Raw genomic sequence first — 102,688 nt, forward strand, 5'->3', positions numbered from 1 at the left:
GCTGAAATTTCTTCGTTCCTCATCACGAACGCCACTCACTCAAAGCAGGGCAAGAGAAGCAGAGCAGGAGACGAAGAGGGAGAGCCGGAGGAGGAGGCAGAAGGTCAGCCAATCAGCACTAATATAACGCTATCTTGCCTTCCTTGATTTCTCCCTTCCTCCTCCCCTCTCCTCCTCTTCCTTCTTCTTCTCTCATTTTTCCATTGTTTTATATGCAGTTGCTGTTGTACTTCTGACCAATAGTATTTTTTAAAATAAATATTAGTCAAATGAATGAAGGTTTGAATACAAATGAGAAGAAAGAAAATGAAGTCTTGAAGAAAAAATTTTTAATCAGCCACATGATTTTTAAGCTTTCTCATCACTAAAAATCAACAATTGAAATTCTTAAGCCATCTCAAACCATTTCAGGGATGGAGGCCGAGATTCTTTTGGGGTCAGCATGAGGTTGTTATAAATTAGTCCTGTTCATATTTTCTGGTAATGGATTACTTAACAATTTATTTTTTCAAGAACCACCTTTACAATCCAGGGTTATTTTTAATCCAATTTGAAACCCATGTAATGAGAATATGCATAAGGAAAAAATAGTTCTATAGTTAATTCACTTAAAAAACAAAGTTAATTCCCATTGCTCAAGGCCTAAAGGAGAAAAATTCCCAAAGTGAGTAGTGAAGATGGGTTGTATCATTAAATTTTGTTCAGGACCTATTATTATCAATCTACTGGCTCAACCCTTGAATTGGATTAGAGTATCCCTATGGTTTCTGTATAATATTATAAGGAATTTATAATGTGTCATAGGGGCTGAAATTTCTCAAGCTTATATTAGTCTAAAAGCAGTCATACTTAATAAAGGAAAATTTTCTGTTTTCCTCATGCCATTTAACAGTATGTACTTAGTTCGTATGTGACTCTTGTATGATGGATAAATGTTATTATGTCCAATTTAGTGAGGAGTCAGAAAGGCTGAGTGCTTAATACCAAGTACATTCTGCAAATCATTGAGTCGTGTGTAGAAGTAACCTATCTATTCTCCTCAGATTTTTAAGAGCCTCAGGATATAGACTTGTTTTTATCCTGCTGAAATTACTCTAGCAAGAATTTCAAAATGCTAACAATTCCTTTTCTTTCCCCAGACAGAAAGAATTAAACTAATCTCTCATCCTTCAACCTGTTTCTATTTGCTGAATCAGGGAAGTATGAATTTTGATGCACATGTATTTCAACAAAATATAGAACACAAAAGATGGAAATTTATGTGTTTCAGAACCAAGTCATTTCTTTTAATGCCATGAAGTAATAAATATGTCCCTAAATCACATACTTGGAGAGTCTGATGTTAGTTTTAATAATGTAGGCCATTAAACAGCTTACAAATTCAGCAGGAATTTGTTTTGATCAAATATTCAGTCAAGAGGTTCTTCCTGGGACCTGAGTAAAACCTATTTTAATTCTGTCACAGTTTAAGGGCAGAAAGAACCCGAGTGCCCAGTAGGTGAGGACGAGAACCCTGATCACAGATGAGAAGAAGCTGGTAGAGATGTCGAAGATCTTTCCAATGAAGAGTCCCCTAAAACACTGGTCCACAGAACAGGATAATCCCATCTGTGGCCCTGTCTCTTGCTTCTTCTGCTCTACCATAACGCCCACTGGTAGCTGGACCAAAGACCTCGTCATAAAGGCTGCTATTGTAACCAGCTGTGGCCACTAGACTAGATATAAATGCTTGTGACATATATCATTGCTGGGACATTGGAATTACCTCTACTTTGGTTAAATATTAAAGGGCCTTAAGGAGGAAGTGGCATTTGAAGGTATTACAGATTTGGGCTAAGTCTGTGTCAAAGGTCTTCACTAGGAGGCTCCATCATGTGTTATAGTCGTGTGTGTGTGTGTGTGTGTGTGTGTGTGTGTGTGTGTGTGTGTGCGCGCGCGCGCGCGCGTGTCCTCTCGTCTCTGGACAGTCTTTAGCAGCTTCCAGAGCCATGCAACCAATACTTCATTAAAGTAATGAAAGTTTGATCGTAAATATTGACAGTGTATGAATGAGTGCTTATGATGAATTCCTGGGGCAAGGGTCTGAGGGCACTAGGAGGAAGGTGAAGGGGGGCCGTCCCTGGGAATGAGAAGAGGGTGGGATTTGAGGTTAGCCGAGAGGGAGGCAGTGCCGGCTCCGAGCGGCAGGGGGCGCCGTCGTGCGGCCGCGCCGACCCAAGTACCGAGCCGCCACCACAGCCCAGCGCAGTCCGTCCGCCATGCGCGCGCTGCTACCGCTGCTGAGCGTCTGCCGAGGGTGGCGCGTGGGGGCCGCCGCCCGCCCTCCGCGTCGCGTCATGTCCCTGTACCGCACGGAGGAGCGCGGCCATCCCCACTCGGAGGACTACCGCCTGTTCTTCAGTAAGTGGCTCGCCGAGTTCCGCGCCGGCCCGAGGAGCAGCCGCGCCGCCGTGCTGTGCCCGGCGGGGTCCGCAGCCCGCGCCCAGCCCGGGGTGACGGGGGACAGGTGTCGGCACGCAGCGCGGACACGCAGGGCGGCGCGGGGCCAACCGCCCTCTGCAGCGACCGCAGGCGGCCCGCGGCTCCGCGCTCCACCCGCTGACCTCCGCGGCGTGGCGGCCCGCTGTCCTCCCGCGCCGCCCTCTCGGGAGCAGCTAAGCCCATCCCCCTCCGGGCGGACGCAGAACTTTGGGGATCCGGGGCTACACTCCTAAACCCGAGTTTGGCGGACTGAGAGCGCCTGCGTATTTGAAGGGAGGAAGCGGGAGGGGAGTGTGAGCCAGCTACTGCGATTGGCTTGTGGGCAAATGCCGTAGTGAACCCTGTTATTTTGTAGGGTAACTTAAAAAAAATAAAACAATAATAAACTGAGTTTATACCTAAAAGTTTGCTCCCCGAATGCCATCCACAAACAGGAGACTGACTTGGCGTTCTAGCAAAATGGTGGCATGACCTCTTGCCTTTCACATTGAGCAAACATTGAGAGGAAGGTGTCTGGTGCTACCCTGAGCGGGCCACCAAAGTCAGAAAAGCCCCTGGCTACTCCCTTTTTATTTTCACTGTGTAGATTTTTCTTTTTTAAATTCATGCCCCATTGACTTCAGAGCCCTGAGGAGAGCTGTAGTGACCTAAAGTCTTGTGCACACCTGTTGGGAGGTTCCACCCGAAAGGGCTGAAGCTAGAATCTTGGAAGTTCATAGTTTGTGCTCCTACACCCCATCCTGGGCTAATTTCTTAACTTGCTAAGCGCTAAGATTAGTTTTTTTTTTTTTCCTTGTAAAATAGGGCTTCGGAAATTGCTCTGTGCGCAAAGTAGTCACAGGACTTACAGTGTAACTTATAATCATTAATAACTATGCTATGATGTTTATAGTTACCTATCTGGAACTTACAGTGTAACTTATAATCATTAATAACTATGCTATGATGTTTATAGTTACCTATCTGGAACTTAAGTTTGAGGATTGTTTTATGACAAAGGAGCAAAGCTAGCTTAAACTCTTGTCTTTTGTTTTTTTGCTTTGATGAACACATGGGCCTCGTCAACTGGCAAACGCCTGTAGTTGTAATGCATCTGGTAACTAAATAGCTTTCTCAAAGTTAGTTTCTGTGCTACAGATTTTCCATCGTATTTTGCTGAGGCAAGACTGACTAGGTCTTTTTAAAAGAGGGCCTGTGCACACATCGGGAGCCTGGGTAATGTACCAGTCACAAAAACAACAAGAATAAAAACAAACCAAAAACCCAAGGAGAAACCCTTAGTAAGTAGACGCTTTGCTGAATGGATTGTGTCCCCAAAGTTACAATGTAACAGTTCTCCATGCTGTCCATGAAGAAACTGTTATATAATGGCAAATAGCTTCCTAAGCAGAAAAGCCTTTGGGTGTAATATGGTGAAAATGTCCTAGGTTTTCAGTACAGTAACATGTAGTGAATGTGTGCTGTCAGCAACAAACACATTAGTCTTTCCACAACGTCAGAATTGATTGAAGTACAGTAAATTTAGAAGCAACAGGGATTTTGTGGGGTCCCACTTTGCCAAGTAGTCTCAGGTTTCCCTGATTGCTGGCCCAGGCAAACAGGTTCTTTGTGCACAGGTGCGTGCACACGCGTGTGGACACCAGAGGTTTTAAATTGTTCCCTGGGCGCTGTCTGCTGTAGTTTTGGAGACAGCCTCAGTGGTCTGGCGATAGATAGGTGAGGCTGGATGGACGGTGAGCCACAGAGATCTGCCCCTGCCTTCCCAGCACTGCGATGACGAACATGTTCTACCATGCCTGGCTTTCTTACATGGCTTCTGGGGAGTGAACTCAGATCCTTAATGCTCGCACAGCCAGCGTTGGTAGCGCCCCAACTCAAACAGGCTCTTTTATTACGATCTTAGTTACCGTCGACTCCGGAGATCACATCATACACACCATGCAGTACGTACATCTGTATGTGTAGGTTTCAGAATGAGGGCCGAAGTGCTGAAGAGGTTGTAGCTCTTCCCGGAGTCCCAAATGCCTTCCTGAAAACAGGCTGGTGCAGATGACTGGAGCATCCCTGTAGGTGTTTAAGGTGCTGGGACATCGGATAAGCCAGAGGTGTGAATCTCAGAGTTGAGCTGAGCTTCAGCATTAAGTCAAGTTGGCCCTGTGATGTGTGGAAACTGGCGAGAGAGCCAGGTCCAGTCAGAGGAGCAGGCCAGGAGAATTCTGGAGCTCTCTGTCTACTGGTCCTTTGAACCAGCTGATGATTGGATGGCAGGTTGGCCGTCATCATAACCCTTCAGTGTTGGGCATCCTCAAGGACAGGAGATAGAAATAGAACAGGCAGCTTAGTGTAAATGCCCTGGGTTCAGTCTGGACCAGGTGCCAGGAGTGCTGTAGGGAGCTCTGGGTCCTTGTCTCTTCTCCTAGGAGGTGTGTATGAAGGTGTGGTTGAAAGTCCACTGTAGACACTGATCCCTTCTGAGTCTCTAGATTTTTATGATGAATTTCATGGTGAAGATGGGCTATTTCTATTACCTATTCTCTGCCCACCTTCTAAATCATTTTAGAGATTGTTGGGGCAGGGGATGACGTAGTAGTGTTGGAAACCATTGAGGGTGGCTGTGTTGAGACTCAGTAAGGGGAAGCAATTTTGTCCTGGCCAAAAGAATCTACCTGTGGCCCTGGGTGGAGACAAGACAATCTGACGTGCTCCCAAGATTAGAGCATGACATTGCGTTGTCTCCTCCCTCAACAGTTAATTTATCTGGGCCTGCCAATCACCTTGCCAAGAGTGGCCCTCAAGGATACACCTGGTACACCTAAAGCCACGCAAAGGAGGTGGGAGGAATAATTATCCCTTTAATAAGTAATAAGGATAATGTATGTATCCTCCCCAGAAACCCCACCCTAAGCATAGATGCTTGTAGAGCTTCTAACTTGTAGCACAGCTGAGCTTGCCTTCTTTTCTGAGTTGCTTAGAAAACAACTTTCCTTTTTCCAAAGCTTAAACATGACTTTCCTGATTCTCTGGGGCTTCTCAGTCTCTGAAGCTATGCCTGCCCCTTTCACCACGTGACTGCTTACAAACTATGGTATTCTTTCTTCTTCTTTGCAGTCTTCTTCCAGGTAGCTGCCACAACCTCTGAAGATTTTTCTATTTCTAATAAAATTGCAGTCACCGTTCCTTTCAAATCTGTTTCTAAATTCTTTTATTAATAAGACAAGGAACCCCAAAGAGGAAACCCTAATTTGCCCAGTAATAGGTGGTTCCCAGTGTGGGGTTCTCCCCACAGTTTCTGGGACCATGCTTTTCTGTATGGCATCCAGGTGAGGATGCTATAAATTTTTATTCATTTGTTTTGTTTGATAAGTTCTTGGGCCTGGCTTTCCTGATAGGATTTTATTGTATTTGTGAATATTGAGGGAGAGTGTGTGTCTGTGTGTGTGTGTGTGTATGCACACAGGTGCCAGCTACATGGGAGAGTTGGTTCTCACCCTCCAACACGTGGGTCCTGGAGATCAAATGCAGGTCATTGGGTTTGGCAGCAAGTGTTGTGTCGCCAGTGCTTGATAAGATTTTAATATGCCACTTGCTCATTTGGTCCCAATTTACTTGGATAATTTGATAGAATATCACTCTGTGGAATTTTTGGGGATGATCTATTTCTGTATATCATTGTTTATTTATTTATTTGTTTGTTTGTTTGTCTATGCTGGTAGTACTGTCCATGGAGTGTTGCTTACATATCCTTCACCTATAGTATGCATTTGTTCATTCATTTATTCATTCTTTCATTTATTTGTTTGTTTGTTTGTTTGTCTCTGCTGGTGGTGCTGTCCAGGGAGTGTTGTTTATATGTTCGCCAAGGTGCAGAGTGAGTCCTCCTGCCTCTGCATTTGTGCTCAAAAATGGATTCAAATTCTGCTTGTAAAATGAGGTTTCTCAGGGTGCAGCACCGCTGAAAAAATACTGTTACAATGAGATAGAATAAGATATCCCTAGACCTGGGCACACTCTAGTCCAGCTGCTGTTACAGTGAGATAGCCCCTAGAGCTGGGCACACTCTAGTCCAGCTGCTGTTACAGTGAGATAGCCCCTAGAGCTGGGCACACTCCCGTCTCAGCAGAGTAATAGGACAACAAAAGCTGTGCTGAGCAGTGGAGTGGGCGTGGCACGGGGATGTAGTCGCATAGCCTGCTTTCACAGTAAGTGTGAAGATTGTGAAAACAGAGCAGAGCTCTTCAGGTCCCTGGTGTCTACAGCACAGCTGGCCCAAGCACTGGGTTTGGAATGAGTTGGCCTGGGTCTTGATCTTGGCCCTCCTGTTGTGTGCTGCTGGGCAGGTGGTGGCAGTGTTTCTTCTGGGACCCTTCTGCCTCGAGCTGACCCTGTCGTGATCCTCGGTGTCCTTTAGGCATTATCGTTCCTTCGAGGCTCTGAATGCATTAGTAATAGCAGTTCAAGTAAAGTTCTCTGGCTGGTTATCTCTGCGGCTAGACTGTATTTTTTTTTTTTTTTCATCAAATGTACTTAAGATTATTTTGGAACTTGGATGCCATAAGTAATATTTATTTTTATTCAGTTAATAGGGTAGAACAGAAGAAGGAAAAACAAAAGGTTTTACTGAAATAAATGACAAGAATCCGAATAAAAGCTGGTGCTATATAGGCTAGGGTTCCAACGGCGTGACTCTTACTGGAAAACTTGAATTTAACAGTTCCCTAACCTACCACCAGATGGCACCCGTGGCCCAGGACTGTTTTCTACTTCCTGCAAGGGCCGGATGAAATGATGGGAATCTACTTGAGGGTGAGCTGAGGACAGGGACATGAGGAACATGTCGCTTTTGATCCAGATTGTCACAATAGTTGATGGAGAGTTTGAAGGGATGGGTCACACAAGATGGGGATGCTAGCTCCTGGTTACATTTGATACTACAGTACTCCATTGTAATATCAAGACAGGATGGTCCCAGCCTGGACTCAGGCAGTACAGGGTGCAGATGAGCAGTTCAAGGGAGTTAGTTATGTCTGAAAATTGTCCCTCGGCGTTGTTACAGCGGAAACACTGCCCGCATTTGACACATAGCCATAGGACAGTTTTGGACTTCGGTGGGTTTTCTTTGCCCCCATCATAATTAATGAGGTAATTGATTGATGAAATGCCTTTTAAGAACTGGTGCTGAACTTTGTAGAAGTAGACACGAAACTGATGATAGTGGGCAAGCACATCTCGGACAGCCGGCTCCTCCCTGCCTTGTGGCCTTGCTAGTGACTTAGTGAACATTTGTCACTTCGTTTCTGAACGTCACTTAACCCATTACTTCCCCGTCTTCGTCTTCTTTCATAGCCCAAGTATTTGACCATCCCTCCAGTTATATTTTTTTTAAATAAGTTGAGAAATAGTGGGTTTTCCTATGTTTTTTTTTTTCACACACCGTTAGCTCTTCCCTCTGGAGCCCCTCCCTCCTTCATCCCCTCGACCCCCAGTATTCCACCTCACTGCATTCATGTATTTACCTGTAATCTATCATCCTACCAGAACATGCCTCCCCGCAAAGGCCACATTGAACACAGAGGTTAGAAGCCAGAATCCCCACTTGAGAGGGAAAATGCAGAGTTTGTGGTATTGGCCCTGACCTCACTAAGTGTAAAGTTTTTCCAGTCTCATTCATTTACATGCAAATTTCATTTTTTATATTTTAGATAATTCACAACTAAGTAATATTCCATTGTGTATATGCACCATGTTTTTTTTTTTTTTTAACCCATTCATCTGGTGATAGACAACTCGTTTGATTCCATTTCCTAGTGGTCTTATTTTTTGTGTTGCTGAAACTGTCTTCAGCACGTGTGTCCCCCCCCCCCCCCCCCCCCCCCGTGCCTGTGAGTTGAAGTTCACCCCCGACTTTTTCCTGCAGCAGTTCAGGTCTGAATGCCGAGGTCCTAGTCCCGTTTTGTGCATGATGAGAGATACGGATCTAGTTTCATCTTTCTGTATGTTAAATCCAGTTCTCCTAGCATCATTAGTTGAAGATCTTGCATTTGCTCAATGTGTATAGTTGGCATCTTTGTCAAAAATCAGGTAAATATAGTTGTGTGTACTTATATCTGAGTCCTTGATTCTATTCCCTTGATCCGTTTGTCTGTTTTGAGTCAGTGCCATGCTGCTCTTAATTCAAAATTTTTAAGAGCTAATAAATAATTTTAGCAAAGTGGTTAGATACAAAATTAACACACAAAAATAAGTAGCCTTCTTAGTTACCAATAACAAACATACCAAAAAAGAAAAACAATTAGAGAAACAATTCTATTTGCAGTAGACACACACACACACACACACACATACACACACATGTGCGCCTGCACACACACACACACACACACACACACACACACACACCTGGAAATTAACCTAACCACGGAGACAAAAGGCCTCTGTAGTCAAAATTTTAGGACACTGAAGAAGGAAATTGAGCCACAAGAAGATGGAAAGAGAGCCTATGCTCAAGGATTGGCAGAAAAAGAAACCGTGAAAATAACCACCCTACCAAAAGCAAACTACATTCAGTGTCATTCCAGTCAGTATTCCAATGTTATTCTACACCCGACTTACAAAAAAAAAAAAATCCAAAGATTTATGGGGAGACACAACAAAGACCCTGACTTATCGAAGCGATACTGAAGGAAACAGTATTGTGAGTGGGAGGCGCCACACCTGACGTCACACTGTCCTGCAGAGTGATGAGGGGCACGTTCTTTCTGTTCCATTCCATGGGGAAATAGAGCAATAAGACTGAATATTTGGAAACCTGGAGCTTTCCGATTGTCGTGGGTGTAGCCTTGCAGTCTCACGGTCACCGTGGATACCGAGTCAGCTGCTTACACAGGATTTACAAGCGTAGCCCCGCCTGTCTGCTCACTTTGGTACTGCGGGTGGTTTTTGTTGGTGGTGGTATCTTGAAGTTACTTATTTTAGATTTTAAGGTTTTCTTAAAGAACAGGGGAAAACCCATACTTCCGTAATTTGGACTCTTGTTGGCATGTGGTAGAAGGCGATTCACTTGAGGAAACAGCGTTGGACGTAATTCAAGTTACTTTTATTTATTCTAGGATCGAGTCATACAGATGTTCGTTAATGTGATTGCTTTCTCATTTTCTTTCTTTTTTTCATAAATAACGACGGAAATTATTGTACGTTTCTTATCACATCGTGTGAGTAGTGGGTGGGTACATGTTTGAGCTTGGGAAAGCGTCCTACAAATGAGTTCCTGTAAACTTGAATCAGTACATTTAAATAATAGCTTCTAGGTAAACATTTAAAAATTATATTTATTTGACGTTAAGTCTTTAGAACCTTAAGACAGTTCAGTTTTTCTGAGTGCAGAGCTGTAAAATAGAAATCGTGCGATTTATATGAAGAAGAGGGTATATTTTCATTGAAACTCACCTTTCAAGTTCTTTAATCTTATTAAAAGTAGTGCAAAACTCATTTTTGTTTTATTAGTTATTAAGCTTCCAGTGAGAATCTCTGTAAATGGGTCAGTGATATTGTGTATGTTGGTGTTTGGTATGAATATAGCTATTTGGTGTATAAATGTTATAATATAGCATAATGTTATGATATATAATTATAAGGCATGAATAATATATTACATAATTCTATAACATGTTATAGAACATTGTGGTATATAATATATGCTATCATAATGTTATCACTATTAGGTAAGGGTCCCACAGTCTATTTGGTTTTCTCAATTGCAAGTACATGTTCAGCAACGGAGACAGCAAAACTGTAGAAACTTCCAGAATGATAAGATGAACAGTAGTTCTAGAGCCTTCGGAGGGGAAGTTGTGAGGCTGGAGGGCCTGGCACAATGATGAGCCCAATGGGATTCGTTTGTTTTGTCTAGGGCTGCAGCCTGCCCTACACCAAGATTAAATGTGGTGGCTGCGGCCATTGATCTTGTCGGCTTCCTGATAAACACCATATTAACGTCATAGCAAGAAAGAGCAGCCAGTAGACAGCAGAGAAGCCTCCAGAGCTCTAGAGTGCACAGCGTTGTTTTTTCCAGAGAAGTGTGTCTGTGATGAAGTAGCTTAAGTGAGTATGTCAGGGTTTGGAGTTGGGAGGATGCTAAGCTGTTTCATAGAGCTTTGGGCATTGTGGGCACACTGAGATAGGTGGGGTGGGGGGAGAGAGAATGTGACTCTCAAAACTGGTAACAGGTATTTTGATAACTTCCTTTATATTGTCCTTTGTGTGACCCTTCTCTTATTTCTGAACTGACCTTTAAAAGCCTCAGGAGTTAATGCTTAGCCCATGTCTCTACATTGTCTCCCCAGGAGTTGGTAAAGGACCAGAGGGAGCTATTTTAGGCCACGTAAACTATCCATCTCTGTCATAACTGCTCAGCGCTGTGTTTTGGCACGCAGCCATTGGCAGCCAGAGTCAACTGACTATGCTATGGCTTTGGACGAACCTACTATGTGCCTCAGCGTTGGGGTCATCTGTAAGTCCTAGGCTTGCGCCATTAGTCTCATGGCCAGCTTTGCACCCTGTATTTCTCCTTTACTACGAAGCATATTACATTCGCCACACATGAAATCTTGGTCACTTGCCTATGCTTAACATGTTTATCTGTTTTGATCAAGTAAATGGAATTAGCATATTCATTGCCTCAAATATTTTTTTTTTTTGCTTGCAGCAAGAACATTGGGAACCTCTTGTGTAGCTGTCGGGAAGTATGTGCTCCATTTTCTTGGCTGTGGCTCTAGTGCTTTGTGGTGCCTGGTGTAACTGCAGTGATGTGTCTTTAGCTCCTCCCTCCGCTCCCCTTCCCCTATAACCTACTTGTTCCTTCTCTTACCTTTGTCCCACGTCTGGGGCAATCACATCCTATCCACTTGGGACATATTCAGCTCAACTTTTGAAATGCACCTAGAATAATTTTTTTTTCCTGATCACCTCCATGCTTGCCACATCACCATGTCACCATCCACTGCAGCTGGTCGGTTGCAGAAGCCTTCTGATTCCTTCCCTTTGGCCTGCTTTATGTACCAAAAGATACATTGTCCCTTTTAAAAAGCTCAGTTCAAGCAAAGTGTTCTTGCTATTTTACTCAAAAGAAATTGAAAATCTAAGCTAGGATGCACGGTTCTTTATGATCAGATGTGGAAATTAGTGACCACAGCTATTGCCCCTCACTTCACTGCCAACTGTCCTTTTGCCTTCGATTGTTGCCTCCCTGCCTGCCTGACTTCATTGGTGTTTTTCATCATCTCATGTGATGTTCTCCTCGGCACCTTCCTCTTCCTGGAGGAAGAAGACCCTCTTCCTTGCTTCCTTTAAGTTGCTGCTGGCACACTGCTTGTGTGAGAGACACCTCCTGGCTGTCCAAAGTCACCAGCATCCTCTCTTTCCTTGCCCTGATGTGCTTTCTAGTGCTTACCCTTCCTGCTATAGCTTATACATATTCATCACGTCTGTCTCCCACTAGAATATAATGTGCACAAGACCAGGAAATTAGAGTATGCATTCCTGGCACATAGAATGGTGTTTGGAAAAGCACATGTGTTCCATGAATAATTACCAAATGGATTAATGTAAGGAGACTCGTAAACAGGAAAAGCAGAAATCAGAAACATGAGAATTTGACTATTTTAACATTAAGGGGTGGTGGGGAGATGACTCATTGGTTAGAAACACTTGTTGCTCTTGCAGAGGACCCAGGTTTATTTCTTAGCACTCGTTTGGTAGCTCACAAGTATCCATAACTCCAGTTCAGGGGATCCGACGGGCTCTGCAGGCACCAAGAACACACATGGTATACATATAGACTGCACGGAAAACTGCAGCGTCAGAAAAGTAAAAACAGCACAACCCCAAGCAAACACTGATGAGTGTTCTCTTTCCCGTCCCGCTCCTCCCCAGCTCTGCCCACATCGTGTCACATGTCTTGCTGCAGGTACCTTGGTGCCTGGGAGGGAAAGGAAATCAAGCGCTTGGAAAGGGGGAAAAGTGGAACGGTAACGAGTTTTTTATTTGATAACTGCTGAACGCCAGATGCTAGAAAGTATAACAAAACAGACAAAACCAAGAGGCAACGAAAACCCTTTCCCTCGGAATTTAGCCTGGTGCAGAGTGCTCCTGGCCTGGAGGGTAGAAGAGGGAGCCGCAGTTTAATACGATAGCATCATTGCTAAGCTGTACACCTCTGCTTTTAGTGAGCTGAACGCAGAACTTAGCTACGTGTTGTTCAGTCAGCTGTTTTGTGATCATTTTATTCATCGTTATTTTGGCCTTTCGATCCAGCATCTTGCCAGCTCTGGCTGGACCTTTCTTCCTATGGGTTGTGGGTGGAAACTGTGGATTATACTGTTAGTTTTCTCCTACGGAAATGATTATCCGTCTAGGCTAATTCACTTAATAATGAGTCTCATTTCAGAAGTCAGATTTCTCCTGCTTGCAGTGTTAGGTCTACCTTAGATATTTTCTACTCTGGATATTTGAAGCCAAGCACAATGTTGAATTAAATGATTTCAGCAACCGAGTGTGGGTAATTGGCATTTATTTTTTTCTCTTCAGGCCAGACCAAGTTTTGAAAGTTGGATTAAAATTTTAAGGTGTAAAGTTAGCATTGCTAAAAGCATACAAGTTCCACAGTAGATCAGGTGTGCACGGCTGTAATTCTGTTGCTTTTCCCTTGCAGAGAATGTAGCTGGTCACTACATTTCCCCTTTCCATGACATTCCTCTGAAGGTGGATTCTCCTAAGGTATCACTTTTACTTGTTTGAGGGGGGGGGTTGGGAAACTTCTTGTACATGACAAGATGAAAATGATGCTCCACTTTTGGCCTGAAAATTCCTGTGGAGAAATGTCCTGAAAATAGAGATGTGCTGGGTGGGCAGGAAGAGAAACCAAGGAGCTGGAACAGGGCTGTGAGCTTCTTGTGTGAGTTAAACTTTGTGAGGAGCTAGGGAAAGGGGGCTATTTGCGGTCTCTGAAGTTTAGACTTTGGTGGAACCGAAGATTCAAGAGTAGTGATGTGGGAAATTAACCTGCTTATTTTGAATCATAAAACAGTTAATGTTTGCGGGTGACTTCTGTGTGCTAGCCGCTATGTGAGCGTTTTATTTTCTTTAACTCATACTTAGTTGCCAGAAGCTGTCCAAGGGCCGGGAGGCAGCAGGCACTGCATTGGTTTACACAGCAGCGCACTGCTGGCAGGTGCCAGAGCCAAGTCTGAATCTGGCCTTCCTGACCACAGAGGTCCTACCCGTTACCACTCCATGAGACAGAACTGTAAATCTAGAAAAACCTCGTGTTTCATGAGCTTTTCTCTGGAAAACCACTTGACCGTCGGAAGGATGTTGGTGAAGTGGGGCAGTGAGAACCACTGCTGAAGGGGGGGTGAGGGGCCTGAAGTTGGGGTGCCTCTAGGCAAGCACTCAGTGTTTGCCATGTGTTACTGTAATTCTGATGGCGCCTACCGTTACTAACTTCCTTCTTGCCGAAGTCCCTTGGTCTCAAATGTCGACTGTTGTGAGATGGGCTTAAGGTTAGATCTAGTGTTCAGCCTCTTGCTTCAGTGCACATCAGAAGTTCAAGGAGTTGTGAACTATCAAATCCCTCTTGCCTTCCCAACACCTTACTTTTGACCAAAGGTGTGCTTGCGTTTGTTCATCCATTCGATAAATATAAGCCTTGCATGCTTATTCTCTGCCCCATGCTGTTTGTGGCCCTGGGTGTGCAATGGTGAAGAAGTCAGATGTAGGTCCCACTCAGTGGGAGGACACAGGCAGCCACAGGATGAGTCAGTCAGATAGTGTTTAATATTGTGAAGGAGAATGTAGGAAGAGGAATGGCCGGATGTGTAGTGTCTCATCCGGGGTTCACTACTCATAACAACATCACACATCTGTGGCTGTGATGTTCTGCCTCTGGGATTTGAGGATGAGGCAGGACATAGTATAAGGCAAAAGGCCAGTGAGTTCCAGAGGGGCAAAGATGGAGACAGACAGGTTTCCCTACTTTGGAGCCAATCATGGTTAGGCTATTTGCATCTCGTATCTGGGGATGTAGAGTTTTCAGAACAAGAACAATGTTTCAGGACAGCATGACTTGGAATCATAATTGTCTCTTTATTTTGTTTCTTCCTTAGCAGTCATCTTGGTGTGTGTTGCATACACCCAGTGAACGTTTGTTACCGGCATAGTCTTTTTTCCCACCACGCAGTCTGGCTTAACTCGGAAATGCTTAGTGGGGGCCTAGTAATCACACCTTGATAGAATTCACAGGCAGGAGGTACAACCAAGCACTTTCACAGCTTGTTAGTCAAGCTCCCGGGAGTTTCATTCCGATAATGAAATGACTGTTGGAGGTGCAGTCACTGGAACCCGGCAGGCTCTCCCTACACATTCGGCAGGGTCTGTGCTTGCATCAGGCAGACTTGGGAAGCGCCGTGAAAGAGCTCCGGATTTTTGGATAAGTTATTCTTAAAACACTTTGGTCCTGTTCGTTCGAGGCTGGGCGTGCTGAGGGACAGGGTTACTGGCAGGTTGTCTGCTCAGTCTGATTTCTGGACAGCAGCAAGTAGGACTTGTAGGCCGTACGCAGGTTTCTGTTGCTGGGCTCTGCACCCTGCGTTCTTTTATGAGATGTTCCAATCATAATTACCATCTTTGCTCTTACAGGAAAATGGCATTCCCAGAAAGAAAGCACGAAATGATGAATATAAGGTATCTTTTGAAGTTTTCATTGCCAGAATAATTTTTAAAATTTTATTTTATGTATGTGTGCGTGCTTGTGTCTGCATGTGCACATGCATGCAGGTGGGTACGCGCAGGGGCCAGAGAGGATGCCAGATCCCGTTCAGCTGGCACTTCAGGTGGCTGTGAGCCATCTGGCTTGGGTGCTCGGAACCCCACTTGGGTCCTCTGGGACAGCAGCAAGACTTTTAACTGCAGAACCATTTTTTCCAGTCTCTTGAGTCACTTTCAAACCGTCTGTTAATGACCTTGGTGATAGTTTGTGTTTCTAAACTGCTTCTAATTCTCCCCCTGCAAGACTTTCATGTAGATCCTGCTGTTTTTCTTCTAGCCTCTCTTTAAGGCATCTGGGGCAATATCATCATTTAACCCTTTTTATTGTGTTAAACTATTCATAACATAAAATTTACCTTTTTATCCTTTCCTAACATGTATGTAAGTGTGCTCTTTCCCACTAAGCCATCTTTCCTGCCCCAGTTTGTTTGCTTTTTAGATCAAAACAGAGGCTGTAGCTTCAGAGGCGGTTTTAGAATTAGGGCACAGCAGCTGCAGAAGGACAAGTTCCAGCAGCTGTGTTTTACCACTTAGGACCAAAGCATTTGATTGGCTCTTTGCCCATCTCCTGCTCCAGGTGACGGTTTCCCTGCTCCCCTTCGCCCCTGTGGTCTCACTCCAATAGCTGAGATCATTGTCCCCAGCCTTTGAGTCCACTTTCATGCGTAGCTACGAAGGCTGGTAAATTCCTGTAGCGATGGCCTGCCGTCCAGTTTGTTTAGCTAAAACAGCTGTCAGATGAACTGTCCACACTGGAACCCCTTGTAGTGCTCCTCCTTGGGAATTTAGATTCTGGATCCTTCTCTGTCTCTACTGATCAGAGTCTCTGCTCGATGGGGTTTGGTCAGTCTGTGTCTTAGCAAGCACAGTTCCAGTGTGACGAAGAACCCCTGCTCTTCATGGGAGGCAGCATGCAGGCACGCACGGCTTTGTAGTTCCCAGAGACATGGTATTTTAGTCTGAAAAAACCCCTTTTCAATGGGGAAAGATATATTCCAAGTTCTGAATGTCACCTTAAAATTTAATGCTTATAATTATATGTTGGGGACTGATTTATATTTATCTATTATCTTATCCCCCTAAGGGGAAAAATAAAAAGAAAAGGACTAAAAGAGGGATTAGACTTTCCTGCCACTTTTCTGATTTGAAATATATATCTTTGATTTTCTGATAAATGCTGGTAGGCAATTGTTGCGTTATTACTAAACGTAATCTTAGGAAAATAAGACTGGTACTGGCTTTGGTCAACTCCAGCTAGAGCACACTGCAGCGGGAGAGAAGAAGGGCGAGGGAGCGTGAGCCCCTGGTCATCAAGTCCAAACGGTGACTGTGCACGTGGCTTGCAAGCTAAGGTTTCATGCCGGTCCCTCATCTTTTGCTCTTTGGGCCCGGTTCTGATCTGTGCCAGAGGCTTTGGCCGTGTCGCTGTGCAGCGTTAACTAGTGTGGTCCCCTCTGTCATCACCTTGTATTCGTCCGTCCGCGTTTGTGCTCTTACAGCCAGGCTTTCAAAGATGAATGACTTGTGTGAACATCAGCCATATGCTTAGGCTTTGCTCTTCCACGCCTTCTCAGACTTGTTTAAACAGGTACGGGGTCTCTCACGAAGGAGCACAGGGGATGATGCAGCAGCAGAGCTGTGGGGGTCGTCCTGCAGGTGTGAGGTGTCCTGCTCAGCTTTGTTTACCTCACACTTACCTTTCACAAAACCCTTGCCTTCTCTAGAAAATAAAAAAGCCATGGCTTCTGAGTGGCATTCTTTGAGTTAGTAGTACTGGTGTTTGTTTCGCCAAGAAATTCCCAGAATGTGGGCAAGCAATGCTCTACGCCCGCTAGGACTTTATATTAAAATTACTCAGAGAACTTTTAAAAGTTAGCAATTCCCTGGCTTCACCCCAGACCAGTCGAATTGAAAAGGTGGGCAGTGGGGCCCTAAGGAGTCTTTCATGGTTTTGTTTTTGTGGGTTTGTTTGTTAAAGCTCAGCTAGTGATTTTTATATGTGTGTGGGGAGGTATATTAAACTTTTACTTTCCTAATACTCTGTAGTACAAGACTATCTTTTTGTTTGTATCCATTGTAGCTGGATACTTTAAAAAAAAACACACACTCAAAATGAGTGAGGACATGTATAATTCAAGCTCTAATTATTTTTACCCTTTTGTTAATTTTTGAGAGTATAGTTAACATTTCTTCTTCCCTTTTTCTTCCTCCAAACCCTCCGTTACTCCTATTCCACACTCCACTTCAAAGTTATAGCTTCTTCTTTCATTGATTGCTGTTGTATACATCTGTGTATATGTATATCCATGCATAATTCTAAATATAACCTGTTCAGTCCATCTAATATTACGTGTGTGTTTGTGTTCAGGGCTGACCATTTGACATTGGACAACCAATTGGTGTGCTCTTCCCTGGGGCGTGACACCTGTCCTGTGCCCAGCTTTTCTTGTTTGCCTGTAGTTCTTTATGTAGGGTTGAGGCCTTGTGGCACCCCACCTTCCCCCCGCCCCACAGACCTCTTTGCTATATCCATTGGTGTAGCTCCTGTTCAGCTCACATTTGGGTGGTTATGTTGGTGAAACTTTATATGTGCGTAGCTTCAAACGTTACTAGGGGACAACATCACACAGCAAGCTCCCCGATTCTCTGCTGCTTCCAGTCTTCCTCTTCGCTCATCTGTGGTTGTCCCCAAGCCTTCTGTGTGGGATGTGGGAGTATCTTGTGGGTGGACACATTTACAATACCCATGTTTTTTATTATTAGATTCAGTAGATCTACAAAGTATTGTTAGTTAACTACACCTGTTTCTAAATGATGGGCTAAGAGTTGCAGGCTGGTCTGGGACCTGGGCCATGCTTTGTCTAGTGGTGTTTTAAACCATTGTTTCTCCAGGAGCTGTGATTCATTATTGATGTAAACATAGTATCCTTACCTTTTTGTAAGCCACCTTTAAACAGTAAGACTTTCTCTTTGGGAGGAAGGCTGTGGGAATTGTATTACCTACCGCTGACCTAGTTAAGCAGTCTACAAAGCATAGAAGTGAAAAAAGAAGCCTTTTTAAAGTTAAGGAATCTGAAATCACTAGCCTCGTTTTAGAAAGGCATGTCTAACTCCTTGTATACTTTCTGACTGCCTATAGTGATATCTTTGATTTTTATGTTATGATCATAGCATGGATACAAATATTCTTTTAATCATTTTCAACATTTTGACTGCTTAACTTTCTGTATGCATTCCTGTAAATCATATAACAATATTTTGACCACATTGCCATGAGTAGAGCAGAAGAGGTGTGTTGTACTATTTTAGCTGTACAATAACTATCAAAACTCATTTTCTTCTGGGTATGGTGGTGCATGCTGTTAATCCTCATACTTCAGTGACAGAGGCGGGTAGATCCCTTCTATTTAAGGCCAGCCTGGATATCAAGTTCAGGCTAGCCAGAGTTACACGGTAAGTCTCGGCCTCAAAAGAAATAAATGAGAGAGAGCTTGTCTCCTGACTCCCAGTGTCGTCAACCGCTGTGAAAAGTGCTTCCAGATGTTCAGTGCCCTTCTGTGCTGTGCAGCAGTGGCCAGATGCGTGGCACCTCTGAGGGTTAGGTGGCCTCTCTAACAGTAAGAAGGGGTTTATAGCATGGGTAGATGGGTGGATATAGAAGGCAGGCCCTAAGCATTTTATCTGTGGGATGGAAGTTTGTGCTAGTCTTTCATTAGACTAGATGTCTAGTGCTGATTTTCATTAACATACAAGCATGCAGTCCCCCAGTGCCACGTGAAAAGAAAATAAAATGTAAATAAATATAATAAATATGTTAATATTCCTTTTTTTCCCAACAGAATTTGTTTAATATGGTTGTGGAAATACCTCGGTGGACAAATGCCAAAATGGAGGTACAGATATATTCTATTAGCGCAAAATTGAAATGCTAACTTAATTATATGAAAGCATCTTTTCAAGCTACATGGTGTATTTGGAGGAGGGTTGAAAGACTTCTCTTTGTAGGAGATAATTTAAAATATTCTTGTGAACTCAGACAGACCTTAATTTTAAGAAGAAAATGGTTTGAACTGCGGATTCACTTTAAAGAGTGTTTCCCTGTTTTTTAGGCACGGATTCATGTAATTTTCTTTGCCCTTCCTTGACATGATGGCGAACACTTTCAAGTCTCACTCAGACTCCGCTCTGCTTTTAGTTCACAGACACAAAGGAAACACTTTGTCTGGTGCTGGTGGCAATTTCGGTTTCTAGGGACTTAGTCCTTCAGAGTTTTATGTTGCCTGGGAACAGTGCCTTCTCCCGAGTTTGTGGATCTTATCTGAGAGCACCTACTTCTGCCCTTGTTAAGTCTTTTTAAAAAACTTTATTTTAATCATTTCCACGGAAGACAAAGCTGTCGAGAATCCCTCTTCTTGTCCGTGCTCGCTGTCTTCTCCCATCGGATGGGTTCTTTACAGTTTGGAGTGCATTCTCAAGTGGGTGCTTGGTTTCTTTATTTCATTGTTTAGTTTGTTTATTTTGTATCAGATTGGTTTTTGTCCTTTTTCAATACTAATGTGAATATATGTTTGATAGAAAATTGCTGTAAAATGGAGTCACTTGACAAAGATCTGAGCTTGATTTCTAAAAAAAAAAAAATTACCATAAATGGGCAATATATATTTGTAGAGTACAAAGTGATTTAAGAATATAACATAAAAAATTAAGTCAAGTGAACATACAATCGGAAGTCTCTGGTGAGGTCATATGAAAGCTCTACTTCCTTCGCAGTTCTTAAATGTATAATACACTGGTAAGTGTGTTCTCCGCCTTGCACAGCAGCTCTCAAAACGAAACACAACAAACTATTGTCTAAAACTTGTATACTCTTTGATCCTCATCATTATTTTGTTCTGTTTTTAAAATTTATTTTAATTCTATTTAATTATTAACTATAACATAAAAACATAAACATGATGCCATGTTATGCTTAAATAGATAGATATATGTTTGAATCATGTTAAACTTAATCTGTATGTAAAAAATGCATCATTTCCACAGTGGCCACTGTCCAGGTCCCTTCTACCTCAAACACACGGTGTTGTTGGCAGTTGTCCCCACTCTCTCCTCTACCCACAGGCCAAGCTTCTCCATCCTTTCTCGCCTCCTGCTCTCTTGCGCCTTTGGTAGCCACTGTTTCGCTCTCCAGCTCTCAGAGGTCAACTGCAGAGCCTGTTTTTTTTGCCCATTCATCAGTGGGTGGGCCCTGTGTCCATCCCTTGGCTGTTGTGAACAGCGAGGTGCCGAGTTAGCCCACTGACGTCCTCTCCTATGGCTGTGTATTTGGATGCTTGCTCGGTCAGTTCTGTTTCCAGTTTCCCAGACAACTTTCATGTCGTTTTCCAAGATGGCTGTACTAATTTCTGTTCCCTCAGCAGTGTGCCAGACTATACTCCCTCAACAGTATACAAAGCTTTCCTCTGTCAACAGTTACAAGGCTTTCCTTCTCCATTTCTCCACTAGCATTTAGTACCTGTAGTCTTTTGGGTAAATAGTCTTTCTTACTAGAGTGCGGTGAACCCCCCACTGTGGTATTCTGTTGTTGTTATCGCGCATTCATGTGTGTGTAAATGGTTAGGCAACCAAGGGAGTTGGTTCTTTCCCTCCACGGTGTGATGTACCTGGTACCCAAGCTTAGGCTTCAGCATCACAGGCCTTCGCTGTCTGACCCATCTTGCTGACCTCCTCATTGTTTTCTGTACTAGAATATTCCTGATAGTTACGCTGACTGTGTTTCTTTTTCTTATTTTCATTGATCGTTTGTGTATCTTCTTGATAAATAAGTCTACTGCCCAATTAATTGTAGTTTTTGTTTTTCTGTTTCGCTATTATATTTAGTTTCTTATATATTTTGACTTTTAAACCCTTGTCAGATACACGATTTGAAACACATTTTCTCCCATGATGTATATCGTGTCTTTATTTTGTTGTATCCCTTGCTCTGCAGAAGCCATTTAATGTGATATAATCCCATTTGTCTCCTTTTGCTTTTATTGCCTGTGGTTTTGTAGTCAGATCCCAGAGTTGTCCAGTTTGTTTTTTTCTCCTGTTTTCTGGTAGCCATTTTGCAGCTTCCGCCTTATATTTCAGGAGTCCATTTTCCTGTGGCTTCCCACACATGCTTGTGCTGTTTGCCCAGAACAGTTTCTTAAGGAGAGTGCTCTTTTCCTGTCGCCTGTGACTGGCCCCTCTGCTGAAAATCGCTTGGACTTGATCTCTCCTGTCTCTGTGTCCGAGCTTGGCTTTTGCAAATTCCATCTCACTGTATTACTGTGGCTTTCTAGTGTGGTTGGGAATCAACAGTGTGCTGCTTTTTCTTTTTGTTCATATTTGCCATAGCTGTTTATGATTTGTGTGTATGTGTGTGTGTTTCCATGGAAACCTCAAGGTTTCCTCTTCCTATTTCTGTTCTTTTTAAATGGCTTTGGGCCTTCACTGTGGATGGCAGTGACCCTGAATCATGCTCCTTCAATCCAGTGCTGGATATCTTTCCCTTTATTTGTGTCTCCTTTGATTTTTTTTCCATCATCAACTTATAGTTTTCAGTAGAAACAAATCTTTTTCTTCCTCCATTAAGTTTATTCCCAAGTGCTCTGAGTTATATTGTTTTGTTGTAAATAGTATAGTCTCTATTTCTGCTTTGAAAAGTTCATTGGTGGTATACAGAAATGCTGTGGGGTTTCTGTGTTAGTTTTATATCCTGCAAATTTACTATATTCATTTAGTAATCTCTCTCTCTCTCTCTTTCTCTCTCTCTCTCTCTCTCTCTGTGTGTGTGTGTGTGTATGTGTGTGTATGTAAAATCTTCAGTGCTTTCTACATACATATTTGTATTATTTATATTGCCATTAAGCACTGACGACTTTGACGACTTTTGTCCTTTTTTTCCTGTTTGGATGCCCTTTTTTGTCCCCCTTGCCTAACTACTCTGGCAATGACCTCCAACATCCTCCAACATTATGCTGAATCAAGTGGCAAGACCACAATCCTTGACTCATGTCATGTCTATCCGAAAAGCTTTCCGTCTTGTTTGCATGCATGCCTGTGAGGGTGTGTACGCACATGCATTCCTGTGTGTGTATCTGTGTCCGTGTCCTTGGGTGTCAGAGTTTAGGAGCTACAGAGGACAGAGAGGGTGTTGGGTGTGCTGCTCTATCATATCCCACGTGTGCCCTGAGGCGGTGTTTCCTTACACTGGGAGTCAGCGAACCCCAGTGGCCTTCCTGTCTCCACTGCACACAGAGCTGGGTTCTCAGTGTTTGCACAGATAACTGGCTTATTGCATGGCTTGGTTTCTGAACTCTGGTTCATAGAATTGGAGAGCAAGCTCCCTTAGCCTGGAGGCCATCTTTCTAGATTTCACCATTTAGGTAAACACCTTTGAGTTAACTATAATGTCATAAAACTGTTGACAGTAAAAGCCCCAAGATTAGCAGCAATGCCAACAAAAATATTAACTTTTACACTCCTGTCTTGCCTTCCATCTTACTGTTCTTGTTGGAAACAATGCAGTGTGCAAATAATTTGAGCCTAAATATGTAATCGGGTATCTTCTTCCCAGACATTTTTCCTTACATGATACTTATTAATTGGTAATAAGAATTGCCTTAATTCACGTTAAAGCCTTTGATCATAAAGTTGGGATGTGAATGTTTGGTCGTACTATGATAGATGTAAAAATCTGTTCATTGTACACAGGGCTAATCGTTGTCCCCCCACCCCCCTTGTGATCTGCCTAGATTGCCACCGAGGAGCCACTGAATCCCATTAAGCAAGATGTAAAGTCTGGAAAGCTACGCTTTGTACCAAATCTCTTCCCTTACAAGGGCTATATATGGAATTACGGGGCCTTCCCTCAGGTAACATTCCTGTTACAATGCTCAACTTCTAAAGAAATCACCTGGTAAATCCTGCGAACTCCCCGGATTTAAATTAGTTCCTAGAACATACCAGTTTCAAGATTTGTGAATTTAAAACCTTTAATGTGGCATTCAATTGTTTCAGTAAACTTTACTTCAAACCATGTATGTAGTCATTACTCAGGTTCTTAGAGCCAGGCATGTAGAAGGTTGACAGTTGACCTTTGAATGCATCTCTTTGTGGGCTTAGCCATTGTCTGAAAACCCTCAGCAAATCTTTATCTCACCAATCCTTTCATGTGCTTTTATATATGTTTCTATATGACAGGATGTGTTTTATTTTTAATAAATCTAACAGGTAAGTTGAATTACATTGCTTACGGAACTCACTGTTGGAAGTCTGGGATTGTGACGGGAAAAACAAGGAGGTCAAGGCCTGTGTGATGGCAGTCCTCGTTCCTGACGCAGAACCATGCCGCCATTCTTGCCACTTTGTCCTTACCTCTCAGTTCCTCACGCTCTTCCTGGTTCTGTAGTGAGTAAAACTCAGTATGTCTGACCCAAAGTCTGGGTTTTGGAGGCCTAGAGAAGCATTTTTTTTCTTTATGATCATAAACCCCGTTCAGTCATCAGCTGTGTGGAAATTTAATATTTGTAATTTTATGTATTAATTTTTAATTATATGAAATTTCACATGAAGGACTGTGTAGGAAGAGGACAGCTGAGAAACACAGACTTCCTGTTGGATAAACCCTCACATGAAAAGAGAGAGGAAAGTTGTTCTTTGGAGAGCCAGTTTCCCTGTGATGTCACCAGACCACCCACTGGGGTGCACTCTTAGTTAAAGCTGGCCCTCTTGAAATGACGGCTAGAACCGAGAGTGTATGCTCACGCTGTCAAGGCAATTGTCTTAACTCCTTAGATGCCTACGTAGATGATTCTGCTGGGCTTAACAGAGAAGGGTTAGAAATAGTTTCGTCGAGTTTAGGGGATTGTGGAGGGGATGATGTGTATGTGTGAAAGGAGGGCCAGAGCAGCCACCAGCCAGAGGCAGAAACAGAGGTGGCCAAGTTGAGCAGTTTGGGAGTCAACTACTCTTCATTTCTTCAGCCACTTCTTAGGGATGACGTGCTAGGACTCACGGGTGTGAAAAGAGGAGAAGTAGGCGTGAGGTAGCCCAGCAGAGTAATGGGTGACTGAGTTGGTGGCCTTGAGAGCTGGGCTGTCACCCCAGCAGTGTGACCTTGACCAGGGTCCTCTGTGTGTCCGCCTCTCTCTTCACCCGTAGCGAACATGGAGCTCTCCTGCCCGTTGCTGTGCTGAGGTGCACGGAACTGGTCCATTAGACAAGCGTTAGCCGGAGCAGTCACTTTATCTTGGTAATCAGTGCTTGGTACAATAGTTTCAACCTTCCTAATGCTTGGGACACTTTAACTTCCTAATGCTTGGGACACCTCGTGCTGTGGTGACCCCCAACCATAAAGTTATTTCTGTTGCTACTTCATATAATTTTGCTACTGCTATGAATCATAATGTAAATATTTTTGGAGATAAGAGGTTTTCAAGGGGGCCCAACTTTCTGGCTGAGAAGCATTGGATTAGAGGTACTGATAACTAAGTCACTGGTTACAATGTAGCACAAATAGTACTATTAACTCGTACTGATTCTATTTATTTTATTAAAAATTAAATTTTAATAAAAAATTAAAAAGATTACAGCCCATACCTGTAATCTCAGCATTTGGGAGGCTAAGGCAAGAGGATTATTGCCAGTTTGAGCCGGCCCAGGTTATATATAGTAAGGCCCCGTCTCAACCTTACACCCCCACCTACCCCCGCTAAAATTAGCAAATGAACCAAAAAGAGATCTGCTAATGAGAAGGGAAGGGGTGTGAGATGATGACGGAAAATGAAAGAACCTTTTGTGGTTTTCTGTGTAAGAACAGGTGCATTTTTGTGCCGCTCTGGGTGTGAGTTTCAGGGTGTTCCTACCTGCCCAGGCTTAGTCTGTGAGGTACAGTTGTTCTCTCTCTCTCTCTCTCTCTCTCGGTGGTGGTTTCGAGACAGGGTTTTTCTCTGTAGGCCAGGCTGTCCTGGAACTTCCTCTGTAGACCAGGCTGGCCTTAAACATAGAGATCTACCAGCCTCTGCCTCTCGACTAAAGGCTGAGACGCAAGGCGTGTTCTTCCTTAATTCAACTGAATTAAGCTGGAGCCGTCTCATAATTTACCGTGTACTGTGCCTTCTACATTACCTAATTTTCACAGTCCAATCAACATCTAAAATGATGTTTTAAAAATAAAGATCTAGCCAGCTCTTAGGAGGCAGATGCAGGGGAATCTGTAAGTTTGAGGCCAGCCTGGTCTACAATAGGGAATTGTAGGACAGCCATCTCTACAACAAAGCCTGGTAATGTTCCCATACAAGAACCTTTCGGTGGTTTCATATTGGTAAGAGAGTAAAGTCTGAAGTTCTCAGCCCACCCCTTGCCCTCCGCGATCCTAAGACTCATTGGAAGCCCCCTTCTCCTCCCCCTTCCACCTGCAGGTTGTCCAGTGTTCTGATCTCTGCCCCTCCACTTTCCCCTGCAGGTTGCCCAGTGTTCTGATCTCTGCCCCCTATCCTTCCCCCTGCAGGTTGCCCAGTGTTCTGGTCTCTGTCCTTCCCCCTGCTTCCCTCTTCCCCCTGCAGGTTGCCCAGTGTTCTGATCTCTGTACCCCCTTCCTTCCTCCCCCCTGCAGGTTGCCCAGTGTTTTGATCTCTGGCCTCCCCAGTGCCTCTTCACTCAGCAGTAGGTGGTGATGGGTGAGGGCAGTATCTCTCCCTTGTCTGTGCTACAACATGGCAGACAGCAGACAGTGGCTCGTTCTCCCGCTCTCCCGCCTTCAGGGCTGGCTCATCCACACCCCTGCCCACAGGGACAGCTCTACTGTTTTGCCCAGGTGAGGTGTAGGGTCCGCTCTCCTGAGTGCGGCACAGCTGGTGAAGGGAAGGCCAGTTCTCCCTAGGGCTACAGCCAGTGAGGGGCAGAGCCAACTCTGCAGCCCTATCCTCGCCGTCTTCAATGGTAACTGGAGCCACGGACACCAACCCGGACTGCGACTGCAGTAGGGTCTTGGCCCTTGGCAGCAACCCAGGACCTGACGACACCACACTGTGGCTGCAGGTTCAGTCTGCTTTTATATAGAACCCGGGCCTGCTAGCCCAGGGATGGCACAACTCACCATGGGCTGGGTCCACCAACCTCCATTCATCAGTGATTGAGAAAATGCCTGACAGCTGCATCTCACGGAGGCATCTCCTCAACCGCGGCTCCTTCCTCTCAGCCGGTCCAGCTCCTGTGGACATGAAGTTTATTTGCTCACCAATGTTTTATCTTGATCAAGCAGGAAATTTGTTGAGAACAGTTACCAAGCCAACTGCTTGGAAGGACATTTAAGCAGCAGAACGCTAAGTAGAAGTCATATTGATGAGTCATTGAAGAGTCACAAGCTCATCAGTACGACATCATCGTCTCAGACCTTTAGCGTCTGTGTTCTCCCACACAGGGCTTTCCTCTGACTTTGACTCTGACTTGAATGAAAATCATCTTTCCACTTAACATTTATGTTTGCCCACGTTTAACAGGGTCATCCCAGCAATCCCTTTCTCTGAGAGCATATTTAGAACACTAGCCTAAATAATATTAAGGAATTAGTCTCACTTTACAATTCAGCCTTCAGTCTGAACACAATATTGGCATGCTTATTATTTTAAACTTCATTACAAATTTGAGTCATTGGCCACAAGCATTAGATAGTGTTATTTGTTAGGTTTAGAGCCTGAGAAGAGGCCTGTTTATTCATCTGTATGGTCTTAGCTCCTACCTGGAAAGGCTACTGTAAGAAAGGAGGTGGTCTAGGGTAGGCTCTGTAGTTAGTTCTCAGTACTGCTAGCTCATCAGTGTGGCTGTTGCCACTGAGGTAGCTGCTGAGGATAAAGGCGGCAGACTGTCAGACAGTTTGATCTGTTTTGATGCAGATTGGGATGAGTAGCTCTCACTCCCTCTAATTTGGAATTAAGAACCCTAGATGATCAGCAAGAATTTGTCAACACCCGCCCCTGTGGACAGCTGTTTCTTCTCATTTTCAGTGATTTTCCAGGAGACCCAAGGGTGGTGATTACAAGCATATTGGTTGATATAGATTGTAAGGTAATGATCTCCAATTCCTGTACAAAGCAGGATTTGTTTTAGGCCATGTCAATATTTATTCTGATTTCATATTTGTAGGTTTATAATCATTTCTTGATAGGTTGTTTGTAGCTTTCTGTTATCCTTTTCTTGGTTTCTTTTTATTTTTAGATTATCTACTGGATCAGGCAGTGGTTCTCAACTTACAGGTCGCAACCCCTTTGAGGGCCAAACAACCCTTTCACAGGGGTCACCTAAGGCCGTCAGAAAACACAGATATTAACATTATGATTCATTACAATAGCAATATTAAGTTATGAAGTAGCAACAAAGCTAGTTTTATGGTTGGGGATCCCCATAGCATGAGGAACTGCATTAAAGGGTCACAGCATTAGGAGGGTTGAGAACCACTGCACTAGAGAGACATTTATGAGTCAATTGTGAGTTATATACTCATCCTGCTTTATTAAATATTCTTCAATTAGTCATATTAGAAGTTATAACAATTTACACTCTTACAAGCATTATCTAGGGTTCCAGGTGGCCTGTAGCCTGTCTACTATTTTGGGTAATCAGATCTCTAAATTCTTAGAGAAATTGTGTTGGAATGTACTTTTAATTTGTGGTTCTCAAATAAAATAACTTTTATTAAATGTATAAATCATCTGTATTTATTTTTTCCTCAAATTATCTGTTTGTGTATTTAGCCCATTTGTCCCATTTGCCTTTTTTCTTAGTTGAGTTTGAATGTTCTCTTCTTGAGCCTTTTTCACTGGTCTGAGCTTTTTCTTTTCTCTGCCCTGTTATTCACCTAAATTTCCACTAGAGGGCATTCTCAAATTTTTACATAGTTGAAGGTTTCCTCGCCTGTTGAAATTACACTGTATTTTCTAGTTAAAAGTGACATTAAAACTTTGGAATACAACTGAAGATTGAAGAGGTGAAATGCTAAAGGCACAAATAGGGAAGGAACCAGTCCGTGTTTGGGTTTTTTTCCCCCCCTGGCACAGAACATCATGAAGAAGAAGAAATGGCCTGAAGTCACAGTCTTGAACAGCTTAAGACTATTTCATTATATTTTTAATTCCTCAGCATTAGAAACTAACTTGCTAGATAACATTGGAAATGAGGGTGAATTCAGTCAGAAAGATTCACCGAAGGGCTGGAGAGATGGCCCAGTGATTAGGAGCACTGTTGCTCTTGCAGAGGACCCAGGTTCTCTTCCCAGTCCACACAAAGGTTCCCAGTCATCTGTAACTCCAGCTCTAAGGGATCCAGTGCCCTCTTCTGGCCGCCACAGTCACCAGGCACAAGTGTGGTGCACAAATATATGTGCATGCGAACATTCATACACATTAACAAATAAGTCTAAAAAAATAGGAAAAAATTCTCCAGAGCCATATTGCGTGCATGTTATGAGAAGACGCTTTTGCCTCAATATAAGGGACAAGGGCTGTAGAGATGGCTCGGCTGATATAGGCTCAGCTCACAACCAAAATGGCAATATAAGGAAAGAGTTTCTTAAAATTAATGTTGCTCAGTGTGGGCTAAGTTATCCCGTGAGTACGCGCTTCCTAGTCACTGGTAGTGTGCATGGAGAATGTGAATAAACACAAGACATCAGGACTAGGGCTGGGATGTATCCAAGCATTATCTTATTTGTGGCATTCCTTATATAGTTGAAGGAACTGAGGTCTGGATGCTCAGTCAAAGTTGTTGTGGCTGAGGCAGGACTGGTATGTAGCTGTCTTCTTTCGGCCAGTGTGACTTCTGGTTCAACTGCATGGAAGTGGGACTCATGCCTTAGGGAAGAGGAAACTCATGGGTATTTCCAACTTTATGGTCTAGATTGTGGGTTTTAGTTTGGTCCCATGTTGGTTCCCCCACACATTGAGACAAATGTTCCTCCATTTATTAGCAGCTCTCTCTTGGTTATGGAGCCTGCCTTATTCATGGCTGCTCTTGGCCCACAGTGGATCTCAGTATTCAGTCTTGTGAGTGGATGCCAGTGCCTGGTAGTCAGTATAGGAGAGGAGGGGCATTGATGGGAGGACCGGGAGAGAACGGAGATGCTGCAGGATTGCATGAACGTGCAATGTGCAGAAATGCACAGCCATTCTGAGAGTAAGGAACAGCGTGGCAAGAGGAGAACTAGGAAGCAGAATTTGCTGTGGCCGCTGAAATGCGAGCATCTTAAGTTCTGGCTCACATTATGGAGTCGAACCCTGCCTCTGCTACTTAGAAACTTGGTGAGCTTTGACACTGTAGACCCTTTCAGTTGATTTGTACAATCGGGTGAATAATGATGTACTCCTTACAAGCTGTGTGTGTATGTGAGCATGTGTGTGTGTCTGTGCATGTGTCTGTGCATGTGCATGTGTGCACATGTGTGTGTGTGTGAGAATGTGCGTGTGTGTGTTAGAAAGTATCTGTCACCTATGGCTAGTGTATAATAAGGTTAACAATTGTAATGGTTTTTATTCTTGTTTTTTAATAGTTTTAGTATTAGGGCAAACTTGCTGGACCAGATTTTTTGTTGTTTTTTTTTTTTTGTTTATTTTAAAATAAGGATGGAACAATAGATGTATTGTGATTAAGACTAGAAGTCTTAAGTTCTTCTGGGGTTGCCTATAAATCAGTATGTATTTTTAGTTACTGACACAACATTGAGAAAGTAAACTCGGATAATGTAAACGCCAGGATAAGAGCGGTGGCTGAATCTTGAGTTGGCAGTTTCTCATCCCTTCTAATGTCAGTTTAAGACAAACCATTGTAGTCAGTTTCTGTAACTTGATTCAGAGTCAAGCAGTTAAGAAGCTCCTGGAGGGAGGCAATGCCTGGGAGAGATTTTTAAATTGATGGCAAATTCCAATTACATTATTCATCGCCAAAACTGTAACATATATTTTGTAGCCAGTGGGTTATCATCTTCCCAGTAGAAGGAAGGGTTGAATTATTTGTGTGATTTTTGTCAAGATCCTGAAATTTAGTGACAAAGGCAGAGAAGATTTTTAAGGGTGGGAAACGAGACAAAAAAATGGGTTTTTCTTCATTGGCGTAAATCATACCTTGTCCTTTGTTTCTGGGGGGAGAGCTCTTTCTAGCAGTGGAGACATTTAACCAATAGGAAGTTCATTTCAGACAGGAAAAGCTAGGCCTAGAGGCTGACACCGTGTCCGATGGAGCAGCGAGTGACTGGAGCCACAGACGAGACAGTTGGTAGAGAGAGAAACAGTGAAACTCTGAGATTTGTGAATGTGAATTCAGCCGCTGACTAAGCTTGGAGGATGAATATTCTAGAAACACCGCCCACTTTCAGATGTGAGGACAGACAAATTAGACAGAAGGAGGAAGTGCTGTAAATCTCTCTTAATTATTACAGTGCTTGTGGGTGTACCGTGTGCTGCTGTGTTAGCCCAGAGCCTGCGTGACTTTGGGTAATTTTTCCTTTGAATCATGGCTAGCTATAAAACTTCATGATCATGGGGAAAGATTAGCATGTACCGCAGAGAGTGTTAACCTACATTTCTGCTTCAGTTTTTGATTTTGTTTTTGTTTTGTTTTTTCAGACCTGGGAAGATCCGTGTCAGAAGGATAAGAACACAGACTTCTATGGAGATAACGACCCTGTTGACATTTGTGAAATAGGCTCCAAGGTTTGTTCCGTAGACTGCGCGAATCCTCACACGTATTCTGGCTTATTCACATTTTACAATCTCATTTTGGCCTCCAGTTCTTCCACTCTTCAGAGTCAGAGCGTATCCATCCCTCTGATATTCAGACTTTTCAGAGATCCTTACTTTGTCCTAAGTCTGGGCTTGAGGAGCCATGGCAGGTGGAGTCCAGCCACTGCCTGGTTCTGATTTTCGTACACAGTACAGCTGCACTCGTGTGTGCCTTGTGTGCGGCTGCTTTTACCTCACAGCAGCAGAGCTGAGGCCTTGTAACAGGGACCGCAAGGCCTAAAATATTTGCCACCTGACCCTTTATTGGAGGTTTGCCAAGCCCTGTCTTTAAATTCCTTGCCATTGTCTAGACAAAAACTTCAGTACTAATGGGAACCACCTGCTGGGGCGGAGAAGTGGCTTCGGTGGTAAGATGCATGGCCTAGAGAGTGTGATCATCTGAGTTTGGATCCCCAGAACCCGGGGAAGGGAAGCCTAGCACAGTGACACACACCTGTAATGCCAGTTCTGGGGAGGCAAAGACAAGCAGATGCCTGGACCTTGCTGGCCAGCTAGCTGGGCCTGTTCAGTGAAGCTCAGGCAGCTGGAAGACCCTGTCCCAAATAAGAAGAGATTATCCTCTGACCACAAACACGGATGCCTGCCCTCGCACGTGTGTATACAGGTGTGCACACACTTGAAATCAAGAGACAGAAAACCCTCCTTCTTTTTCTTCTCATATCTGCTTCCAGGCTGCCAAGCCCTGTGGAGGGAGATAAAGTTCTCGAGCCTGCGGGCTGGTACTGCTCAGTAACTCCCTTCTGTTCCTGTTTCTACTACACTCCCTACTAGCTTGTTGTTCCCTGCTGTTCCTATCTAGAGCTTTTTATTTTCCCAGAAAAGCCTGCAGTCTCTGAGGTAAATCTCTCGTAGACCTCAGCAGGGGCGAGCTCCCTCATCATTGCCCCAGAACCATATAAGAGGTCTGTGCCACCCCCACAACTGCTCTAGAGGTCACACCTCCTACCTGTGAGGGGCACTTTCTTCGTCTTTCTCTTTAGTTGTTCTCTGTCATTTTTGAGGGCTTACGGCAGGCACCCTCTCCGACCCTCTGCACACAGCACCCATCTCCGTCCCCTGCTCCCGTCCTCTTCACTCCATTGTGAGGTTGCTTCTTCCCCTGCACCATCATTGCAGTCAACCTGCCATCATGGGGTTCCCGAGGCTGCAGCAGAGGCCTTTGCGTTTCCTTCAGTACCTGTCATTCCCTCTTCCTCGTCTGAGGCACAGTCAATTACATCACGCCCAGCAGTCTGGCTCTCACCCCATGGTTTCATTTGTTAGCGCTTTTCCTCCTGCCTGCTCCTTAGTCCCCGGGAGCAGGAGGAAGAGCCCTTGTCAGTTCCTGTGCTCCCGTGCTCTCCCAGTGAGCCAGTCCCAGGAGTCTCTAGTTTTCTTCTTAAAATTGACATCAGCTCACGCCCTTGCTTTCAGCTCCTGTATCTGTACTCAGAGATCTCTCGGGCCTCTCACGTTTGTGTACCAAGCTATATTCACTTTTTCCTTTTTGCTAATTCTCAGCTCTCAGTATTTTCCGGGCGGGGTGGGAGGGGGTTATGGGCGAGGAGAGCAACAGAAAGTGCACAGGGCCATACTCTGCCACTGGGAGCAGAGGGGTCATCTCGACTGCTTGCTTCTCGTCACCTGTTAATGATGCAATATTGATTTTGTGTCCAAAAGAGCTTTCAAAACTAATTTATTTTCCCTTCTTGCTGCCAGTAGCTTCATCTAGTTCACCATTAATGTCTCGCTTGGCGTATCCCTTCCACTAACCAGTCTCCTCGCTGAGTTGCCATCCCTGCCAACTCTGTAGCCACGCTCCCTTTGGGACCTGACTTCCACCTCCTCTCCTGGCTAGTCGTTGTGTTCCTCTGACATAGTTGAAATCAGACCTTAGAAACTTACATTAGCATCTTCAGGTAATAGTTATCTCTATTTATTTTTTATCTATTTATGGTTTTCTCTTCTCATTTTTAATATTCATCATCATCCGGATTTCCCCTCTTCGTCCCCTCTTAATATTTCTTGTCATTTATTGCTTTTTCCCTTCCTGAATTTTTACTTTCTTTCCCCTTTCTGTCTTCAGCATTGCCCCTCCCCCACAGTGTCATTTCTTTCTCTCCCCCTCTTGTCCTTTTGCCCCTCATCCTTCCTCGTTTTGGGAGGCGGTAAATCCTTACTCTACCTCACAATTCTGATTTTTTTACTCAGATTTGTTAGAATTCGTGTGTATGATGTTGTTATACATGTCTTCAACAGAAATATGAACAAATTATAACTTTCTTCAAATTTAAGCTATAATTTTCCGAACTTATTTTTTTTTTTAAATTTCCTCTAAGAGGGATTAAATGATGTCTGTAAGATTAAATAGGCTGCAAGAAAAAAAAAGGAATAAAATATCTGAATGAATACCTGCTGTGCTTAGATTCCATGCTAGGCTCTTTGGTTTCCTGCCCATATCTCATTTCATAAGTGAAGATGGCTAAGTTAAGTGACTTCCCATTGCTGGGAAGATTATGTGTTTAAACAGCTCTCTTATTCTTGGAGTGTATCTTAGAGAGTAGCCAGTTCATATTTAGTGCAAAATATTCAGTCAGTTTAAACCTGATATAAGGAAGAAGCTTAAACAAAGGCATCTTCTTTTGACCCATGTAACGTGTCATTGAACATGTAATTAGTGAGGCTGTGGCTGGAAGAAATGTCAGCGACATTTGTGGCTGATAAACGTCGTGACACAGTCACACTCATTGTAAGCAAGGATAACTAAGAAAACTCCATAATATAGAGGGTTCCAATTTACGGAATTATTTTTAATGTGTAATTGTTGAAGAGCATATTAACTAATTATTGTTATATTTTGCTAGTTTGTTCTAAAATTTGCAGTATTGTAGGCCTGACTGCTGTTTAAACTCTAAGCAGAAAATCCACCTAGGCTTGACATGGACTCTTCTCGGTTCATGAAAACTTATCATTTAAGCCTTTAAGTTGCAATAACTTACTACACAACAGTAGAAAGCCCAATTGACAAGTTAATATGCTTTAAACACCATACTCCCCATTATTTTCTGTTGTTACCTGGGCATGGTTGAAGTTTGCCTCCCTCAGAACTGAGTCAGCACAGCTACGTGTATAGGCCCCTCTTACATACGCTTATTCCAGTCGCCTGAGAATTGAGCTCTTGGTAGGGATAGGTTAACAAGTCCATGTAGATCCCAGAGAGGCAAATACTCTCTACAGAAGACCTCTTGGTCTGGAGCTCATAGATGTATTTTTCCTTGACTCTTCAACAGTATGAAGAACTAATAAATCATCTTCACTTTACGATTGAGAAACTAAAACCTAAAGCATTGCCTAACATTATCTCTCACGATTGTGGATGACAAAGTCAACCCAACATTTATGACTGACCATTTATGACCTGCCTTTTGAAATGTCCCCACAACAGCTAGGAAGGCCTCTGTCTGGTAGTCCCTGAAACTTGGGGACAAAAAATTCTCAAACTCTGGCTTGAGAAACTCAACCTGGTTTACGTACTGAGTTGTGTTGTTCCCACGGACGTGGTCACATCTCCTGCGTTCAGTCATTTCCTTGGAAGGGCAGAGTGGCAGTCCTGCTGGGAAAGTAGAAGTCCTCAGACAGCTAAAGCAACTGATTCCTTTAGCCAGCATGAGCTGTGGCAGAGCGTTCTGAGTGAGAAGTAAATACAGTCACCTTTGAGCAAAGGTGTGTGTGATTAGTGACCTCAAGTCAGTTGTAAGAGAAGCAGCGGTGGAAGTCTTTGAACACACATAGCTCATGGGTGAAGCAAAGAAACAACGTCTGTAAGTTGCTCCTAGGCTGAGGGCCACAGACAGTGTTCAACATTTGTGAGTTTCTTAAGGGATTGTGTATTATTCATTTAGTGTTTATGAGAAGACTACACGTCCAGTCAGCAGAAATTTGTTGAATTGCTTTAACCTGGAGTATAGCAGCTTCATCAGGATTTTACCATTTGTTCCTAAGCATCCTTTACAGTTTGGGGTTTGAGATTTCCTCTCTGTTTTGAAGGTATTGCTGCCAAGCAATGGTTTGCAATAAGACTCCCTCTCTGTGTTTTTCTGAGATCAAAAGCTGTTTCATCTGATGAAACTTGACAGTCGGCTGAACTTGCTTCTTGCTAGCCTCAAAGTCTACAGAATAGACTCACTGGTTGTTATATTGTTGGGAAATACGGTTTATGAGTAAGAAAACAAAATAGTTGAGAATGGAAGTCCTCGAGAACTTGTCTGCTGCCCACTTCTGCAGCACGGCTCATGTGTGAGATGGCTAAATCTTCGTTAGCGCGATATGCCTCGGGAACATGCCCGCCCTCTTCCATGGAGATGCTAGTAAACCAAAAATGTCTCCTGACATCCAGTGTCTTCTAGAGGTTAGAAGTGCATTGCTTGAGACCCACTCAATCCGTGTGCTTGTGAGTTACCTAACACAACTGCACAGTAACTTCAAACTCAAGCTCTTTTTTGAAGCCCTTACAATTCCTTTGGTCTTGTGGACCGTGTCTTCCTGAAGTCTTGTCCTCAAGGCTTTGTACTCTAGATGCTGTGATCGCTTCTCCTGACAGGGTCCTAGATCGTTCTGCCTGTTTCTGTTCTTCAGGTCTTCTCTACCCACCTCCTCTTTAGAATGGTGGACCGCCACCAGTGGGCACTACAGGACCTGGCCTGTGTTGGCCTTACCCACCAGCTGCAGTCTTTCTGTGAAGTGCTTCAGGTTTGAAAGCAAGCACGCTCAGAGTTGTAACTATCACCACCCTCTCTCAGAAGTATCTATACATCTTCCTTTCAGACTTGGGGATTGAGAACTTAAGAAACAACAGTCTAGACCTGAGGATAAATACCTGAAATACTTGGAAATTTGCAGCTAGGGAAAACTCGTGGTGGGGGTGGGGCGGTAAGAGGCAACATCCAGTTGGCAGGTGAACTGTAGAAGGGAGCATAAGATTGCTCTTGTATCTCCTTCACAGACTGGGATACTTTTAGCCCTATAGGCTTCTGAAAAGAGCATCATTGCTGACCAAACAGGGCAAGGTCAGATCATCGAGGCCTCCAGTTAATCCCTTGTCTCCCTTTGCCTAGCCCTAGGACCAAGAGCCTCTGGGCATCCCAAAGCTTTCCACGGGCTTGGTGGGCTTGGTTGGGAATCTGACGTTAGAGTGGAAGAAACTCAAGTGTTGTGACTGAAGATGGGCTGCTTCTTATAAAAAAGGAGGCAAAATCGAGCTTTTGGTATTTCCTTTTTCCTTAAGAATAGCAAGAATGGTAGATTCATGCTCTTTGTTGAATTAGAGCATTGTATGAAGTAACTTCACATACCACTTAAATCCTTGTCTTTTGGTTAGACTTAAGGGACAAGCTTTTATTTGTTTTCTTACCAGTTTTTTTTTTAAATCCTCCCTAATGTTTTTATCTACTATGAATGAGAAGGCGGAAATAAATTATAACTCCTTTAGGAACCCAAAACTTCTTGTTGACGATTGGGGAAAATTATAGGTGGAAAACTACAAGGCCTCTCCCATTGTCTCCCTTTTGCCTGCCATGACTGGAGATTGTCAGAGCAGCCTCAAATCTTGACATGTGACTCTGGAGGCTGTTTCTGGCTTCCACAGGGTTCTGCCTCCAGGGCTGGTGTTTGTGAAGACTGACGCACATCTGCATCCATCCCATCCCTGTGCGTCCGCGTCCATCCCATCCCTGTCCTGTACAATTGCAGGTTGGGCCATGCTGTCAAAATGGTTGAGATGTGAGATGAGATCCGCTGTCTGGTTTTGTTTTTCTATCCTCACCTGCACTAAGTGTCCCAAACAAGGTAGTGAATCTTTGCATACAGAGATTATCCTCTCCCCTACCCCCGCCCCACCCACTTTCATCCTTTCCTTCACTGTGCTACACAGTAGCAGGTTTTAATAGATAATAGATAAGCCAGAGGAGACCCTAATGTGATTGTGTCTCTCTCGAGAACCAGGCTCCAGTGCCATTCCTACAGTCACATACCAATCTGCCATGTGATAATCACTTCACGTCCACTTAGATCAAGATTTGCCATTTTGCACATGTTTTGAATGAATTTACTTGATTTTATGATTTAACATCATTTTCTCTAAAACACTTTGGGGGCACATAAATGACTTTGTTTTGCATACCTAATTTTCTAAATGTAAAGCTGCATTTTGGACCAAGAGGCAATTTGTTTTCTGAAACGTGTTTAGGGTGTAAGCTTACAGGGGAATTCGTTAGCCTACCAGACCTATGACAATAAAAGAATGTAGAAAAATTTGAGGTGCTGGCAACCCAAGGCACTGAAATCACTTTCCCAAGCAGTGGAACATTGGTGTCAACTTCTGATATAGCGTGTGTACGTACCTGTGTGTAGATGTGTGTGTACAAGGGAGAGGGCATTGCATATATGGAACATGATGTGGGGGCCAGAGGTCAGCCTCTGGTGTCATTCCTCCTCGGGTGCCATCTCCTGTTTTTGGAGACAGTTTCTCGTGGACCTCAGGCTCTTGCTGACTCGGGTTGGAAGTTATCATAAACTTCCTCCTGAGCATCGTACAGAACCTGCTTTGTCTCCGTAGCATTGACACCTGTTTCTCTGTCACTCGCTGTCTCTTGACAGTCCTTAGCCTTAAGAACGTAATATCGGATGGGGCTGCTCTGAAGTAACCTTTCCTTGAGGACACTGCAGTAAACTCTTATCTCCAGTCAATGACGCAGTGACCGCAGCTGCCTCGACGTCCCTGGTGGCGGTGGTGGTTTTTCTTCTTCCTTTTAAACCGTGTTTTATTTGTTTTTTTTGGTGTGTGTGTGTGTGTGTGTGTGTGTGTGTGTGCGCGCGCGCGTGCTCATGCACATGTGCTCCTGCCATGAACAGATGTGGAAGTCTGGGACACCTGCTGGCCTTCTCTTCTGTGACCACTGCTCTCTGGGCAGAAAGCCCAACCCTCCTGCTTGGGTAACTTCCCTCTTGAGTCATGGTCCTATACTGTTGTTTAATATAAGGCTTTTGTGTTTGTTTATTTTGGTTATTTAACCACCAATCCTTTAAATGGGTGGAAGTAGAAATCTTCTCATCCCTAGTAGATAGAGATTCTCATTTTTAGGAAAGAGACTGCAGGGCAGGCTCTCTGACCATTTTCACATGGTTTATAGTTACTAACACTGTTACATTTCCGTCATGTGAGTGTGGTTTTATGGTTAAACCCTCCTAAGCCTTGCAAATGACCGCGCCTTTTCTCTGTGAAGGTTTTTTCCCGTGGAGATGTGATCCAGGTGAAGATCCTTGGGGCTTTGGCACTTATCGATCAGGGTGTCACAGATTGGAAAATCATTACTATCAATGTGAATGATCCTGACGCCGAAAAATTTCATGGTAAGTCTGGATCTTTCCAGAAAACAGAATTAACTCAAGGTGTCATTGGAATTCTTAGAGCTGAAAAGGTAAACAATGTAAAACACAATTTGTTTACTTAGGTGTTAAGCAACATTGTAAAACTCTTTATCTATAGACCACAAAGGTCAGTTTACTATATTTTTGTGTGAACTGCCCAAAGCTCCTGAGCAAGAGGCGGAGCCTCAAGTGCTCCTTTCAGTGTTCAGGTGCCTTAATTAACCTTGCAGGTCTTGTGACGGTAAGGACAGCTGTGTAAGTTCAGGTGCGTCCTGTTCAGAAGACAGTGTTTCACAACACCGCTCTGCCTTCTCCAGCTTTTATATCCTTCCTGCTTCTCCTTTCTTTGATGTTTGCTGAGACCCTGGGGAGCAGAAGAAGGTGGGCACTGACAGAGATGGTCCACTTAGGGCTGGGCATTCCCAGTCACTTACTCATAACCAGTTGTGAGCCTCTGCCTGGACTGCTGCCTGCTGCAGAGACTCTTCTGACCACGGTTGAGAGCAACCCATGCCTCTGTGTGTAGACACAAATATCTTGAAGGCAGTTTGACAACATAGCAAAAGAACAGTAGCAGCTTCCTCAGGGCCTGTGCCCTCTCAAGTCATGGGCTGCCGACCAGGTTTACCTATTGCCTACTACTCATCCTTGAGAAATACCCCTGGACACACTCAGTGGCCCCTTTCTAGTTTCCTGGCTTCTGCACACAAAACAAAAGCTTGAAAGCCAGGGTCTGCACCTGAGAGAGAGCGTGCAGAGTTTCTGGACTGGTCTGGGTGATTTCACTAAGTTAGTGTCCAGTTCTACCCATTTACTTGCAGATTTTGTGACCTCACTCTTCTTCACAGCTGAGTAATATTCCATTGTTATATGTACCACATTTTCCTTATCCATTCATCTAACAATGGGCATCTTTTTCCTAGAAGTTGTGTGTAGAGGTTCCATGAGCATGCATGTGCAAATGTTTATGCAGTAGGATATACAGTCCATTGGGTGTGTACCCACGAGTATTCTAGCTGGGTCATACTACAGTTCTGTTGCTAAGTTTTTGAGAAACCCTAGGCTGATTTCCACACTGGTGCACAAGCTTACAGCTGACAGAAGCTGTTCCTTGGCTGGGGCCACACCAGCATCTGTTACCCTTTGTGTTCCTGATGATGCCCTTTGACTCAGTTGAGATGGACTCTTGAAATACTTTTAATTTGCATTTCTCCCCGGCTAAGGATGTTGAGCACTTTTTAAAATTGTTTACTAGGCAGTGTATTTCTTTTGATAACTTTCTGTTCAGATTAGCAGTCCATTTTTTAATTGGGCAATTGAGCTTTTTTTTTAGTTATTTGCATATTCTAGACACTAATCTGTCCCGTTTATTACTATGAAAGGTTTTTCTACCTCCTGTGGGCCGTCGCCTCAGTCTGTTGATAGCCCCTTTGCTGTCCAGAAGCTTTCCAGTTTCATGAGATCATCTCGTTTGTTGGTGGCTGGTATTACCTCCTGTGCTACCGAGGTCCTGTTCAGAGCACCCCACCTTTGCCTGGAAGTTAAAGTGTGCTTCCTATTTTTTCCTCTAGTGGTTTCAGAGTTTCTTGTCTTATTACATTAGTTACTTTTGTTTTGCTAACACAGCACAACCAAGGCAGCTTACAGAAGGGTTTCTTTTGGCTTAAGGTTCCAGGGGAGGATAAGAGTCCATCATGATGGGGAAATGGGGAGGTGTGGCAGCAGGAGGAGGAAGCTGAGAGCTTCCTTTTCAAACGCAAGCATGAAAGAGAGAACTGGAAATAGCAAGAGGCTTTTAATCTCATAGCCCACCCTAATGACACACTTTCTCCAGCAAGGCCATACCTCCTAAACCTCTCAAACAGTGCCACCAACTGGGGACCGAGTGTTCACATGCCCGAGATTATGGAGCCATTTCTCCGTCAGACACCACACTTGCCTTTGATCATTTGTGGCTGAGTGGGAGATGAGGACCTGGTTCCATCGTTCAGTAGGTTTGACGTCTCATTTGCCAGCACCATGTGTTAAGGCGCTGTCTTTTCTCTAATGTATGATTTTGACATCTGATTGGGGACTTAATCCGGGTACTCAGTTCTCCTTCCTTAATCTGTGCATCTGTGTTTAGTTACTGTAGCTCTGAGATACAGGTTGAAACCAGGTTTGGTGATACCTTCTGTAGAATTCTTTTTCTTCAGGGTTGCTTGACTATCTTTGGTCTTTTGTGAGTTTTTGAAACTTTTCATAGACAAAAATAGGAGGAATGGATTTTTTTTTTTTATTAGGGAAGGGCAATTATCTGGAAGCTTTTTTAAATACCCTGCCATTTTCTCTACCTATCAAGGCAAAGGCAGGGAGCTGATATAGATGCAGTCATTGCAGGTGGTCAGGCTAGATGGTAACTTAAAGGAACGCCATTCCAGACAGAGCTGTCTGAGGATGCGGCTCACTGCAGTTTCAATGGGCTACATACAGCCAGGGCATCATCACAGCGCATGGGATCCTTGGCAGGTAGAGTTTTGGACCATCCTGTGCTCTTCTCACCCATTTGTCTAATGATGGGTCAGCATTTGTTGTTATATATAGCTTCTATATGACCAAGGTGAGGTTTCTACATCCTTTGTTCTAGCGTTTGATAAGTTCATGGGCCAGGTTTCTCTTTTGGGGAGGGGGGGGGCGGAGAGAGTATCCTGGGGATTTGTTAGTTCTATTTGTAGTTCTTAGAGGGACTTCTATTATAATTTTCACAGTGGCAGACACTCCCACCAGCTGGCCAATGGTGGCACTTTTTACTGGTGTAAGTTGATGACTGTTCTGTGCCTTGTGCTGTGTGTTGGACAGGCACTGGTGGATTCCCTGTAGGAGGATGATGAAGAATCATTTGCCTTAGCTCTTGCTCTCACAGTGGAGCCAAGAGCTGTATTGTAAATTGGGTTCACTTAGTCGAAGAGGCAGCCCAAAAGCTGTTGCCCTGTACAACCCAGAGTAATTTAAAGCTACAACCTGACCACAATGTTTTTATTTATGTATCTCTTACTATATTAATATAGACATGTTTGTGAGCTTCCTAAGGAAATTTTGGAGTTATAATGAAATTGCTTCTTTTATTTTGTCCAATGAAAAACATGTGCAGACTTTGGTAGGTTATAGTGGGCCACTTCGTGTTTATAGATTTTAGCTTTGACATGACAGAACTGGAAGGAATAGCTTACATCTATAAACCCCAACACTTGAGAGGCTGAAACAAGAACATCACCGTGAGTTCCAGTCAACATGGACTACATAGTGAGAACCTGTCTCAAAACATTTAAAAAATTGACCTTACTGTCAACTTTTACATTCTGTAGATGTATGGGACACTGAAATTTTTGAAGTCTAAATAAAGTTTGAAATAAAATACCCTGTGCTTCCTGCTAGAAAATGTCTTTTTTTTTTTTTTTTTTTTTGGCTCATTATTACTTGGGGAGCCCTGAGACCATTTAATCAACTGTAATTAGATTCTAGTCCTTAATGCTTCATAATGGTACCCTAATGGCCCGAAAGAGTTAATAAGGCTCCCTGGGCACCTAATTGTACTGGAGATGATTGGTCCATTAGAGATAATAGTGCTGGGTTAAGAAATAACCAAGTTGAAAGCTTCTTAAGAAGCCTGAGTTTGATTGTCCATGTGAGGGTCTTAGTGGCCTGGGTAATGGAAGTCTCTGCACTGGGCAGCCCACACCTTGCTTCCGGTTTTGCCTTTAACCAAATGAAAACTGTTGTCTTTCGTCCTGTAAGAACTTTTGCCTGTGAGGTGATTTTATACTTTTGAAAAATGTAAGCTTAAAAACCAAAACTTAAAATCAGAACAATTATGCTGAATTTTAGTCCATTATGAATCGGCAATTTACATGAGCTGAGTGATGAGGAACGTATTTTACAATAGGAAGTTGGCACGTTTTCAAAGGCCAGCATCAAGCTAATAGTTTTGAAGTGTTTCAAATGTGTAGAATTTGGGAATACATTTCGGTAAACATAATAAACTTCTTATGCCCTTTTATTGTCTTTCAGGACAAGAGAGAAAATATGGAAAGTTTATCGTTTGGCTATAATTTCACTTTCTATGTAAACATCTCTAGTGCCCCTACTATTTAAAAAACAATGAAATTACTATCTGTTTGAATTTGTCTTCCTAGAGCATAATTTACTATTGTCATTGGAAGACAAAGTAGAAGGAGAGAGGGAGGGGAGAGGACTTAGTATAGCAGTCCTGAGGCAGTGCTCTGTCTCCTCCCCACAATGTGGAAAGACAGTGGAGTGTGCTCCCTGGCTCAGGAAGGGACAGGGGAAGGGACATCACATCCCTGCTGTGTTTTTGGAGCCCTAGTGTGTGCAGAGCTGAATCACCATGTGTCTAGGAACAATGCCGAACACTTCTTTTACACTTTTCCAGCTTCAATCAAGGTGTGTGTGTGTGTGTGTGTGTGTGTGTGTGTGTGTGTGTGCTATGTCCTCCCAACCTTGTCTTTTTTTTTTTTTTTTTTTTTTTTTTTTTTTTTTTTTTTTTTTTGATGAGGAAACTGACTGGCCAGGGGAAGGGAGAATTAGTAGCTTAAACAAACAAAAATAAAGCTCCAGCCATTCAAATCCAGTCTTCCTCCAGACCCCAGGAACTTCACTGCTGTGTCTTCTTGCTCTTCTTCAGCATGGAGTTGGGCAAGGGTGTTTGTAACCTGTGGAGGAGGGGAGACCATTTTCCCCGGGGCAGTAACGAACTGGTGATAATCAGAAGCCTGCGCTTTTGATGTCTGTCCTTGTGATTTCATTAATGGTGTAGAGGCTTGGGTGTGGGGGGAGAGGGTGTGGTGCACATCACTAGGAATTAATTACTGGGACTCTGTTGCTTCTTTTTTGAACCCTGACCTCTGTAGCTTTTAAGGCTTTAGTCATTTTCCTATGATCGATGATACCGTAACATGGGGGAGGTCTGCGTTCTAAAATGTCTCCGTTCGCGTGAAAGTCCTGTGTGCCGCCCCTCCCCCAAGCCCTAGTGCCTCCATTCCACAGCTGTGGGTTGACCTCTTCCCCAATTCTAAGTTCCTTCCCAGCAGTACCTATCACCTGCCTTCCTCCGAGTCAAAGAGCATCCTCAGGGTCACTGCTGAAAGGAAGTTTGCTGTAATTATCAGCATATCAATTATATGCACCGATGGTGTTTGCTGTGGGGTTTTCACACCCGTATACATTGCAGAATTATAGCTTCCACTGTGGGATCCTGAGCGATTTCTTGGGATCACAGCACACTTTTATTTACTTTTTTTTTCTACTGTGCAACCCACTTCAGTGCCAGTAGCCTACAGGCAGAGGCCAGGCAATGGTTCCGGGCCACAAGTTGCTCTAGCACGGGACACTATGACAGGCCCAGGGAAACGGGTCTGCCATAAATCCAAACGCATGCACCACAGCACACTTTTAATTCGTCTCAGGAAGACTCTTATGCGTAAGAGTGGCAGGTTCAGGGGCAGTCTCGGTACCACGCCTGCCCGTCCTTGTAGCCACTTCGCAATATGCTTCCAATAAAGTTATATTAGAAAAGCACTTAAATGTCCTCGCACAAGGCCCTGGTATGGTTTTCATTTGTGGGGTCATGCAAAGTTTCTTATTAACTAGTAATGAATATTTATATTTCTGGAAAAAAATCTATTAGCTTTTTGAGATTGTTTTCTATTATATTTAGATTTATAGAGAGACTTGGGATGGTATTGATTTCTATTTCTATGGGGTAAGTGTAATTTTTTTTAGTATAGGTTTTGACTTGGCAAGAGACGAATTTGTGGGGCAGGGTGGAGAATGGAGAATGAGAGGAAAGCCCAGTGATGGCATCGCACATAGCCGTGTGCATTAGATGTAAGCGTGTAGAAAGGCCTGGCAACAGGAGCATCTTCAAAGGTCCTGGGTAAGCAAGGACAATTAAGGAATTGTTCCTTGAGTAGGAACCACTACTTGTGGTGCAGAAGATGCCGTGAGTATTAGGAATTGGCTGGTGTTCCTAGTGAATATTCATGAGCAGCATTAAAAACATATGTTCTCGCCTCCCGTGGATTTTGTTTAGAGGGACTGGTTGTACACATGTCTAGCTCAATTTCCTGATGTCTCTCTTCCTTTGTAAATTCTTTTCTTTTACATAACAGAAGCAAAGAGATGGCATTACACTTACAGTGCTAGGTTTTGTCTAACTATGAAAATTCCTCAGTGGGATATATACATTCATCTCTGCATGTTAAGGTTTGGCATGAATAATCCAGATAAAAGCAGCATTGTTTCCACTTCGAGCCCCTGGAACTGCAGGTGGTTCTTAGTTGGTGAGGGTGAGCAGTAAGATTGGGTGTTACATTCTGTTGCTGCCTCTGTGTGTGTGCTGTCCGGTATAGCATAAGTACACAAATTTCTTAATTTTTGAATTAATATATAAGGGGATGGATATGTATGAAGAAACAAAAATAGACATTTTGACATTTTGAGTGAAATCTGAAAATATCTTCAAAATAGATATATTTCCAACAGAAAACCATTCATTTTATACTTGGATTTTTAACATTATAACTGATTATAGTTCTTTTTGTTTTGTTTTTCAAGACCAGGTTTCTCTGTAGCTTTGGAGCCTGTCCTGGAACTAGCTCTTGTAGACCAGGCTGGCCTCGAACTCACAGAGATCCGCCTGCCTCTGTCTCCTGAGTGCTGGGAATAAAGGCGTGCGCCACCACCACCTGACTTATAGTTCTTTCTTTAGTGTCATGTGTATATAGCTTGTTTTTATATCTGTGACATTTGTAAACTTTAGTCACCAACATACAATCTATTACTGATTTTCTCATTTTGACCTCAGAAGTGTATGGAATCTATTCTTGCCTTTGCATTGCTTTGAACGGCCCTGTCTTGCTTTTCTGTTGAAGCAGTGTTAACATTTCTCTTGGCTCAGCATCCTGAAACCAGAATTTGTCTTCTGCATTGTTTATCAGACTGATTTTAGAGAAATCTTAACTTTGAAGGAAGGTAGAAAACCTTCCCTCTCTCTCTTTACAAAGACATCTGAATTCTCTACCTTGGTAAAAGTCACTTGGTAACTTTCCACTCTTTCCTGACCTTTACTCTGTGAAGTCCCCACGACATCTGGCATCTCCCATCTGTGCACACCAGGCTCTTCTGTAGCCCGTGACTTAGAAGATGTATCCCCGTCACTGAAATGTTCTTTGTCTACCTGAAAACGCCTTCAAGCGTCAGTCTAAATAAAGGACATCTCCCTCCGTGTGACTTTAATTCTATAAGGCAAGCATGGTCTTTTCCCCACAAACACCATTTTGTTCAGTTCAGTGGAATGTTTGATTTTACATTTGTAATTTGTTTCTGTGTCTTCCCACCTTTCGAAATCGGGAACTCCTTGAAGGGTAGGACTGTCATTTGCTTTCTTTGATTACTTGAGACAGAGTCCCACATATCCCCGGGCAGCCTCAAACTTGCTATGTAGCTGAGGATGACCTTGAACTTGTGGTTCTCTGGCTTCTCCCTCCCAAATGCCAGGATTATGGGAGTTCACTACCACACCCCGTTTATGAAACTCAAGCTCGCTTGTGCATGCTGCGTGAGTAGTTGAGCTGCATCCATAGCCCCGCATATATTTACATATAGTTGCTGCACATTAAATATGGAGTTGGAGGGGTTCTGACAATGATATTATGATCGTCCTAACACCCACAAACTCCCTCTCCCTGTTTATAGCCAGTGAGTCCTTTTTGGGGACTGATATGGACATTGAAGCCACGATGGGGAACTATGTTTTCATTTCCCATGACTGTTGGGTCAGTTGTAATTATAAGACAAGTATTGTAAGTTGCTGTTGAGCTGTCTGTCCAGCTGTCTGTCCAACTATCTTTACAGTTTTCTGACCAGTTGTACTGATGCCTTTCTACCAGCGTATGAAAGAACAAGTGTACTTTTGTTATATGGCTCTAAAAATAATAAAATATATGCCGGGCAGTGGTGACGCATGCTTTTAATCCCAGCACTCGGGAGGCAGAGGCAGGAGGATCTCTGTGAGTTCGAGGCCACCCTGGTCTACAAGAGCTAGTTCCAGGACAGGCTCCAAAGCCACAGAGAAACCGTGTCTTGCAAAACCAAAAAATAAATAATAAGAATAAGAATTAGATATCCTTTAAAAATTGGGAGACCTACTGGATGGTGGGTGGCACACGCCCAGAGCTACACAGAGAAACCCTGTCTTAATAAACCAATAACAATGATGATGATGCTGATAATAAATTAGGAGAAATATGCACATATGTAAGGATTATTTTGTATTCACGTAGGTTCCATTTCCTTACCCACTCACTCCCTTCTGGAAGGTTCCTCAGGTCCAATCCCCATCCCATCTCATTTCCCTTCTGTTTCTTGGAGCCCAGTGCTACTGGTGGTAAATTTTCATCATCTTAATTTATCTAAATTTACATTTTTGTTTATTTTGCAAGTGTAGTTTCAGTGGATATAGTATTAATTTTTAAGTTCCATAAACATGTGCCTTCCTTCCCCCTTCCCCAGCTCTCTCTCTGTTTCTTCTCTCTGATGTTTCTAACATGTCAATAGCCATTTGTATTCGATTTGTATTGTTTTTCTCACCGATTTAAAGACTTTCTTCTTGCTTTTGGAGTCCAGCATGTTTTTTTCTGTGCGCTGCTACAGCGTCCTTTTGTCTGTGGTTCCCTTGCTTAGGCTGTACTGAACTTGCCGGGTCTTGTTGGCTTTGAGAAATTTACACGGTTTTCGCCTATCCTCTTACCTTCCTCCTGAGCCTTGTGTTACCTGTACTTTACATCACCGTCTGCCATTTCCCAGACGACTAAAGCCATTTTCATTACATCACCTTTTGTCTCTGCTGTTTCTCAGACCAAGCCATTTCTACTGCTGTGTCCTGTGGGCCCCTGACACTTATATCTGCATATCCGAGTTTGTCAAAGAGCTGGGTTTTCATTTCAGATCCTCTCTCAACCTGGTTCTTCTTTATTTTTATTGTTTTACAGTTCCTTTTCCTCAGCTAAGATTTCTTTGCCTTCATACAGTATTATCATATTTCCTGAAGGTCATTGAGCATATTCCTAACAGCTACCTAATATTTTAAAACAATATGTAACTAAAGCATATGGGATGGATGGGGGTTCTGGGGACCACAGGTTCCACTGTGGATGGATTTACTATGGTGTCAGATTATCTGGGTCATTTTAGGATTAATTTCTGTCAGCTGCTTTTTACTTGATGCAGACCTCAGAAATCTCCAATGTGTACAGGAGAGCCCTGTGTCGAGTTACAGGCATGGAGTCATACCCCATGCCCATTGTTTTGTTTCTGTTAGACTGAGTTCTGGAGGACGCCATGTCTTTGCTACTGTTTGCTTGTTGGTTTGGCTTTCTCTTCTCACACGTTCTTTGTTGTCCTCTGAACTCACTGCAGCAATGCGTTCAGATATGATTTCAGAATCTTTTCAGTTCTCAGTGAGGAGGTTCGTGATTGTTGGCGGTTTAGTTCAAGTACTGGAGCTGAGTGAACATCTCATCTGCTTTGCTTACATAAAAAGATATGCCCTTTGTTCTAAATGTGTGTTTTAGATGCTTGTTTGGTTCAGCCGCACGCAAAGGAAAAGTTATAAGAACTAAATTGGGGCCAGTGAGATGCCTCCGGGTGAAGGTGTTTCCCCAGCAAGCTTGGTGACCTGAATCCACTCCTCATGGCCCATGTGGAAGGAAAACAGTGACTCATTAGCTGTCATCTGCCTTCCGTATACCTGCCACCATGGCATGTGCGCGCACACGCACAGTTAATGATGAAGAGTATCTGTCTAGCGTGTGTACAGGAGGTCCTCGGTTCAGTCTCCAGCACTGTCTTTTTAGCTTAAAAATGCATTCTGTGTTCGTTCTTCAGTGTCAACAAGTAAAACCATGTCTATAAAAAACATTTTGAATAACTGTATGCATGCGTATGTGTGTTATATGTGTCCACATCCCTTTTTATATGTGTTATTTTTAGCCTATTTTTAGACCAGTGCCTGGCTACATTGATTTCTCAGTAGCAGTGTAGACTGAATGAAATAACTGTTAATATCAGTTAAAATGTTTATAATTTCTTTCTAAATCATTAATTCATGTTCTTATTTCAAAAGATAACAAAGTATAAGTCTATAAATTTTCTTCTGAGTATGGCTGCATTCATAGGTAAAATTTTAGGATGTTGAAGAGACGATAATTCATATTTGGCAACTGACATATTTTTTTGTTTCAAAAAAACTTAAATCAGTACAGAAGCTGATAAATAACAACCCTCCAAGAGAAAAGCTCTTTTCTCGTTCTCTGTTGTCTGCAAAGATAGAATGGTAGATTTTAATTGAGGTATTTTAGATTTATTTCTTTGTTTTTGTAAAAACATAAATCAAGTTAGGAGAATAAAATGAAGAACTTGGACTCAGAAGGAGCCGCTTTGGCTCTGTCTGTCATTACAGTTGTTATCGTCTCTTCTGCCTTTAGCTGGCGTCTCGAAACATTCTGCAGTTTTGTTACTTTATGTAGATTGTATGGGCCTTTGGAAATCACTGGTTTATAATTTTAGTGTAAAAATTCTACAAGGACTTTACTTATTAAAGTTTTAAATTTGGACATATCTCTGTTATAAAATAACTATAGTTTTATACTGTTAAAAATTATGACATCCTATAAAAACTGTGTTTAAAAACCTGGGGTGAGCCAGGCATGCTGGCACAGGCCTTTAGCCCCAACACTCAGGAGGCAGAGGCAGACATTAAGTTCAAGGCCAGCTTGGTCTAAGTAGTGAATTTCAGGTTAGCTGGGGCTACATAGAAAGACCCTACCTCAAAAACAAAACAAAACAGAAGACAAACAAGCAAAAACCTCTTTGGTAAACTCTTTTTGCTTTTCTGTATTTTAGATTATTACTTCATGTTATGGAGTTTTGATATTTTGACTATTCTATTTCCCCTTCCTAGAGAGATCCTCCCCTCTCACCTGCTTGCTTGCTCTCTCCCTAACTTGTCTATGAGCGTGGGAGATCTTTCCATCTTTTGATATCTTCTTCACTTTCTTTCTTAAATGGGTATAGATATTCTTTAACTCTCTCTCTCTCTCTCTCTCTCTCTCTCTTTCTCTCTTTCTCTCTCTCTCTCTATCTGAGGTAGAGTCTCTAAATGGTCCGAACTGTCCGAGAACTCCCATGTAGATCAGGCTGGCCTCCAACTCACAGAGAACCACCTGCCTCTGCCTGCCCCACTACTGCTGGGATTAAATGTGTGCTCTACTGTACCCCACCTTTTAAGTATCTTACTGGGCCTCTAGCTTCATTTTCTCCTTTGTATAGGGTGGTTGTTTCTCCACTGGGCATGTGGAGATGTTTCCCTCCAACATGTATGCCCCGCCTGCACCATTTCCATGTGACAAGTATGTGACTGTCCTTCCCTTCTTACGAGCTCCATGGTTCACTGAGTTCTAGCCACGGACTTTGTTCTTCCCATCCTCAAATATTAAGGCACACTTAGACCTCAAGGCATTTTTCCTTTCTGTCTTCCCCCTGAAAACACGAATGGAAGAAATCTGGAGAGTTGTTGGTACAGTTCATATGAGACTACTGAAGTGGCTGAGGATGTGACTCAGTGGGTAAGAGCACTGGATGCTCTGCAAGGGGACCATGGTTCAAGTCCCAGCACCCGCGTGGCAGCTCACAACCATTTGCAACCCCAGTTCCAGGGGACCCAAAATGCCCTTTTCTTGCCGCCCCAGACACTAGGCATGCATATAGTTCACATGTGGGTAAACTCTTACACACCTAAAATAAAATTGAAAATTAAAAATCTTTTTTTTTTAAAGGAGTTCACTGAAGTGCATTTTACGTGAGCTCAACCTCTGTTATGTAAGATGCTTTCCCACTTCACTGGCACAGAAATCTGCCTGCGCTGGAGATGCTTAATTTTTCCTCTAACTCAGCTGTTTTATTACCCAGCCCTAAATTGATGACAGATGTTTTTAGTAACCAGTTTTATTGGATTCTTTCTGAACATTCAAAATTAATTTCACAGCAGCCAACACTTTTGTATTAATAAATTCACCTGCTTACATGCTACTCAGTTAAATCCCTCACTGATGCCATTGCAAAATACCTTGGGAATGAGGGCTCCTGACACCTGGCAAAGGTAAAGCCCCACCGGCGGTGGGAGAGGTGCATGCCTCCTTCTAGAGGGTCCACCAGACTCAGCACACACTACACTCAGAACCTTACACACTGCAGAACCTTTGTTAATAGTTCAGTAAAGCGATAAGTTGAAGTTCAATTAAAAGAGCGTAATTGGTCCAGAAGAGAAACTGAGATATATTCAGCTGGATCTTACAAATTGGTACTTCAGGTTCTCCTCGCTCATTGATGGAGTGGTCCATCTTTTCACTGTAGTGATGAGCTGTGGGCTGCATTCCCACTGCCCTGCTTTCGGCCTCCTGACTAGCTTATGCCCCAAAATAATTACACAGAAACTGTATTCTTTTATACACTGCCTGGCCCATTATTTCTAGCCTCTTATTGTCTAATTCTCACATCTTGCTTTAACCCATTTCTAATAATCTGTGTAGCACCATGAAGTGGTGCCTTACCGTTTAGTTTCTAGCGTGTGTCCATCTTGGGCTGGAGCTTCATCGCATCTGGCATCTCTCTGAGGAGAGGCACGGCGGTCTGCCTAACTTAAGAGAGGCGTGGCATCTGACTGAGCCATCTACCTCACTTCCTTCTTCCTGTTCTGTCTACTCCACCCACCTAAGGGCCGGTCTATCAGATGGGCCAGGCAGTTTCTTTATTAATTATCCAATGAAATCATCAGATAGATAGAAGACACACCTACATCATTTCACTAAATGCCATAACTGTCCACGTTATAAAGTTCCACATAGAACCCTAAGAGTGAAAGTGAATGGGTGCCAGGAAATCGCTGCACTTCTTAAAAAGCGGCATAAATCACAAAGGCGCGTGTGGCGGAGAAGTGCTGCGGGTGGGTTGTGGCGCCGATTAGACATTATAGACGAGCACAGCATCACCGAGCTACGTCCCTAAGGGACTACAGGGGACAGCACTATGCTGTGCGGATTTTTGCTGCAGTGGAAGAAAAGGTATAAACACACCTGCATTTGTTTTTAACACCCTTTGGCTGGACAATGTAACAAAGCAACGAGAAGGAAAACAGGTTAAGGGTTAAACATCTCATGGTTTTTATAATGCAGCTCTGCCATCATTTTAGCCAACGTGTTATGCTCTCTTTGCCATAGTTTCCTTACGTTTAACTCATATTTATTCTGTAAACCGTGGATCAGTTTATCAATTGTAGATGCAGTGTTTTATGCTTTCAGAAAAGGAGTTCATTAACTTGGATTTCTGGTTGGACATTTACTATGGAGGTTTTTAAAATGTTAAAATTGCATGCTTCTGACTTTGAGTTTTTTGTTGTTTATAAAAATGCAGCTGTTTTCTCCTGGGATGTAATTAATTGAGAATTGGCAAGGTTAGCTTCTTCTAGAAGTTTGTGCTTCTTTTTGGCATTATTAAATGTTTGACATTTTTAATCCCTGGTATCTTAAAGGTCCCCTCCATGAATTCTGAGCAAAGAGCTTCCTAGGCTGAAAGGGTATTGGATAATTAGTGTCTTTCTTTGAAGTTGGTGAGTCAAATAAAAATAACCAAACAAATGTGTAGTAAGGAAGTCGCTTGTTTGTTCCCGGCCGTTCAGCCCCGGAATAATAACACAGAAACTGTATTAATTCAATCACTGCTTGGCCCATTAGCTCTAGCTTCTTATTAGCTAACTCTTACATATTAATTTAACCCATCTCCATTAATCTGTGTACCACCACGTGGCTGTGGCTTACCAGGTAAAGTTTCCAGCATCCGTCTCCAGTGGGAGGGCTGCATGGCTTTTCTCTGACTCTGCCCTTCTTTTTCCCAGCATTCAGTGCAGTCCTCGCCGCCTAACAGGCGCAAAGCAGTTCTTTAATAGTAATCAAAGCATACAGAGGGAAATCCCTCATCACAAAGGTTTTACACAGTGAGGTAAATACCAGTGGATTGTGTAAGGTACAGGGATAGAGTCATCAATAAGATTGAAGTATAAGAAATTATTTTGGAAATTAAAGTACATTTCTAGTTTTTTGAGTTTAGTATACTAACACATTTTCCCATGTTAATAAGGTAACATTAAGTTGGAAAAACCTGGAGTTAATCAATTTAAAGGAATGCTTTGTAAGGATAGGAGGATATAAGAAAACGATCGATGGAAAATTCACCTTAGAAATAACCTCCCAGATAAGCAGAACAATATGAAGAGAAATAGAGTTTGAGGAGGAAACAGTGCTGTGTTAGGTGAAGGGTTTATTGGATTCTGGAGTCCGGGGGATTACAAAGGACTCTATAACCCAGGACACAGTGTGCATTCCTTAAAGGGTGTACTCTGTGGAATTCCTTGTCTTAAGATCTGCGGTCAGTTACAACTGCTCTGTAAGTGTATATTGACTCTTGTTAATGAAGCAGCTGTAACTTGTGTTCCCTTTCAAGCAAATCTCTCTCTTTTTTTTCCTTTGATTAATTGTAACATTGATGCTTTTTTGTTTAAAAATGTTTTGGATAGGTTGTGGCCTTAGGTGGCATTTTCAGACTTTAAATCAGAAGACTGTTTGTCAGCAAACTGAACCTTGCCCTTGCCCTGGGTTCTACTCCACTGAATTCATCTCACTTATATGAGGCCTCCAGCCCTGGAGGGGCAAGTTGGGAAAAGCAAGGGAATGATGCTGGGCTGTATGACCCTGGCCTCTCCCTGTCAGGTGAGAGGATGAGGGTTTTGATAAGACTTGGAGTCAGGTAGTTTCTGGACTATCCCGTGTGTACTTCATTGCCTGGATTTTAGTTAGAACTTCCTAATCTTTCAGGTTTGACCAAGTCTGTGTGCTCTTTGTTGAGAGATATTGTACATCACAGGATGATTCTAAACTTCTCCATTAGTTACAGTATTTTGGCAAGGATTTATTATACTTTTAAGTTGTATATTGGAAAGGCTGCTTCCCTGGGAACCTCATTGAACAAGGGATTTATCAATCTCAATACAGTAACTTTACTTCCGAGTATATTCTAGCGAGTGTCCTCAAAAGCACATCCTGAGAACCGTGGCTGAATTAGGATGAGATTTTTTTTCATGTGTGTGCTATTTAGGTACCGTCCCGTTTAAATCCCCCGACTCATTTTTGTTTTCCTTATTCGGCTTCACTTTTCTTTATGGGACTTTTGCTGGTGAACACATTTACTTCTTTGCTGTCTGCTTCTTCCTACAGTGTCAGCCATGACAGTTGCAGGCATGTGTTGCCATCTACTTATTTTGCTTAGAAGATCAAATCCAATCACACAGCCTTCTCGGCCAGTGTCAGGGCACTGTTTTCAGGCACGACTCTCATCCTTTTTAGACCCGTGCTTCTGAAAGCATGGCTCCCGATGCTGTGACTTTCCTCGCTGAAACCCTCCCATTACCTCTCAGAAGATGCCAATCCCTGTCATGGCGTGCACTGCTCAGTGGCCCTTCCTTCCCAGAGTCCACTCCCTCCTAGCCTAGCCTGTTTTATTACCTTGCTTCCTCTGTGCCCTTCTCTCTACTTCTCCTGTCTGACTGCTGGCGGGACTCCCTCTTCTGTGGTGCTTTCTTGCACTCCCTTATTTGATATCACCATCCTCTTCTGTGTGTGACAACCTTAATGTACTTTATCACCATTTACTATCTGTCTGTTTCCCTGCGTAGCCCTGTGAACTTCCAGGCAGAAAGAAACTTGTGTCCTGAGGGGACTCAGTTGATGTTTGTGGAATGAAGGAGCAGTGTTTTACATAGGGAAACAGAAGTCCGCGTGTGATATGAGACGTGTCAAGCATCGCTAGCACAATTGGCAATGATCTGAGCTGGTGTTGGCCCCACATTGCCTGCCTTCCTCAGACCACGGCTGACGGTATTGCTTAGTATACATGGTTTTTAGTAAAACGTTTTTGTTTCTCCCTTCACAGATATAGGTGATGTTAAGAAGTTCAAACCAGGTTACCTGGAAGCCACTGTTAATTGGTTGAGACTTTATAAGATACCAGACGGAAAACCAGAAAACAAGTTTGCTTTTAATGGAGAATTCAAAAACAAGGTAAAGATAAGGATCTGTATTTGAAAGTGTACCTCTCAATATCTGATGGCATGTTTCATGTAGACAGTCTGATGTGAACATTCATATAGAGAAGGAAGACAAGGCGCTCTGTACTGGCTTCCATATTTAAGGACATTAGTGCTAACAGTTTTCCAGATATTTAACTGAATCAACAAGGTCAGCCTACATATAGCTCATCCCAGAGAGTAAGAGGATTCTGCAATTAGTTTAAACTTTGCAAGTTGTGTATGAAGAAAATTGCTCCATTTCCTGGTTCGAGGAGGCTGCTTTCCCTCCATGTAAATCCTCCCAGGATTCCCTCCTCACTGAATTTTTCCAGACCGAATGAAGTTGCTTCACAATTAAGAGAACTCTTGAATTATCCTGCTGATAGAGGATTTTTCCATTAGAGTGCCACAAAGCTCTAATCTAATACGACACAAATGCAGACAATCAGCCAAGAAGCTGAAGTCTAAACTATGGAATGTTTTTTAAAAGCTGTTACCACTAAATAAATTGCACACTCTTAGCCAGCTTCTAAGGGGATACAGAAAGTATGTTCTACAACTGAAACAAAATTCAAAACTGACAGCAAGTATTTCTCTGCAAGAATTGATTGCTAGACTTACTGTTTTCTTGAAAGGCTCATTAAAGGAATTCTTGATGCCACAAGGGCTATGTTTAGAGATTTAAAGTATTTTAAGTTTGTCTTAGAAATGGAATGTTGGATGTTTTTGAAATATTCTTATCTTTTCTTTCAAAATATATTTTATATTTCATCATTTGAAACTACGCAAATCTCTCTCTCTTTCTTCCTTTCTCTCTCTCTCTCTCTCTCTCTCTCTCTCTCTCTCTCTCACACACACACACACACACACACACATTTCTTTATTGCCTCAAAGGCAGCCTGGCAAGTTTTAAATTCACAGTGTCAGGGGTTTTCTGTGTTCTGGTGACTTGATGGACATCCATTTTCTTCTATGTGATTACTGGGTCATTCTTGTAACATTTCCAAAAATAATCATTTTATGCATTGGTTTTTGCCATTGCCATTAAAATGCAGAGCCTAGCTCGAGAACATTCAGCTGTGCCTCTTCTCTGTGCCTGAAAATGGCTCTCGTTTTTAATTCTAGAGTTTCCCTGCCCAGTTCATTAAGCAGACACTCGAATTTATTACAAACAGAATTACCTGAGTAATTTTATCTAAAAATCCTCCCTTGTATTATTCACAGAATAATTTCCATTTTTATCCTCTGTCACAGTAGTGGCCCCAATACCACCTCGTTGAGAATGGAGTCATTCTCTGCGCTCAGCCCTCTGTAGTCGTGAGAGAACTTTTATTTCACAAGTTAAATTTTCCATTACAATTCTACCTCAGAGCCCAAGAGTCTTTATATCTTCAGTATGATAATAACTAGTTGTAATTGAGGAGAATAAAGCTAGTAAGAATTAGCTAATAAATAAGGACCTCCTTAAAGAAAGGGGAAAAAATACTTAGTTACTGCTTTTGCAGGGGAGTCTGATTTGGCTTCCAGCATCCACACGGTGGTTCATATCTACCTGTAGCTCCCTTCCATGGCATCTGATTACCTCTCTGACCTCCAGCGCTCATGCACACATGTGATGCACATACATATATGCACACACACACGCACAGACATAAAACATGTGATGCACATACATTTACAGATGCACACACATAAACTAATCTGTAAAAAGAAGTGAAAATCATTTTCTCCTTTGACGACTAAAGAAGATTTTTGTTAGGTAGTGTCTCTAGATGCATACCTGGCCGGATGTTTATTCCTGATTATGCAGTTTTAGGTCTTTTATGAATTACTACCATGAAAAAGTGGGCCGTTCTGAGAAGATGCATTGCTTTCAGACAGCGAGTGTCCAAACTTACAGTTAGACTGTGTGTCCTCGTGGCAATGATGAAATGAATATATGCTTGCTTCCTCGAGTTGTGGACCAGGCTAAGCACTTTCCTGTGCAGCATTTTCTTTGTTCATCCCTTAGCTCTGTAGTTTAGATCTGAGATGGGCAGACTGTGTCTGTACAGGACAAATAGTAAATGTTTAAGGCCTTACGACACAGCGTATGGTTCCCAAATACCTTCTCAACACTGCCATCCCATTAAAGCATCCACGGGCCAAAGGCAGGTGGCAGCCTGTATTTGACCCACAGACTTCCATTTGCCTGTCCCTTATATAGATTGCATCCCCCCCAAACTCCGTTATATGCTTTTCCTCATAGGAGGAAGTCGAGGCTCGGTGGAGTTAAGTGCCTACATCTCAGCCGGTAACTAAGGAAGGCTTTCTGCTCAGCCTTCCCCCATTCCGGAGCTCAAGCTGTTAACAGTCACTGGTTCTGTGTGGGTGGAACACTGCTTTGGCTGGGAGCTAGGCTGTAACTACCTCTGTCTGTTTTTGGTTGGAATTAGGCTTTCGCTCTTGAAGTTGTTAACAACGCACATGAATGTTGGAAAGCAATGCTCATGAAGAAATGTGACAGCGGAACTGTCAACTGGTAAGAGCCTATCTTCTGCAGATACAATGTTAATTATTGTCAGTTTCTACTCAGCATCCACATAATAGTGCTCAAACCCCAGAGTTTCACAAAAGCATGTCGTTTTCTTGGCTTTCCAAGGCAAGGTTTCTCTGGGTAGCTCAGGCTGTCCTGGAACTCACTCTGTAGAACAAGCTGGCCTTGAACTCACAGAGTTCTGGGATTAAAGGTGTGTGACACCACCGCCTAGCTTGTGGAGCACGTAGTTAATGGTCATTGCTGAGTGCTGTCTGTCAGTTTGCAGCTAGGAATCCAACGTGGTTCGTTTCTTTCCAAATGGTTTTTATTTCAGTAAGGTGTTCTGACATGTCAGCAAATGCTTAATGCAAGCCACTGTGATAGGTGCAAAGACAGAGTAAGAACAGCAGTTTCCAAGATGTAAGAATGTGGTTGCTTTGTTTACTTAAAATCTACCACATCATGTCTTATAAGCAGTAAAAGCTGTTGTTGTTCCCCCCCTTTGCCTGTATTTTTGTGCGTGCATCTGTCTGTGTGCATGCACGGCACAGATGTGGCAGTCTGAGGACAACTCGCAAGCATCGTTGTTCTCTTTCCGCCTTGTAGATTCAGGGGATGGAACTCAGGTCATCTTCATCTCCAACATGACTTGGACCATGAAGTGATTAAGAGGAATCAAACAGTAGCAACATACATACATTGCATTTTAATTTGAAACATCTAAATATGTGCTCATTTACCAAGCCTTGGCTATAGGGCTAAGACCTTTTCTGCATAGATTCCACGTGTACTTTTCTCTACATCTACTAGCATTGTGTGAAATACTAAATAAAGATCTTGAAATCTGAATCCTCCTGCCTCTACTTCTCAAGTACTAAACAGAAGTACCTTTCAAAGAGTGTAAATGTGACTCTGTCATATGGATGCTTAAGAATGCCTTCTCGTGGGTACCTTCAATTCTGGGGCTTAACCCAGCTCTTTGACACCAGGAAGCCTGCTTCTCCAGCCTCATGATCTCTCTCCCACTGCCAGCTCTCTTTCTGTTGTCAATGTCTCCATTCCAGAAACATCTTAAACATCACCTCTGGGCTTCACATCCTCTGGGCTCTCGCCCACTGCTGTGTCTTCCCTGGTGGGCAGCTAGAGGGTCAGTTGCCAGGCTATATACTGAATCTGAGCTTTAGCATATAATCGCAGAACATGGCACAGAAGGTGGTCTTGACCAAATAAATAGATTTTCAATTATCCCAAATTATTTACGGCTTGACGTTGTTATGGTTGATTTTCAACTTCCTGAAGGAAGGTGCATCGAATTCATTGGATTCATTTCATTGGAAATCCTTTTGTAGCACCAGTGGAAGAAATGGTTTGGCAGACAACAGTGCTTCCTTTGGAAGCCTGGTGACCTCATCTCAATCCCCAGGGCCCACATGAAATAGAGGAGAGAATCAACTGCACAGAGTTGCCCACTGTGGCATGCATGCACAGGAGTAAGGGCACACACATGTGGTTGCATGTGCACGCATATGCACGCACACACACACACACACACACACACACACGTCTGTTTCTTAAATGATTTCTTTAATACACCATTCTGTAGTACCAGTTCTACTTAGTTCTGCATACATTTGCCCCAGTGCCATTTTCTAGAGTGCAAACTCTAGAGGTCATAATCTAAAGTTATCAGCAGCCTCACACTTTTGTGTTATTTCCTCTTTATTCTTGGTTGTGTTGCTTTAAAGTGAAAAGCCTTGACAGTGTGTACACTGGATATTGACTCTGATCATGACTGTGAGCCTTTGCCGGACTCAGGATGACTTGAGTAAACCAATTTTTCTTAGACTAAAATTCCATATTCTTGATTTTATAAATTTTCTTTTGTATCTATTATATTAATGTGATCTTTTTTTATTTAATCAGTTGTTTTATACTGTTAATCTATTTTTAATATGGCTTTTTAATTTCTAAGTATAGTTTTTGTCATGTACAGCATTTTTTATATCGGTGATTTTTTTTTTAAGTCCACTACCATGTTTTTGTGGCTTGGTTAGTGAGATTGTGTGTGTACCATCTGACATTTATAAATTGTCTTTGTTTATTTTTGTTGTGCTAGGACATTTGTAAATTTAGGACAAAATATTTAGTGTCTCAAAATTAAAAAGAGAAAGAAAGCACATTCTTGAGTGCTATTTTTAGTCACTTTTTTTTTTTTTTTGCAGTAGGTATCTGTACCCTAGTTTGCTGTTTAGTGATTATCAGCTTCTCCCACATTATCAGCTTCTCCGCAGGGCATCGCCAGTTTGAGACTTGAAAAGTCTGAGGGATTTAAACTTCTGTGAGGACTCACTGGCTCAGTGTTTATTCCCAGCATCTGGAAAAGCACTGGACACACAGTAAACTATTGAACTTAAAAATAGATCTACATCAATGCTGTATAACCTTTTCCCTTCTTTTCTCATTGCCCACATTGTCCTGGGCAGACCTTGAAATTGCCTTCCTTCCTCAATTTCCCCAGTAGATGGAATTAGAGCCCGCTAAACCACCAAGCCGAGCTAAACAAGCATGGAACAGTTCAGTAACACGTTATACCTTCAAGGATTCCCACATACTTCATAAAATCCTGGTAGAGGAAAAATATCCACGCACGCACACACACACACACACACACACACACACACACACACACACACACACACACACACACACACACCCCTATGTTCTTATACTCTAGATCAGTGGTTCTCAATTTGTGGGTTATGACCCTTGGGAGGGGTCAATGACCCTTTCACAGGGGTCACCTAAGACCATTGAAAAACACAGACATTTACATTACGATTCTTAAAAGTAGCAAAATTACAGTTATGAAGTAGCAATGAAAATAATTTTCTGGTTGGGGGTCAGCACAGCCTTGAGGCACTGTGTTAAAGGGTCCCCGCATCAGGACGGTTGAGAACCCCTGTGCCAGATGCCTGCTTTATTGACTAAAATGCACGCTGAAAAAGCAGAGCCAGGAGGCTTCTAGCAGCTACTTGTCAAAATATTTAACTGGAAATTTATAAAAATATTCAGTGTTTTAGAATGTCCAAATGCTGGCTTTAATATTGTTCTTTCTGATGCTCCTGTTTTCTATTATAGGGACGGAGGGTTACTTTACAAGTGGAAGTATCAGATTCAACAGATTAAAAATGCATGCAGTTCATTTTGAATTTTAGAACTGGTTTTAAAAAAATAATGTATGTTCACTTTTATTTTTGAAAATAAACTAAGGTCCTGTGAAGTTCAAATGTAGTTGTATATTCTGTATTCTGCATTTTGTCTGGCAGTCCTACTTAGGGAAGCTGGTCTGTCTGCCCTCACTTCCGTTTGCCCCCGCAGTTGCAAGGAAGGCGTTTGACTTTGTCATAGTAAACAATTTTGTAGACTGGACTTAGACCACACCTTGCTTTCTTTGGACAGCTGGCACTTAAGACCTTGCAGGATCTAATTGTTTTGTCTGCTGCCTTTTGTTTTATTTTAATTTTGATTCTTTTTATGTGTATGTATGTTTTGACTCCATGTTTATCTCTGTACCATATGCATGCATTGCCCATGGAGGCCAACAGAGGCCATTGGATCCCCCCAAACTGGAGTTCAGTGGTTTTGAGCCTCATGGTAGGTGCTGTGAATCCAATCCTGCTCCTCTGGAAGAGCAGCCAGTGCTCTTAGCCACTAAGCCATCTCTTCGGCCCTCTTATTAATACCTTGACGATTGCTAGAGAAACAGCTGACCTCAGACTACCGATTTCAATTTCCCACTTATTCAAACATGAGTTATGAAGAAGAAAATATAAAGAAGTTATGTCTTAAAATACAGCTGCCACTCATCACCAAGTCTTTTCACACAGAACTGTGTGTGATGTGCACACCTATAATCCCGGAGTGGAAAAGGCTGAGGAAGGGGGATTGCAAGTTGTATCCCAACATGGGGCACATAGCAAGAGACTACCTCAGAAATAAAAATCAGATTTGGACCAGCGCAATGGCTGAGGAGGTAAAGGCTTATAGACATTTTAAAAATTAAATGTCATTCATGGCAAAATGAAAGGAAGTCCCACACCAAGTTAGGATGGTAACCAGAATGAAAACCTGCTGTAAACAATGTTGCCAGTTACAGGTAGGTTGAGTGTGTAAAATAAACACACAAATAGACAGATCTCCTTACCACAGATTCCCAACATATTTCATGAAGCAATTGTGAAGATAAATTTGATAATGTATATCTGTCAGGCCTGTTTGAGAGAAAATAAGTGATTGTGTTTGCCCCATTTCCCTCTTGGGGACAGCCATCGCTAGTCACTTTTCCCTCTGACTGAAAAAAGTAACTGGGTCTTAGCTCCCTTCTCTACTGGTGCTTCCTACATCCATTTCAAGCTACCCGCTTTTCTGTGAAGTTATCAGAGATTGGCCTTACTCTGTAAGAGCAATGACGGTCTCTACTGTCATCTGAAGGGCGGTGACAGCATGCTCTGGAGTCTATCAGACAAAGAAGTATGTGAGTTTCCAAGCCCTCTCTGATTGGAGAACAAGCCTTTCTGGGCTGTCCCACTTATACGAAGAGTTATTGTGTTGTTGTTTCTTCCTATTCTTAATCTTCATTATCTCCCTGAGAAGGAGAATCTCTGTCTTCCGATTCCAGTGCTTCTTCCACAGAGGGGGATGTCTCCAGGTAGTCTCATTCTGTGTGTTGGCTATGACGGCTAATAAAGGTTTAGTATAGTTGTGATGTTTGTGTATACAATAGGAAATGGTTTTGATAGTATATCATTTTAACTTGTTTTATTTGTGGAGAGTGCAGTGTCATCTATTGCTCCATATCTGTTAGATGTTCTGATTTGTTCTGTTCTTCGTTTGTTGGCTGACATACAGCCAGTGTGGACAGTTTGCAGTTGGTTTTCTTTTGGCAATTGCTTTATTTTTGGCTGTGTTAACTAACATTCTCTTTTCTTCTGCAGCACAAATGTGTGTGTATCTGATAGCCCTTTCCGTTGCACACCAGAGGAAGCAAGATCATTAGTTGAATCGGTAAGGAGACAGTGTCCGAGGCATCCCTTTAACCGTGCGGATCTCATGAGAACACTGACAGTGGTTCTGAAATATCTAGCAATGAAACGTGTCGAGACCTTTGGGAAGCATAAAATGAAGTAATGCTATTGAAGTTAATTATTTTTTTTTAAGTTGGGCAATTTAAATCAGAGGCTATTAAAACCTCCTAGTTTATTTCTTTATTTGGTGTTGAGATTGTTCTCCTGTTCCAAGTCCTCTGACATCTATCTATATTTCTTCTCTCCCAGTAGCTTGTCCTCATGTTATCTTCTTAGAGCAGGTACATTTTGGCTCAAGAGATTGAAGTACCTAAGCCCTCCTTGTCATTTCCATGTAGATCACCTACCTCACAAGGTTTTCTTTAAGAGAGGCTCTTTGCCTTATTGATAATGCTGCATGTAGGCAGCTGTACTTATTGTAAATTAATATAACTGTATATTCTTAATTATGAAAGTTAATATTTGTATAATTAGGTATATAGAGTGTATTTAACAGAGATCTCAGGCTTTAAAATCTCCCTTATAAATTAAGGACTTTTAACTAATTATGAAATAGAAACTAGTAAATTTAGGCCTTTATGAACAACTAAAATTATGGCGGCTTTTAATCTGGTGTGCTTTCCCCGCCACCAATTCATCAGTTATTCAATTAAAGCCTGCTTTGCCATCATTTATTAGTGCCGGAGTGCATACTAAAAAAGATACAAAAACGTATGTCCTTTTGAAAGTTACATTTTAGTTGGGAAGATAAATAATAAATGTCGAAGTGAAGTAGACTTTGAATAGATAATCAATACTGTGATGAAATGTGAGCACAGGAGCGGATACAGCTGCAGGAGGGTGGGGACTGCAGTCCTTAAGCAGTGGTCCAGGTCAGCCCCACAAGGGAGGGGTTGTGAGCACAGGACTGCAGAAGGCAAAGGAGCAAGAGAACTGCACAGCTGAAGGGAGCGCCTTCCAGGCAGGCCCAAGGCAGAAGGATGCTGTGTCCAGCCAGGGACCCTGAGGATTGTTGGGAAGGTGGGGCTAACTCAAGCCCTGTCCTGAGTTCCAAGGCAGCCTGGGCTTGGGAGTGAGACCGTGTCTCACAAAACCAGTAAATAACAAGATACAGTGTGGTTTCATAGCTAGCAGATTGCCAACAGTCTCAGAAGTCTGATAATACTCAATGTTTTCAAGCCCCATATTCGATGATTAGCTTGGCAGTATAAATGGTTATGATTACTTCAGAGAATGCTAAGTAATTCCTACGGAGGAAAAGTTGGAAACTGGATATCAGTTGATGAAGTCGGGGAATAAGCTGTACTTGGGCATTAGTGTGCATGTCGTGTTTGTAAATCCGGACAGACAGGTGTGCAGTTGGGCGGGAGAGGAGGGCAGCAGGCAGTTATTGCCAGCAGTGACGAGGTATCTGCTGCTTTGTGTGCGGCCGCTGCTGTCGCTCTCAAAATTAAATATCATTCTCTTCACTAATGTGAGAAAGATGTTTCTTACCCGTGACAAAACTCCGCCATTACCTGACTTCCCGTAGAGGTGGTTCTCTTCTAAGTAGGGGTTAATGTGTTCTGAATATATTCTTCCAAAGAAAAAAAAGAAATGACATTCTTGAGATTTTTTTTTTTTAAGTAATGTCATGATACATGTTTTAAGAGAACTTGGTTGCACTTACCATTCAGTAAACATCCTGGACCTGGCATCACAGCCTCCCAGGCATCTGGTTCAAGGGTAGGGAATTTTATCCATAGTAAAGATTTTCTGTGGCACGTGGTTTTCCTCTGCCTTCACTCACCCACCGTTTCCACGGATTCTCCAGTGGCCCCACATCAGTATTACAGGATCACCACTTCCATGTTTGTGTAAAGAACAACTCTGGAACTGTTTAAATCACCGGGCCTGACTGCTACTAATGCTATCAAGTCCGGCCCCTTCTCTCAACGTCAGAAGCTTGGCTTTGGCTGTGGTCATTGCAGTGCATACAGGGATATACTTCTCTGCCTGATTCTGGCACTCCAAACCCACTTCATATTCGCTACAGGCCATTCTCAAATCCTCAGTATCGTATTGCTACCAACAAACTAGAGCAGTGTTGTAGGCCACAGGCTGAAACCCTTGCGAGCCCCAGAGTAGCGCCGTCACGTGAGTAGGCACATGCTGTAGCATACTCTTGCCCCAGCAAGGAGGCCTGAGCAAGCCAAAGAGAGGGTACATCCCCTCCCAGGGTGCCCCAGCAAAGCTGTGTGCTGAAGTGGAACAGAACAGATGAGGGGATGGCACAGCTGCCAAGATTGCCCTAACTGTAGGTGATCCTCTCCTGTACATTAAATAGTGATATTCATCCCTACATCAAAGTGCTGTTTCTGTCTCCAGACCCCATCCAACAGACCAGGGAATTCTAGCTACTTTTAAGGCTTGCTGCCTGAAGAAGACCTTTGGTCTGGCCCCTGCTTTAACCAAAGATCATAGAACACTGATGGAATTCTAGAAGGGTCAAGAGCCTTGCTTGGGTAGTGCCATTGCAGAGATGGTGAACATGTTCAGTGTGGGTGAGGGTGGCATCACACACTGCTTAGAGGTGGTTCCTGTGTGCTTTTGTCTGAGTGTGGCTCAGAAGAAAATGTCTTCACACACTCAGCCAAGGGTGCTCAGTCAGCCACCTGGGCCACTGATGGAAAATATTTCTGAGCATGATTTCTTTTATTTAACATTATATATGGGGCTTGTGCCTTAGGAAGAATGAACAGCCCAACAAAGCAGAAAGAATCTTTACTTTTTTGAAGTTAGAATTTAGTTATATGTCAGTTTTATTCTATAATCACATGAAAAAATATGAGATCATTTTCCATATATAAATATTAAATATATTAACTCTTTACTGTTCTTATCTTTTAGGTCCCAACACTTTCAATGAGTAAAGAAGGCAATATAGAAGGTACAATATGTTTTTTTTAAAAAAAGTTATTTGTTGTTTTAAGAGAGAATGTGGGAGTTTGTACTTTAGGCGTCAATTTTGTCCTTCCTTCATAGACTCTGGGGTAGAACTCAGGTCGTCAGGCCTGGCAGCAGGCGCCCTCACCCTGAGCCTTCTCACTGGCCTTGTCACAGTTCTTGAGCACAATGGGCAAATCTGTGTATAGTAGTGGAAACCAATCAATAAACAAAATTAGTTTAAGAGTTATGTAAATTAAGTAAGTAGATTCCAGATGGTCGTTAAGTTGCTCTGATAAAATATCATTTGCCCTAACTTTAGGAAATGAGGAGCACATTTGTTATTTTGAGGCTAGATCATTCGGTTATGTGGTGATTAAGCAACCTATATCGGCCTTGCTTCGGCCTCCTCATTGCTGCCATAGTGAGCTGTAGTGTGGCTTCCACTTCATGGTCCTCACACTGCAGCTCCGTGTGTGTGAGTAAAGTAACAAGAGGTTCCAGCCAGTCTGATAAGCAGGATGACTCCAGAAACCTCAGTCTAAAAGATGTACTTTTATTAACTCTAGGCATTTTATAAGTCATTTATTTTAACTGAAAGCCTTAAAGCCAAAATATATCATAGGGTTAAAACTAAGTTCCATGTCCTTGGTTCTTATTATTTGAAGCCATTTTGAGAAGCAAGTAAAAGTGTTCTTCAATAACAATTTCAGAATGTAAGCATATATATGTATATATATACATATACATACATATACATGTATATACATACACACACATATATATATATATATACCATGTCTCTTTCAAAATATGCAAGGCTTTTGACCTTTGAATATAAAAAATATTAGGATGTTCAACTTAACGAATTTGGAGGGAAAATGAGAACAGTTGGCTTCATCCAGCTGTGTGATGTTTAGGAAGGAGAGTGTCCCAAGACTCAGTCCTATGGGAAAGCAGGTGTGGTTCCCATCTGCCAGTTGGCCCAGCTTTCTTTGCCATACCTCTCCTTTTGGGTATTTAGTGAACCATCAAATTTTACAGCAAATAAGTTTTTCTAAGCCTTTTGTATTATTACAGGGCTAGCTTCTACACTGTTCATTAGTGACTAAAGTGCTCCCAAAGAGGCCCAGAAAATATCATGAGCAGGGTCTAGAACTTTTGGTGTAGTATTATATGACTGAGAACATAGGAGAATGGAGACAGTGGCTAAACCTAAGTTGGCGGGATGGCATGCTGAGATTATAGAGACTTTAAAAATTCTAGTGCTGATGCCTAATGCTTCCTACAGATCTAAATTAAACATGTCTTATTCTTCCTCCCTCCCTCTCTTTCCTTCCACCTCCACCTCCCCATGAAAACAGAAGAACGTTGGTACTTCCTCGACTGACAGGTCACTGGAGGTTCTGCATCAAGATGTCAACCTCTGAGGACCCCAAGGCTCCTTTTCCCTTAGTGCTCTTAGATACAAGCTGATTTCCATTTGATGACTTCCTGTCAAAACATCATTGTTCTAAAACTTTTGAATAAACTTGTAAATAAACACTTACATTTTGAACTCTCTCCTTTAGATGTCTATTCATGCAAGAAAGAACAAACTTTGTAGCAGAATCTAAAAGGCATTGTTTGACTATTGATTTTATTTGATTTTGTGTCTAATTGGTTAAATGTCAAAATCAAAACTTTAACACATAAAATGTTTTCCAATACTATTACTATTATGTTCATATCTTCTTGTCTCTTTTCAAGGCCATCACTGATAAAGGCTCTTTTAACCAAGCTCTCCTCTCTTAGCATTTTCTGCAAAAATGTGTTATATGTACAATATAAAAATTTCCTCTAATTTATTGTTTCAGAGGCCCTTACTCCTTCCAGCTTTCGCTCCATCCCTTTGATTTTTAATTCTCATCTCCATGAAGATTTCAGATCCATAGAGGAAGAACTCTGCTTAGACATCTCTTTACATGCCTCTCTTGTCCAAACTGCTGGAATTAAGTTTCCCCTTGAAATCACAATGAGCCCCACTTTATTCATGAATGTCCTCCTCTGTACTCCTTTATACACCTTCACTGTCCTCATTCATTGGGCATCCCCACCCCCACTCCAGTCTGTTCTATGGGCCCCTGCCTTGCCCACATTGCTTCGTGTTTAAGCCTCCTCACCAAGTGATCGATTGTTCTGTCTCTGGCTTTGCTTCAGTCTCATCTTCCATATTTCCCAGAAGTTACTTCCTTAGTTTTTCTCAAAATGCTTTCAGTAGCTCTTGTATTCCTGAGAATAAAAACGAAATTCTCATTTTCTCCAAATATTCATCCTCTCTCTCCCCTGCAGACATGCATTTTCACACCACACAATTGTGTTACCCTCTAGGTGATGCTGGCTGTAGCTTTTTTTTCCTTTGCCTTTCTATTGGTCTCATGATCATTGTATTCCTTGATGTGTTTTTGTGGTTGTCCAAACACTGTTTTGCATTACAATACTGTTTTCCATTTACTGAGCTCCTTTTGTGTTTCAGAATCATTTTAGAAAGCATCATGCTGCATACACAATATAAAGTGATACTGCTTGCTTGGTATTTGAAGTCCTGAGATATTCTGTAACTTGTCCAACATTACCTAGCTAATAAATTTCTGAGCCAGGATTAGAACCATTGACTCTCAAGCTCTACATGGATTTTCCAGCCTGCTAGGCATGATACATCTCACTTATAATGAAGGCAAAGAGCATTCTTCTTTTACAGACGAAGATAGAGACAGAGTTTATTGGTTAGACCATGAGTAAATATTTTCTGTGCATGTGTGTGGAGTACATGTGGAGGTCACAGACCAACCTCAAGTACCATTGCTCCACAGGCATCGTTAGCCATTTTCTTGGAGACAGAATCTGTTGCTGGGATCCAGGACTCAATGGGACAAAGAGCCCCAGGCGCTTTCTGTGTCTGCCTCCCCAATTCTGGGACCACAATCACATGCCACCATGCTATGCTTTTTACATGGGTGCTGGAGATGGAACTTGAGTCCTCACGCTGACACACAGCAAGGACCTTATCGACATAATTGTCACCCCCAGCCCCAGCAATGTTTTCTTGAAGTCTTTGGGAATACGTAAACTTTGTTGATGGGCAACCAAGAGCCCAAGGGAAGAATTTATGTTCAATACCATGCTAACTGTCATGGTTGGTGGATTTTGTAGGGTTTGTTGTTGTTGTTGTTGTTGTTGTTTGTCAGCTTGACACAAGCTAGAATTCTATGGGAAAAGGAACCTCAGAAAATGCCTCTCTCCGATTGTCAGCAGGCAAGTCTGTGGTACATTTTCTTAATTTGCTAGTTGATGGTGGTGAGACAGCAGGTGACAGCCATGGGTACAATGTTACCCCTGGCAGGTGGTCCTGGGCAGTAAAGGAGAGCAGGCTGAACAGGCCATGAGAGTGAGCCATTGAGCAGTGTTCTTCTGTGAGCCCCTGATTGAGTTCCTGCCCTGACTTCCCTTACTGATGGGTGTGGCCTGAGAGTTATGAGCTAAAATAACCCTCTGTAAATCGCTTTTGGTCCTGGTGTTGAGTACAGTGATAGAAACCCTAACATGGCCCTGATTTGACCTGTGAACATAAAGCTTGGAAAGGGAGAATAAAGAACTTTTAGCTTTGCAATTTGAAAAAGTAAACTGAAAAAAAAAAAGAAAAAGTAAACTGAATTTTTAAGGGAGGGACTAGATTAATAAAGTTGTTAGAGCAGAATATCTTCTCTGTGTTGAAAGAAGCATATCTAGGTGTGTCTGGTCCCCTTCCCCTGGCAGACAATACCCAGATGTCACCTGCTTATCAAAACTTTTCCAAGAGATGACACTTCACCGATCTAAGTTTGCTTCACACCGTAATGTTTTTCATAAATAATATATAAAATTAAATCAAATCATTGTTATGCTGGACAGTGGTGATGCATGCCTTTAATCCCAGAATTTAGGAGGCAGAGGCAAATGGCTCTCTATTCGAGACCATTCTGGGCTACAGAGCGAGTTCCGGGACAACCAGTGTTACACAGAAGGACCCTGCCTTGAAAAAAAAAATCTTACTGTTGTGGAGCAGGGGGTCACTTGTGCTCTGCAAAGGGTGGCCACACCAACCCTGATTGTCACTATTATTATGGTGACAATCACATTTTGTTGGGTTGAGTTTGTAATTACTTTAGAATGTCTTGTAGATTATTTAATCTTCCCCAGCCCAGTCCTGTGGCACAATTAAATTGAATAGATTTTGTACTGAGTACTTAGAAAGGAAAACCACTGGAAAATAGCCAAGTGTGTTATTATTAAAACTGTCTAAAATGGATTAGAAAACCGAAATTGACCCTCGGGTGGGCTGTTAGGGAGTACCCCGAAGTCAGTTCCCATGAATGGATGACTCAGAAGGTCAAGGTTCACCAACTTGCTCCAAATGGAAATGTCAGGGCTTTAACAGCTTGTGGTCAGTTGTTTCATGCGTGTGGCTGCCCCATGCCTGCTGCCATTAGCGCTGTTGTTCTACATGTTGTTCTGTGAACACATGTGCTCTTAGGAGTCCATATGCTCATAAATTTTTTTGATGATTTATCCTGAGAAAGGAGTTGGTGGCTGTGAGCTAGGTCAGGGCATGCCTATGTCTAGCCCTTTGCCTTACGTTATCATGTTATTATGTAGCAATTGCAAATGTTCTTTTAGCCTTTGTTATTTCTATCCTCCATCAGTGTTCTGTCCAAGGTATGGGTTAGTGACAGCTAGCGGGGTCTGCGATGCTCTCTGTCAGAATCACCATTCATTTCATCGGTACTATTCATAATGGATTACATTTTCTCTATTATTTTCTTTGCTTCTTTATTAGGTCTTAATGTCGTTATTGATTTCTGTGATTTCTTTTAAGATTTGAATACCCAGATCCAAGTCTCACCTTCAAATAACAAATTTCTATGAAGGCTCTGAAACTGTGTGCTGAGCTGGCTGGTGGAACTCCTCAATTGAGGGAGAGCTGCCGTAGGACTAAGTTATTCCTTCCCATCGTCTGCTGAAGTTTGAAATGAAGATAATGTCGTAACGCTTTTCAGTGAGACACCATATTAAAAGTGAATATAATAGCCAGGTGGTGGTGGTGGTGCACACTTTTAATCCCAGCACTCAAGGGCAGAGGCAGGCGGATCTCTGTGAGTTCAAGGCCAGCCTGGTCTACAAGAGCTAGTTCCAGGACAGGCTCCAAAGCAACACAGAGAAACCCTGTCTTGAAAAACAAACGAACAAACAAATAAATAAAATAGATGGGAACAGTTTTGAAAGAGGCCACCAAAGAATGCTATATAATATGAATTGGCTAAAGCCTCAGACACAGGGTGGGAGATGTTCAGCTGTGGCCCTGTATATGATAACTGTCAGGGGTCACCGTCCTGCTGCAGGAGTTCACAGTCGTAGAGAAGAGCATAGGACTGGGAGTCAAATCCCAATCTCATGCATCAGCATCTGTGGATCTCCATCTTCAAGAGGACAAAACCAACCAAGCGCACTGGGGAGCCAGCAAGTCAACTGAGCATGCTGCTCCTTTCAGTCAGATCCACACTGATCTGTGCAGTGCAGAAACTGCTCCCTGCCTCTCTGTTTAAGAGGTTCCCTAGTGATGGCATGGAACAGAGCTCTGGTTGCAGACACGGAGACCATCTGCTGTGGAACAATCCTTTTCTACGCTCTGAATATCTATTACTCTCATTGGTTAATTAAAAGGTCATAGGGCAGTAGCTGGGTAGGAAGTTAGGTGGGAAAGCCAAACTGAGGATGATAGGAAGAAGGAGGGCGGAGTCAGATGATACCAGTCAGCCACCTAGAAAGCAAGACATGCTAGAGGACAGGTAAAGCCACAAGCCACATAGCAATACATAGATTAATAGAAATGGGTTAATTTAAAGAGTTAGCTAGTAACAAGCCTGAGCTATTGGCCAAGCACTTATAATTCATAATTAGCCTCTGAGTCATTATTTGAGAGTGACTGTAGCAGAAAAACTCCGCCTACAATGGTGTCTCCATGTTGCCGCTTGAGCTGGTTCTGATCTTTAAACTCAACTAAAATGTGGCCTCTTTGGAGATCTTTTCCTCATCTCTGCTGGAGGAGAGCAGTTCTCTTTTGCTCTTTAATTGGTGAATAGTATTTAGGTCCTTGTGGCTCATTTGAGAACTGTTCAATCAACTCCTACTGAATTATAAAGTCACTGAGACTGATTATGACAGTTTTTCGAGCATTTGATTTATACATTAGCAGTTAAGATTTGTTGAATTGCAGCATTGATGTGGTGCCCTGTGAGAAAGATGGATACTTTTTCTGTTTCACATATCATATTACCTTTCTAAAGGGTAAGCAGAGTGCTGGAAATCACAGGCCCTTGGTTCCTTGGCACCTAATTAAAGCATTGAGAAGAATCTCTCCATTCCAAAAGTCCATGTTAGAACTTTGAAATAGAAGAATGCATTCAAAATGGAATCATCTTAACTGTTTAAGTTTTTCAGGGTTTTCAGTTGTATTTGTGTGTGTGTGTGTGTGTGTGTGTGTGTGTGTGTGTGATGGGTTATCAAATGCTGGTTGTCAGCGTGGTGGCAAGCATCTTTACACACTGAAACATCTTGCCAGCCATGTACCAGTTGCTTCAAGTGAGCCTGTTTTATTTTAATGTTCATGGATACCATCCCTAGAGTCAGGAAGCTCATTAATCTCAAGACGCAGTGTTAAATATTGTATTTCTTCCCCCCCCCAAGTTGCCTTATTCTCATCTAAAATCTGATTCACTGGTTTAAAGCCCTTTCTAAACGACCTCCTTTGCTGGGGAGCCCAAGGGAATGTGTAAACACCTGCCTGGTGCCAAGATAGACACAGCATCACCCCTCCATCCTTGACACATCCCTTGGACCTTCTTAATGCAATCTAGAACCTATGCTGTGTGCATGGTGGTCAGTTCGTGCCACCCACTGGGGTTTGACTCTGGGAATTTGTCTCACAGTCAAGGCATTCTGAGAGTCCACACACAAGATTCCTGGGACGCCCCTGGGAACAAAGCTAATGTCCAAGCCTGATCATCACATGCTTACTGCTGCCTTTTGTGTATTGGACAAAAATACACACACAAGCCTTGACAAATAAAAATAGATTCGGGCTCAAAGGCCAACATTCTTCTTCTAGAATGGCTTTCTTCATGAGTTTGGGTATAATTGTCAATAATTACTTCCATGTTTAAAATGTGACCTCCTGGCCTTGAAGGAGATTTCCAGATCAGAAATAACATAAACAGTGTGCTAATAGGAGGCCATGAGTAACCAAAGAGAGTGACTGGCACAGCACTAAGAATAATTCACAGTAAAAAAAAAAAAAAAAAAAAAAGAAAGAAAGAAAGAAAGACATGAGAGGAACATAATCCATGTGGATCTAATAGAAATAGCTCAATTGATAGATTCCCATAAAAGTAGTTTTAAAGGACATCTGCTCTACTTAGAGCTACTTATTCCAAGCTACTCTGTTTCACAAAAGTCACTTTCTCACAGAAAAGTCACTTTCCCACTCTATCAAATGTCATTCCTCTGGTATCTTTGTTCCGTTTACAGAAATACTTAAAAATTCTACCCAGGAATATTTCAGAGCGCTTGGCTCTCAAACCACAGGTTCATTTTTCAGTCCTTCCACCTCCCACCTTTCAGAATAGTCTCCTATGCATGACAGTTATAATAATACATCAGTATTGTCTCTAGAATGTGTTTAAACATTAAAGTTTGTGATGTTACAAATTCTCCGTAGTGCAGAGAAGCACACCCACACGTGAACGGGTGTTCATGCCCAGACATGCATAGGCCCAGGAGCTGTGGACTGTAAGTTGCCTTTTCTGCTTGGTTTTTGAAGACAGGGTATCATGCAGCTCGGGCTGGTTTTGAATTCACTAAGTGACTGAATACGACCTTGAATTCTTTGATCGTCAGGCCTCCACTTAAATGCTGCCATTATAGGCATGTGCCACTAGGCCCATCTCTTGTGGCTGCTTTTCTACATCTGAAAGAGGATTTGGGATACAGAACCTTTTTAAACAGAGATTTTGCTTGTGTGCAGAGGAATATAGAATGCACAAAGGTTGCTTGCCTAGAGCCATGCATTCAGCGACGGAACTGGCTTGAAGCATAGCATTCTGAACCCAATCTTGGCTTATTATCTTATTATTCCTCTCCCTTGTGTAGTGTGTGAACAGCATCGTGTAGTGGCCAGATGCAATATTACGTGCCTATAGTTCCTATCCAGAAACTATTCAGAAGGCTGAGGCAGAAGGGTACCTTGATAGCTACCCTGGGCAATACATTGAGACTTAGTTTTTTTAAAACATAAATTCTGAGTGTGGTAGTATTTCTAGCATTTAATTCTAGTATATGTAATTCTAGAATTTCCGAGGCAGAGATAAGGGAATCACCATAAACTTGTATACACAACAAGTTCCAGACCAGCCAGGACTCCATAGACTTTAAGCCAGGCATGGTGGTACTGATCTATATTCACAGCTACTGCAGAGGCTAAGACAGGAAGATGATAAGCTCAAGGCCTGCTTGGACCCACATTGTGTATCATTCTCCATTCCTTATTATTAGTTTCGGCCCTACTGAAATCTATTTAGAACTCTGATTGTCTTAGGATCAAATGATATTCTTCATCTGGAGACTCCTTTCTGTAATGAGAATTTCTTGGTAGGCTCTCATCCAACATTTAGTTTTTTAATATGAACCAATTTGGTACTATGTCCTGTCATTGTGATTATGAGTTTAAGGATTGATGTAAATCCAAGGATTTGTGTGTGGCTTAACATTTTCAAAGGGAGATACTAATTGTGAATGGTTCAGCAACTTATGGGAAGGGGAGTTATTAGTTTCTTTGTCTTAGACTGGTAGTCCCTATGCCATTCTGAAATTGCTTACCATGGTCCCCGGGGCCTATGCTGCAAAAGGAAATTGATGTATGCCAACCTGTGTCTCTCTTTCCTCTAAATGGACAATGAAAGTGGGTGTTGACCCTAAGTTGCCATTTTAATAGTGTGTTGGTACTTTAAGCAAGTGGAGGAACATTAAATTTCAGTATTTTAACATCTGTTTGTGTGCGTATTTTTCCATGGTGTACAACCAGAAGTGCTACAGATTAGCCTGCCATTCCTTAGTGCTTTCTTCCTAGAGCACATTGAAAGAAAGATTTCAGACCAAGCTCCAGAAAAAGCAGGGATGTGGGAGCTGAACTGGGTTAGCCAAATCCTCTGTGGTAGATTCATTCACTCTGACCTCTTGTCCATCCCGCGAAAGCTTTTTGCCATTTATTACTAAGCCTGTCAGGTGTCTGGAGTTGGTCTTCAGTTGAATAACTGAGGTGGACTTGACAAAGAATTGACTTATCAACAGACAAAAACGTTTGTTAAAAGGCTTTAAAGCGCATGTTCACACTTGGAGGAAGCAGATGATTTGTATGTGCAGATGGCATTTGCCACTCATCATTTTCACTTCCCTAGAACGACCATCAAACTCACATCAGCAGACCTGATAGCCTATACGTGTGCGTGCTTATAGGGATGGCTCGAGGTTTCTGGGGAGAGGACTGGAAAAGCCGGAGCCCAGGGAAGAACGCTGTAAAAGGCCGTCTTCTGGACATGAGGCAGCTGTTATACACACAAGAACTCACAGCACCTGTGCTTACTGGCACACGATCTATACAAGATCAAACCAGTTAAAAATTACAACACTGGGGGCTGGCTTTTTGGAGCTCATTTGCTATGGCGGGATGCCTTGTTCAGCCTTGATGCAGGGGAATGGGGCTTGGTCCTGCCTCAACTCAATGTGCCAGGCTTTGTTGTTTCCCCATGGGAGGCCTTACCCTTTTGGATGAGTGGATGGGGGTGGGTGGGTTTGGAGGGAGGTGCGGGGGCAGTGGGGACAGGAACTGTGGTTGGTATGTAAAATGAATACAAATTTTTTTTAAAAAAAGCTTGCAGCACTGAGGTGGGAGGGTCTCCTGATACCCCACACATAGCTGAGGCGCTAATGGCAATTGGTGGCTGCAGAGGGAGGGAGCGAGAGCCACTGGCAGGTTGCCATGCCCAATGGATAACCATATACACCTGCATATATGGGCAACACCAGTGGAACTCAGTGTGTTATAAACAACAAACACAGGGCTTGAAGTGGAGGGGGAGATGGGAGATAAGTTGGGGAAGCATAACTGGAAGAAAGAAGTGGGGAGTCCATGTGACCAAGATACGCCGTATGAATGAAGTTTTCAAAATACAAAAGTAACAAGTTTAAGAATGAAAACTAGGGGAGGAGGAGGGGAGGAGATGGAAATCTTTAATTAAAAAAATGAGAAAAAAAAGAAAACTAGGTGGAGAGACGACTCATTGGTTAAGGGTGGTTACTATTTTTGAAGAGAACGAGAGATTGATTTGAAGCCCTCTTCTGGCCTCCATGGGCTCCAGGTACACACATGGTTCAAAGACATACATGCAGACAAAACACTTTGTACACTTTTTTTAAAAGTTTTATAAAAGGAAAAATAGTCACCTTGAATTGGCCTGTTTTCCCTTCCTAGCATGGGACACTAGGAATTTGCAACTGGGACTGCTTCTAGGATTAACACAAATAGTCCGACTCATATAAAAATAGAATAATTTTCTAATAAAAATTGCATTAACTTTACCTTTAAATTTTTGTCATCATATTGTCTAATGATGAGTCACAAACTAAGACAAAATGTGAGAACTCTAAGCAACGCTCCTTTCAAATCTAGGCTGAGCTTAATGGATTTCCATATTTTAGGTTCTACCGAGGCTTGACTGGCAAAGGCCTTGGCTCCCAGATTACATGGTAGCCATTAAGAAACTTTCTCTTTGTTGCTCATTTCCTTGTCACGCTGTCCTCTCCACTGTGGAACAGCTTGCTTTCCCAAAGTGTAGAAACCAAGAAAGGTAGAGTCTCCCAGCAAGGGAGTAAATGAAGTCCTTGGATCCTAATTGTGGGCATGATTTCCTATCAGTTTTGCTTTGTATTCTGTTGTTTAAAAACAAAACACTAGGTTTAGCCTACAGTCCAGGGAAGAAATTATACAAGGTTGGAAGCAAGAAGGCAAGGGGCTCTGGGCACCAGTGTAGGATTCCCATTGGAACAGGAACCTGCGGGTCTGCGGAAGGTTGTGTTTGGAGAGAGGCCAGTTACCATGTTTTGATAAAAATTCATGGAATTCACCAGTCAAAACTGAGATACATGATAGGGAATGCTTTTCTCTAAATATTCTTAAGGTAAAGACTGTCTAATCAAGGGGAAATATGCTACATCCAAAACACAGAACAATTATGAGTAGTTAAGGCATTTGGTAAGGAGTTACGTCATCTAAAGCATGAATTTTTGTAGGTTTCTTTTGAGTTATGAGATATGCATAAGATAGACAGGAATGAGTGATTTAGAACTGCACCTGCGTTTTTTTTTTTTTTTTTTTTTTTTTTTTTTTTTTTTTAGGAAAAAGTCTGAACACAGTAGAATGTGGTGCCAAATGTCTACAATTCCAGCACTCTGAAAGACTGATGTATCCAAAACTGACTGGTAGCTGAGCCAGTCACTGTCCTCGGTTAGTAACCTCTAATTCAGGGCTCAGGATGTGACACTTGCCCTGCACAGTCAAAGCCCAGTGTTTGAAGTCGCACAGTATCAAGTAAACAAAAGAGAAAAACTTAAGAAGGCCGATTCAAAGGAAAACAAAGTATACAGAAAAGAAAATGAAATGTGCAAAAGAAGAAGAAGAAGATGAAGAAGAAGAAGAAGAAGAAGAAGAAGAAGAAGAAGAGGAGGAGGAGGAGGAGGAGGAGGAGGGAGGAGGAGGAGGAGGAGGAGGAGGAGGAGGAGGAGGAGGAGGAGGAGGAGGAGGAGGAGAAGGAGGAGGAGGAGAGGAGGAGGAGGAGAAGAGGAGGAGGAGGAGGAGAAGGAGAAGGAGGAGGAGAAGAAGAAGAAGAAGAAGAAGAAGAAGAAGAAGAAGAAGAAGAAGAAGAAGAAGAAGAAGAAGAAGAAGAAGAAGAAGAAGAAGAAGAAGAAGAAAAAGTTGCAGAACCCTAATGTTTTGAGTGCTCTATGGGTGTATCTGAAGGTCACTATCTTTAAATGTCCCGTGAGAAGTCATCCTATCTCAGCTTAATTTTCCATCACTTATATGTCCCAAGAAATACCGAGAAGACACATATAGAGGATTGTAGGTGCTTGGTGTAGGGCAAAAGGTCTGAACCCACATCCAGGTTTGAAAACCTAACAAAACCCACCAGTCCTGGAGCTTGAAATTCCGCCACTACCTGGGCTCGACTTAAAAATCCCACCAATCCTCACCATGGAAATCTCCACCCCCCTGAGAACTCCTCCCCTGAGAAACCTTATATAAACCTGTCTCCTGCTCAGGTCATTGCTGCTTCTTGCCTGAGCAGAGGCAGTCACCCTCCTGTGTCTTTTCCCAATAACTCTGTGGTGTGAGGACTGTTGTGCGGTGTGACTTTGTGATATCCCTTGGCTCCTGACGGCCCGCATACTTTTCCTCCAGAGCTATAACATGCTCTGCATGGAGAAGCCTCTCCCTCAGGGCTGTAGCACTCACACTTGGGTGTTGTGACTGCCCTCAGGAAGCGGGAGACAGTAGCCGCTGTGAAGAGAACAGGCTGGCACTGTGAGAGGCATGGGAAGTATGGGTGTCAGGAGTGGGGCGGGGCAAAGAGAGAGCTTCCTTGCTGAGGTCAGGTGACTTGAGTTGTCGGAAGGGGGGCTTTAAAGATGAGTTCCATCCTCAATAGACTAATTGTACTGCCATCTGTAACGCTTCACTGAAGCTTGGCATTGAGTCCCCTTCCTAGTAAATGTTTGCTGCACAAGTGTGGTCTGTGCCCATACACAGTTTTTACCTGCTGGGTAAAGGTGTCGGCTGTGTTAAATGGATGGTAGGTATGGTTCAAAAATACTCTAATCTCTTAATGGCAAGGTGACTAACTCTGAATCATTCACTTAGTCTTGAGTGTAGGAAATGGCACAGAAACAGTTGAGCATGACATCATTGTGACTATTAGCCCCTGGATCTCAGCCAGATACCTGAGCAACAATTGATTGTGGTCATGATAAAAAGCAAGAATGTCTTTGTGCTGCTCCAGGAAGGACTTTGCGCAGAGAGGGGGCCCAGCTCAGAACAAAGTAAGTCCCAAGAAGACATTCCATCAGAAGTGGTCTTTTTTGAGTCAAAAAACATTCTAAACATGTGGACAGGGTTTACCGTGGCTTTAGAAAGTTCAGTAATGAAGTAGGGGAGGGCAAGGCTTTTATGCACTAGAACTTGATTTAGAAATTTAAGGCTGAAGGATGAAGAGCACAATAATAAACCCTGGGTACCTCTTATCCCCTCATCCACCCCACCCAACACCTTCTGTTAGCTAGTCTTATTTTTCTGAGGGGCGGTGTATTTGCATTTGACTTTTATAAGAAAATGTATTTGCATTTTATAAGAAAACAAACACCTGTGTCAAAAAGTATGTGTGTTCTAAGAATAAGAAGTAGATTTTTGGTTGCCCAGATTTACGTTTCTCTGGGCTTAAATTGCTATCAAGAGATGCCTGGGTCCAGAAGTACCATGGACTATCTGAGAGAACGATAAGATGCCTGGGACCAGAAAGACCCAAAAGTACTCCCGAGTCTTAGCCTATGTCAGAAAAAGGAAAATAGTGCCGAATAGATTCCTCTGGAAGATGTTTGGGGCCTATTTGGTAAAAACATGGAGACATACAATTTTGAGCAGCCAGAGACAATGCTAGCTTCAACTTGTGCTGCATGTCCCTTGATGGCCTGCATTGTTCCCAGTATGATAGGCTGCATTAGTGATTCCCAGCAGAGTTTTCTGTTGCTTTGGATGCTATTCATGAAGCTCCCCTCATCTTCTGCCTAAATTTCTGCCAAGAAAGATGGATACATATTGAATCCCTAGTAGTAAAAGAGCAGCTGGTTATGTTTTGGGAGCTAGTTTGTTTTTGTTGTTGTTTTATAAATTATTGTTATATATATATATATATATATATATATATATATATATATAAATTTACTAACATTGATGTGCTTTATGTAAAGAGTGGTAGTTCTCTTCTTATGTTACAATGAAAACATTTTAGCTAAGCTGTATACGTAATAGACTGGCCCAAATCCAGATTCATGTGAGTCATGTTAGATAGTGGGATACAGTGGTAAGGCCTCACATCCCAAGACAAAAGCCAGGAGAGCTTACCCATGAGAGCTAGATCACATCAGTGAACTTGTTTCCTCCATAAGGAAGGCTGAAAGCTGAACTCTCCAACTGAGCGATTAGGGATTTGCATGAGCTATTCTGGGCCTGTGACTACTTAGGAAGAGAAGACACACATCGTTTTTTTCTGGGGAAAAGTCCAGGAAGATAAACAATAGGGATGGTCTGGTGATGATAAATTATGCATGGAGAATTGACTGGAAAACTTAAAATTTGTCCTTGGGAAGAGATGAGTCCAACTAGCTAGACATGGATCAGAACTGTAGAAGCCATTAGATTCGGGGTTTTTGAAATTATGCCAACTCAGCCGGAGAGCAGAAAGCTTCATGTCTCAGACTGCAAATACAGATGCTTGATGCCTGTTGCCAGGGAGCAATTGTTTGGGATCTTAATTCTAACTAAGAAGATAGTAAAAACTTCTGAAAAATCACATGGTTTGCAGGGTGCAGGACTGAGATGGCTTTAGCAGACATCATGTTTTGAAAAGTTTGGATCTACATCATTCAGGTAGTTGAAAAGCACAAACTACCAGTCAAAGAGGCATGAGTTTTAATTTGCCTTACACTGCTTGTATAGATTCTCTGTTTCCTGCTTGTATAGATTATTATTTCCTTGTCAATACAAACGTGGATAAGAACATTTTGGGTTTTTTTATTACTTAAAAAAAATACCAATCCAAATTCCCTCTCTACTTTGATCAGTATTTGCTTTAACAGTAAGCAGACTCGTGCTGTGGCTGGAGAGTGTCTCACGGAAAAAGCCCTGCTTGGGACACCATGAGAAGAAAGGAGTGTTCTTGCATTTTGGCGAGTTGACTGAGAACCTGTACTACTAGGTTTGAGAACTGGGACTGGGAAAGTCTAGTCTCCAGCCTCACTTAGCATAGTGTCAAGGATCTGTATTCATCTGTCCTGGATTCCATCAACTCTGCTACTGACTTTATGAAATTGCCCAAATTTGCCTTAATGAGGCCAAATCCTCTTTTATTCCTGCTGTGAAGTCATGGTAGACACATCAGTTCTCATTGAGATGTGCCCGTCTGTCAGTTGCATAGATATTAAGCATCTGGGCCCAGTTTCCGGATAGCAAGGGTTGGGTAGAAATAGCATGATGATGGCAATCTTAATGCAGATATTGGAGGACATGGGCCTTACATAAGCATGAGTTCATTATCCATTTTACCATCTTTTCAATTCAAATTTCTCTCCTTAGCACAGCCCTTGTGTTCCGCTATCTTTCAGACTGCATGGGAATCAGCATCTCTGCTATGAAACTGAAAGCTTTTCCCTCCCAAACTGTGTATCTTCCATGGGCTCCATCTGTGTTCTCCTGCTTGAGCCAGAAATATCTTAGTCATGTGTAGTAATTCCTGCTCCATTTCCCTGTGTGTCCAGTGCCATTGGATCACGTCAGCTGTGCCTGTTGCAAATCTTTGTGGTTTGTACTATTCCTTCACCACCTAGAAAGGCCAACAGTGTTTCTCAGACTTTTCCTCTCTTGATCCAAGCAATGGTTAGTGTATTAATTTCCTTACTGTTGACTGTGATAAAATATGAAAAAAGAAAATTAAAGAAGAAGGTGCTTGTTTTGACTTACAGTCCTAGAATGATGGAGTACAGCATGGTAGGGAAGGCACAGTGCCAAGAAGCTAGTTGATCCCATCTCATAGCTACTCAGGACACAGAAAAAAAAAAAAAACAGGAAGATCGCAAACAGGAAGTCCCCTCCTAGTAAGGTACTTACTCCAGCAAGACTCAACTTTCTGTAGATTCCATATCTTTCCCTAACAACACCATGGGGCTTAAGTGTTCAAACACATGAGCCTAAGGGGAACATTTCATAACCAAAAACACAGCAGTTAGGTTCCCCCATTGTTAAAAATATATGCGAACATATGAATGTGCAAACAAATGAAAAGAAAAACTAATGTAGGTGGGTCTTCTATCTATCTGATGATTTCATTGGTTAATTAATAAAGAAACTGCTTGGCCTGATAGGTCAGAACATAGGTGGGTGGAGTAGACAGAACAGAATGCTGGGAAGAAGGGAAGTTAGACAGCTGCCATGATTCTCCTCTCTGAGACAGTCACCATGAAGCCAGCCACCAGGTCAGACATGCTGAATCCTTCTTGGTAAGACACCACCTTGTGGTGCTACACAGATTACTAAATATGGGTTAAAGCAAGATATGAGAAAGCAATGATAGAAGTACACACTCGAATGGTGTGGAATATAATTCATGTGGTAGAGGGCTTGTCTAGCATATGAAATGCCATGTGCTTAATTCCCAGCACTCCATAAAACTGGCCGTGGTGGGGCATATCTGCAAACAAAACATTTTTGAGATGGAGGTGGAAAAATTAGAAATCCAAGGTCATCTTTGGCTATTTATTGAGTTCAAGGCCAGCCTTGACTATATGAGACTCTATCATAAAGTGAATATATAATATGTACATTTAAATTGTTAAGCTAATGTCTACATAGTAGTAATGGAAGTAATAAGTAAAAGTCTATAGGAATATGCCATAGATTTAAGCGTAATTAGACTCAGACTGCAATGTGATTAGAAGTCCCCATGCAATCTGTTAGAATGCAGGCTCACACTCACTTGACCTTCCATGGGGACTGGAGGTCTGTGTTTCCAACAAGCTCCACAGATGCTGATGTTGCTGGTCTCTTCCCTGGAGACTGTTGCTCTGTGTTTCCAACAAGGTCCATGGATGCTGATGTTGCTGGTCTCTTCCCTGGAGACTGTTGCTTTGTGTTTCCAACAAGGTCCATGGATGCTGATGTTGCTGGTCTCTTCCATGGGACTGGAGTTCTCTGTTTCTATCAAGCTCCATGGATGCTGCTGTTGCCTATCTTAAGACCATGTTTTCAGGAGCAATGCTTTAACTTAAGAGTTCTCTCTCATCTTAATCTGCATCTCAAGGATCCTTTGCCCTAAAACTTTTCTTCCTGAAAGACGTTTCAAATCTGGCCCTTTAAAAAACAATTATTCACCACATTGTGATGATGAAGGAAGTGAAGCAACCTTTCAGAGAGGTGAGCCGTCCTTGTTTGTTCATGGTAGGTGATAACCTTTATTTTCATTGCAGAGGTAAAACTTCAATTTGCAAGAATCCCCGTGACATTAAATGACCTTTGGTAGACATGTAAACTTTTGAAAGGTTAGATGAAGAGAAGGAAGGGGAGGAGACAAACTCACCCTGGAAATCCACATATGCAGGATAGCAACCTGAAAACATCTTCCGAACATCTGAAAAATCGTGTTGTTTCATGCTTAGCGGCCCTTAGCATGTGAGCTTTTACCTCCAGCAAAGGACAGCAAAAAGATCAGGCGATATTAACTGCGTTATCCTGGAAATAATGCATTTGTTTTCCTAGAACAACTGAGCTTCTTTTCATCATTTGATTTTCAAAATGCAAAGAAATATCCCATGAGCTGCCGAATTTGTTTTCCTTATACAAAACCATTCATGAACTTCTTTATGTGAAAAAGATGATATGAATGTGTGACTTCACCTTTTTCTTTTTACTTGACAGTAGTTCTGAGGTTCTTCATGTGCCGCGTGTATATATTGTTTCATTAATATTAAAATGAAGATAAATAATCTGATACCTGCCTGGCTTTAAGTTATTCTGTGTGACTAATAGTTCTCAAATGCTGTCTATATACTGTTACAAACTGCTTTAATAAGCATAATCTCATTATATCCTGGGACACAATTTAATATAGTGGCATGATGATTTCAGCATGAAATGTTCCCTCCATAACCTCTTGAATTGAATGCTTGCTTGGTTCTCAGCTTATGGTGATATTTTAGAAAATATTGGAAGCTTCAGGATGTAGGCCCTTGCTGGAGGAAGCAGGCTCCCTGGGCCCTATTATCGCCAACAGTTTCCTGTCCCTCTTTCTGCTTCCTCTTGACCATGAGACCAGTAGCTTTGGCTACATGTTCCCACTGCTGTAATGCTCACTACTGGTATAGATTAAAGCAGCTGCCCATGATAGGCTGGACTTCCTGAAACCGCAAATCAAAGTAAGCCATTCCTGCTATTGGTTGTTTTATTTATTTATTTATATATTTATTTATTTATTTATTGCTCTTTACTCTTTCAGGGGACCCGCCACCCAACTCCCAAATAAATCACACGGAAACTTATTCTTACAAATGACCGGCCTTTGCTTGACTTATTTCTAGCCAACTTTCCTTAACTTAAATTATCCCTTCTACCTTTTGCCTCTGGGCTTTTTCCGTTTCTTACTTCTGTGTATATTACTTTCTCTTTTTTTTTCTTTCACTCTTACTCTGTGACTGGGTGTGTGACTGGGTGGTTGGCCCCTTTTTTTCTTACTCCTTGATCTCTCATCTTCTCCTTCCATTTATTCTCTCTGCCTGCCAGCCCCTCCTATCCCTTTTCCTGCCTTGCTATTCTCTAAACACCAATTTGGTGTTTTAGACAGACACAGTAACATAGCTTTACAGAGTTAAACAAATGCAACATAAAAGAATGCAATGCGGCTGGGCGGTGGTGGCGCACGCCTTTAATCCCAGCACTTGGGAGGCAGAGGCAAGCGGATCTCTGTGAGTTTGAGGCCAGCCTGGTCTACAAGAGCTAGTTCCAGAACAGGCTCCAAAGCTACAGAGAAACCCTGTCTCAAAAAACCAAAAAAAAAAAAAAAAAAAAAAAAAAAACCCAATGTAACACATCTTTGCATCATTAAACAAATGAATGTAACTCATTTTAAACTAATCTGCTACAACACATTCCTCTCTTTAGGCTGTTATTTCAGGTAATTTGACAGTGTCACTCATCCTGCCCTTACTCTAGGGCTTACAGTGGCTTATGTGTCCTAATCTTTACAAAGTCAAAAACAAACATTTATTTCTTAATAAGTGTGACCCTGTAAGAAATTTACTGGATAGTACCTGATGTTAATGACATAAGGATAAACAGCTGTGCACAACTTTTTGACATTGCAATATGGTGTCCTCAACTGCAAACGTCATGCTCAAGGATGACACAATTGTTACTGGGAAAATACACAACAATTTCGTAATGCTTTAAGTAAGCTGACAGTTTTGCACATGGGGGCCATGGTGCGTGAGGGCCAGCGGCTGCAGGTTGGCGTTCCTGGAAGAGCATCTCTGGGTGACACAGGAGTCACATTTGACAGTGGTTCAGGTAAGCCTGTCACCAACTTCAGCACGGTGACAGAACGCTAAAAATGTTCACGTGGAAAAGGACGTCCTAACTGATGGCTTCAGACAGACACAGGCAGAACTCTCTAAATGGAAAGGAGTTTGGGAGAAAGGAAGGCACTTCTGTAGTCACAGCCATCTTCTTTAGGTGAGGAGTTGCCAGGGCAAGTCCACTGTGACAGCCGAAGATCTGCCTTATCAGACTTTCCAGCAACTTCCCTTCTGCCTGTCCCCTCTGTCAATTACCTCCTTTGAGTCCTTGTGTCTCATCTGGACTGCTGTAGCAGACTCTCTGTGGGTCTTGTTGACCCCTTTCTCACTGCTCACCTCTGTCCAGGCTCTCCCGATTCTCTGTTCACAGTGGTAACAAAATCCCTATCTAAAATGCAGATCTGACTCTGTGTATTGGTTACTTTGCTGGTGTGAGAAAACCTGATGAAAGCAGTTTTAGGAAGGGAGAACTTGGTTTAACTCATAGCTCAAGAGTATAATTCCTTCTGGTGGCAGGAGCACGAGGCCACTAGTCACATCGTATTCACATTCAGGGAGCAAAGCAAATTTTCAGTTTTCCTTCTCCTTGTATTTACTCCAGGTCCCCACCCCACAACGTGGCGCCACCCGCATTCAAGGTAGGCATTCCTTTTCTTTCTCCTGTCAGCACTGCCATAGATACACAGAGGCATGTTTCCATGGTGATTCTAAATTCAGTCAAGTTGACCATTAGATTAACCATCACCCTCCATGGTAATGACTCTTCACACGTCATATTCGTCTGTGACTATGCCACGATCAGAGGCTGGACCCCACTCACAGGCTTTTCTGTGTGTGGCCAGCAAGTTCTCTCACAGCCAGTCCTCTCTTCTCATTTTCCTCCGTTGGCACTAACCCTTCACTGTGTGCTCCAGAGATGCTGTAGTACATTTAGGTCCTTCACAGTAACCATCTGCATTCCTGTGGGTCAGCACATGGGCTGTTACCCTCAACTGAAGTCTCAAGACCACTGTGGACACCATGAATGTAGCCATAATCTGTCTTATTTTCCCCTCTCCTCCTTCTCTTCTTCCTCCTTCTCTTCCTCTCCCTTCTCCTCCTCTCTGAACCCAGCACAGCCCTTAGAAGTTGCTATGCAACTTGTATTGAATAAGTAAATGATCCTTTATTTCTTCTTCCACCTCCTGTGGTACTCTTAAGGTGTTTGCTTTATTATATTGTGATTATTTAGGTCTCTATCTTTCTTCACTAGGTAGTGGAGGGATTGAAATTTGTAAGTAAATACATTTATTTTTCATATTTGTAAGATGAATATGAAGTAAAGGACTGAAATAGTGCTCAATAATTTTTAATTTATTATGATGATGGTGGTGGTTATGAAGATGATGATTGTGTGTGTGTGTGTGTGTGTGTGTGTGTGTGTGTGTGAAACAGCACGCCTGCCCATATAGGTTTATGTGCACCATATACATGCAAAAGCTTGCAGACACCAGACTAAGGCATTGGATCCCTTGGAACTCAACATTTGGTTGAGCCATTGTGGGTGCGAGCGCCAAACCAGGTCTTCTCTAAGAACAGTAAGTCCTCTTGACCACTGAGCCAATCTCCCCAGCCCTTCAAGCTCTTACAGAAATTCAGTCTATAGCTTTCTCTTTTATTTACCTATTATTGGACAGATTCCACAAGATGGGAATCCCTCAGTCAAATGTACAAACATCCTTTTCGTTGATGACACACTCTTGCTCTTGGGGCTCCAGCTTTTCAGTGCGATGCTGCAGAGTTGCAGGAGCCTGTGAATGTGTTTGACTTCCCTCCGTCCTCGCGGTAGTCACACCGTTCAAGCACTCATTATTTCTAAGTAACCCAGCAGGATTTTGTATATGCCAAATATACAAAACGTTGGAGCACGTTGCTTTAAGACATGTTTTCTCACCTTCTCTAAACTGCTACTTTGAAAGAAGGAAGGAGAAATCTGGGTGTAGAGGAAGGAAGTCCCGGGCCTCCTGGGACTGGCCGCCAGCTCTTTCGTGCCAGGCTCACTTGGAACCATTCGATCCGCTGGTTCCTGGTTATATGTGAAAAGAGTCAGTCTCCGGCATAAACTGAGCCAAATGTTTTTCACAGAGAAGTTCAATCCGGGGAACAACGTACTCTTCCTTGGACAGATAACCGAGGTGGAAATTTCTAGACTTGCCTTGAGGTTATCAAGCAGCTTCTCAGTTTGCTGACCGCTGGCTTCTGGTTGAGGGCAGTTGCTACCCATCGTAGGCGGTTGTCTCAGTCGGTTAAGTCCTCTACAGCTCTTCGCCGTCATCTGCTCTGTCAGTCATTTGCGGTGACAGATCCATCTATGCGACACAGGTGTGGAAACATTGCTAAGAAAAGGAATGAGCTGGAGCAGCCTACAGGGGTTGCCTCGCGGGTCCTCTCTGAAGGGGTCCTGGACTGTAATCAGAGGGGACATTCGAGACCTGAGCTACTCAGGCAAGGGAAAGAGAAGCACCAACATCTGGTATTTTAGGTCTCATCATACTTTCTGTTTGGATAACACATCAGGTTTGGCTTAGCCAGTGAAGCAAAAGCCTCTATTTAATGAGCCAATAAAACGCCTGGGGCACCGCAGGCTGGGGCTAGAGGTTAGGGGCTTGACTTTCCACTGAGCTAAAAAGCCGGTAATCGAGCCAGCATGACCCGATGAGACCTAGAGATTTCTGCACAAAGAGTCCTGGCTTTTTCCATATTTTCTCGTCTCACATACAGCAGCTTCCGGAGGAGACCTGAGACTCCTCTGGAGAGCTAACTGCCATCGCCTAAATTGTTTTTGATAACCCTTTGCTCTGAGATTCACAACTTACTGACATCCCACACTGGCACTGAGCCTCTGGGGTAAATAATAGATACAGGGGTAACCCAGGTCCAAGGCTGGGGGCCTAAGACACATTCTCTGATGTGCATCACTGGCTTGAAATAAAAACAAACCTTTTAGCTGCAGAAATACACAGGGAGAGAAAACGGTTAGCAAAGACCATTTCATACTATTCAAACTAGTCTCAAAAAACAGCTTTAGCAGCCAGATTGCTTCAATAGATATATTTAAATACTTATTGGAGGGACACGCCCTCCACTACTATACCCAAAAGTAATTTTCATAATTATCTAACCCAAAATGAGTGTCTTGAAACCTCAGTGACGTAAAACTCGACAATAGGCTAGTTTAATTTATGTGTGAGCCAATAAGGCTGATAATGTGACAATGGATTTGGTGTTTGATCTAAAATGAAGATTTTATGGGGGGAGGGATGATAACAGTCACCCATATGCCCACACTCTGCATATATATGTATATATATATTCACATTATTCACACTGCTTATTATATAATCACACATATAATTATTTTTGCTTTTAAAAGCAAAACTGAGGTTTGGAGAGATGATTTGGAGGTAAATGCACTGGTTGCTCTTCCAGAAAACTAGGGTTTGATTGCCAGGACCCATACGGTAGCTCACAACTGTCTACAACTCCAGTTCTAGATGATCTGGTACCCTCTCCTGGTCTGTACACGGACATTAGATACACATGTGGTACAGAGACACACACGCGAGCTAAACATCCACACATAAAATGAAAATAAATAATTTTTTTTAGAAATAAAACTTTCTTACTAGTGTCAATAAAAAAACCCAACTGAGTCTCATCACCGCTAACACTAAAATTAATAATAATTGATAGTGAATGTCTGAAAGTTCCCATGTGTAAGAGGCAGAATTTTAAAGATATCATATCAAGAATACACATAATTAAACATCAATTAAGTGCTGCTATGAAGGGATTTTGCAGATGGCATTAAGGCATTTATCAGCTGGCTATAAAATTAAGCGCTCACCCTGGCTGTGCAGGTGAGCCCAATGACATCACTAGGTCTTTAGAAACAGGAAAGGCAGGCTGGAGTGAGCATGAGGATAGATCAAGGAGATGTGGCAGAGGAGAAGGGGTCACTTTGCTCTTGCTGGCGTTGAAGATGGAGGAGAAGGTGACAAGCCAAGAAGTACAGTGGGCCCTAGATGCCAAGAGTGACTTCCTTGGGATTCAAGGAAACAGGGACCTTGGCTCTAAGACTGAAGGAGCTCTGATGACCCGAATGAGCTTGGATGTGTATTCATCTACTAAGCATCTGGAAAAGAGCACTGTCCTGCACAGAGGACGTCAGCCTGGTGATGCTAAGCGGAGACCCAGGTGACTTCTGGAAGCTGAGAGGTAACCCTTTGTATTGTTGAGGCCATTTGTGCTTGTGTTGATCTGTTAAGATAAGACAGGAACAGAAAATCCGCTCACCTGGGGAAACTCCTGTGCTTGGCATCCAATTTGAAAATAATTGCCTGATTAAGACTCTTGCAAGTTCTCTGTCATTACCTATTTACAAACTTATGGAAAAGTCTAATTATTTTCTTGATTTTGATTTTCTGAAGTAAAGAAAGAGGTGGATGGTGTTATCAGTGTTTAAAATATATAAGAATACTTGGGACTCTTACTAAGTGTTCACAGCAGGTATCTTGAGTTCTCGTAGGAGCTATCATTTACTAAAATGCCGTATGCCAGGTATTGTGCTAATTATTTTTTAACTGCCCCCATCAGTGTCAATAGCAACCTTGTGAGGTAGACACAATCATTTTTCTCGTTTTATAGATGTTGAAAGTGAGACTCAACAGAAACATTTAGAAGCAGAAAGACATTTTTAACAGTAGAGGCTAGATGTGAACCTAAATGGCTGGGTTCTACTGATGCATTGAGACAGGTTTCACTGCATTATCCAGGCTGGTCTGAAATATCTGAACTGAATTGATTCTCCCGCCTCAGCTCCCTGAGTAGTTAGAACCACAGGTACATGCCCTGTTCAATCTAGACTCATTGCTATTAACATCCTATATTACTTTAAATATCTGGTCATCTTATTTTTCCTATTGAGTTAAACACCCATCATACTTTACCAAAATAGCATAATGTAAGCAATATAATTTTGCCAAAATTTAAGGAATTTTGTTCATAAATCATAACTGCTTATGTAGTTGATAGCCATTGAGTTTATACTGTGTGTCAGATGCTGTTCTAGGACTGCCCTTACAATAATTTCTGGTTTTATTTGATTTACAGAATGATACTCCATAAAGTAATTGCTAGTAAAATCTGAGCTAGCATTGCATCCCCAGGATCATTATTTGGCTTGATCCTTGCAATGTTAGAGTTGAAAGACAGAGTGCATGGATATATCCTATCAAAATTCAGTTTGGATATCAGATAAACAAGAAATTTTCAATATTGGTACATTTTAAAATATTGCACATAAATTGTATTGAAATGTTATCCAGCTAACTGAACAAAACCTTTTCAGTTGTCTTATTTGGCTACCCTAAATGTGGCTAAATAAAAGCCAAGATTCAGCCCGGTGTAGTGCTAGTGACACACTCCTTTCATCTCAGTCTTGGAGACAGAAACAGATGGGGTTCTATGAGTTCAAGGCAAACCAGGGGTACATAGTGAGACAGACATCCCAACCAATAAAACATTAAAAATATGGCTATCGTTTGTAACTAATTAACTGACAAAGTTCAGTAAAACTTAAGTTAAATGACTGACTACAAAATGTAATCTTTGCTTGAGTGTATCTTAGGTTTGGTTTGTTTGTTTTTTTTTTTTGAGAGAGAGAGGGAAAAAAAGAGCATAAAGTGGGTGGGTAGAGACTTGAGGAGGACCTGGGAGGAACTGAAGGAGGGGAAAACATGATCAAAATCTAAGGACCATGTCTGGGTCCATGGTCCTACCACAGCAGGGAGCTGTGTTGATATCCATGGTGCATGGTGCCAACAAAGGCCACAGATGCCCGGTGCCTAGGCCACAATCTGCAGTCATCTTTGTGTCCAAAGGCCATGACACTCTCAGGTTCATGCTGATCTGAGTGGCCTGTGCTGTCACCTGGGGCCATAGTGTCATTCAGTCTGGGGCTGCTGCTGAGAGCTATGTCTGGGTCCATTTTCCTACAGTAGCCAGGGTCTGTGTTGATGGCTATGGCCTGTATTACCACAGTGGGTCATAAGAGCTATGTACGTCGAAATCTGAGAGCCATGCTGAGCTGAACCTGCCCCTCATTGGCCCTTGGATAACTTGCCCTGCCCCTTGCTGGACACTGTAGCAGGAGACCTGGCCTTGCTCCTGATGGGAGAGCTAACCCTACATTCAGGAGAGGTGGCCCCAACCCTTACCATGGGCATAGGAGAGTTGGCTTCCCTGGCATGGGCTTAAGAGAGCTGGCTCCTCCCTTGCTTGAGGTGTCCAGTTCCAGTGGCCCAGACTAACCAGCTCAGCTATAACCCAGGCCTACATCCTTTGGGCTTTGGGTTGGCCAACCCTAGCATCTACTCCATCTATAACCTGCTGGAGCATATGAAGGGACCGGTCCTGCAGAATAGCCACAGGATCTCCATGAGTCGGGACAGCAGCAGGATATTGGAGAGGCATTTTGATGAGGGTCCAGTGAGGATGGTGTGCAGGAGGCCTTGAACCAGGGCAATGACTCACTATAATAAACACTTTGTGGGTGGGGCTGATTGGACAAAAGGGTATTCTGTGCGACACACGGGAGCTCCCAATGCCACTAGGACAAATGAAGAGGTACTGGAAAGACAGAGGAGCAAGGTGAGTCTTTTGTTTGTTTTATTTTGTTTTTAATTAATTTTGAGGCATTTTCTTTTGGGGCAGTGCTGCAGGGGTGAGCAGCATTTATGGAGGAACTGGGAGGTGAGCAGGATTGGGGTATATGATATGAAATTCCCAGAGAATCAATAAAGAGTCATGTTATTAAATTTTTCAATTAAGAAAGTAGTTTGTAAATAGCTTGAATGTAAGGGATAAATAATTGCTTTATACGTGCAATATTGCTGATCATATAAAGCATTAAATAGGAACCTGAATCCGATTAAAGTAATTTTGCAAAAAGCAGGAAAATATCTAGCACTCTATAGGTTTTACAGCTATTGAATGAAGCTCATTATAAAATATAATGAACCAGATATCAATTAAATATAGCGATGAAACTTGCTCAGAAATGCATGTCTTAATATGTGGGAAAACCACGAGATGTGACAGATGTGGGAGGATTCTTGAAAACATGTACAGATACATTAAAAATTTGGATTTCATTGTGTGTATATGTGTGTGTGTGTTTGGGGGATGAATGCTTGTGGAGGCCAGAGAACAGGCTCTCTCCATCCACCACATAGGTCCAGGGTATTAAACTCACTTCTTGGTAGCCCATTGAACCAATTCCCTGGCCCCTTGTTCATTTCTTATTGCTGTAATTGTGTATTTATTTCTCCTCGTTCAATCACTACAGTAGATGATGATAGAGTGGGTAAGCTTCATTTACTGGGGCCCACTCTGATCAGCCTCCTAGCAGCATTGGCTTTCTCAACTGGCAGATCTGCACTTCCCTTTGCTTCTTGTGATTGGGTTTCCCTTGGCAACTGTGTAAAAATGAAGGTGCAGAGGTACCTATGGTCCTTGAGGTGGCCGATGACCTTGGGTCTTATCTCAACTCCCTTGTCCTTTCATTGCCATTCTCTCTAGGCCTTTTTGGTGAGGAGGGTTTGTGGCATCATGCTCTGTAGCCCCACAGAATTGACCTAGCTGTTGCTACCTCATTGTGCACCCCCACTGTCAGCACCAGCTCTCTCTTCTCCCTGGACAGGTAGGTTTGCAAACCCTGAGAGGCAACCACAGGGTTCCCATATGTAGTCAAGTGGGAACCTTCACCAGCAATAGGGCTGGCTTTGCTGCACTTTGCTTCAGGGAATCTCAACACCCCCTCTTTCCCATCACCGTTCTGGTCATCTCCTGGCACATGCGCCCCAGGAACAATAATTGTCCGCAGTGGTTGAGGTTGGCTGCATAGTTACTTCTTGAACTGGAGCCCTCACCTGTCTCTTTCTCCTTTATCAACATGGGTCCCTCTAGCGCCTATGTTACAAAGGTACTTCTTGGGTATCTTTCGCTGGACCATCTGATGTAAAAATACATTTCCCTTGATGCCATTCCTGTTTAGAGAAACCATATCCATTTATTTCCTTGAGCCATTTTTACTGTTCAGCAACCCTTCTTTGGAAGGATGACCTGCTGGACATGCATTGTGAGTGGAAGTCACCCTGTGTACAGCTGGCTACAGTTAGTGACAGCCACAGTGGCTATACCCCTGAGGTGGTATGTGATATGGGATTCCCTTCTGTATATTATGAATATATTTTCTTGCCATTGGTTAATAAAGAAACTGCTTTGGCCTATGTAGGGCAGAGTGTAGCCAGACTGGAAGGGATATGGAGAGAGTAGGCAGAGTCAAGGAGATGGCATGTAGCTGCTAAAGGAGAAAGACACCTGGAACTTTTCCGGTAAGCCACAACTTTATGATGATACACAAATTAATAGAAATGGGTTAATTTAACATGTAAGAGTTACTTAACAAGAAGCCCGAGCTAATAGGCCAAGCAGTGCTGTAATTAATATAGTTTCTTATTGGTGGAGACTGCTTATTTGTTCCCGGCTGCCCAAACCACGAAATAATCTTTCAGAAACTATATTATTTGCAGTACCGTCTGACTAACAACAGCTGGCGCCTGTCTATGTTTGTGTGGGGCCACAGGGCTTCTCACTGACTCCACCCACTTTCTCTTTATATCTTTTCCAGCCTGGCTATATTCTGCTAAGCCACAGGCCGAAACAGATTTATTCATTAATCAATAAAAGCAACACATAGACAGAAGGACTTCCCACACCAGTTTCTTCATGATTATTTCAGGTCTGGGAAGGCGGGAAATAAATGAAAGTACAGTCTCCATTTAAAGGTATGGGAGTAGCAGAGAGCTGCTGTGCCTCTGCCGTGCTGTTCTGCATGCAGTGACAGTGACTGGGGCAGCAGCAGCAGCCGCGGAATGTTCCTAGGGTGTGATGGAAACTACCTGGGAGTTTTACATATCCATTCCCATTGCTCAACACACTGCGTTAGGTGTTTCTGGCACTCTAGGGATATAGAGCATGTGGCACGTATGCCTAGGCTACATACAAATCTTATGCCAGTTTAAATACAGGACTTGAGAATATGCATATTTTAGTATTTGAGGTCCTGGAAGCAATCTCACATGGATAATAAATGACAACAGCATTGTGTAACTATTAATGATCATATAGACCTACATGAAAATAAACGTGAAGGTCTACTAATCTTTACTAGAAAAGTGTTGTGGACTTCTTCTTTGAAGGGTTAACCTTTAATGCAACTATACTGTTTGATGATAAAGCATTTTTGTTGATGACGTTACATGATTCCGTAAGGGTGGTATCCTTTCTGTAGGACTTGCATTCTTATAAGATATAAGAGGAGACCTCAGAATACCTCTTCTATATTGGTTAATATTCTAGAACAAAATTTACTTCTTTTATAATCAGTGGAAAACATGATCAAGTTTTTATTTGGGGTCAAGATGTACCTTTGGAAGCTAACCTTGGTACAACTTCATTTCTCTTTAGCTTTCTAAAGTGTGCCACTTCCCACACTGTGTGGGTGGGTTGGTTTTCACTTAATGATTTCACTGCTAAGTTAAGCGTGTTCTGAGATGATGTTATGGAAAGTGGTTCCTGAGGCAATAGTAGCTGAGAACTTAAGAGACTGCCAGTTCTACAGGGCTTGTTCCACCTTATTGAACGAACTCCTGTAGCTGCACAACTGCTCTATTACTACGTGGGTGGAATTACTTTCACCCTACTCTATATCCTGCTCAAAATAATGATGTTTTTAGGTTTTCTCTTCTTTACATATATGTTTTACAGGTTATTGATGGGTTGAGTTTTTATAAACTTTTATATAGTTAATCCTTTGTGTGGGTATAAAGTCAAACACCTCCCTACTGAGCTCATTAAGGCAAATTATCTTCATGCACAGAGAAGTTTGTCTCAAGACCTGTGTCACTATCTGCTTTAAAGGAAAAACGTCCATTTTACTAGATGTTGGCTTAGCTTCAACACATTAACTCTCTATATCTCATCATGCTTATCTTTTAGTAGACAAGGGATGCATCTGAGTCCCAGTTACCAATTGATTATAAATGATAAGTGACAGTTGGGGCTCATTTTTTGAAGGTTCAAGTGAATTTGATTCAAATTCTCATTTGCCAGCTGGTGTGCGTTCAGATTCTCTACAGAATTACAGTGGCTTCCAAAAATTATTTTCTTACAGTCACCCATATTTATCAGACTTAGCAAGCCATTATAAGCTGTTCACATCTGTGTGTTTGGAAATCTTTCCCTACTTCACACCTCCATCCCCCTGTGTAAAGTCCAGGTAGATAGGAATGTTACTGAGGATGGGAAGAGATGTGAAAGAAATCCAGGCTTGGCCTCGTCTAGCTTCCATGTACACTCTTATTGTCTGGAGGCCTTTCTTTCTGTGAGGGAACGGGAGGGAGGGCGGGGGGGGAGGGTGTGGGGGGGGTGGAGTGCGGAGGAGACGGAGGAGGGTTGTCATTCAGAAAGCCGGAAAATCCCTCCATCCCTCCCTCCCTCACTAATCTTTTCCTCCCTCCATTCTTTTAATAACTCCCTCTTTTCCTCCTTATTACTTCCTTCCCCCCCCTTCCTTCCTTCCTTCCTTCCTTCCTTCCTCTTCTATTTTTTTTTCAAGACAGAGTTTCTCTGTGTAACAGCCCTGGCTGTCCTGGAACTCTCTCTGTAGATCAGGCTGACCTGAAACTCACAGAGATCCACCTGCTTCTCCTTCCCAAGTGCTGGGATTAAAGGTGTGCACCACCACCACCCAGTTTGTAAGCTGCCACTTTCTAGGGGTCCAGTCCTCTAACGCAAGAGTGTCTTTTGATCTTCAGGCACCTAAAAGTAGTATGGTCCTGTTGGTTCAACTCCTTGTATAGGGAATGTTCTTTCCATGTAATTCTATCTCCTGTTACCTAGAATCATGGAGAAATCAATCTTTTCATTTCACTACACGGTGACAGTATAACATTATTGATATTCATACAGGAGGCAGTGGTAGTCCCAATTTATTAAATGCCTCCTCCTGAGTTCCAATTATTATATTAAGAATGCAAATGTAAGACAGAGGAATGGGACATGAGCCCTTGCAAGACTTTGCCATATGGAAAGAATACTGTAATGTTATAGAGTTGGGATGCTCTTGGAAATTATTTAGTTGAATTCTTCATCTGTATCCAGATAAGAAAACGAAGAGATAAGTGTGGACACTGATGAGGAGCAGAGCTGGGATTCTCAGGACTTCAGTCTTGGTCTAGTTCCTGTGCACGCTGATCATGAAGGATGCTAATCAAGCTGAAGGCATAAGTGAGTTGTGTTGGAGAAGTAGTATAGGTGGGCTTTGTCAGGGGTACTCAGAGAAGAAAGAAATAACGGAAGTAGGAAGTGAAAAATGACAGCCTAAGCTCCATGCCAACATTTAGCTCCTTTAAGACGAGTTGTTTATCAGCAAACTTAAGTGAGTTCCAGAGGGAATGAACCTAAATGTATGTGTTCACAGATAAGGTAAAGGGAGAAATAAAATATCACTCTTTCCCATACCTGGTAATGCTTCACCTTGATTGCACCCCAAATTTCTTTTGATGTCACTTTTGTGCTATGATAGTAATAATTGATAAATTTGGGGGAACTAAGACTATTTAGGAGTCCTAAGGTCTAGGAGAATAAAGTGAATAACAAAAAAAGAGATTTTTTTTAACTGAGAAGCTTCATCAGAATTACTGGTGTAGACTGAATAGCACAAAGTAACAAAACTAAGTACAGTGGGGTTAATCCAGGAATGCGGTCTGCAGACACAATATGGATTTCTCTTGTGTAGAACTTATACATCCCCACAATGGTTTGAGGAGTGATAAAGAGAAGATGGGACTGAGATACAGCTCAGTTTTGGAGCCTAGCATGAGTGAGATCTGGGTTCAGTCCCCAGTACTGGCAAAAAAAAGATGGAAATGTTTTATTCTCTAATGTGTTTAAGTAGAGAAACACCCATCATGAGAGCATGTGACTGCTAGTTCTCTTGTATGTCTCTTATCAACCTGATATGTAAAAGTCTTTGCATGTGCATTGATAACTTGGGTGGATTATAACCTGTTTTCTGAAAGGATTATTACATGCAATAAATTAAAGTCTCCATAAGCTAAACTGGAAGGTGGGCATTTACAAATAGAAAACAAAACAAAGCAATGCCATGGAGAAACTAGAGTTGAGCCTTTGCAAAGGGAACTGCTTCTTCTGTTAATTAAGTCTGCATGCTCTTTTCATCATGACTTCTGGTTTTATAATTGGAAATAGATGCATCTCTCATAGACTATGTCCTGGTGATAGCCCCCCCCCACTCCTTCCAGTTCCTCCTCACTTCCTCTCCCTTTCTGTCTCTCATCAGAAAATAACAGGCTTCTAAGATAACAACAAAACATGAGACAATAAGTTATAATAAGATGAAGCAAAAACCTTGTTTGGTTGAAGATGGACACAGCAACCAACAGAATAAAATGTCCCATGAGCAGGCAAAAGAGCCAGAGACTCTCTTACCATTCTCACAGTTAGGCATCTCGTAAAAATGTGACACTGAAAGATACACACACACACACACACACACGCACACACACACACACACACAGAGAAAACCTGGTGTAGATGCCTGTAGGCCCTGTGTTTGCTGCTTCAGTCTCTGTAAGCTCATGTGTGATGCTTAATTGATTTAGAGGTTCTTGTTCTCCTGGTATCCTCCATTCCCTCTGACTCATAATCTTCCTGCCTCCTCTTCCACAGGGTTCTCTCAGCTCTGAGAGGAGACTTTTCATTTAGACTCTCTCTGCATAATGTCTGACTGTGTGCCTCTACATCTGTTCCCATCTGATGCCAGAGAAAGCTTCTTTGATGATGACTGAATAAGGTACTGATCTATGAGTTCAGCAGAATATCATTAGGGACCACTTAATTATTTTTTCTTGTTTTGCTCTTTCTCCTCCTCCTCCTCCTCCTCCTCCTCCTCCTCCTCCTCCTCTTCCTCCTCCTCCTCTTCCTCCTCCTCCTCCTCCTCCTCCTCCTCCTCCTCCTCCTCCTACTCCTTTTCCTCTTCCTTCTTTTTGACCAGTCACATTTGGTTTAATTCTGGGACTTTGGGGTATCTAGTCTTTGGTTCTTGATTAACCAAGCAATGTTTGGGTAGGAGTTCCTTCTTGTGGAGTGGTTAAAGATAGTGAACATTTTTTGAGTGTTTCTTAATTATTTAAAACTCCTCTATTGGTAATTCTCTGCTTAGATCTGTGCCCCATTTCTAATTGGATTTTAGTGTTTGATACCTAATTTCTTGAGTTTTAAATATATATCTGACCTCTGTCAGATATGAAGTTGGTAAAAATACTGTCCCATTCTGTAGGCTTCTGTTTTGTCCTTTCAGCAATGTCCTCTGCCTTCCAGATGCTCTTCAATTTTATGAGGTCCCATTTAATTATTAATTGTCAGTCTTAGTTCCTGTACTATTGGTGTTCTATCCAGGAAGTTGTCTCCTGTGCCAGTGAGTTCAAGGTTATTCCTCACTTTCTCATCTATCAGGTTCAGTGTATCTGGTTTTATGTTGAGGTCTTTGATCCACTTGGACTTGAGTTTGAGGGAAATACATAAGGATCTATTTGCATTCTTCTACATGGAAATATCGTTTGTTCTACAACATGTATTGATGATGCTTTCTTTGTTCCATTGTATATTTCTGACTTCCTTATCAAAAATCGGGTATCTATAGGTGTGTGGATTTAGGTCTGAGTCTTCAATTCTCTTTCATTGATCAACATGTCTATTTTTATGCCAATACCACGCAGCTCTTATTACTATAGCTCTGTAGAACCATTTGTAACCAGGGCTGATGATACCACCAGCAGTTCTCTTATTATTCAAGATTGTGGTAACTAGTCTGAGTTTTTTGTCTTTCAATATGAAACTGAGAATTGTCCTTTTAATATCTTTTTCTGAGCTTAAATGGTTTCATCAGTAATCAATGATGCGCTGGAGTCCAGCTCTCCACAGTTCATCTTCCCATCCTTGTACTCACCTCCATGCTATTGATTCAATAAGTTTTGCACCACATATTCTTGTGACTCTATTTCATTGGGTTCAATTCTAATTTTTGTTAATCAACTCAACGTGATAGAAGTCATGACTGACCTAACTTTTAGCCCTCTCCTCAATAGAAGAACACGGTTTTCTGTTTCTATAAAGGTCCACAAGCTTTGATCTATAATCTGAGTTCCCTTTTTTATGTTCATGTTTTTGAATGATAAGCTTTACTTTCTGTCTTAAGCATATCTTCTGGTCTTTTGGCATGACATTCATATCCTCATAGTGAGTATGTATGTGTAATATTTGAGATTTAACTAGGCAGAGTCTGTCTAAAGCACCAGACATGTTTGATTTCCTCCTCTCGTGCTGTACGCGAACATAGCTACAGTTCCTGATTTTCTGTTTGTTGATGATTCTTCCACTTGATCCAAACTTAAAACAAGATTTAAAGGAGGTATGAATGATGGAGCATGATCCATCAGATGAAAGTCAGGTTTAGAAAGATGAGCAATAATATGTTTTTCTGTACTAAAGAAGAAGTACTAACTGGGATGAGGAGTTGCTTTTGCTTGTTTGTTTTTTCCTGTCTCCGGGTTTATAGTATATGGTGACATCATGCAGTTGCATCCTCTGTTTTGTGGAAATGAGTTTCAGGCAAGGCATCACTCATGTCTCTGGGTAATGTCTATGGGGTTTGGTAAGTCGTAATGAAGCATCCTACTGATTATATGATGGAAAATCAATTCCAAAATCACCCAGGTTCCAAACTCCAGAACGTGTCCTGTGAGCTCAGTGCTAGCTCTTCACCATTGTGATTAATGTCCAATTACTGGCCTGGTGAGCAATCTTCAGGGAGTAATTGTGCTTTCCTTCCTTGCTTTTATGTACCCTGAGGATTCTCCCCCTTTCCTTGCTCATGCTGGGCAGCAAGGGCGAAGCACAGCTCTCTTGTTTACTAGACTGAATCTGTGCTCTCCATCCCTCTAAGAAAACCATGTCCCACAAATGCTGTGCAGTTTGTTCCTGCCTGAAGATGCCCTGAGAAAGAAATCCTTTGCTTCCTTTGTGTGCAATAAGCAGACTTGGACGTTGAAAACAAAACTCTCTTCTACCAAGGGAAGAGTGAACTGGAAAGGATGGAAGGGGATAATGTGGGAAATTTATCAGAAACCACCAACTGGGATTGTACTCATAAGACCAACCAGATCTCTGTGTGTACAATTGAAAATAACCAATAAAATGTTTTAGATCCTATAAATTTCCTAAAGGACATGGGCATTTGGGTTATCCAGAATTTAATCCATCTGCCTAAAATGTAAAAACTAGTAGATGTCTGGGCAAGTTTGAATGTGTCTTAATTAATGCTCATTGATTTCCTTTGATCTGCTAGCATTTTCCTGGTGTCACATGTAAAGTTTTGACACGTGTGAAGGATGAAGGAGAGGTAATGTGCGTATATATAATTAAAAAACTACCTTTATTTTTTTCAAAGAGTTCTTTTTGCTATATAGTCCCTTAATTCTCTCCCTTTCTTGACGAAAACATTTCAAGATGAGAAGAGAAGGTATTGTCTCTGAGCTCTGCTAGAGTGGTAGGTGGTAGGAGACTCTCAAAGATGGGATACTCTAGTTGTGGTTTCCTGCATGAGACCTGCATCCAATCAAGCCAATCAGTAATTCCAGAATGGGTGGAGGAGTTGATCATGAGACTCCACCCCTAGCCAGGAGTTCTTAGCAACTGATGGCTGCTGGGAGAGGAGCATCATTTTTCCCCAGAGACGTGGCCACTGATGTGTTGTCCATACTCCTGCATAAGCACAAATTTGATTCAGTGGGCTATTTAAAAAATAGTAACACAAAAAGAAGATGAGGGTGGAAAGGGTATATACTGGGGCTTTGGAAGACTGAAAGAAAGAATTAGAGGAAAATATAATCAAATACATTGTTATATATGTATAGCTCCCTACAAGAGCCCAGGCAGCTGGAAAGATGGCTGAGCAGTTAAGACCTCATACTGCTCTTGTGGAAAAACCCAAGCTTGCTCCCCAATTGGGAGGCTCACAACTGTATGAAATTCCAGTTCTGGAGGTATCTGACACTTCTGGACTCCATGGACTGCACTTATATGCACATAAACACCATATAACTTAAATAAAATATACCTTAAAAAGGGGTAGGGATCCCAGAGCCTGATGGGCTTACTGCTGAGTTCTCCTGAACCTTTAAAGGAGAGCTAACAATATCCTTCAAAACTTTCTTCTAAATTGAAAAGGAAAGTTCACTACCAAACTCATTCCATGAAGTCAGTATTATTCTGATACAGAAAATCATTACAAAGAAAAAAATACTATAAACGAATTTCCTTGTTGAACATACTTTCAAAGATTCTCAATAAAATTCTTTCTAGTCATGTTCAAGAGCACATTAAGGAAATCACACAGCGTGACCCAATTGCTTTCATTTTAGGGCTACAAGATTGTTTCAGTATAAGCATATCTCAACATAATAAAGGCTATATTAACAAAAGCATAACCAACATAATATAAAATGGGGTAACTGAAAGGATTTCCTCTGAGATATAGAGCAAGACAAGAGTGACCAGTATTACTCTTATTACTCAATATTGTGCTTGAATTTTTATCTAGAGCAATAAAATGAGACAAAGGGGACACAAACCGGAAAGGAAGTTTGCATGCAACATGGTCCTGTGGTTAAAAGACCGTAAAGACCCCACCAGAAAGCTCTTCGTTCTGATGAGAGATAAGTGCTTTTTAGCAAACGTGGTGGCTATACCAGTAAATGAACTCAGTGAGAGAAAAATAAGGGGAAAATTCACCCACAATAGTTTTTTTTGAAATATATGGAAATAAACCTAATCAAATAGGTGAGTGACCTCTATGAAAAAAAAAAAAAACTTGAAGACTCTGAAGAAGACACTAGAAGATGGGAAGAACTTCCATGTTTGAGGACTGGCAGAATTAATATTGTAAAAATAATTGTCTAGTCAAAAGCTATCTAAAAATTTAAGGCAATTTTCACCAAAATTGCAAGTACACTCAGCACAGAATTAAAAAAGGCAATCCTAAAATTTACATGGAAGCACAAAAGTCCCTAAATAGCCAGTGTAATCCTAAAAAGAAAGAATTCTGGAGGCATTATAATACCTTGTCTCAAACTACAGGATAGAGCCATGGTAATAAAAACAGCATAACAATGGCACAAGAGCAGACATATAGACCAACAGCAAAGAAAATCCAGAAGCATTCTCATAAAGCAACAGCTGCCTAAGTTTTAAACACTAATATTTTATTGTCTGAGAATGATATATGGTATATTTTTATCATATAAATCTATTTTCCCCAACTCCTTTCATATCCAACTTCTCTACTCTTTCCTCTCCACTTACCTAACCGAGTTTTCTCCTTTATGATTCCCCCCATCAAGTCCAGTTTGTTTTCCCAAACTACTCCTAGAAGTGGGGCTTACCCTGGAGTGTGGTCAACCCACCAGGGGTCACATCATTAAAGAAAATTGACTCTCCCTATCCGAGCAGCTATCTAAGCCCCTTATAGCCCCACCACTAGTGGCAGGAGTTTATACCCACCTTCTCCCCTCCGTGCTGAGATTTTGTCTGGTTTGAGCTTGCACAGGTCTTGCTGTTGTAAGAACTGTGAATTCATATTTGTAAATACCTTGTCATATCTGGAAAATGGTTTCCTTGATGTTTTTCATCCCCTCTGGCTCTTACAATC

The 102,688-nt window shown here is 42.4% G+C and overlaps 1 protein-coding gene and 1 non-coding gene across 3 annotated transcripts; one reads left to right on the top strand and one right to left on the bottom strand.

Annotated features, from left to right (window-relative positions):
- The first annotated feature begins 2,211 nt into the window (after nucleotides 1–2,211).
- Ppa2 (inorganic pyrophosphatase 2) lies at nucleotides 2,212–66,826 on the top strand. Of its 2 annotated transcripts, XM_038311242.2 has the most exons (12): nucleotides 2,212–2,400; nucleotides 13,187–13,251; nucleotides 15,172–15,216; nucleotides 19,140–19,193; nucleotides 23,079–23,198; nucleotides 30,939–31,025; nucleotides 38,375–38,501; nucleotides 54,615–54,742; nucleotides 57,186–57,271; nucleotides 62,263–62,332; nucleotides 65,242–65,281; nucleotides 66,642–66,826. In XM_038311242.2, the coding sequence occupies exons 1-12, from the start codon at nucleotides 2,259–2,261 to the stop codon at nucleotides 66,665–66,667; spliced, it is 990 nt and encodes a 329-aa protein (XP_038167170.1). In that variant the 5' UTR covers nucleotides 2,212–2,258; the 3' UTR covers nucleotides 66,668–66,826. The 2 variants fall into 2 exon arrangements, with proteins under 2 accessions (XP_038167170.1, XP_038167171.1); XM_038311243.2 differs by lacking the exon at nucleotides 15,172–15,216.
- Nucleotides 43,820–43,953, bottom strand: LOC119801518. The gene has a single exon (XR_005283208.1). It is a non-coding gene; the product is annotated as a small nucleolar RNA SNORA42/SNORA80 family (small nucleolar RNA).
- Nucleotides 66,827–102,688: the final 35,862 nt, after the last annotated feature.

Source organism: Arvicola amphibius, chromosome 14, assembly GCF_903992535.2.
Source record: "Arvicola amphibius chromosome 14, mArvAmp1.2, whole genome shotgun sequence".
In the NCBI taxonomy this organism is placed as follows: domain Eukaryota; kingdom Metazoa; phylum Chordata; class Mammalia; order Rodentia; family Cricetidae; genus Arvicola; species Arvicola amphibius.

What these genes read in the sequence shown, in the direction of transcription:
- Ppa2 (XM_038311242.2), top strand. Translation starts at nt 2,259, where the DNA reads ATGCGCGCGCTGCTACCGCTGCTGAGCGTCTGCCGAGGGTGGCGCGTG. An exon ending in TTTGTGAAATAGGCTCCAAG is followed by an intron (nt 31,026 to 38,374) that starts GTTTGTTCCGTA and finishes TTCTCTGTGAAG; the next exon opens with GTTTTTTCCCGTGGAGATGT. An exon ending in TGACGCCGAAAAATTTCATG is followed by an intron (nt 38,502 to 54,614) that starts GTAAGTCTGGAT and finishes CTCCCTTCACAG; the next exon opens with ATATAGGTGATGTTAAGAAG.